The following is a 144,179-nucleotide window of genomic DNA, read 5'->3' on the forward strand; positions in this document are numbered from 1 at the left end:
GCCTATAGCCTCTTGTGCCTATTGTGCCGCCTAACGGTGGCGGTGGTAATAATAACCTAGTATTAACAATAATGCTAACCATGCAGAACACAACAGTGGGGACATTTGTAGTCACAAACAAATAGCTTGCACTAGTCTACTTTTTTATTTTTGCTGTGCTATAATTACACCAGAGGTGTGCAGTATGATAGGCTATGAACAGGCTTATTTTCACATTGTCTGTACACTGTGGTATAATATGTCCTCATGTAAATATGTTCCCCTTACCTGTGCCCCCCCCCCTCTCTGTGGAATCACCCCCCTCCCCTGTGTCCCCAAACCTGTACCCCCTCCCCCCCATCTGACCTATCAAATGGGACCACACACCCCCCTTGTTGAACTATAAAGGGCTCCTCCCGACCACAATCAAGGTCTTTTACCTGGGTCACTTCAGCTGACTACCTGGGGAGAGCCCCTCAGCCATTCTCTCTATGTAATCTATCTGTTTGGTTAATAAACCCTTGTTATTATCCAAGCCTCGGTTGACTGAGCACATTCTTCATCAGGATATCTACAAATATCCCACAATTGGCGTCTACGAACTTGTGACGGACTCTTGCGTCCTCCCGGCGTGCTGTATCATTTCAACTATACAGAGAAAAGTGAGTATAATAGACTGGTCGACCAAAAATGTATGGAAAGGAATTAAAACCTTCCCGCTTTTCTCTGTGCCAGGTGAACATTACAGAATGTTGTCAAATATTGAGATCATGGCTGAGTAAGAATAATGTGCATTAATATATCTGATCTGTATTGAGAATCGTTACCAGGGCGCGCGTGCACTTGGGTCCTTATCAGGCGGTTCTGAAAGGATGGGTTATATGTGCTAGTCCCAAAAGTTTAGGCACAAAGGTTGAAGTGCTATTCCAGGTCGAGTCGGAGCCGACCAAAAGCTAAGGCACACAGTACAGGTTGTTGGATTGCTACCCCTAGTCTAGCTGATGCAGACTAAAAATATAGGCAACAAAAGAAGATACGTGAGCTTATTATGATGTGATATCCTTGAAAACGCTACTCTGTTAAAAACGTTCTGTGATTCCTTTGCAAAGAGGCGGGAAGTAGGACCGAGAAGCTGATAGAATCATAATTAAAAATTACCAGAGTAGCGTCATAATATTCATTGTTTCAACCTCAAACTAAGCTCACAATCTCTTCCATTCCTGAAAACGATGTATTTTGGATTAAATTAACCAATTGATCAATACAGATAGCGGGAAGATGATCACGCGATGTCCTAGTTAGTACATGATTACGCGATGTCCCGGGAGTACGTAAATGTACATTAAACGGGACATCAGTCGCGGAAAGTACATTAAACAGGACGTTAGTCGCGGGTTAAGAGGCCGAGAGTATGATTAAAAGGTATATATAATCTAATATATCGCTGGTAAATTTCGAAGTCAGGTTCGGTCGTTATGACTTTAATAACGATGTGTAGTTAAATCAAGGGATAAATGCCTTGTCGCAACAGATGTTGGCCGACTAAACGTACAGCGATCCAATACAGTCAGATATTCACACACGTTAACTTATATGTATTAATGTTTGTTTTGTCTGTTTAAGTCTCGTTTGTATGTGCACAAGTATTATAGGACCCGTCGCGTTGCTTTATTGAGTCAAGAACCGGCTGCGGATAGCGCGACGAGCATTGAGAGACGAGTTACCGTTATACAAAGAATAACATTGAAGTGCAGTTCACGCGACAAACTAAAGTAGTAATTTCCGCGGCCCACGGGAACAACCATTTGGGGAAGTATAGTTTTATCGTTTCAGTTTGTTTACGTTTCACATATGCACAGGCGCGTTCATTCGGTAACAAAACGCTGGTATAGGAATTCCAGGCTATTGAGAGCTCGTAGGAAAAATACTGTATGAATTGCAAAGCGTTATTTCCGAGGCGAATGAGAACACACGAACGTCGCATGGAGCAATGACGTGACGCTATGCGCGCCGTTAAATTATGATTTTATATTAAACTATCCATAGGCAAACGTAAAGTTTAATATGCCCAAGGCCGAAGGTATATGAAATCCACGTGCAGTATATGTTTTATTTGTATATGTATGTGCGCGCTGCTATTGGAAAGTGTTGAGTTGCGGTGGCGAGATGCAGAAGAGTGTTTCCAGGATTGCATTATCCCAGACCACCGGAGAAACGAAACGAACATTGCATTAACGACACGTAACGTGCTACAGCCTCAGGAACCAACGTCAACACAAACAGTTTTCCCCGGTGAGTATGAAAATCATAAATATAGATGCTTTGATTGATTGATTGAAAACTTTATTAACAGATTGCAGAATAGGTACAATACAGCACAGCTCAACACACAATTGTTAAGGGGATGCAGACCAGAGAGAGACTTTAGTCTTGTTTACATCAGGGTCCCCCATTTTCAATACCAGATTTGTTTACATCAGGGTCCCCCATTTTCAATTTATCAGGACATATTATGACATACATGACATACAGATAGTCAGTACTGCTACATCTGTACATTTATGACATACCAGATTTGCAAATTCAGTACTGTTTGTGATACAAAAGGAGTCAAGAAAAGGGAGTCATTTGACGTAGAAACTGTACATATACACAACTATCATCTCAGTTACAGCAAAGTACAAACTTGGGCACAAACAACATAGATCATGTTTAAAAGTAAGATGTTTAGGTTATATTCACTTGAGTTAATGTGTTTATCTAAAGAACCAATGAAAGATAACTAGCCCTTTCCATTGTAAGACATTTTAAACATGATTCAAAATGTGTGGTTCCACATTCATATGATGCTTGTGTACATATGCGATATGATTGATAAATGATAACACTATCATTACATCCTAGGACGGGATGGATGAGAAATAGCTGATGTTTTGTTAAGCTCACAGACAATCAAGGAGAACCCACTCAGATGGTCTTAGAAAAGAGTGGAAAATTAACATGTGTTTGTATTTACAGATCTGGCTCTGAGGCGAGATGCAAAACAGTGAATGACTACACCCAAATTGTATCACAAAAGACAGAAAATCCAACAATTTGCATGTCAACCGAGAGACAGTGCAGAGCTGAGAGACAATCGATTGACCATTTGGAACAAATCTACATCCAAATACCCACATGTAAATTCTTCAGAGTGGGCACTTGGGAGACAAAGCAATGCAAATGCCTGCACTCATGACCACCGACTTGATGGACTCACCTGGCGGTGGATGGCAACAGAGAACCACTTAGTTAACATGAATCAGACTAGTGATGAATTTGCAGTCATGAAAGGCACCATATTTCCCATACTAACAAAATAACATAACTTGCATGCTATCCCCTCCTACTATTTTCTGCTTTATAACCAATAACATTCATAACTATTCTTTTAACAAACTAATACATTTCCATGACTGCAAAAAATATCAACCACAAAATTGAAACACAATTATCTAAATGTACAAGGTATACACGTACATTGATCATTTAGCTGACACTGTATGACAGGACATCAAAAAAGGCAGGGCATACCTCTATCAGCTGAGTAACAATGGTCATCAAAGTGTTGAGTGCTACAGTGTAGGTTAGTTTATTAGGACAAATGCATGACAGTAAGGTTAGTTAGGGTTAGATGACAAAACGAATGATTGTTTTTCATGCAAAATTAACTGGCTGTCTAGATTTTATGTTTTTTTCCCCCTATGCCATGATGAGCCACACTGAGATGAGAAGAACGCCAGAGAAGTCATGGCGAGGTAAGTATCCTGAGGCACACCCAACGCATCCTGAGGTAAGATCAACTTCAATTTAACACCACAGACTATTTTATCTGATTCAAGACTTTGGCCATTCATTTACTAATTTTATGATAAGATTGTAGTGAATGTGACCTTCTTGACACAAGGAATCACTGCTAATGCAATTGGCTTGCATTTCCTATTTTCAATTAAGTGATTTTATTTACAATAAATTGAATTAACCCTAAATGATTTTCCTCTGTAGCAGAAAGGCGTTGAATCATTTATGTGAGGAGTTTTCTAAGGCAGTTTTTATCATCCTCAGATCACGAATTGGTGAGAGGACAGGACGAGGAACACAACCCAGCGACCTGAGCGACCCACGACAGCATACTACCACCAGGGACGCCGCCAAGGAGCTGCGGACACAACCAGGACGACGACAGCAACCGTGGGAGAGCCGCCATCCAACCCACGGCCTCCACCCCGGCACTGCAGACCACGGCAGACCAAACCCATCACCTGCAGATGGGAACCAAAGCCCCGACCATCAAGGTGGATTCCCATGACAAGATTGTCATCCGTGTGAGAGAGAGCGTCCTACTGACTAGCCACTACACCGGCGGGCCCTCGCCCTCCATCAAGTGGTACCGCAATGACGAGGAACGGGGGGGACCAACCACCACACAGCACGTTCAAGAACGCCCTGACCACCATGTCTCTAGGCCTGATAGGGGCCAAGCGTGAGCACAGTGGCAGACATGTGATGGTGGTGGAGAACAACATAGGCTGCAGGAAAAGACCACTATAGTTGACTGCTACCGGTGACCCTTGACAAGGTACACAGGGAGCGGACGGCGACCTCCTGTAGGCCCCCTCTGAATGAACGACGACCAGTGAATGTTCCCGACTGCATCGTCAAGAAGAGACATCATCAGAGACCTGTGGAACAAGATACTTCTGAACACACATTGTCCACATTGTTATGTATGTATTGGCCCTGCCACACGACAGACCGAGAACAGATGATCAACACTTCACAGCAACTGTCAGATTCACAAACAAGAACTGTTTCACAGAGTTCATATGTATCTGGAAAATTATTGACTAGGAATATGATGAAATACAATCAGTAAGATTGCATTAACCAATTTTATAATGACAATGAGAAATGATCACAGAGTCACATTGCAAAATGGTATTGTTAAACAGGGCAGAACCAGTTGGATTGTTCCAAGACACCAAGTTTGTTTTGACCATTGATAGTATGCACCACAGAACAATGCATAACGATTATCATAATCACCTTTTATATTAACCACTAGGTTAACGGTTTTCAATTTTATTTTGACACATTAGCCACTAAGGTAATGTCTATTGTATGTATTTATTAAATTTTTATGTGTTACTGTTTGGCCCTGCCACACGACCGACAGAGAACACCTTGTCAACAACGACGCAACATCATTCAGATTAATACCTTCACAAGCAGGAAACTTTTCACACAATTGTATGTATCTGCAAAACGATGAACTAGGGATGTGATGAAAAGAAATCAATGAGAAAGCATTAACAATGGTTAGTAATAATGAGCTAAAATGTATTGCTGAAGGAAAAAGTGACCACATGATCACATTACATCACATTTGAATTACTTAGGTTACAAAATTGTATTGTCAGACAAGAAAGAATCAGTTGTTTTTATTCTCTCATAGAAGAGGACATGTAACGTTGTTTTGCACCTGTATGGTGAACCATTGATAGTATATGCACTAGAATTACATACAGAAGCGATGCATAAGACGTTTTATCTCCTCATTTATAGAGAAGAAATGGAGAAAATTGCCTGATTCTAAGTAAAGACCAACAAAACTGAGGCAATCACAGATGAAAGTGACACTCAAACTCAGGTTAAATACAACTGGATCTTAAGTAATTTCATCAAGAATCATCATAAAATGTGCAAATATATAATTATATATATTTGTGAACAGTTTCCCATAATCAATCATGTTAGTTTTATTAACCACCAGGTTAACGGTTGTTAAAATGTTTTTGTACACATTAGCCTTATGTGTAAATCCTATTCCTAATAATTATGCACACAATTTTGTTTTTCACCCTGTGCACTCTGACCACACAGACAGTGCATGTATTTAATTGGTTTATTACGATGCCTGTATGCACAACGATCACATTAGCTCCCCTGAGTCACGACATGAACGACTGAAGGTATGCCAAGATATTTGCACAGCTGTAACTGAGGGGTACAATTCCCTGACTGTATTGTTAGATATGATACTTACTACCACTACCTCTTGTACTTTAGACTCTGGCCACCCAGTACTAGGCATAAATAATTATGGTAAACACTCCCACGTAGATGAAACGATCCAACACAAATGTACCAAGTCGAAAGTCTGCGTTTAATAATAATTAATACATAGCAAAATGTATGTAGAGCAATCACTTAATTACATTTATGATTTGAAATAGGATGCACTTTTATGGCAAATGAGTATTCGTTGGTATATCAATAGAGAACGTCCAATCTCTGGTGGCGCAGGCGGTAAATATACAACCTGGAATATTTAAGGAATAATAGCAATGATACTTTAATGATTATAGAACTGGATACACTAGGGGGGAATTCCGGTCGCTTGTAAGACAACTGGAGAAGGGGGGGGGGGGGGTAGAGTCTGGCTGTATCCGTCTGGCCGAGGGTATCCTGGGAGAACCCACGGTTGTGCGGCTCGGTGCCTCAGCGATCCTTGATCCACAGATGAAAGCAGTTGGACTCTCTGTGGGCCGGCTTCCTCCGGTCCACGATGGAGAGACGTGAAGCGACCTCGTCGTGTAGAGCGTCTCCTCACCTGTCGTCCTCTCCGGGGGGGGGTTTTCCAACACACGGCAGTGTAGGTCTTTATCCATAGAATAATCACTGTATACAAAGCATAATCCGTGCCTGGGAAGGCGGGCTGTCGTCGGTAGAATAATCCGGTATGCAGGTCCACTCGCTCGTCGGCTCTGGGGCTCCTCGGGTGCAGCCTCACATGGGGTCGGCCACCCTGGATAAGCAGCCAGTTCTACCCGAAACGATGGGGGTACTGACTACGATAGTATTCTCACTGCACGAAGCACTACATATGAATAGACTATTATTAGCTTAATAGACTACGTCCAACTCGACGATATAGTGCCAAATATGACTATTCAAATATTAATATACACGATGTCTCAATACCGATGGTAGGCCGAACTTGGCCTTACTCCCACACGTGGCGTCGCGGGGAGGCTTTACGTCTGTCACTCTATTGGAGGGTAAGAAACTGGACTAAAAAGGAAGTCCTACTTTAGTAGCGCAGTATATATACGCACTATGAACAAATAGTACCATTAGTGGTGCGGTAGCCAGATTCCTACGCGGAACTAGGACTTGTTCGTACATGTTGAGCGGTACGTTTGAACTGGGTCTGGGGGGTATGGCAGCCTGGCACCAAGGTCTCGACCAATAGTAGAATGGAGACTATTATGGGATGTTCAGTAGGCTAGAATGGATATTCAATGCATATTGTACAAGGAATATACAAGGGATATCAGGGAATATTAGAGAATATACAAATACAATTAAATATATATATATAAATAAATATATATATTCGGTTTAATCTGGCCCTTCACAACAGCCACCCCCTGATTGGTCCCAGACCTAATCAGTTAAGCAGAGACAGATTAATCGCGTTGTCTATTTACACATAAGGGTTTGCTGTAGGGGTCAGTCAACTTCACAAAGTCATAGGGTTATAGGGTCATGGTCATCATCGATTGTGTCTGGGAGTCGGGGCAGTTCTATGAGCCTCGCCACGGGACGGGTGTAAGTGCGACCCTGGACAAGCACTTCAGCTGCTCGGACCTTGCCGTCGGCACCGGTGATCACTTTGCTTACGCGGCCGGCCGGCCACATAGCTCTGGGCAGTGATTGATCAATAATCATGACGACTGTTCCTTCTGTCAAATTGTCTCTCTCCTTTACCCACTTCTGGCGGGTCTGTAGAGACGGTAGATAGTGCAGTAGGAATGTCCTTTGTTGTGCACTCTCTATGGTAGTGCAATCATCTATGTTGGGGTCTGCGGAGATAACAGTGCTCAATCCACAGAACATAGGTTTCTTATTCTCAGCCTCCTCTTGACTGGCTTCCCTCGGGATAGGCGTGGGCCACTCTCCTTCCGGGAGCGTTAGGAATGCTGGGCCGTCACTGTAGACATTGCGACGGGGGTGAGGTCATCTAGGGGCATTCCCCGGGTGATGACGTCAGCTGGGTTCTGTTTTGTATCAACGTAGCGCCACTCTGTTTCTCCGGTTAACTCTTCGGTTAAGTCTTGAATCTCGGTGACTCTGACTCCCACGAAGACTTTGTACTTGCATGAGTCCGATTTGATCCAGGCGAGTACTGTCGTGGAATCTGACCACAGGATTGTTCTAGACACCGGTATGGTGAGCTCACGTTGGAAGAGCGTGGCTAGGTGCGCTCCGGCTAGGGCTGCGCAGAGCTCTAGACGTGGGATAGATTGTTGCTTGCGTGGGGCTATTCTCGAACGGGCGAGGACAAATGCTGTGTAGATCTCTCCCCCCTCTTCTTGGGCCCGCAAGTAGGCTACTGATCCGTATGCGACCTCTGAGGCGTCACTGAAGACGTGTAAGTCCATTTTACATGTCTCTGGCCTCACCGTGGGTGGGAAGTAGCTTCGGCGCATATTAACGCCTGGGAGTGAGTGGAGCTCCATCTCCCACTCTCTCCAGGTGGATGCAAGGTGTGCGGGAATGGGGTCGTCCCAGCCCTGGTCCTTGTCCCACAATGCTCGTACAATCATTTTTGCCCTGGTGGTGTACGGTAGAATACATCCTAGCGGGTCATATTGTCGGGCGAGTGTTGTGTACACACTCCGTCTGGTGGTCGGCGCCGCCGCCGGCCTTCCCTGCTCCGTAGTCAGGGGCTTGTGTCTGTAGTGAAGCGAATCTGTTTTGAATCGCCACACCAATCCCAGGGTCATCTCCTGGGCTTCTCCCGGGATTGTAGCCATCCAGGTCTCGCTGCTGGCTGCCTTGTCCTCGGAGGAGAGGCTGCGCAGTACTTGCGGATCGCTGCTGGCCCACTGCCTGAGATCAAAGCCGCCTTTGATCAATGAGGCGCGGAGTCTAATCAGGAGAGCCTCGGCTTCCTCCTGGGTTGAAAGGCTTTGTAGACAGTTGTCTACGTAGAAGCTGTTCTTTACGCTGTGTCGGACCTCTTCGTCCGCTGCTGGGTCCTCTGCTACATGTTTCTGTAGTGCAAATGTAGCACAGCAGGGGCTGCACGTCGTTCCGAAGGGGAGGACTTCCCATTGGTAGATGGCTGGGTGCTCATCTCCTGGCTTCTCTCTCCATAGGAACCGTAACAGGGGCTTGTCCTCCTCTACTAATCTCACCTGCAGGAACATTCCTTTAATGTCCCCGCTGATGGCCACCTTTTCCTGGCGGAAGCGGAGTAGAACGCCGAGTAGGGAGGGGCCGAGTGTGGGACCGGGCAGTAACTCTTTATTCAGATTTTGGGATCCGATCTGGTAGCTGCAGTTAAATACTATGCGGTCTTTACCGTTGTGATGGACCTTGTGGTGAGGCACGTACCACGATTCAGTGGTCTGCTCAGCCTCTTTAATGTCCATCTTTGTGACGTGTCCCGCTGTGATGAGCTTCTCAATCTCAGCGCGGTATACACTCTCTTGGGCGGGGTTCTTGGCTAAGCGCCGCTCCGTGTTCAGCAGGTACCGTTCTGTGGCGTCTGTCTTGGCGTGGAAAGTAGGCATTCCTTCTCGCCGCAGGAGTGGCGTGGCGTATCTCAACACGCCGTTGACCGGGACTCTCTTGGTCCCTGTCTCGAGGAGGTGAATGGCGTAAATGTCATCTTTAGAGCGAATGTCTTTCTTTCCGTTCTTAAAGGGCATTTGTTCCAAGGTCCATAACCGCTCTACGTGTTGCAGGAGTGCGGTTTCTCCCTCTGTGACTCGGGAGTGGAGACATCTAGTGGCTGTACTTCGGTTGAGAGATTTGGCGAGCGGGCCTTGGAGAGTCCATCCCAAACGGGTCTCGACTGCTGCAGGACAGCCTCGGGGTCCGGTATGAACCCGGTCTATCGGGACAATGAGGTCTGCATGGTCGGAGCCTATCAACAGGGTCGGCATAGCATTGTCTATGAGCGGGATCGGTAACTTGCGCAGATGTGCATATTTCTCCATCAGCTTGGCGACGGGGTATGTGTACCGCGACAGTCCTATTTCTTGGCTGGTGAAAGCGTCTGTAATCTGGTACCGTCGCTCAGGCTGGCCGCTTGCTGCGATAGAGAATGAGACATTCTCGCCCTTTATCGTCTTCAAATCTCGTCTTATTGTCCGAATTGTCATTTGGGTTTCGCTTCCCCGCAGCCCTAGCTGGGCCGCAGCGGAGGCGAGCAGAAGGGTCTTCTCTGACCCGTCATCGAGGACGGCGTAAGTGTCCAGGACTTTATTCTGGTAGCTTAGTGTCACACGCACTACTTTTAGGAGTACTCGGGCTCCACTGCTGCTGGCGGGATCGATGTACATGACGCTCGCTTTGCTGCTGGATGGTGCGGGTGAAGGGCGCCTTCTGTTACTGTCGTGAAGTATGTCCAGATGGGCTCCACCGCACTTGGTGCACCTTTTCTTTAAGCGGCATTCGGCTGCCATGTGTGAGCGCGCACACAGCGAAAACAGCGCTTGTTGGACTTTATCCATTGACTTGCTTCCTCCGCGTTGAGCTTGGGGAAGGAGTCACATTGCGCTAGCCAGTGTTCTTTCTCACAGTAGGGGCACACTATCTTCCACTTCTCCGTTCTGGAGGGGGTACTGTGGCTCCTGCTGCGCGGTACTGACTCCGATTGGTGCATCACAGTCACCGATCTTCTTCCATCATTTAGTCATCTGGTTCCTTCTCTGGAGCCAGGGGTGCTCCGTCCGAATGTATCTAGCCGTAGGCTGCTGACTTCTCTCGCCAGGAAGTCTGCTAGATCGAGGAGGTTCGGTTCGGGGCCATTCGGGTCTCGGTGGTCTCTCTGCCGCCTAAAACGCTCCTGTCGAGCGGGCGGCAGCTTCTCCAAGATCCTTTCCACATTTGAGTTGGCGTAAAGTTCATGCCTCCCCTTCTCTCTCTGCGCTCCCAACATCCCTACCAGGGACTGCACTCTGATGGACAGGTCGTCCAGTGCTCGATTGTCTATTGCTGGGGGTAAGCGGTCGATGTGTCGGATCTCCTGGATCACGTAATCCCATATGCGCCCATACCTCTGGTCCAATGCTACCAGCGCTGCTGTGTATGGGGTGGTGGAAGTCGCGTAGGCGAGCGCTATATTATGTGCGCGGGGTACCTTTAAGTGTTTCAGTAGGATGGCGTATTTATGGCGTTCATCCAATACATCCACCAACATGGTCTCCAGACACATGCGGAGTTCTGTATACTGGGCCCGGTTCTCTTGGGTGAAGTCGGGTACCATAGGCGTGCCAATGTATGACGCTGACTGTGGATACATCGGCGAGCGTTGGGGGAGAGGCCTCCTAGGCGAGTCTCCTCCCGCTCCTTGGTATGGGCTGGTACCGGCAGTGTACCATGGCCCGCTTGTCCAGGTGCTGTTCCTCGGTGCGGGTCGTGCGTCGTGCTCACCCGTGTATAGAGTCGGGGGTCTGTAGCGCAGCTCCGCGGGAGTATAGCCTGGGCTGTACCGGACCTCCTGGTCCGGTAGAGTACTGTGCTGTCGTCGGGCGCGGTTCTCCTCCTCTTCCTCTTCGTCTTCAGTTAGGTCATCCAGTGCTTGTAGTCTCTGGTTTAGCCTCTCCACAGGATATGCTGCTCCTTTCCGGTTGCTAGGTCTCGCTTGGACCGGTGGGGGGAGGTGGTCTGTGGGGGGTATAGACCCCGTCTGTTGGTCAAGTTCAGGGTTGTTTACTCGGCTAGGGGATGCCGCCCTGGAGGTGTGTCTAGACGAGTTCCTGGAGCCTCTGGCGGAGGGAGAGGGTGTTGTCCGTCTGATCAGCTGTTCTATTAGTTGCGCTTGCTGTCTGTCGCGCTCTGCGTCCCGTAGAGCACCAGCAGCTGCTCGCTGGCTGTCTGCTCGGTCTCGGGCCACATTCTCTTCCATCTGAATGCGTCTTATTTCTAGACGTATATGCTCTTCTTCGCTCCGCTGCTGGATCTGCAGTCGGTCGCGTTCAGCAGCGGCGTTCAGGCTGATGAGGAAGGCCTGCTGTAGGGTCCTCTCTGCCTCGCTGGGAGAAGGCGGTTGTATAGGGGAGCCTTCCCTCGGGGTACTCCTTGCGGAGCCTTGGAGCTCTATCTCCACGGTGCTCTCCCCGTCTTCTTCCGTGCCGAGTTCTCTCTCGGTAGCGTTGTATTCCTCCCGGGACTCATCGGGGACTACTTCTTCAGTACTGGCGGGGTGTGAAGTCATGTCTGGTTCCCACTGGTCCCCACCGTGAGCTGGGTCAGTTACATTAGAACCCGTAGGGGCCTCTATGGTCGGGGTAGTCTGGGCGTTGGGGTTAGACATACTTTTACTTTCTAGTTTTACAGCGTTTACTGTTAGTAGAAGACTAGGTTGTTGACTGACAGCGTAAGCCTCTAAGTACTGAGGGAGCCGTCGTTCGCGCTGCGGGCGTTGGTTAGGAGGATCGTTTCGTGGAGTGTTCATCATAGGCCATTTCAATATTAATAACACTATATTAATATTACACTAATTACCCTCCGACTCGAAGGACCAATTGTAACTGAGGGGTACAATTCCCTGACTGTATTGTTAGATATGATACTTACTACCACTACCTCTTGTACTTTAGACTCTGGCCACCCAGTACTAGGCATAAATAATTATGGTAAACACTCCCACGTAGATGAAACGATCCAACACAAATGTACCAAGTCGAAAGTCTGCGTTTAATAATAATTAATACATAGCAAAAGGTATGTAGAGCAATCACTTAATTACATTTATGATTTGAAATAGGATGCACTTTTATGGCAAATGAGTATTCGTTGGTATATCAATAGAGAACGTCCAATCTCTGGTGGCGCAGGCGGTAAATATACAACCTGGAATATTTAAGGAATAATAGCAATGATACTTTAATGATTATAGAACTGGATACACTAGGGGGGAATTCCGGTCGCTTGTAAGACAACTGGAGAAGGGGGGGGGGGTAGAGTCTGGCTGTATCCGTCTGGCCGAGGGTATCCTGGGAGAACCCACGGTTGTGCGGCTCGGTGCCTCAGCGATCCTTGATCCACAGATGAAAGCAGTTGGACTCTCTGTGGGCCGGCTTCCTCCGGTCCACGATGGAGAGACGTGAAGCGACCTCGTCGTGTAGAGCGTCTCCTCACCTGTCGTCCTCTCCGGGGGGGGGTTTTCCAACACACGGCAGTGTTGGTCTTTATCCATAGAATAATCACTGTATACAAAGCATAATCCGTGCCTGGGAAGGCGGGCTGTCGTCGGTAGAATAATCCGGTATGCAGGTCCACTCGCTCGTCGGCTCTGGGGCTCCTCGGGTGCAGCCTCACATGGGGTCGGCCACCCTGGATAAGCAGCCAGTTCTACCCGAAACGATGGGGGTACTGACTACGATAGTATTCTCACCGCACGAAGCACTACATATGAATAGACTATTATTAGCTTAATAGACTACGTCCAACTCGACGATATAGTGCCAAATATGACTATTCAAATATTAATATACACGATGTCTCAATACCGATGGTAGGCCGAACTTGGCCTTACTCCCACACGTGGCGTCGCGGGGAGGCTTTACGTCTGTCACTCTATTGGAGGGTAAGAAACTGGACTAAAAAGGAAGTCCTACTTTAGTAGCGCAGTATATATACGCACTATGAACAAATAGAAACCATTAGTGGTGCGGTAGCCAGATTCCTACGCGGAACTAGGACTTGTTCGTACATGTTGAGCGGTACGTTTGAACTGGGTCTGGGGGGTATGGCAGCCTGGCACCAAGGTCTCGACCAATAGTAGAATGGAGACTATTATGGGATGTTCAGTAGGCTAGAATGGATATTCAATGCATATTGTACAAGGAATATACAAGGGATATCAGGGAATATTAGAGAATATACAAATACAATTAAATATATATATATAAATAAATATATATATTCGGTTTAATCTGGCCCTTCACAACAACAGCGATAGCTTCTAATGATTATGTTAATTGTTGTTTGATATCAGAGATGAGGACCACTCATTGATATAGGTATTTTGAGCGATTAATAAAAGAAAAGGGTGACATCTATTCCCACATCTCTGATATCAAAATAACACAGACCGCAGTCCAGTCGATCATGTCATGAATCATGTATATAAATAATACTAGTTTAAATTATTAGGCCAACCAACAGAACACATTGGCCAACATTTTCATTATTTTAATTATTTTCTATTTTTTTCATTATCTGATAACCGATGGATTACATCGGTCCCCACTTTTACCTGTTCCAAACAATCCTGGTATATTATACATTAATCTCACCCACATTATAAGAAAGAAAAGTGAGTATTGTGGTATAATATGTCCTCATGTAAATATGTTCCCCTTACCTGTGCCCCCCCCCCCTCTCTGTGGAATCACCCCCCTCCCCTGTGTCCCCAAACCTGTACCCCCTCCCCCCCATCTGACCTATCAAATGGGACCACACACCCCCCTTGTTGAACTATAAAGGGCTCCTCCCGACCACAATCAAGGTCTTTTACCTGGGTCACTTCAGCTGACTACCTGGGGAGAGCCCCTCAGCCATTCTCTCTATGTAATCTATCTGTTTGGTTAATAAACCCTTGTTATTATCCAAGCCTCGGTTGACTGAGCACATTCTTCATCAGGATATCTACAAATATCCCACAACACACATACAATTTTCGTGCCAGCATATTGGCCTGTGCATACAGTTTGCAGGACAAATAAATTGGTCCTTTTATATTGGGCCCTTAGAGTCACCACTCCTATTCCAACCATCTAATATAATTTAGTTTGTTATTTGAACATTATTTGAGCACAGCAATACAACATCACATGTCGCCAGAGATGGACTGGCCATCTGGCAAGATGCATGGCAAATGCCAGAAGAACTGCCCAAGTTATGGGATGCTCAAAATGAAAAGTAAAGATGAATGTATGATTACATAAAAAAAACGTCATCATAATTTAGTCTTGCCCTTCCATGCTGCCGTGTATGTCGGTCAGTAGGCTATCAGCAAAGTATTAAATTTCTTATTTCTACAGTGTATAAAATATACTAGGAGATATTGCTATTGTTCACAACATGAATATATTCCATCAAGGGGACCATTTCAATTATTAGAGTAAAAAAATAATTGACTATCTACAATAGCTTTGGTGTGTGGTGCAATTAAGTCACCAGGTCTGCAATGGCGAACTCGTAAGCTGGGGGGGGGGGGGGTGAAACCAAGGCGACTCCACATCTATCAGAGGAGGCATGTGGTCGTCTAATTGCTATCATACTGGCTCTCCATGTTCCCTGTGGACACACACAACTAACACAGACACATGACAGAAGAGGGAGTTGGAAAATAGAGTAGTTTGCTTTGCAGGCGGCCATGAATTCAGTCAAGAGATATGGGCTACAACTGTAGGCCTATGGATGAACCAAATAGGCTATTCTAAAGAAACAGTAGACAATTAGGTTATATTATCAGATTTAATCTTTTATGGTAGCATAAATTCAGCAAACACTAAACAAACACCCTTATTTATAAGGAATAAGATGTTCACATACATACAGAAATGGCACCAGTATGCCTTGGCTTTAATTGAATTAACTGATTATTTGACTACATTGTCATAATGCATCTCTCCTTTCCTTTGCCAAGCAGAGGCTGAAAGAGAAAATGAGAGTTGGTGTCATAGGTCAAGGAGGACATCGAACCTGGACGTAGTAGGTTCGATGTAGGTTCCCAACACAGAGTAAAGGGAATAACAAACTTCCTTACAATAATACAATGATCTGCACAATGCAATGTCCCTTTAAGCACGGCAGAGACAACCAAAAGTTCACCCTGCTGAGTGGGAGCTGTCGGGATAGCAGTAGTGTGAGAAGAAGAAGAAGAAGAAGAAGAAGAAGAAGAAGAAGAAGAAGAAGAAGAAGAAGAAGAAGAAGAAGAAGAAGAAGGGGACCAAACATGCAAGCAGAGGAGAATGCTATTTAACTTGGGGAGATGCAGCGGTGTTGATTCCCAAGCCAAGGATGTCGCGTTGCTTTCTGCTTTGTAGTGGTTGGGTTGGAGAAAAGCTGCATTGTAGAGGCTTGAGGAACCGATGATATAGAGATAGCCTAATAGCAGCGTTCCTGACAACACAACCGAGCTACCAGGATGTACCATTCTCAGGGCAGATAGAACAGCTGATGGCTCTGGTAAAAACTAAAGGTGGCTGTTTGTGCTTTTATGTTAACAAGGCCTGGTGCATGGCCAATACCCTCATCATGAGTCACTGCTCTGCTAACCTGTTCTCAAGCTCTTGGGCTAACTGTGGCTGGAGGCTAACAGGCCATTGGTAATAGGGGACACTGTAATTTACTAGCTGGAAAGGGCTGACATAACACCATAGTCCCCACCAGACTGGTTGACAAGCTGATCGATCTGGGTCTGAGCTCCGCCATTAGCGCTTGGATCCTGGACTTTCGAAGTGACAGGCCCCAGGCGGTCAGGGTGGGTGGTCATACCTCCAGCAAAATCACCCTGAGTATCGGGTCCCCCCAGGGCTGCGTTCTGAGCCCCCTGCTGTATTCACTGTACACACATGACTGTGTGGCCAGGTTCAGCTCCAACTCCAAGTAGCATAGCAGGGTGTAAAGTAGTGGGCTAAGGACACAGCCCTGGGGGGAGCCAGTGTTGAGGATGATGGTGGAGGATACAGTGTTATTGATCCTAACAGATTGGGGTCTATTTGTCAGGAAGTCCAAAGTCCAGTTGCAGAGTGATGGGGGTAATCCGAGTGCTGACAGTTTGTTCACCAGTGTCTGTGGGATGATGGTATTGAAGGCGGAACTGAAGTCCAAAAACAGCACCCTTACAGTCCTTGTTCTCCAGGTGTGTGAGGGACTGATGTGTCACGGCGTTGATAGCGTCAGCTGTGGAGCGGTTTGGCCTGTAGGCATACTGGTGGGGGTCAGCTGTTATGTCAATGGCCTTTTTTATGTTCATCATAACTAGTTTCTCAAAACATTTCATTACAATTGTGGTGAGAGCGATTGGTTGATAGTCATTTAGACAGGACACCGTGGAGGCCTTTGGTACTGGGACGATGGTAGATGTCTTGAGGCATGTTGGAACGGTGGCCTGGGACAGTGAGGTGTTAAAAATGTCAGTCATGACCGCTGAGAGCTGGTGAGCACAGTCATTTAGGACCCTGCCTGGGACCCCATCAGGGCCTGCAGCTTTGCAGGGGTTTATTTTCTGCAGTGTTGTCCTTACCTCTGCGGCTGTCACGCTGAGAGGGGGGTCGTCAGGCGAGGATGTGAGCCTGGAGGGGGTGGTGGTGTTGGAGGCCTCGAAGCGTAGAAGATATTGAGAGCATCAGGTAGTGATGGGTCCGGTGGGCAATGTGCATCTTTCCTGCTGTAGTCCGTAATGCCCTTCCACATGCTCCGGGGGTCATTGGATGAGAAGTGGCCCTCTATTTCTTTTAGCATAGGCCAATTTGGCTCTCTTGACTCCCGCCGTTAGGCTACGTTGAGCAGTCCTGAGTGCCTCTGCATCCCCTGCTCTAAATGCAGCATCCCTTGCTTTCAGGAGACAGCGCACTTCTGCATTCAGCCAGGGTTTCTGGTTGGGAGGGATTATGATGGTTTTGGTGGTTGAAACATCCTCTACACACTTTTCGATGTAGCCCAGGACTGATGATGTGTATTCCTCTAGGTTCACAGTGTCCCCTTCAGTTTCTGCTTCCCTGAACATCTGCCAGTCTGTGGTTTCAAAGCAGTCCTGAAGTATTGGGACAGCTTCAGTAGGCCAAACAGTGATGGTTTTCTGTGTGGCACCCTTGCTCTTCATCACAGGGCAGTATGCAGGGATCAGCATGATGGAAATGTGGTCTGAAGAGCCAATGTGGGGGCGGGGGGCGGATCTGTATGTCCCTCGTCTGTTTGTGTACACCCTGTCGAGTGTGTTGTCACCTCGGGTGGCAATGGTGACATGCTGATGGAACGTAGGGAGAGTGTGTTGCAGATGCACATAGTTAAAGTCACCTGCAACCACATACAGAGCCTCCGGGTGTTTGTTTTGCAGCGGGCTAACAGCGGCATGTAATTCCTTAAGGGCAGCGTTAGCATTAGCTTGTGGGGGTACATATACCGCGGCTATAAATACGGCTGTAAATTCACGAAACAGGTAGTGTGGCCGGCATTTAAAGGGGACATGCATTATAAATGGCTTTTTTCAGTGTTTAGCATTGTTATATAGTAATAGGAGTTAGTATGACGGTCAAGGTGACGTAACGAGGCGCTGGTGGAGCTGATTGTGATCCGATTGGCTCTGTGGTTGGAGCCAATGCCCGCCCACAATTTTCATTTTCATTGTAACCCGACACTTCCTGACAGGCAGAGAACAGCGAGAGAGAGAGAGAGAGAGAGAGAGAGAGAGAGAGAGAGAGAGAGAGAGAGAGAGAGAGAGACACGGCGGGAAAGACTGCAGAAGTGTGTGTAAATGTGTGTGCGCCATCTCTCTCCCTCGTCGGACACACACACACACACACACACACACAAACTTGCGTGTGTGTCGGGGACGTAGGCATAGTGTAACCCGACACTTCCTCAAACAGGGTTTGACAGGCGAGCGAGGAGAAAGAGGGAGAGAGAGAGATAGAGAGAGAGAGGGACGGCGGGAGGGACTGCAGAAGTGTGTGTGCGCCATCTCTCTCACTCGTCGGGGACACACACACACAAACTTGACTGCGTGTGTGTCGGGGACATCTCTCTCTCTCTCTCTCTCTCTCTCTCGCTTGCTCGTTCTCTCTCTTGTTCTCTCTCTCGTTCTCTCTCTCGCTCTCTCTCGCTCTCTCTCTCGTATGTATCACGCTGTGTGGGTGACTGTCACTGAAAGCGCTTATGGAGCGGAGCCCATCCAATAACAGGCTGAAATCCTGAGGCTGGAAAATGATGCTTTTGAGTACTCCATTAGAAATATAAAACAATGATTTTTTTTAAATAAACCTTACAGATGTCTTCCATAGACTCACAGGAATTGTGTAAAGTTGCCCAAATAGTGCAAGGAATAGCAATGCATGTCCCCTTTAATGATCAAGTACTCTACTGCTTCAGAGCAGTGCCTTTCAACAAGAGAGCAGTTTGTACACCAACCTTCGTTCACGTAGATGCAGAGCCCCCCTCCTATTGTTTTGCCCGACAGCTGATTCCGGTCAGAGCAAAAGAGAGTCCGTCCGTCAAGAGTCCGGCATGTTGCTGTTAACACTTTGAATGCCCAAAACGACATAACACGTTTTATCAGCCCGCCCCCTGAATGCCCACCACGACAATTAGCGTGAAATTTTTTTTATTATCGATCTGAATTCATATTTCATAAACCAAGTCTACCGTTGGGAAACCAGCCCCATCAGGAGCTCAGATGTGAAAAAAGCGTCCCCTATCGTCTCCCAGATGGTAATGCACCCTTTTGGAATGGACTCAATGAAAATGGATGAGAAAAAAAATATCCGGAATCCACATTTTACTTCTCACGCATGTAACCGGAGATGATCCCAGTCATTGTGGACCATCAGAACAGCGTGTAATATGTGTTTACAGTATGTAGCGTTGGATCAATAAAAGCGATCGATTTTTGGAATGGCGATCAGGAATTGGAATAATCTTTTTGGATAACATCTGATCTCAGGTAAGGAATCTATTTTACCAGTCTTAGGATAATCAGACCTGTTTTCACGGAGATATAAGCTTTTCCCCTATGTGTGATGTGGCTGTTTGGCTGTGCGAGCGATCAGGAAATATATCAGATCAGATATCAGATCGCCTATATAGCGTGCATACGTACACATATACTATCGATAATCTAGCGTTTATTTAAAAACGATTAAAAAATTTGAACGTTTTTGTGTATTCTATAATATTCCGTTTATTATGGAATATTTTAAATTTCATAAATGTTCATTTTTTTTTTACCTTTAGGGAGGGGGGGGGGGGCTCACGTTTAAATCTCGCACGTGGACGTGATTGGGACGTGATGTCACACGAATGCCACGCTCAGCCAATAGAGTGAATAGACAATTCGACAATGACTCTAGGCATCATATTTGAAGAGGCTGATTGGATAAAATGTAGTTGCTAGGTTCATTCATGTTGCCCTGTGAATTTTTTAATTGCTTGCATACATGACACACAAACAATGATTTATATTTTATATATTACACGTTATTGTGCATTTTAAACACAAACATACTTAAAATGAGTAATTATTATTTATTAATTAATTTAAAAAAATTACACCAGGGGGGGCGGCGCCCTAGCACCCTCTATGGACCAGCCGCCACTGCTCCTGTGTCTCTCTGACAGTCTCTCAGGTAGTATCAGTATAATTTGGGCACCCAAGGTACGCCCAGGAACCAAGGTATCAACATGGTATTAATTACCTGGTTACTCTCATTTCCAATCAGTCATCATGACACAATGACTACAAACAATAACAGTATCATTTTATTACAATTTTACTATACAGCAATGCAACATACACCATTCTGGGATGTCCCGTTTGGAGACAGCCAATAGCACTGGGTTAGAGGTGTCTGGCAGACAGGCAGCAGTGACACAGGATGCGGATGCAACCTTAGCTCATCTATGTTATTGCACTCACTATCTGAACAATGTGGATTAGTAACTAGCATTAGTATTGGCGTCACAGTTACGTTACCCACTCGCAAGGAAATGCTTGTGGTGAGCTAAGCTAATGCTACTTGGTGAGCTAGGCTTGTGAGTTGTGACACACTCGGTTCACCGTACAAACATGCAAAGAGAAGTACACTCTTAGCAGGCTGCCACGAGGACTACCCCTTCACATACTACTAGTGCCTTAACGAAGACTACCCCTTCACATACTACTAGTGGGCTGCCACGAGGACTACCCCTTACTAGTGGGGTGCCTTAATGAGGACTACCCCTTCACATACTACTAGTGGGGTGCCTTAATGAGGACTACCCCTTCACATACTACTAGTGGGGTGCCACGAGGACTACCCCTTCACATACTACTAGTGGGCTGCCACGAGGACTACCCCTTCACATACTACTAGTGGGGTGCCACGAGGACTACCCCTTCACATACTACTAGTGGGCTGCTACGAGGACTACCCCTTCACATACTACTAGTGGGGTGCCTTAATGAGGACTACCCCTTCACATACTACTAGTGGGGTGCCACGAGGACTACCCCTTCACATACTACTAGTGGGCTGCCACGAGGACTACCCCTTCACATACTACTAATGGGGTGCCACGAGGACTACCCCTTCACATACTACTAGTGGGCTGCTACGAGGACTACCCCTTCACATACTACTAGTGGGCTGCCTTAGGGACTACCCCTTCACGGGTGCCTTAGGGACTACCCCTTCACATACTACTAGTGGGCTGCCACGAGGACTACCCCTTCACATACTACTAGTGGGCTGCCACAAGGACTACCCCTTCACATACTACTAGTGGGCTGCCACGAGGACTACCCCTTCACATACTACTAGTGGGCTGCCTTAGGGACTACCCCTTCACGGGTGCCTTAGGGACTTCCCCTTCACATACTACTAGTGGGCTGCCACGAGGACTACCCCTTCACATACTACTAGTGGGCTGCCACAAGGACTACCCCTTCACATACTACTAGTGGGCTGCCACGAGGACTACCCCTTCACATACTACTAGTGGGCTGCCTTAGGGACTACCCCTTCACGGGTGCCTTAGGGACTTCCCCTTCACATACTACTAGTGGGCTGCCACGAGGACTACCCCTTCACATACTACTAGTGGGCTGCCACGAGGACTACCCCTTCACATACTACTAGTGGGCTGCCACGAGGACTACCCCTTCACATACTACTAGTGGGCTGCCACGAGGACTACCCCTTCACATACTACTAGTGGGGTGCCTTAGGGACTACCCCTTCACATACTACTAGTGGGGTGCCTTACGGACTACCCCTTCACATACTACTAGTGGGGTGCCTTAAGGACTACCCCTTCACATACTACTAGTGGGGTGCCTTAACGAGGACTACCCCTTCACATACTACTAGTGGGGTGCCTTAACGAGGACTACCCCTTCACATACTACTAGTGGGGTGCCTTAGGGACTACCCCTTCACATACTACTAGTGGGGTGCCTTAACGAGGACTACCCCTTCACATACTACTAGTGGGGTGCCTTAACGAGGACTACCCCTTCACATACTACTAGTGGGGTGCCTTAACGAGGACTACCCCTTCACATACTACTAGTGGGCTGCCACGAGGACTACCCCTTCACATACTACTAGTGGGGTGCCTTAGGGACTACCCCTTCACATACTACTAGTGGGGTGCCTTAGGGACTACCCCTTCACATACTACTAGTGGGGTGCCTTAGGGACTACCCCTTCACATACTACTAGTGGGGTGCCACAAGGACTACCCCTTCACATACTAGTGGGGTGCCTTAGGGACTACCCCTTCACATACTACTAGTGGGGTGCCTTAGGGACTACCCCTTCACATACTACTAGTGGGGTGCCACGAGGACTACCCCTTCACATACTACTAGTGGGCTGCCACGAGGACTACCCCTTCACATACTACTAGTGGGGTGCCACAAGGACTACCCCTTCACATACTACTAGTGGGGTGCCTTAGGGACTACCCCTTCACATACTACTAGCAGGCTGCCACGAGGACTACCCCTTCACATACTACTAGTGGGGTGCCACAAGGACTACCCCTTCACATACTACTAGTGGGCTGCCACGAGGACTACCCGTTCACATACTACTAGTGGGGTGCCACGAGGACTACCCCTTCACATACTACTAGTGGGGTGCCACAAGGACTACCCCTTCACATAAGTGGGGTACCTTAGGCATCTACGCATGCTACTGTAGCAAGGGGAAGACAAGGGAACACACACAGGGAATGTTAAAAATACTACTTGACACTGAAATCTTACCTGATCTAAGGTAGGGGAACATGAAAAGTACAAACACTGGGGAGACGGTCAAGGACAAAGGGGAAAAAATACAACTATGCTGACCCTGGGTCAGTAAACAACAGCCTGGAGGCATGTTTAGCCACAGCTAGCCCAATTAATCTGACTTTCACAAGGGAACTGGGGTGGTGTGCAATAACAAAACGCTACCGTAGAAAATCTTGGATCCGGGGACCACTCTTCCTTGGTTGTAGTAGAGGTTAGCCTGTCAGGAAAGCTGAATGAGTGGCGCATTCATTCACAGTTCAACATCCAATAACAGCATGTAGCAGAAGAAAAAATACATTAGTTAGCATTATGTGATCTTAATGTTGAAGAATTGTCATTGAAGATAGCGGGGGAACGGGCAGCATTTGTTGCGAGATGTACTCATGGAACCAGTCTGTCAGTCTATATCTCTTTCCTGTCTTCAATACCCAGGTGCCAACCCATTACATCACCACGGTCCAATAGGGAAGCTTGAAAGAACAGCATGGGAGGAGAGAGAGAGACGAAAGCCAGCCAATCCAACTGGAAACAGTACAGTCCAAAGTACAGTCCGCCCCCCGCAATTTGTCAGAATTCCCCTCAGCTGTTCCATATTAACCCATTCACAGTCAATTGTCACAAGTCTCTGTGGGCTGGCATATGTCCTGGGGTAGAAAACATTTATCCCAGAACAGTTCATTCACAAAAAGAGAATGACAATGAAACTAGATGACCTACTGTACAGTATCGTTGCAATCTTGAAACGGTCTAACTCCACAATTCAGTACTACATAGTTCACAGTCTTTGCACATGTTTTCAACAACTATTGTCTAACATGTATAATGTGGTTAGAAACAAATATCTGAATTAGCTTTATCCAGTCCCAGGCTTTAACCTCACAATGCTATTTACTCTACTATTTATTCTACTACTTACTTTACCACTACCCCTTGGTAGTCCCCAGCTTTTACTCGTACTCTATTTATTGTATAGTAGCACACTTATGGAGTTAGCAACAAGCATTTCAAATCCACAGATCTTGTTGTGATCCGGTTCATTAATTATTATGGGGGGGGGTGTAGTTTGGTAGAAAATAGTTCCCACATAAAACTTTAAAAAAATTTGGAAAGAGACATTGCTTTTGAGTTTTTTTTATGTATTTTTTGGCGCTTTGAGCTCCATTGTATTGGAGTGACAACAGATATCACTACAGCAGATACATTATCTCCAAAACTAGGAAAATCACACCAAAACTATCTGGGTGGATAGATAGTGTCAGACTCTCGCAGGTTCTTTGCTAATAAAGAATATCCATAAAAGTATCAATCTATAAATCTACCATATCTATCTATCTATCTATCTATCTATCTATCTATCTATCTATCTATCTATCTATCTATACGTCTACAATTGTATCTATTGTGAAATGACTTAAACAGTGACTGTTATCTACTCTATTAAAGCTGGTAAATGTGGGTTCATACAAGGAATGTCAAATTCCATACAACAGCTCCTGTTAGGAGACCGAGAGTCTGTGTTCAGAAAGTTGGACTCAGCCGTAATCCTACCGTGTGAGTCTGGATCTTACCATGTTTAGACGTATGTTTAGCCCTGTATTCTACTGCTATTTTATGAAGAAGCATTTTCATTGGCTTAGTGACGACTTATTTATTGATAACCTTGACAATTTGGATATTGAATATAGTTAGATATACGTGTCAATTTGGTGACGGCCTGACGTGATTATTTGTCAATAGCACTAAGGCAGGCGGCCCTTGGGATTGGTCAAATGTGTCAACGCCACTGATTTATATGAGCATTTTCATGGATCTAGAAAGGCCAAACACTGACATGGAAATGACAAGCCAAAAATAGACGTCCCCTAGATTTTTCCTGAAGATACAGTCTGCTATCAGCATGTCTGGTGTCCTTCACCCCACAAAGGGAGAGGCTCCAGCAATTATGAGAGAGGGAATCTGCGACAGGTAAATTAATGGGATTTTCTCTGCTCTTAAAGATTATTCTTCTTCTCAAGGGATTGTGCAGGTGGTATAATGTGACTTCCTCCCCTTTGAATGATAAGTACGTCATTTATATCTTTAGATCTGATCTTGCCCTCGGTATGATACGATGAGAGATAGAGTCCTCACCAAGTGTTCCATTAGAACACCCTTGAACATTTGTTCCCTAGAATAGCCAGCTAGAACTGTCCCTTTTCCCGGGACATTATAAATTATGTCTAAAGACGTTCAACAGAGAGGTAATTGTGGAGCATCGTCTGCACTATAATTTCATAATGTGAGCCTTGTTGGCAGAGATTATTAGGGAGTTTCACGATGTATAAGCCTGTACCCAGTCTTCTGGGGTAAGAATGTTTTCCCATAGCACAAAGTAGAAAATAAATATTATACACTGTGTCCTTCTTTTATCAGAGAGGTGACCTACAATATTAGGAGTGTAATAAATAGAATATACAGAGAATTTGCAGGGGTGGAAAGAATTTAGAGTCTTTGTATTAGCCTTAGTATCGCAGTTAAGGATGTGGTTGAAGTAACTGATTAGCTTCATGGGGTTCACAACTGATTGAATCACAGTCATTAACGAACCCAGGACGCCTATCAAAAATAGTAGGGGGTTCCCCGACGTTCCTGGTCAAATTACCAATCAGGTCTCTGACATCAAGGCCACCTAAATCATCCCTTCCCCTTAATTGGCTGATATCAATCCCTGTCTCCTGAGCCGTTCAGCCATTGTGTAGCGTGATGTGTATGGCAGCCATTGAGCCTGCGTAGCCCAAGGTTGGGTGCTACCAGTGGTGGTGAAGGAGGCAATTTCCACCATACATTGTGGGGAGAGCTTTGAGTGTCTAGAAAAGCACTATATAAATGTAATGAATTATTATTATTATTATTATTATTATTATTATTATTATTATTATTATTATTATTATTACATATGCAGTGTGACACAGAAGAGGGGCTGAGCACAGCGGGCAAAACCTTTTACCAGCTGCAGTCGGTTGCATGAAGCATTGTGCGAACCCTGTTGATAAAGAGCAACAGGGATACACTTTTCAATGTTGATTTCATATTTTGGACATTATGTCAGATCTTATCAAATTATAATGTTTCAATATCCTAACAATGTGCAATCTTTTGGGTTTGTATCCAGTTTCAAAGCTCGTTGTGTAACGGTGTATGGTTTGAAATTCTGGATACAGAGGCTCGGCTTCATATTATGTGGAAAAATGCATGGCATACGTAACGTGCTATCGTGCATTGGCTCTGGTACAATTAAGCTGGGAGCATTTTAATGGCCTACTCTTTTCAAAGCATTCCTATGTAGTTTTAACTAAAGGTGGGGGGAAAATAGACCACAAAAATAGAGATCGGCTGCGGTCAGCTTTCGTTTCCGGTGTAGCTGCTTTCATTGATTGTAATGGAAGCATTCTCTAACTGCACTCCGCAGCCTCACAAACACACTGCAGGTAGCTTCACTCTAAGAGTTATATATAGAATGTACACAGAGATCGAGGAGTAGCAGTTGCAGGATGTAAGGGCTGATGTGTGTGTGAGGATGGCTGAGGATTACAGTTCAGTTGTCGATGAGGGCCACAGCTCACGGGGAAAGAACAGTTTCTGTGACTCTTTGTTGTGGACACCGTTGTCCACAGCCTCTTCCCTGAGGGGCGAGCTCGGAAGACGTGGTGACCAGGGTGTGCGGGATCAGCCATGATGGTCTTGTTGGCACAGCTCCTGGTCCTCCAGTTGTAGAGGTCATGGAGGGTTGGAAGGTTGTTGTCGATGATTTCACTCTTCTGTCTGAATGATGCATCTCAGTTTGGCCTCGAGTGCTAGCTGACCCACACTAGTTATTATCTCCACCAGGCGGAGTGCCTGGGCTGTGTGTGTGTGTGTGTGTGTGTGTGTGTGTGTGTGTGTGTGTGTGTGTGTGTGTGTGTGTGTGTGTGTGTGTGTGTGTGTGTGTGTGTGTGTGTGTGTGTGTGTGTGTGTGTGTGTGTGTGTGTGTGTGTGTGCTCAGCATAGCTCACCGACTAAAGGGCTGTGTTGGATGAAACTTGCCACATAGGCTGACAGCAGACCAGGGACATGAGTCTTGGACTATTTTTCACATCAATCAACAACGAGTATTTTATTTAAATAAATGTCCTTCATGCCTCATGAACCGTTTGTCATCGAGACTTGTCAATGAACTCAGTACTACTTTCATTGGTCTAGGACTAGGTCACAGTGAAAGTGCGGTCCACATACACAGTATATAAGTAATATATTTACGTATTATATCGTCAAAAAGCTTGCTAGGCCCGTGAGGCTCACAGATCACATCATCGTTGCAGGTACGTTAGCAAAGCAAGTGTTTGAAACAAGAAGACGGAGGAGCCGGTCAGTGATGAGAAAAGAAGTTTCAGCAGTCACTTTTCACACATCTGGCAAAATCCAATGAAGCTGTAACAAAGGCTAGCTATGTGGTAGCTCAAGACATTTCCAGGTGGAGCAAGCTGTTCAGTGATGGAGAGTTTGTGCAAGACTGCATTTTGAAAGTGGCTGACGTTGTATGCTCTGAACAAAAAGCGAAGCTCTATAACGTGCGTTTGTCGAATGAGCTGACAAATCTGACCAACGATCTCAAAGAGCCCTGAATCCATTCCCCTTTAAGTGAACACGCATGGATCTGGTTGTTATGAATCTAAATGCTGCATGCACTTTATTGTTCACAATCAAAAGTTGAATCTAGTAAATTCATAACCGGTACAATAACATGTCACACGGGATGCCTTCTGCCTTCTATAACACGATAAGGATATAAGCATTTTCTTTTTTCTGTAAGAACGAATCGGGGAGGTTTTCAGGGACAGGATATGGTCGAGGAAAGATGACTTAATTCAGGGACTGTCCCCGAAAATCACCTTAATATAGGCCTATATTATTTCATTCAAACTATGGTGGACGCTTAATATCACACTCATGTTGGATATCATACATCAATTCTAACTATTTGAGGCTTTTGTTTCCAGGGGCTATAAGTGTTTGAATCTGATCCAAATCCCACCCTATCATTATCCTAGTGATTATTCCGTGAATAAACCAAGGATTTTGATTTAAGACCGATAAACCAAGTAACCCCCCCCCCCAACAAAAAGAACGATGAGCTGGGGAAAAGGAACGGAACTAATAGATCCGGCTCCCTTCAAAGAGCCGTAATTCCCATTACTAATGTGAAGCTGTCATCCATGGTCAGTCTCACAACAGATGGAGCACCAGCGATGGTTGGGAGAAGGGCAGAAGTTATCTTGTTGTTCAATGACAAAGTGACCAACAACGGAGGTGAGAACTCAAATATCATTGCATAATTCACCAAGAAGCCCTGGCTGCTCATATGCTTCAAACATGTCATAGACATTGTTGTCAAGACTGGTCTGAATCACCGTCAATTCAAAACAGTTTTGGAACATGAGCAGAGGTGCCACTCAAGGTATTTTTTTTCATTGGAGGAAAGAAATCGAGTTCATGCAGTCGAAAAAGGACAAGAGACTGCTAGCTGACCCACACTAGTTATTATCTCCACCAGGCGGAGTGCCTGGGCTGTGTGTGTGTGTGTGTGTGTGTGTGTGTGTGTGTGTGTGTGTGTGTGTGTGTGTGTGTGTGTGTGTGTGTGTGTGTGTGTGTGTGTGTGTGTGTGTGTGTGTGTGTGTGTGTGTGTGTGTGTGTGTGTGTGTGTGTGTGTGTGTGTGTGTGTGTGTGTGTGTGTGTGTGTGTGTGTGCGTGCGTGCGTGCGTGCGTGCGTGCGTGCGTGCGTGCGTGCGTGCGTGCGTGCGTGCGTGCGTGCGTGCGTGCGTGCGTGCGTGCGTGCGACCAAAATGGGTGACCAAAATGCCCAAAAGGTGGGGTTAGATCCTGGGGGCAGTTTCAACTGACCGGCCTACACTAAACATCATAAATAGCTCACCAGAGAGCGCTGTGTAGTTACCAGGCCAAACCTGGGGTGTGACAGTTGTATCAGATAACAGGTTGGAACAACATTACAGCAGGAAACCAAGCTAAAATGGGAACTGCAAATCACTTACTAGACATTGTAAAACCCCCACTAGGGCAACTATTCTGTTGTGTAACCAGCACCACATTCCAGGGTGTAAGCGTTGTATCAGGAACAGGAGGCCAAATGGAAACTGATGTGCCTCTTTGGAAACAGAACATAAATGTGTAGAACCGTTTATCATGGATTTCACACTATACATATAAAAACATGTTATTCATATTATTTACATATATCAGATCAAGGTAAACGATCCAACTATCTGGTAGCACATTAGTGCTTGGTATCAAATTGAAGGAAATTACATACACATTGAATATTACATTGAAATCTGACTTATGAGATGCCAGGGGATATTTGAATGTCATTTGCAATTACAACTGTTTGTGAAGAGAATGGAACAAGTCTGCTACTTCTCTGTTAAAACTGTGTTTATATAAATAATCTGGAAATCTCAATATCATTAGTGCAGTCTGGAAAATACAGGCTTGTGATTATTTCATATAGAATATTTGGTATCAAACTATAGGCAACGACTACACTGTGTTAATGCTGGATATCTATAATTCATTAGACGAACCATGTACATTAGAAATGCTTTAGTATTCAACGGCCAACACAAGAAAGGACAACTGCCAATTCATCCTCTCTTGGGGGGAGAAGCCTCTATGCCAACTCAGCAAGAAGCCACAGACGACAAGGGGGGCCCTGGGCTGAAAGATAACATGCCCATATAAGGACATGGATCTTTGGGCAGACAGACCCAGGAACAGAAACCTCTTGTTTACATCTCATTGGTAGAAGACAATTTTGGATATAACTCTGATTGGTTGAAGATAGTCAGACCCATAATGTCATATAGAGTATAAAGATCAGATTTATAGGGTTAGAGGGTAGGCCAGACACCCGAGGTCTGAGCCTCCCACCGCGCCACCTGAGAGTGTATTTTGCAATGTACGTGAGTAAACCATGATAACCACTGTTTTGGTGTTGTCTAGTTTGTAAGGTCACTATCTTAGACCAGGTTAACCATGTAATGCATAAGTACATTCCTTTCATTAACAACCATGTGAATATGTGTGTACAGACTTGTTTGATGTGTAAAGCCAATTTGATGGGCTCCAGGAATGTGAAAGCATCTATGACATCTATGAATCCCTGTGTGTCTAAACCTGCTTTTTCCACCTTGGGCCTCTGGCAATAAATATGAGTTTAAATATGAGTTTGCGTGGCCAGGCTACGTGAGCGGATCGGCGCGGGCGTGAAATCCGCTCTTGGCTCTAGACGGCTTGTTCCGCTCCGCTAATCGCTCATGTTGACCCCGCCCCCAAGTCGATCTCCGCTCGCTCACCGCTCACCTTGAATCGAGCGCTCCCCGCTCCACATCGCTCTGCAGATTTTTTTTTTGAAGCATGGTGTAAATTAGCTCAAACTACAACAGTCTACACCCCCTGGGCCCCTTAACAATTGTTTGTATTGAGCCGTATTGTAATTGTACCCATTCTGCAATGTTAAATAACGTTGTTTATCCATTCACTAGCTCTACTACGTGATGATAGCTAGCCTAGCCACAATGCTATGGTCGCTGCCATTAACGTTAGCATGTAAGCTAACGACAACAACAATGGCATCATGTACTTTTTCTAACAGGATGTGAGTGACGGTTCACCCTTCTCATTGGTTGAAAATGGCCTTCATGTTTGTACATCGCCATCTGTTGCTTTGGCATTGTACTACATGTATATTACATCAGTGTTAAACCACTGTGAGCGGCCCGGAGTGGATTGGAGCGGAGGAGAACTCTCGCTCCGGACGTCGCGCCGACTCATTTTAAAACCCACTCCTCGCTCACGTCAAAACCGCCCGCTCCGCGCGCCGCGCCGCTCACGTGCACTGGTGCGTGCGTGCGTGCATGTGTGTGTGTAGGGCTAGGGGAGCTGTCAATTGTGTCATGAGTTTTCAATGCAAAAACAATAAACACTTGGAGGAGGGCTGAACATTAGCTTGGTAACGTGAGCTACAGTAGGCTATACAAATGTAAGTAACATCACTCAGTAAAACGTGGTTGACCTATCAACCTCCACTGGTACAGATGTTACGCGTTCATTTGCAGGCCTTGATGTAAGACGGCAACATCAGAAAAAGTTTAAAAAAAACAGCAACAGCTTTGACAAGGGGTTAAAGGCCAAGTTGAAGAGGTGGCAAATCAGACAAATCAGTGTTGAATTCTGTAGCGTGGTGCGTTGTTGATGTTTTTCTTTTGGTTAAAACCGACAATTTGGTAGCGAATGTTGAAAACCAGAACATAATAGTATTGCTTCCTGTTTACTCCAGCCCAGCTTCATGTACAGAGATCTGCTTTCATTGGTCCATGGTGTCGTGACCACTAACTTTTAACTTTGTATGATAACATACAATAATGCTGTATATACTGTGTATGTATATATATATATATATATATTTATACAGTATTTACCGTATATATATATATATATATATATATATATATATATATATATATATATATATATATATATATATATATATATTATCCACATCTGTCTGAATATACCTGCATATAATCATTTTTACATACATGTACAGTATATACTATATCTATATGTATATGTATACATATCCCTTACCTACAGTACTCTTACTAGTTATGCCGCTGGCCAGTATCACAGTATGAATCACTACCGAATCACTACCACCTCTACTACCTCTATACCATAACCACCTCTACTACCTCTACCTCTACTACCTCTAACTCTACTATCTCTACCACCTCTACCTCTACCGCTACTACCTCTACCACAACCACCTCTACTACCTCTACCTCTACTACCTCTAACTCTACTACCTCTACCTCTACTACCTCTACCTCTACTACCTCTACCACCTCTACCTCCACTACCACCACCTCTACATCTAACTACCACCACCTCTACTACCAGTACCACCTCTACCTCTAGTACCTCTACCACCTCTACCTCCAGCTCCACTACCACCATCTCTACCTCTACCACCTCTACTACCTCTACCTCCATTACCTACTGCCTCTACATCTACCACCACATCTACTACCACTACCACCACCACCTCTACCTCTACTACTACTACCACCTCTACCTCTACCACTACTACCACCTCTACCTCTACCACTACCATCACCTCTACCTCTACCTCCACTACCAACACCTCTACTGCCTCTACGCCTACCACTACCACCACATCTCAGTGGCGGCTGGTGAATTCTTCTCCAGGGGGGGGCGCTATACCAAACATTTTGCAACCATGTACCGAGGTATCACAATGTCACACACCACACACTGAGTAGCCTACTGTGCACGTCAGAGCTTCGGCGAAACCACAAGGTACGAATATTTAAGTAGGTACAGTAGAACTATCACCATTGCCATCAATCAATATATGATCACAGTCAATGCAGCCTCTCTCTCTCTCTCTCTATTAAACATAGACTTACCATCACAAGAGTTGAAGGGGGCGAGATATTCAGCTGTCCACAAGCCAGCCACAATCCACTTTTTTTTTTAATTCACTCAAAAAGAAACTCCAGTAACAGTCCATACCATGGGCATGTTGCATCTGTCCCCCGTTTTGAATTGAAAGCAACGGCATTCATGACTGCATCCAGCTAGCCATATAGCTTCTTGTTAGCCAAAGTAGCAAACACTTCTTACCACCAGCTAGAAAACGACAGAGTATATCGTCTTGCTCTGTCTGTTGATTGTTTCTGAATTGAGAGATATCAGGCTGATGAGGTCGAAACTCTTTCACTCCAGTGTTCATCTCTCAAAAGGTATTGTTTTGAGGGATTTACCTGCATTCGAGGTTGGAAATAATGTTCTGCCTGAGCCTCCAGTGATCCACTGCGGTCAAGTGAGCCGTCTTTCACTTTTGCATAGTCAAACCAGCCGCTCCTGTTTTTCGAGTGCGCGATTAGTTCCAGGTTTACGGTAATGCATTGGAGCGCTAGAAAAACTAGCTCCGATTACATCATATTTGAACGTACTGATAGGCGAAAATGTATTTGCTTGACCTATTTAATTGGCTGCGATGATACAGTGCACGCCCACTGTGTCCGCGCTACGTCTCGCCCAGCTTTAGAGGTACTCTCTATATCATATCAGACAGTGACGTCATGTGAATCACAAAACAATGATTTATATTTGATATATTAACGTTATTGTGCATTTGAAACACAAACATACTTAAAATGAGTAAATATTATTCATTTTAAACATGTTTATTTTATTTTTAGGGGTCTAAAATTTTAATTAAAATAAAACATTTTCTTCTTCTCCTGCTCTCTTTACCAGGGGGGGCGGCCCCCCAGCGCCCCCTATTTGGGGGCCGCCACTGCAACATCTACTACTACCACTACCACCACCACCTCTATCTCTACTACCTCTACCACTACTACCACCTCTACCTCTACTACCTCTACCACCACCTCTACCTCTACTATCTCTACCACTACTACCACCTCTACCTCTACTACCTCTACCACTACCACCACCTCTACAGTACCTCTACCACCTCCACTACCTCTACCACTACCACCACCTCTACCTATACTACCTCTACAACTACCACCACCTCTGCCTCTACCACTTCTACCTCACAAAAAAAGGAATGCAATGGATATAGTATATGGATAATGTTTAATATCTGATCTAATATTCATCTATTTATTTATTTATAAAGAAACCTCATACTTTCACCTCTGCAACATCGCCAAAATCAGACACTGCCTCTCCGCCCCCGCTGCTGAATCACTCATCCACGCCTTAATTTCCTCCCGCCTAGACTATAAACAATTGACATTTTGAAGCCTTCAATTTTCATTCAGCTTTTCCCGCACTCTCGATAGCTCGGGTATGAGCCCATTGAACCGTGCTCGGGTTTCAGTAGTCGTCTTTCATTTAGTTTTTAACAGAAGCGACCGTTCAAATCCCTCAGCTAACCAAGGAATAGCTTTTAGAATAAGATGTGATTTGCATGAGAGATTTGTGTGTCTATTTCAGCTGCATCTGCTGTGGATACAAAGATCGGAAGCTGCATTTTATCTTTTATCTTGCTATGAGATTTATGTCAGCGGCACAGCTTGCAGTTGTTATCACACAGACAAAAAACAAACAGATGCAAGCAAGCATATACCGCACGCACGCACACGCACACACACACACACACACACACACACACACACACACATACACACACACACACACACACAGAAGAGGAAAACAGTAGTACATCATAGCTGTTGAAAATGAATGCAGGCCCAAACAAGAAAGCGGGTCAACACAAAAAGTCTGTGTAGTGAGACGTACAGAGTGTCGTTTCCTGTATAATACCACCATTCCCTACGTGGATGGATAAGGTACGAAGGAACCTAATTCCTCGGGCCACCTCAGATACCCTCTAAATACCTTCATACAAATACGCAGGGTGCCACGAATCCGGTTCACTTTAAACGATCTTCACCTGCCGTTGGATTTCCAATATGACGGAGATGACCAAGTAATACCGTGTTCCCGAAAGCAGCTACTGTAGTAAAGCGTAAAAAGGAACTGATCTTAAAAAGGTACTATGATGTTGCTTGTATGCTGAACGCATGTTGTCTGGTGTGATGTATGACTGAATATTACTGAATTCTGCAGTAATCATAAATGTAAACCAATTTTCCTGGGGATTTTCCTCCCCTCTGTTGTGCCACAGAAAGCTTTCATTTTCTTTGTTAAAACGTTGTTTTATTTAGTCTCATCTCGTCTGCTGTCATGTTATGTGGTTATTCATGTCTGGGTAAGAGGGCTAAGAGGTCTATTTATTATATTCATCACTGTTATTGTCATTGTCGTGATTTTCTTTTGTATTCGGGGAGTGGGCGAGGTGGGTGTGTGTGTCTAGGCTCTGGGCGACAGATGAGCATGTGGATCATTTAATATGGATGTTTTGTGTTTTTTATATGGCCCCTGAAGAAGCGAATAGGGAATACTATGAGCACTGTTGATTAATACAGTATTAGAGATTACTATTACTAAGTCATTTCAGTGGCTGAGGTTACCAATATGTCTACGGATGGAGAAAATGCACTTATACAGTATATATTAAATGTATTTCAATGACTTTGGCTGTAGTCCAAACATGCGATACGATGGTATTTGGATGTGTACCGTACAGCTACTGGTATTACCAGGCGGCCTTGTTTACTAGGACATGACTTAATCTTTCTGTCTACCGGTACGTCTTAGGGTGGATAAAGGGGTTTATCTAAGAAAGAAGAAAAGGAGAAGCTCACAAGGAATTAGGTTGAACAAAAGAGCTACCGCTTTCAGCTTGCTATTAGATTGATGGATTGTTAGCAGAAGGGGGAGAGGTACAAAAGGGCATTTACGGGGGGGGGGGGGGGTGGAAAACATATTATTGTAGGTTGGTTATGATTATCATGTTCTTTATAATCAACAGATCAAAAATGTCTGCTACCGGTTATGCAGCAGCGAGTCTGGTCTCAAACAAGAACAGACATGAGTACTAAACATATAATTGTATCTTTCCTGGGGAACTGAATAACTCATCCCGATATTATAACTGCTATTAATGCTATTTAGTATTAGCCTACATGATGAATTAATGCTACCACAGTCCTCGCATTAAAACAGACGAGCGCAAGCTCATTATTGAGGTGAGCAGAAAGAAAAGGCAGAGATTGGCTTAGAAGGGTAGCGAGAGGTCAAGTGTTAGAAGATTATTCCTTTCTATTGATGCACAATGGAGAGAAATGCCAGCAACATGCAAAGTGTTTTGCACTATATGTATTTCCAACACGTCAGTCTTCAGTGTGGTGCGCATGTGACGTGCGTGTGTGTGACGTGTGTGTGTGTGTGTTGTGCATAGAGGCCAAGCTTTCAGAAATGTGCGTCTGTGTCGTCCAGATCACAGCAAAACCTCGTACACACAGTGCAGTATATTATCCAGCTCACATAGGTATCTGGCTGCTGTTATTCAGGAGCACGGCAACAGGAATCTTGTTAATCGCTTTGACAAACATTACATCTCCAACGTGCCATATAAATCAATGTATGATACTGTTGTGGCTCCGATGGTAGGCCTAATCGGACACTATCAGCTGGTGGCCACTCTGCCGACAGAAAATCCATACGGTTCCTGTGTCCACAGTTTACTGTATTCCAGGCGCCAAATATTGTTTTTGGGCTGTCGCATGGGCTTGTGTAAACGTTGCTCCCGATGGGAGGAGGAGGCCTGCTGGATGATACGAATGATGTGAACTCCAGAATACAGAATAAAGCACATTACAGTGACTTACACCATCCATAATGCACTTACATTACAGTAGTGAGAATATGCTAGAGTCAGTTGGAATCCATGTAAATCTCTGAGAGGGCGGGGGGGGGGGGGAACACATGGAGATCAAAAATCTGTAAATCAAACTGAAAATAATACTTATTTTCTGCAGAAATACATCTAAGACCCACTTATTTCTGGTGATAATACAGTAGTACTACTGACTGTCACCACGTAGCCTACATGAGATGGATCAGATTATGGAATTGCATCAGTTTAACTTTGTTCCAATGTGTATCATCACCTGTGGGGATGGAGCAAGGTGTTTAAAGGAACACCACTGCCATCTAGTGGTAGCTGATCGTAATCGGTCTGACGGTTCGGCACGATCAAGACATACTGATGGCGTTTGCCTTTGATATTGTTATTATTTATTTATTTATTTTTCAGTTGACATGTGGCTGTTTTACGTGTTTGAAGTTGTATTACAAGACATCACACAGACACGGAGGACATCGCTGGTTTGTACGTTTGGAATAATGAAGGGTTGGTATTAACGGTGCAAGATAATTGTGATGGCCCCCGGTGCAAATACCCCCCCCCCCCCCCCCAACACAAGTGCATGCTCATGCGTGCACACACACACACACACACACACATACTGTACACACAGTGACACTTACACACAGTGACACTTACACACACAGCCACTCCAGACAGATGCAAAGCAGTATGTCACCATGGAGATGTAGCTTAAAAATAGAACAAATAGCCAGCAAGAAAAGTAGAACAGTATGAAAGATGATGGCATCTGATCACACGATCACTTGCATTTATATAATTACCATTCATCATCATTGGCAAAACGGCCAAATACGTTTTCCAACATAGCCTATGAGAAGTAACAATTAGGCTACATTGCCATAGATTTAAATCCCTGATCCCACTCCAGATCAAAGAGAAACCTGTACATTATAAGTTCATATGGGCCTCGTCATTAACAACACTCATCAAGTCCAAACTCCTGCTGTTCTCTATTGAGAGTGTGACAGTGCCATCATAGAGTCCCCTATCTGTGTGGACCGGTTCCGATTGTTGTAGGACCACCACGGGGCTCCGACCCCTGAGGCTGTGGTGGCAGGAGAAGGGGGCATGGGCTGCTGCTTCTGGGTTTGTGGTGGTGGGTGGGCGGCTGGGCTGCTGCTTCTGGGTTTGTGGTGGTGGGTGGGCTGCTGCTTCTGGGTTTGTGGTGGTGGGTGGACGGCTGGGCTGCTGCTTCTGGATTTGTGGTGGTGGGGGCGCGGCTGGTAAGAAGCTGAATGCAGGAACCACCGGCTGATCTGTGTTCTATTGTCCTTCTTGAGAAGACGATGTAGATCGAGCTACAGGCCTACGAGCCGATACAGCTTCACTTGTGGAGCTACACGATGGAGATGGTGAGACGTTAATCTTAGCTCCCGGCTGCATATTAGCCCACATTGCATTCGATGAAGTAACAATGGTTTACTGGAAGTAAAACATTTACTAAAAATCCTATTTTGTCAGTAGTTTGTATTTTAGTGAACCATTTCGGTGGAAAAAGAGAATGTTTATGAGCTCAAGCCTCAAGATTGACCATGCTGCATTTGGCGCAGATTGAACTGTCAAACTAGGCATTGCAGATCAAATATTAATTAAGATCCAGAAATTGCATATTTCTAGCCTAAAATGCTGTCAGAACAGTTCAGGTGGAACAAGAGAGGGTTTATGAGCAAGCTGTTTTTCCTGCCCCATTTTGTTGAGTTCTCTCTCCTGATTGGATATATATCAGTGATTGCTGTCAGAATGTAGAGCTATACTTAACACTTATCTTAACAAGAAAATAGCACGTATAGCACCTTTACGTAAAAGTAGAAATACCAGATGGAATACTATTCTGGTAAAAGCGTAAAAGTGTTAGTAAAGTACTTGATATCAAATGTAATCATGTATCAAAAGTAAAAGTTCTTCTTCAACATCATGTCCTCACATTTCAGTATGAAGAAGCATTTTGTCTTTGTTTGATGCATTAGATAAGAGGTGTTTAAGTTATGCTCTTTAAACGTGCTCACAATTAAAAAGTATGAAGAAAAGTATGTATAATTTATATGCATGTCTTGAGGACAAATTTCATTTTTTGATCAAAAGTAACTAGTACAGTACTTGCAAGTGTTGCACATTAGGCCAATGCATTGGAAAATAAATGAGGATATTTGCTTTGAACTGGTGCAGTAATAATATAAACTCCTCTAAAATAGCTTACTTGAGTAAAGTACAAATACCTCAATGTGTACTAAAGTACAGTAGGCAAAGGTACTTTAACCCCTGCTGATGCTGCAGTTCTGTGTGAGACACATAGTCAGTCAAGTCATTGTCGAGGGCTGAGCGGAATAGTCTTTGTTCCCGTTACTCGAGCGAGCCAAGGAAACCACCTCAAACACTGAAACAGGTTGGCTTCGTGAGGATAATGTCATGTCATTATTATGATATCATAAATGATCACGTTTAAAAATCAAATTCCTTTAAACCAAATTGACAATTCCCCACTTTGCTTTGCTTTAGCGTGGAGGTGGCTGATAAAATGCAATTCATAGAGATACATTTTGATTAATCATCACCATAATAAACATTCAGGTTGAGAAACTATCTATTACACCATCTCACCAGTTTTCTCACATCTACATGAAGAACATTTAACTATTGTACACTGAGCAGTTAAACCAGAATGCCGTCCAATAATTCACATAGTTGTTCCTATGCCCTAGGACAGTTCTGTTAATATTTCTGTTATATTGTTAAACATTCCCCACTCTCTCCTAAAGAATTTTTTTTTAATAAAAACTCACATTTGTGATGCCGCCTGAATGTAAAATCTCCTCGATAGGCAATTAATTAATTGGTTTATTCAACCTTTATTTAATTCTCGGGGACACAAATTGCTGTAATCTGCAGACACGAGTGTCTGTATGGAATTGAAATTCTCATCTAACATTTCTCATGCATTTCTCTAGCCAGATGCAAATATATTTACAGTATATTCTCTAACTCTCTCATTGTTAGATCCATTTACAGTGGGAATATGCAGATTATTGTAGTCTATAGGGTCTCTGGTTCTAGAGAATGGTATGAAGTTAACTTTATGTGCAGATTCAGTACCAATTTCAAATGTATTAGTGCACCTTGCAACAGCATTAAAGGAACGCTGCAGGTTTGCAAGTTGTACAGTATCAGTGAAACAATACAGAATTGTGTCATCTTCATATATATAACACACATATAACCTGTTAAATATGAAACAATATCATTAATATAAACTGTGAGACTGGACCCGATATTTATCCTTGTGGAACACCTTTTGTAATTGGCAAAAGCTCAGAATGTCCATCACCCAAATCCACAGATTGATCAAAGAATTTAATTCGATTCACAGAAATCAAAACCAATTCTACATATGCCCTGTGAGAGCAGGAAATGATCAACAGTATCAAACACCTTTGACAGGTCAAGAAAAAGAGCAGTGTATCTGTAGCGGATACATCGTAAAACTAAAGTAACAGCAGACATAATCATAAAACTAAAGTAACAGCAGACGAAAGTCTTTCTCTGGTCTGCATCTCCATAACAATTGTGTGTATTGAGCTGTACTGTATTGTACCCATTCTGCAATCTGTTAATAAAGTTTTCAATCAATCAATCAATGTGAGATGGTGAAATGAATTAACCTTTAATTGCCAGTAGAGGGAGATATCAACACATAGCTAAACACATTGCTGTAGGAATGTTAATGGCGTGGCAATATTCTAATCAGTGGAGAAGTGAGCTTGTGATCTCAAAGTTAGTGGTTCTGAGTTCTGACCCTCCTAATACTATATCAAGAATGTGAACAAAACATGTTTTCCCGTGAAGCCACTCGGTGGTGGCAAAAGGCACAAGATTGTAGCGTTTGTAGTGTTGCACTGGAAAGTGTGTGTGTGTGTGTGTGTGTGTGTGTGTGTGTGTGTGTGTGTGTGTGTGTGTGTGTGTGTGTGTGTGTGTGTGTGTGTGTGTGTGTGTGTGTGTGTGTGTGTGTGTGTGTGTGTGTGTGTGTGTGTGTGTGTGCGTGCGTGCGTGCGTGCGTGCGTGCGTGCGTGCGTGCGTGCGTGCGTGCGTGCGTGCGTGCGTGCGTGATGAGCAGCCTAGCAGGCGACTAGGCGAGGCTAAGCAAGCAAATATAACACAACTGCAGTTCCAACCAGCAATAAAAATAGAACGACTGCAATAAGAACTACGATTACAAAGAGCAAGCCTATACACTCAGTGGCCACTTCATTAGCTGCACCTGTACACCTAATAAAGTGACCAGCTTTGAGCGTGTTGAGCCTGGCCTCTTTTATTATGTGTACAGGTCGTCCTGCCACACGGCACCTGAGTGGCCGCAGGGCTCTCCGGCACAGAGACACGGGGTGGAGGGTACAAACACAGACCTTTATTGAAGAGGAGAGGCGAGACAAGCCCAGAGCAGATGTTACATGATGCTAGCAGCGCTCAATTATTTCTCAACAATTCACCGCTGCTAGGGGCAACGCGCAATAATGACCGCTGTTAGGGGCAACGGGGAAAGATAGCCTCGCAGCCGGACTCTCGCAGCGTTATACCATGCACAGCTGCACTGCATCAGGTGCAATCAAGCCCACACACACACACGCCAGAGGAGCAACAGAATTGCATTTGATCTCGTCTTGTCGATGGTGTAAAATGAATTACGTATATTGTTAGTAAGTTAAAGCCCTGACTCAGAAGAAGCTTCTATCCCCAGGCCATCAGGCTGCTAAACGAACAATAAACACTATGCAACAACCATCAAATGCACACAGCACACACACACACAACCACACACTCACTTAAACAAACAACACACTGCAGCACCCACTCTCCACACTTTAGATCACACAAACACACTTTATATTTATTGATAAAGGATTTGCACTACAACTCGTACACCTACTGTAAATTGTACCTAAATTGCACCTCATCCCATTTCTGCCTTGCACTATATAGTATTGTATATTAGTACACTGCATAGTATTGTATATTATATGGTAACTCAGTTACGTCTATTCTGCATTGAACATTGTACATATGTCTATACTGAACACTGTGACCTCATTTTTTTACTTCTAAATTACATGCTATACTATGTTTTATTTCATACTTATCTTGTCTTGCACAGTCTCTGGAGTGTAACAGTAAGAAGCATTTTGTATAAAAGTATTCTGTACTTCTGTATGACAACTATTAAAGAAACTTGTAATAAGAGGGATAATGTATAGCTATACTCGGTCATTGTCGCAAAATAATTGACCTTCACTGCGTTTAGAACACCTCGGCGCGGCGCGGTGTTCCAGAACGCATTGTCGGTCAATTATTTTGCGACAATGACCTCGTAGCTATACATTATCCCTTACGTAGGTGTGCAGCCACCCATGCTCCCAGGTCTGCTCAGCTTGATGCAAGGGCAGCTGTGGCTGTTTAAAGCAGCCATCCTCACACCACACAGGTGTACCTAATAAAGTTGCTGCTGAATGTATAGTATAATATATAAGAACATGAGCTATTACTACTCCAAACCTCTTAAACTTCTTTATCTCTGTTTAAAAGCTGTTTTAAATGTGCTATAAATAACATTCTGCCACTAGATGTCACACTAGAGCACCAGCATGTCATTTATCCAATCAGGTGCAGTCCACACAATGGGAAGTAGGGAAGGGGATACATGCAACATGTAAACAACAACATTCATTTTGGACCCACAACACATTTTTAAATGATACATTTATTTAATTTTTGTGTGAAAGCAATACTTTCATTCTGCACGTTTCTAAAAGCTCTGTGGATGTTTTTATTTGTATATATTTTTTTAATGATTACTCTACATAAAATGTTACATATAGCACCTTTAGTCGTGTTTGCTAATTTCATTTACTAAAATACTGTTTTCCAGTTAGTAACTTGTTTTATACGGTAAGTGTACCGTCTGCTTACCTTGCAATCAAAGCATAGTTATTGAGAACAACAACCGCAATCTAACTACTCAAATGACTCGGACAAAACATAGGCCTACTTCACATGTATTAGGTGAAATATACCGCTAACTGCTCTGTGGGCTTAAATGTGCACTAGGTGAGATTTTCTATGATTTTAAATGAAAGACTAGGCTGAAGTTTTTCAAGTTTCAAGTTTTGTTTTATTTGTCACATATTAGGTACATGTACATTAGTGAAATGCTTGCTTCTGTATGACCCTCCTGAGACTGTGCTTTATACTGTAAAAGAGTAAAAGACCAAACACTATACAAAATATACAATATATACACCATGTACAATCTGGAATGAGCACATACATCGACTAGGTTGAGTATATACTTACCTATCTTTACCTAGTGCATAGAAGAGTCATGTCACAGGATACTGAAGGCTTTGAATGGGTTTATTTTTTGCCAAACTCTGTGGAATTGAAATGCAATTGTTTGCTTCGTGATTGGCATTCAATATTTTGCAGCACGGACCATAAGGTTGCAGAACCTTATTCTTTAATACCGTAATTTGGTCTTCTTGGCACATTTACCAGTCGTGAGTGTGGTGACCTTCTCAAAGAATTTGCATTGTGATATTAACATAGAATGTGTAACCACAGAAATCACCATCGAAAATGCACGGCATAATTCTACCGTACAGATCACTATCAGGAAGCAAGATACTTTATGTCTGATACTTTATATCAACCACTACAATATCCACAGAGAAACGTTTCAAATCTTCTAATACACCCATATTTACACGTATAGTTCCTAATTCTTCCATGTAGGCTACATGCACCCCCTCCAAAACCAGTTTACATCTCGCAGACAACAGAGCGGTTGTCAGTCAAAAGGAGGCAAGCTAACACAATTGAACACGGATATGAGAAAGCCATACCCAATCTGACATGCCGTCAACAAAGTGGGTCACGCAGGGGACGGGTACAAAACCATGCCTCTTGGATTGCTAGGAATGTTGTCCTGTCATGTTGCCCCTAAAGATGTATCACGGTGACACACGGGTGACATTGAGAAGCCACGACGATGTCAAAAGGTATGATCAACACTAATTAGAACCACTATATTTGTGTTCCTTATATTGCTGAAGGAGAGGAAGGTGAGTAAGATGGAGCGATGACGGCTCCCACTGGAGGAACAACAGCTGGAGAAGCAGGCAAAGGACGTTCTTAAAATAGGGAGAGCCTCGCAGGCAGGCGAGGGGGGGGGGATCCATGAGGAGAGAGGTCTTTGAGAGAGAGGTCACAGAGGGAGAATATGATGAAGCACAGGGAGGCCTTTCAGAGAGAGAGATGAAGGAGACGGAAGTGATGAGGAAGAGCTACGTCAAAGAGAAGATGCAGATTGAGATGACAAGGTTCTTTCGAGCAGAGAGGAACAGCATTGTGAAGCTGAGAGAGAAGATGAATAGAGCAGAGATGGATAACGTCACGGAGAGGGAGGCCTTCGAGAAGGCCACTGAGACAGAGAAGATGGAGAAGGACAGAGAGGAGACCATAGGTGGCCTTAGTTAGCTATATGTTTCACCCGTTTCAACTGAAACGGGCCCCACTCGCTAGCAGGGCCCCAGATTGACACAGCAAACACACCCTGGATTGATAAAGCACACTGTGCCTGTGTGGGTAACTGATGCACGGTGGAAATGCTTGAAAAGGCATCATCACAGACACAGAAAGATGTTTACTGACAAAGTCTTTCACCTTGTAGAAGAAACCTTGCTCCTGACATAAACCAAGTAACGTAAATCTCCAGGGTCTAGTTGAACTGCGTTGTGGTGAGTTTGGCACAGTGGCTACAGTAGCTTCCCGCCTTATGTCCAAATTTACCTAAAACATTATATTTTCATTGGCTTACTATGAAATCCTAAGATAAGGGCCCCATATTTGATCTTGAAATGGGCCCCTGAAAGGCCACCTATGGAGGAGACACTCGGTTTGAGGAGACAAGCCTGATATAAAAGATTTGAGTCCTCCAACAACTAGCTTAGCACAAATGAATGGTGATATGGCACAAATGATACAGATCAGCTAGCCTAGCTGTTGGCCAAAAACACCTCCCTCTTGAGTTTTAAGCTAGGCTAGCTGATCCGTATCGACTTCCATTCATTTAGATTTCAGCCGGCTAGAGGAAATTGGTACAGTATCTATCTTCTTGTCTAACTCTGGAGAAGACGGTAAGCACATTTCCCATAATGTTGATGTCATGAAGTGCATTACAATACAGTATCTACACTGTTGTTACAGGGGTATGTCCACTAGGTGGCTCTAGGTTCACAGGACACTTGCCGTGCAGTAGGATTCTCAGCAGTAGGGGGGGGGGGGGGGGGGGCTCGTGGACAAGACAATCATCAATATATAGGGGGGGGGGGCTCGTGGACAAGACAATCATCAATATATATCCTATAGCAACAATAGCCCTGTTTCACACAAACCAAACCAGCCGTCAACTAACCCTATCTTATACACTGTTCCTCATCCATTACAAACATCTCAAAACAAACTAGTCAGACTACTGCTTGACCTGACTCCTAGAACCCACCTCACCCCTGCACACTTTGCCAACCTAGGATGGCTTAGAGTAGACGACAGAGTACAGCAACTTGCAATGGGCCTGGTCTACAAGATACACTACACGACCAAGGTACCCATGTCAAAATACTTCCCAAAGGTCAGTGAATACCACGATCACAACACCAGAGGGAGCTCCACAAATCATGTAAAACCCAGATCAACTAACCCTATCTTATACACTGTTCCTCATCCATTACAAACATCTCAAAACAAACTAGTCAGACTACTGCTTGACCTGACTCCTAGAACCCACCTCACCCCTGCACACTTTGCCAACCTAGGATGGCTTAGAGTAGACGACAGAGTACAGCAACTTGCAATGGGCCTGGTCTACAAGATACACTACACGACCAAGGTACCCATGTCAAAATACTTCCCAAAGGTCAGTGAATACCACGATCACAACACCAGAGGGAGCTCCACAAATCATGTAAAACCCAGATTCGGCTCAAACAAGGGACTAAACACGTTTCGCAAATCGCAATTATGCCACATCAATGTGGAACGCCCTACCCAAAGCTGTAAAGTAATGTGAATCACTACCCACCTTCAAAAACACTCTCAAAGAACACCTACGGGAGACTGCAATTCGAAACTGGCCCTTACAAATGTCCTAACCCAGTTGTACAATAAAGACCAAGCATGGCTTTGTCAGTATTCCAATGTACAATGCCCCCCCCCCCTACCCAACCCCCCCCCCCCCCCCCCACCTCCAATGTACAGCCCCACCCAACCCCACCTACCCAACCTCCTCCAATGTACAGTTTCTATGTCAAATGTATGTCAGTATTCCAATGTACAGTGTCCCCCCCACCTCCAATGTACAGCCCCACCCCACCTACCCAACCTCCTCCAATGCACAGTTTCTATGTCAAATGTATATACACTCTTTTTCTGAATTTTTTTAGTATCACAAACAGTACTGTATTTGCAAATCTGGTATGTCATAAATTTATAGATGTAGCAGTACTGTCTATCTGTATGTCGTGTGTGTCATATGATGAATTGAAAATGGAGGACCCTGATGGAAACAAGACGAAAGTCTTTCTCAGGTCTGCATCCTCTTAACAATTGTATGTATTGAGCTGTACTGTACTGTACCCATTCTGCAATCTGTTAATAAACTTTTCAATCAATCAATCAATCAATCAATCAATTCAATCAATCCTCATCATTGAAATGCTACTATGCCTAACTTTATGTTTTGCATTTTAATCATGTTTAAGAAGCAATTGGGGAGAGATTTCCATAATACAGTCAGTAAGTTAGCAGAAAACAAAGAGGACACACACACACACACAAAGACAACATCCACCCTTGTGTACTCAAGGTTATTCTTATATATTCTCCCATTGGGCTAACCTCCAGTGAATCAAACAATAGTGAAATAATTGTTTTATTTTGCCAGGGACTTCCTGGAACTCCCTCGAGGACCCTTGGGGTTACCCTGACCGCACTTTGAGAACCGGTTCCCTGGGCCCCTGGGTTGTTCGGGGAAATGCTCAGGATAAAACAACATGTTAAAACTATTAAACACTAAAACGTGTTTATTCTCCACCCCAACAGAGAGGAAACATGCATTCCTTACACTCTCCAACTCATCTGATGTTCATAATATTTTGACACCTATTGTGTTTTTCTCTTTTTTTTACTGTCACTCTACTGTCATCCTCTGTGGTTTTGGACATTTTGTTGTGCTACAGTACAAAATGACTTTAAAGTAAACGTCAAACTTGTTTTTATTTTGTTTTTATATGCTGTTATATTTCGTCTGAGGTATGAAAGTTAGTATTAATTCATCATAGCGCAATGGAAATTGTGAAAGTATGAAATTCTAGTAGTAGGAAAATCTCATTTGGAAAAGTATTAAGAGTTACTGACATTGCATGTATTACAGTTTATCCTTCCAGTATTCTATTCAGAGTTCCTTTTAAGATCCTAACATCAAACGGTAGGACTGAGGAGCATGAGCCAACCTGTCACACATGTTTGTTTGATTTTTACCCTGTTGGACAGCCAACCACATATTGAAGAAAAAAAAGACTCTGTTGTTGTGAGGATAATAAAGACCAGCTTTATTTTGTTCTCAGATACATTAAACACTTTCCAAAACACTGGATGCAATGGGCCATCCTGAAAAGCAGCGTGCCATAAATTCTGAGCTGTATAGGCAACTATTGTAAGCATTGCATTCTGTGTTTTCGTATTCACATTAACCAGTCGTCTCCCACACTATTCTGCACAACAGAAGTGCCACGTGTGCTCATTCCAGTGTGTCAGATGTAATTATATCAATATTTTCCAATGCAAACAGATGTTAATCTGACTAAAACATTGATTTAATCTATTCTGTATTCTGTATTGTTCATGTGAAATAAAAAAGCAATTAAATCTTTTTTTTTTGTCATTTACACATTAATGAATAAGGGATGGCACGGTCATCGATGTAAATGTGGCAAAATAACAGTAGATCTATAGATAAAAATGTATGTATGTAAATTAAATGTATCCTAGAAAAGAACAACACAACTAAAAGGATGAATCAACACTTTCTGTTCAGAATGCATTGGGAGAATACATCCTTCACTCCTGAGATACTGTGTAAACTCATTACAACAAACTTATCGGCAACCCGAATCGGTAGGAATTGTGATCGTGATCAGGAAAACTTCAGAAAATTCATATCTCTCCGTAGAGAGGGGAATCTCTTAAAACACAGATGGCTGCCAATATAGAATATTCAGATCCAGTTGCAATTCCACCTCTACAACAGAATAAGTAAACACGACAATATCAAATCCTCTCTGACTATGTTACTCTCTTCACCAAAGTTTCAGATGCCTTTTTCTCTCCTCCCCGGCATCATCCTAGCGAGCAAAGTTCTCCACGTCTTATAGAGATGAGAGGTTTAGCTGCCGTATCTGCTGTAGCTACCACTCAAATCATAGGTGACTTGAGGCACGGAGCAGTCTGTGAAGAAATTGGGGAAGGCCAAAGCGCACAGCGTGTTGTCCTCTAGAGGACCCGAGAGTGAGTCCGGGTGACAGTACACGGGGGTCTGGCCCGGGCTCGTTCGCATGCTATCCCCCAGTTTCTTAGAGGGCCCAGTGCAAGTACTCCATGGCTCTGTGTAGAGGAAGCCACCGACTAAATGGTGCGGGTCATAGGAGGTGGGATCCGGGCCTGCCATGTCTGGCTGCACCCGAGTGGGCATGCTTTGGTAAAGGTCCTGTTCACTGACCATGTTGCTGTAATCCGGCCCCAGGAGCTCAAAGAACTCTGCGGCCTCCGGGTTGCCTCGTTCCAGGTCTTTCAGAGTCATCCCAGAGGTGGAGCTGACTTTTGAGCAGTTGGCAGGCTCCGTGAAGAACGAAGGGGGCAGGTTGCGATGCCGCAAAGGGGGTTTCTTGGCTTTTTCACCCCTAACATCCTTCACGGGGTTGAAGAGGGCTGCCAAGCTCTTGCTCTGCAAATTGGCTTGGACCCCGTCACGTTTAGCCAGAGTCTTGCCTTGGAACGGGCCGGGCTGAGGAGGAGAACCCTGTCTCTTGACCGGGGTTTCTGCAGCGCTGCTCCCGGGTGTTATGATGCCCGTGCACCTCTTGATCTGCTTCTGCAGATACTTGCGGTGGTTGACTTTCCTCTTGGATTTGACGGGTTTATCCAGAGCCAGCTTGATGTTGCTGGAGGCCGAGTCTATGAAGCTCAGCAGGTCTCTGGTGGTCTCTCTGTAGTCTCCTTCGCTCTCTGCCTCCCCCAGGACACTCCCGTCCAAACTTTTCTCCATGTCATACTCCACCACAGATCCGGGGAAACAGAAATTCATGAACTGGGGGTTCATGATTGCAGTCTGAACAGCCATTACTCTGTTATGCCCAGCGGCTTTACCATTTGCTAGGATTCCCAAACCAGCTTCATCAAAGCATGTCTCTTTTCCCGTTCCAGTGTAGCTTGCAGTCCCTCGGTCCTGATGCTGGTCATGCGACTCCTGTAAACATGCCAGAGTAGAACTGAGGAAGGCTGAGGAAAGCTGCGAGATCTTTCAGGGGGCTGGACTGGTGATGTCAGAACACCAAAGAGGAGGGGCGAGGGGGACCACGAGACTTAACTCTTTGCTTATGCCTGACCACCTGCAACTAAGAAGGATTTGTCTGAGAATCCCTGCTGTGTCAAAAGACAATGCCCACTGCCAGAACTCCCCCCCTCCAGTTTAACTGCATGTGTGCTCTGAACCAAAAAGCCTTTTATGAGACCGAAGGATATTACTGTAACAAACCAAGACAAAACCTTATCATACTGAATGTTGTGCTTTCTCTTGTGCTGAATGTTTACAGAAAGCAAAAGACAACATTATAATTTCCTATTTTCGTACTTCACATGTTGAAACAACCATGACAAAATTATAATGTGCAATTTGTCATTGTAAACTATATCTGTACATCTAAAAAATAATAAACTGTCTAAAAATGCCACCTTCTATGTTCCTAATAGGATTTTTATAACTATCTGATCATTGCCATACTTTGTTGTTTCATGAAGGTTCCATTTCAAACTAACAAATGAAGCTAAAAAGCAACCAGATCACCGTTACATTGTGCATAAAACACACCAGACTGAAATCATGCGTATGGTAAAAGCCTATTATACAGTAACCAGAATAAATATATTTTCTGTGGGAAAATCTGTGGGTCCAAACAGATGCCACTGTTTGGGTAGAATCTTCCCAACCACTTGCTTGCGTCTTAATCTGCTCATGGCAAAAGTTGATTTCTTGTGCATTCCCAGGCCAGTGGGAATTTCGGCCCTGGCCTGACAACTATTATGGGCTGCCTTTGACATAAAGCCCTACAGGGTCTAAATAGCCCCTATTCTTCCCCCGGCAGTGAAAGGGAGCTTTGTGCCAGAGATTCATTAAACTGCACCTCACAGCCCCTTCGTAAAATGGGTCTCAATAATGAACAGTCGATTTAACTAGAAAAGCTGCCGGAGCTGTTAAATTAAAGGGGAATAAAGTGCAGTTGAAGCCCAGTGTGCCAGAAGAAATGTTGACCTTAAGAAATTCTGGGTATGAAACTTCTGCTGTAAACAATCATGCATTTACAGGGAGCTTCTTGGCCACCAGTGAATACACTGGGAGGATGTGCCCCAAGTCTGGAGACTTCCATGGAGCCACTGCTCCTAATTACAATGAAATGCCTGGGAGTCTCAGCATTTTCGGGGGGAACTGAGTTGGTGGATTGCTGCACACGTTCATAAATGTGTCTGCTAGCTGTATGACTATGACAATGTATGAATTAATCCGGTACTTATTGACAGATATATCCTAGTCAAAAATCCTTTCCAATATAATCTAATTAGGATCTTCAAAATCATATTAGATTTCTTTCATTTCCAGTAGGATCCTATTTATTTCTTTTCCAGTTGAATTTGATAGGATTTTAACTTGCGAGACTATAATAAAACATAATAGTACTACAGGTTACTACATGGTAGTGCAGGCTACGACATGGCAGTACAGGATACTACATGGCACCACAGAGTATTACATGGTACTACAGGGTAGGTCTACTACATGGTAGTACAGGGAACTAGCCTACAGGCTACTAAATGGTACATCAGAGTGCTAAAAATGGATGAAGCACCATAGTGGGACTCTGGAATTAACAAGGGTCCCTGTAACAAGGGCAGTCTGTAATCAACAGGGCTCGGGGCGTATGATTGGAAGATTGCTGGTTCAAAACCTGGTAAGACTATTTTGTCCAATAGGAGGAAGTCCTACACGATTCCACTTAAAAAGAAACAAAAAATAACACAAATGCAAATACAAAATCCTATTGGATTTTGGAGCCAGTATTATTGGATTCTGTTGGATATATATATACAAAAAAAATAAAAAAATTGCTGAAACCTGCAGCTCTTTTCATTTAGGCTTTAAATGTGTTTTGCTCCAGTGATGGAAAGAGGGCACTTCTCTCTTGAAAGTGCAGATAGAGGTGAGGTAGTGAATCATTTAAGGGTCGGAGGGAGAAAAAAGCCTCAAAGCAGTGAGAGGGAGAGAAAGAGAGAGAGAGAGAGAGGGAGTGAGAGAGAGGGAGAGTGAGGGGCCGTTAAAACACTTATTCTTATGCAAATTCCCTGGGAGAAAGGGAACAGTGAAACTGATAGCGCTGATCTAATTATCTGCAGCCCAACACAAGGCCCTGCATGAAAGGGACTCCCAGAAAAGCTACAACCCAAGCACAACAAACAGACAAAAAACAAGGAACATTTGTATGTGCTTGTATTAGACAACTTTGGTCTTTAAAAGGTCTTCCCTGTCCTTCTGCAGAAAAGAAAGGAATGCTGAGCTGAGCTTCATCATTCTTTCTTTCCAATGAATCATTTGATGGAATGTATTATCAAATGTAATGTTCAGGAGAGAATGGAACCCAAAGAATTATAATTTTTGTGCAATCTCTTTAGACTTGGTGGATGTGGTGAGCGTTTAAACCCCCCCCCCCCCCCCCGCTTTCTCTTCCTGGTCGCACAATTTTGGCAGTGACATCATCACAGACGTGGCAGCCATCCCCTCTTTCCAGTCAGAGGCTCTCTGTGGCTTTTGTGCTGGTGGGTCATTCAGACATCTCAGAGGCTGACGCGAAGATTCCGGAAACAAGCCACTATTGTCAGATAAAGGGTGAGAGGATGAGAGGGGATGGACTGGGGGCTGGGGGGGGGGGGGGGGGGGGGGTAATACTAAGGAGGTCTGACTTAAGGGAAAATCCACCCTAAAACAGAATGTACACTGTGCTATTCCAATGATCCTGGACAGTTAAACCAATGTCTATAATCATAAGATGTTTCCCTGAGCTGGAAATCGAGAGGATCAAGACTAGAATTTGAACAGTGAATTAGTGATGGCCTTAGTGGACTCAAACACTTTGTTTTAGCTATCGCATCCACAATGTATGGCTATGCATCAGAACATGTACCACATCCCAGTAAAAACCACCATGGGACCTAAGAGTTGTTCCACTATTCACTGTCAACGTGGCAGCTCCAGGATGTGTCTCTTGATGACATCATCAGTACCCAGAGTATCCAGTTTAAAACAGACTTTGTTCTCATTCACAAATCAAAACTGAACTCAACAGCATTAGGCCTATATAATTAGATTTTTGGGGGATTTTCCCTTAATATCAACTTTCAAGACGTTCCCATGCCGAGGTGAACGGTGCAATTACAATTTGGTAGCTTTCCACAATTTCCTATAGATCCTAGTGTGCGGATGCTTTCTCCGTTTAAAAAGAACATTAATAAAAGCCAGGAGGTGAGGTGCAGCACCCCTGACGGCGCTTTCATCCATCGCCAAGAAGCCAGTATTCACGCGTGTGTCGACTCCCATCCCGATCGTAACCCCTCTCTATATCTGTTCCCACAACAGATGAGTCATTAAGTACCACAAGATCCATATTGTCGGGATATTGTTAAGACATTGCCACCACGCCCTCCTTCCCGGGAATCTCCTTATTCAGCACCCCACCCCCCCCAGCAGGGAGTGAGTTTAGAGCTGCCTGGTCTGTCCCCTGGCTGGGACCCAGGCAACGTGGTGTGACACACACACATACACAACCCTAATCTCTTCCTAACTAGTGTGTGGTCTCCGTCTGAGCGGGGACGCTCTCGGAGCCCGGGTCAGCCCGAATACTAATAACACCTTTGATTGATGGCAGTGTCAGGGACACAGAATGGGCCCGGCGAAATTAATGGCCCCTCAGTCTTGAGAAAAAAGTTTAAAGGAGGGGCCCGTTAGTGAGAGCCTCTCCTCCCTTGCACTCTAAGCCGGGTTGTCGTCGTCGTCCCCACCCCCCCCCCCCCCCCCCCCCCCCCCCCCCCCCCCCCCCCCGACAAAAATGCTGCTGTGTGGAAAGTATGGCCTTACTATGAAAATGCACATATTATGCTCTCACGTCACCCTGTACATAAAGACGTGTCACCTGGACCTCTGAGCAAAGTCGAAATGAATGTACAACATGGACTTTCTACGCACTCGGGCCGAACAGGGAGATGAATGGTGCTGCGCGGAGTGCAGAAGTTATAGCCCAGAGGTGCCGCTTCAGAGCAGCTGATAAATAAGCTGCCCCAGGAGAAGTGGAACCCTGGAACACAATCTGAAGCCAGGGATGATTTGTTCATCTGCGCTGTAGTACTCTGCCCTCCCCAGCGTATTTTCAACACCAGAGAAGATCTTCTAAGCTTATTGTTGGTTCACTTCAAAATGTCTCTTTCTTTTAGGATTTGTGTTGAGATTAGAAACAAGTACTTAGCATCAAGTGATTATTCTATGGGTTTTCTTCCCAAAACGACATACTAGAGCTATAAGGAGGTGACAGGAACCCTCCTCCTCCTCCCTTATTAAGCTGGCTTACTTCTTGCGTGAATATCTGAAATTGTGTGGCTTTGCGTCTCTCGCTGTAAAATAATCCTGCATACAGTGTCTGCTCCCATCTCCTTTACAAAGACATAAGAATTACACATACTTTAACAGTACGCCCCAGGTAAACAAGGAAGGAAGCGCGAGCGAAAGTAGTTACGTTCAAAACCCACAATGTCAAGTCTTTTCCCAAACTTTTCAGGCCGGGGCCCAGAAAATAAGGCGTCAGAGAGCCGCGGCCCAATGCACATTGTCTGGCTTTTTTTTTTTTTTTTTGCCAGGCGACCGATTTTTTAAGCCAAATATCACTTCAATCCTATTAAGTTAGTTCAAGTTAGTTATTCATTTATATGTGCTATTTATGAGAGGGCTAACTTGTTGCAAAATAATAATGATAATAATAATAGCCTCATTAAAATACTATTGTTGCTTCGGTTGTTTTCAGCGTTTTATGTGCATAATCTGTTATTTAGTTTGAAATGTTCGTTGAAATAAGTAGATTTTTCGTTTTTGTTTATTTATTATGTTAATATAAAACCATATAGTCACATTTTAGAATACAATAGAATAGAATTTTAGAATACAACTAGAAACACTGTCCTGGCCTGCTTCTAAGTTCAGTGGCCTGAAAAAAAAAATTTTAATAAAAAAAATTAAAATAAAAAAATAAAAAAAAACATTTTTTTTATTTTTTTTTTTTTTTTTTTTAATCATCTCGCGGCCCACCCGTGGCTGCTCGCGGCCCACATTTGGGTCGCGACCCCGACTTTGGGAACCACTGAGTCAACCAGGACAAAAACACGTTTCGCAATTATGCCACATCAATGTGGAACGCCCTACCCACAGCTGTAAAGGAATGTGAATCACTACCCACCTTCAAAACCGCTCTCAAAGAGCACCTACGGGAGACTGCAATTCGAAACTGGCCCCTGTAAATGTCCTAACCCAACCCCCTCCAATGTACAGTAAATGTCCTAACCCAATAATACATGTGACGAGACCCTCTTCTTGGGACCAAGTAAGGTTTCGTGGATAATCCAATGTACAGTTACCCCACCCCGCCTACCCACCCCCCACCCACCCAACCACCTCCAATGTAGTTTCCCCCCCCCTCCACCCCACCTACCCAACCTCCTCCAATGTACAGTTTCTTCGTCAAATGTATATACTCCCTTTTTTAGACTCTTTTTGTATCACAAACAGTACTGTATGTCATAAATGTATAGATGTAGCAGTACTGTATCTGTATGTCATGTATGTCATATATGTTATGATGAATTGAAAATGGGGGACCCTGATGTAAACAAGACGAAAGTCTTTCTCTGGTCTGCATCCCCTTAACAATTGTGTGTATTGAGCTGTACTGTATTGTACCCATTCTGCAATCTGTTAATAACATTTTCAAATTTCAATCAATCAATCAAAAGCAGTTTTATAACAAAAGGACGATCCTTTCCACTTATTTAAAAAGAGAGAGAAAAAGCTGTGACTTTATGGTGACCCATGAAGCCTCCTCCTTGGTTCCCTGTATCCACAGCCTCACTCTTAACCTTCCGTCAACCCTTCCCAGCCTCTGTTGCACCCCATGTGTAGTATTAATAATATTATTAGCAGGGGGGAACAAACCGGGAACCACGGGCCATCTTGGTACCACAATTTAGAACCCTTTCAGGCCGCCGGTGAATGAATGTGTGCCGGGGGGAATCCCACAGGTTAGTCCACGGGGGCGAGGTCAGCGGGCGTTACCGCAATAGACTCCCACCTCCCTCTTTATTGGCCTCCTCCGATTGGGTTTTTATTAAATCACAAGCACGTGGAATTGTTCCTCCTAGACCGGCAGCTTTTTTCCCCCAACGCCTCCGCCTTCACAGCAGTCCTGAAGAGCAGGCTGGGGACGCGGAGAGAAGAGAGAACGACTGGGTTTTTTATTAAAAGACAAGTGCGTAGAGTTTGGTTGTTCTAAGATGGAGGACGTCTAAACTAGGGATGGTCAAAACTCACGAAATTACTATTTGATAGTCACTGTCACTGGGAGCTATTCCAGACCATTACTAATCGACCCCCCATTAACATATTTTTTTGTTAACAGCGAACGTGACATAATCAAAAAAGCAAGCTAACGTTAGCTGGCTGCTGTCATTGCGAACAGCTAGATATTTGCGAGTCGCAGCAGGCTAAAGTTATTTCCAGGAACAAAAGCATCCATTCCGAAAGTTACTTGAAATGTCTGAGCTTTCACGTTCACATAATGGTTTTGTTTTTAATTAATAGCGAACGTGAGATAGTTCAACTAGGCTAGCTAGCTGGCTGGCTGCTGTCATTGCTAACAAAACGCACCAAGCTAGCGTGTATTTCAGGGAAATAAAAGCATTATTCTGTACATTACCGTTACAGTATCACTGATTCTTGAAATGTGTGAGTTTAGTGAAACAGCATGGCAAACTTACAAAATGTTGCTACCATCTCCAGTCTCTCTTTCGTCATCTCCCAGCTGTTAAGACTGTTATACTACCTGGCTAGCTACCTGTAGGCTACCCTGCATGCCGTACAACTGTGTAACAGTTAATAGCAGTGGTGGCTGGTCACTAGAGGGCGCTAGGGTGCCGCTCCCCCTGGTGGAAAGTGGTTTTGGATTTTTCTATAATAGTAGATTTCAACCGCTAAAAATATAATAATTTTCTTTTAAATAAATAATAATTACACATTTTAAGTATGTTTGTGTAACGTTTGGGGTTCTGTCCTACCTTAGGATTGGAATCCTACTGTATGTCTGGAGTACTACACACTGTTGTTGGGTTTTGCACTAATTGTATGTCACTTCTGGTTTGCTGTCGACAGAGTTGAACATACAACATTGATGAGAACAATGAAAGAATTCAAAATACCAGTTTCTGACCGAAGAATAATTGCCAACTTATACTGGAGGCAGAAGGATAATGTTAACATTATCACGTCTCATGGCTTCTCCTACCATTGTTATGCCGACGATACTCAACTCTTCCTCTCCTTCCCTCCCTCAGATATCCACGTCTCTGAGCGGATCTCGGCCTGTCTGTCCAACATCTCCGCCTGGATGACGACCAACCACCTCAAACTGAACCTAAGCAAAACAGAATTGCTCCACCTGCCGGCCAAATCCTCCCCCCTAACCGACCTTTCAATCACAGTCGAGAATGCAGCTGTGACTGCGTCCCCGACCGCCAAGAACCTTGGTGTTGTCCTCGACGACCAGTTGAACTTCTCTGCTCACATCGCAGCGACGACCAGAACCTGCCGATTCCTCCTGAGCAACGTCAGAAGGATCCGCCCCTTCCTGACAAAATAAGCCACCCAACTCCTCGTCCAATCAACAGTCATCTCCCGCCTCGACTACTGCAACGCACTGCTCGCTGGCCTCCCGGCCACTGCCACTAAGCCTCTTCAACTCATTCAGAACGCAGCGGCCCGCCTGATCTCAAACCTACCGAAGTCGGCCCATGTCACCCCACTTCTTAGGGACCTGCACTGGCTCCCCATTGCTGCACGAATCCGCTTCAAGGCCCTCGACCTAGCATACCGTGCAGCAAAGGGAACCGCTCCCGCCTACCTCCGGTCAATGGTCTCTAACTACACACCCTCAAGACCCCTACGCTCTGCATCTTCTGGCCGCCTCAGACCTACTCCTATCCAAGCTCCGGGAGGGTCATCAAAGAGAAGTCGCCTATTCTCAGTCCTTGCCCCACAATGGTGGAATGAACTACCCACCACAGTTAGGACAGCCGAATCACGTCCAATCTTTCGCCGTCGACTAAAGACGCACTTCTTCAACCATTATCTGAATTAAAAAAATAATAATAATAATATCTAACCCTAACTAACCGTACTGTCATGCACTTGTCCTAATAAACTAACCTACACTGTAGCACTCAACACTTTGATGAACATTGTTGCTCAGCTGATAGAGTTGTGCCCTTCCTGATGGCTTGTCGTACAGAACTTGTAAGTCGCTTTGGATAAAAGCGTCAGCTTGACTAAATGTAAATGTAAATGTAGAATAGGAAAGGAGACATCAAGAGACTTCCCGGTGGAGAAGGGTGTAAGACAATGATGCATCTTGTCCCCTGTACTCTTTAATATGTACAGTGAATCACTGATGAAAAAAGGTCCGAGAGGGAAAGGAGTAAAACTTGGCGAAGAGAACATCACCAATGTTACAAAGGATCAGATTAAACCGAATATATATATTTATTGATTGATATATATTGCTTGTATATCGTTTGATATCCCTTGTATATTCCTTGTACATATACACGGAATATCCCTTTAGCCCAGACCATAATATTTCATTCTCCTATTGGACAGCGGTCCACAGGCGCCAGAGCCGCGCCTCCGGAGTCAGGTTCAAAGTCACCGTCAAGACATGTCTGTGCATGCCCGGCCTTGCCCAGGGATACGAGACAGAAATGTCGTTGGCACTAGTTTGTTCACCGTGCGTATAAATACGGCGCAGGTGAATACAGAAGTATGTTACCCAATAAGTTGAAGCCTCACCCACGATACAACGTGCGGTGAAGTATGGCCTGTTTGGCCCCAGAATAGAGCATTGAGACCGCGTGCGAATTAATAACTGAATTGTCAGAGTTTGGCGCTATACCGTCGAGTGCGACATATTTCTATTAAGTCATTAATAGTCTATTTGTGTATAGTGTATCGTGCGGCTAAAGTTCTACAGTGACCAGCATCCCCAACGCTTCCTCGTATTAGCTAGAGTTCTTATCCAGGCTGGGCTGCTTTCATGGCGCTTTCACCCGAGGAGACCTAGACGAGAACCGTGTGGACATGTACACAGGATTAATCTACCCGACGACTACATAGCCCTTTGTGGCTGGAATATATTTGCTTTGGTCCTGTGATTTATGGAGCGGAGAATCGCCGACGCCTGCACGTGTTGGATTTACCCCGCGAGGAGTCAAGTCGAGTCGGCGCCTCAGAGAGCCTGAGGCCGGCTAACTTTCTTCACTGTGGAGCTACAGTCTACGGAGAACAGCTGTATTCGTCTGTGGATCAAGAGGCTATTGCACCGTCTCCTGTACTTGGAGTCTCCTTAGCCATCGTTGACCAGACTCTCTACTACCGACAGATCTTCTACCCCTGCTGGCTTACAACCAGGGGGACCCTTCCAGTATCTCCCGCTATATATTACCAGTGTACCATAGATATAATTCCCTAAGATTCAGGTTGTATAATTACCTCCTGCGTAACCAGAGAATGGACATTCATTGTTGATTTGCCTACGCACATTCCTTTGCCTTACAAGTGCATACAAAGTATAATCGAGAAGTATTATGTACCTTTTGCTGCAATAAATACTTAAAGACAACTTTGTGTAGAACCGGTTCATTGTGGGAAGTGTTCATTATATTTAGATATCATGTACTGTATGGCCAGTAATTAAAGTACATAAAGCGGTAGTGGTTTAATGATACCATACTTATCAATACAGTCAGGGAATTGTACCCCTCAGTTACAACCAATATAAAATACGCGGATGACACTGCTATAGTCTGTAACTGTCAAGAAGCTCTACAGGACATGATGAATAAACTGAATGTCGAATGCAAAAACTATGGAATGTCGCTAAACACAAAGAAAACTAAAGTAATGATCATTGAAAAAACACCAGGAACTGTTTGTAAAATACAGGTGGATGGAGAAAAACTTGAACAAGTGAAGGAGTACATGTACCTTGGAAGCTGGATCAGTGAAGGTGGAAGAGCTAACATGGACATTAAGAGAAGAACCGGAAAGGGCAAAGGGTGCATTCACTGACATATTTAACCTGTCCTTAGAACAGGCTGTCATCCCCACCTGTCTGAAGAAGTCCACCATTATCCCTGTACCCAAAAAATCTACGCCCGCTTGCCTCAACGACTACCGCCCTGTAGCTCTCACCTCCATAGCCATGAAGTGCTTTGAGAAGCTAGTGAAGGGCTACATCTGTTCCTCCCTCCCCATCAACCTGGACCCCCTGCAATTTGCATATCGCCCCAACAGGTCCACGGAGGACACCATAGCCCATGTGCTGCACAGAGCAGCATCACACCTGGACAAGAGGCAGGGGAACTATGCTGTTCATCGACTACAGCTCAGCATTCAATACCATAGTCCCCTCCAAATTCATAGCCAAGCTCAGGGACCTGGGCTTGAACTATGACCTCTACCAGTGGGTCTTGGACTTCCTGACGGGTAGACCCCAGGTGGTGAGAGCAGGCAACTGCACCTCCTCATCCATCACGCTCAACATAGGGACCCCCCAGGGCTGTGTTCCGAGTCCCCTCCTCTACTCCCTGTACACACATGACTGTGGCACAGCGGAACAACAACACAATCATCAAATTTGCTGATGACACAGTAGTGGTGGGCCTGATCTCTGCCAACGACGAGAGGGCCTACCTGGAAGAGGTAGAGAATCTGTCGCAGTGGTGTCAGGAGAACTGCCTCTCCCTGAACGTCAGCAAAACAAAAGAGATGATTGTGGACTTCAGGAGGTCGGGGGTCAGGGACTACAGCCCCCTCAGCATCGACGGGGCACCGGTTGAGAGAGTGAACAGTTTCAAGTACCTCGGAGTCCACATATCCGAGGACTTGACATGGACCACACACATTGACAGTGTTGTGAAGAAGGCACGGCAACGCCTCTACTTCCTCAGGCGCCTAAGGAAGTTCCAAGTCAGTCAGAAGATCAAGAACTTCTACTCATGCACAATAGAGAGCCTCCTGACTGCCTGATTACTTTTACCAACGGATTTCCAGTTCTGCGTTCGCGTTCTGCGATCTGATTGGCCACTGAAGTTTCTGGTCGCGCCAATCGTGTGACGCCTGTTTCTATCACCGGTTAAGCTTAGGCACTCTTTCGAAGTTGGTTAAGGTTAGAGTTTGTCTTAGAGCAGGGCGATAGAACACCAGCCCTGATTCCAAACTCTAACCTTAACCAACTTCGAAAGAGTCGCCTAAGCTTAACCAGTGATAAACTAGGCGTTAGGTAGTTTGCAGGCTGTTAGAGGCGGAAATGGGCGCGTCACGTGATTGGGCGCACATGTCACATGACCAGAAACGTCAGTGGCCAATCAGATCGCACCAGAAACGTCAGTGGCCAATCAGATCGCAGAACGCGAACGTGGAACTGGAAATCTGTTGGTAAAAAACTAGACGCCTCCTGACTGGCAATATCACCTCCTGGTTTGGGAATAGCACCGCACAAGACCGTAGCAGACTACAGAGAGTGGCCCGTTCAACCAAACGCACAATTGGAGGAGGGCTTCCCACTCTCCAGGACATTTACAACAAGCGGTGCATGGGTAAGGCTAAGATAATTATCAAAGACTCCAGCCACCCAAACAACTGCCTCTTTGAACTGCTGAGTCTCATGGCAAGCACAGAGAGACTCAGAAGAAGCTTCTATCCTCAGGCCATCAGAATGCTAAATGACAATAACACTATGTAACAACCATCAAATGCACGCACACACTCACTTTAAACAAACAACTCACTGCAGCACCCACTTTAGAACACCTAAACACACTTTATATTTATTGGTAAAGAATTTGCACTACAACCCATACCTCATTACACCTTACTGTAAATTGTACCTAAATTGTACCTCATCCCATTTCTGCTTTGCACTGTATAGTATATTGTATTGTAACTCAGTTACTTCTACTCTGCATTGTACATTGTATATGTATATACTGAACACTTTTGTCCACATACTTGACCTCTATTTTATACTTGCTATACTTATTTTATACTTATCTATTTTTGTCTAGCACAGTCTCTGGAGCGTAACAGAAAGAAGCATTTTGTATAAAAGTATTCTGTACTTCTGTATGACAACGAATAAAGAAACGTACTTATTTTATACTTATCTATTTTTGTCTAGCACAGTCTCTGGAGCGTAACAGAAAGAAGCATTTTGTATAAAAGTATTCTGTACTTCTGTATGACAACGAATAAAGAAACTTGAACTTGATTCTGGAACCATAAAGAATTATTGAGAAGAAACATACGTTGGAAAACGAAGACCAAGATTTTGGAAACGTATGTTATGTCAGTCTTTTCATATGGAGCAGAAGCATGTACGCTGAATGAAGAGGCAAAGAGGATGATAGACTCTTTTGAAATGTGGACGCTGAGGAAGATGCTGAAGATAACATGGAAGGATATGATCAAGAATGTCTTGCAAGGACATTGCGTGTATGCAAGGAGGACAGCTGCTCAAGAGGTTGAAAAAGAGAAAGATGGAGTTGTGCAGGCATGTTCTGAGAGGATCCAGCGGGGAGATGTTCAAGAAGGTGGTGATGGGGAAGGTGGATGGAAAGAGAGGAAGTGAAAGACCAAGAAGAGGCTGGGTAGACGTCTGTGATTGGAGCGGAGTGAGAGGCGGAGTCACGGAGTTGGAGAGAAGAAGTGGGACAGAATGGGTTGGAGAGTGATAGGCAACCTTTGGAACGAAGAAGCCACCTGATGATGATGACTGATTGACTGTCACATCTGGATGCTGTCACTGGCTGTCATTCTGGCTGTCACTAATTGATACATTGGAATGAATACATGTTAGGAATGTGGCCTTATAATGACTCCTGTTCTCTTGTTCCCTGCTGGAGCTTCAGATATCCCTACGTGCAGACTTCCAGAACGAGTGCTGATCCTATTTACTATTTAGTTCTGTTCTCTGTTGACTCTTGGCGTCCTTCGTGTTCTGCTATACTGCTCAATGTGTTCTCACAATAAAGAGGACACACATTGTTTTGAAGAGCAAAATACTTCTCCGTCTCTTTCATTCCTCGACCATTGGAACTCTCACCTACCTGCAATCGTAACAGAAGCTCCAGCCAAAGATGAGTTCCACCGAGGAAATGCGGGAGGAGATGGTGGCTCAGCGGGACCAGCTGAGGGTTCTTCTCGAACGTCAGATGGCTGTAGGCGTCGAGCTGAGTCGGTTGGGAGACCTGTCCGTCGTCTCACAAGAGACAGCTGCTTCAGCATTAGCTGCGGCTAACGACGCCCGCTCTACAGCGGCTGGGGCGGCGTCCTCGATGGGATCGGTGTCGGGAGCCTCGCCGGTCGGCGGGGAAGGAGGGCTGAGATATCCTGTGGGTCGTGAGGAATTCCGGGAGCCACGACTGCCGCCGCCGGATCGATATGGAGGGGCTCCAGAGGGGTGTCGTGAGTTTGTCACTCAGTGTTCTCTCGTGTTTCAACTGCAGCCTCGTACTTTTCCCACTGATGTGTCTCGGGTAGCATTATATCATCACCCTCCTCACAGGCCGTGCTCTTGGGCTACAGCAGAGTGGGAGAGTGGGTCAGTAATCTACCGCAGTGTGGATGCCTTCACCCTGGAGTTGCGCCACGTATTCGATACCTCCAGGGTGATTTCCATTTATGAAGCCGGCGGTCGACGTTCTGCTGGCAGGGCATTCGCTCTTGACTTCGGTATTGTAGCTCGAGAGGCGGCCTGGCCAGAGATTCCCTGCTGTGTCCTCTTTCTGCAGGGGCTCTCTGTGCAAATGCAGGATGAGTTATCTACACGGGAGCTACCCGAGCACCTGGACCATCTGATCAACCTGGCCATAAGGATGGACAATCGGCACCGGGAGAGGGAGCGCGAAAGGGAGGCTTCGTCACAGGTACTCTTCCGCCCTTCTTCTGGTGTCGAACAACCAGCATACCTTCACACGAGAGAGAACCTGGGTGACGAGCCGATGCAACTGGGCGCTCTGAGCCTCTCTGACGCGGAGAGGCAGAAGCGTGTAAGCAAGAAGCGCTGCTTTCGCTGCGGCCGCACGGGGCATCGCTTCTCTAACTGTCGGGGGTTCTCGGGAAACGGAGGGGCCCGCTAGACCTGGGGAAGGGGTTAGCAGGTGGGCATTTCTCTCCGGTCATGGATGACATACGCACTTTTTTTGATGTCACTGTTGGGTGGGGGGATTCTCTTAAGACGACCAGGGCTTTGGTGGATTCAGGGGCAGCGGGCAACTTAATTCATGTGGGTTTGGCATTGGAGTCGGGGGTTCCTTTGGAGACCCTGGTGGTACCAATTCCAGTTCGGTCTCTAGACGGTCAACCACTTGGTAGTGGGATTATTATCCAGCGCACCGGGCAGCTGCGTGTTCAGGTGGCGGGTAGCGGGTGGGAGTGTTTACAATTTTATGTAGTCATGTCTCCTCAATCTGCAATTGTGTTAGATCACCCTTGGCTTGTTGTGCATAACCCTCGTATTAATTGGGCTACGGGTGAACTCTCCATGGGAAGCGGCGTCAATGCCGACGCTGGCGAGAGTTCACCCCCCCCTCTTTTGTCTCTCTCCAGGATGACGGTGAACGTTGCAGACTCTGTATTATCTCCCAACCCCGATTTAGCAGGAGTACCTGCGGTCTATTTTGACCTGCGGTCTATTTTGACCTGGCGGACGTTTTTAGTAAAACGCGTGCTAACGCACTACCGCCTCATAGACCTTACGACTGCCCCATTAATCTTCTACCTGGTACTTCTCCACCCCGTGGGCGGATGTTTTCTCTCTCTCTCGTCCTGAGACAGTGTCCATGAACACTTATATTCGAGAGGCACTGTCCACGGGGCATATTCGACCGTCCACATCCCCTGCAGGCGCCGGCTTCTTTTTTGTTGCTAAGAAGGCTGGGAGTCAGCGGCCGTGCATAGATTATAGGGGATTGAACGACGTTTCCATCAAGAACCGATACCCTTTGCCTCTCATAAACACCGCCTTTGAGTGCTTACAGGGGGCACAGGTCTTTTCTAAACTTGACTTACGTAATGCATACAATTTGGTCAGGATTAGGGAGGGGGACGAGTGGAAAACTGCATTTAACACGCCTAACGGGCATTATGAGTATTTAGTCATGCCTTTTGGTTTAGCTAATGCTCCGGCAGTTTTCCAAGCCCTGGTCAACGACGTACTGCAGGATTTAATCGGGGTGTCAGTGTTTGTGTACTTAGATGACATCCAAATTTTTTCTCGCGATATGGTGCAATTTTTACAGCCGTTTTATTCACAATTTTAGCACCTTAGTCAATCCCTTAACAGCTCTCCCTAAGTCCTCTCTCCCTGGCTTTGAATGGTCGCCTAGGGCAGAGTCGGCCTTCTGCGACCTCAAACGTCGATTTACCTCCGCCCCTGTACTGATCCGCCACGATGCAGAGACTCCGTTCATTGTGGAGGTGGATGCCTGACACGGTGGGAGGAGTGATCTCTCAGAGATGTTTAAAGGACGGTATGGTGCACCTTGCACCTTTTTTTTCACGCCGGCTGTCTTTGGCCGAGCGTAACTACGATGTGGGTAATCGGGAGTTGTTGGCGATCAAATTGGCAATGGAGGAATGGAGACATTGGTTAGAGGGGGCGGAACATCCTTTCATTGTTTGGACTGATCATAAGAACTTGGCTTACATCCAAGGGGCTAAACGCCTTAACGCTCACCAGGCCAGGTGGGCGTTATTCTTCACTCGATTTCGACTTGACTCTGTTCCAAGAACGTCAAACCTGACGCCCTGTCACGCCAGTTTGATCTTCCGGGTCGAGAGGAGAAGCCCCACCCTATTGTTCCACAGGCCTTGATTTTGGCACCCGAGTCATGGGGCATAGATAGGGTGGTAAGATCGGCTCTGACACGGGAGCCCGATCCCGGTGGGGGTCCTCCGGAGCGGATGTATGTGCCCAAGGCTGCACGCTCGCGCTTGCTGCAGTGGGCGCATACATCCTCTCTCACCGGCCACCCTGGGGCCACCAGAACCCTGGAGTTTATCCGTAGGAGGTTTTGGTGGCCAACAGAGGGGGGGGATACGCGCTCCTTTGTGGCGGCCTGCCCGGTGTGCGCGTGCAGTAAGACCTCTCGCCGTGCACCGGCGGGTCTCCTCCGACCGCTTCCTATTCCCAAACCTCCCTGGTCGCACATATCCCTGGATTTTATCTCCGGCCTTCCCCTGTCGGATGGGTTCACTGCCATCTTGGTGGTAGTGGACCGATTCTCCAAGGCGGCCCACTTCATTCCCCTTCCCAAGCTTCCCTCGGCTCGGGAGACGACTGACCTGATGGTGCAGCACGTCTTTCGGGTCCACAGGCTTCCAGTGGATATTGTGTCCGACCGGGGTCCTCAGTTCGCCTCCGGGTTCTGGAAGGCGTTTGCCTCCGGCCTCGGCGCCTCCATCAGCCTGTCGTCTGGGTTCCATCCGCAGTCGAACGGGCAGACGGAGCGTGTCAACCAGGATCTGGAGGGTGTCCTGAGGTGCTACGTTGCTGGGTGTCCGGCGACGTGGAGTAGGAGGTTGGCCTGGGCAGAGTATGCGCATAATACCCTCCTCTCCTCCTCTACTGGTATGTCTCCCTTTCAGTGTCAATATGGTTTTCAACCTCCTCTGTTTCCCGAACAGGAGCAGGAGGCTGAGGTGCCATCGGCCCAGGCACATGTGGCTTGTTGTCGCAGGACGTGGAACAGGGTGCGGGCGGCGCTGCAGGAGGCCTCGGTTAAGGCTCAGCGGCAGGCTAACCGCAAGCGTCGTCCGGCTCCGGTTTTCCGTCCTGGACAGCGGGTTTGGCTTTCCACCCGTGATCTCCCTCTCCGGGTGGAATCCAGGAAGCTGGCTCCTCGAACCCTATGGCTTACAGGCTACGCATTCCGGCCTCTATGAGGGTTCATCCAACGTTTTATGTGTCCCTGTTGAAGCCATTCCTCTCATCGCCCTTGTCCCCGCCACTTTCTGCGGTCCCTCCGCCCCGCATAATTGATGGTCAGCCTGTCTATACGGTGCGGAGGATCCTGAGTTGTAGGCGGAGGGGTAGGGGGTTTCAGTTCTTGGTGGATTGGGAGGGGTACAGGGTAGAAGAGCGTTCTTGGGTGCCTCAAAAGGATATTTTAGAACCCAGCCTAATCGATGATTTCCGGCGGCTGCATCCCGAGGCCCCTAGGTGAAGGGCAGGTGCCGTTCGCCGGGGGGAGGTACTGTAACGTTCAGGGTTCTGTCCTACCTTAGGATTGGAATCCTACTGTCTGTCTGGAGTACTACACACTGTTGTTGGGTTTGTATGTCACTTCTGGTTTGCTGTCCCGCACTGATTGACTGTCACATCTGGATGCTGTCACTGGCCGTCATTCTGGCTGTCACTAATTGATACATTGGTATGTTAGGAATGTGGCCTTATAATGTCTCCTGTTCTCTTGTTCCCTGCTGGAGCTTGAGATATGCCTACGTGCACTTCCAGAACGAGTGCTGATCCTATTTACTATTTAGTTCTGTTCTCTGTTGACGCTTAGCATCCTTCGTGTTCTGCTATACTGCTCAATGTGTTCTCACAATAAAGAGGACACATTGTTTAAGAGCAAAACGCTTCTCAGTCTCTTTCATTCCTCGACCATTGGAACTCTCACCTACCTGCAATCGTAACATGTTTGTGTTTAAAATGAACAATAACGTGTAATATATAAAATATAAATCATTGTTTGTGCTTCCTGTTCATCCCCTTCTGGGGCGATAGAAACATCGCCCGCAACGCAGCCAATAAAAAAATGCACTTAGCAAAATAAATACACCTAGCAACGTAAATGTTGCCAATCAGCATCTTCAAATATGATGCCTAAAGGTCTATTCATTTAGCGCCCCAAGCAGAGTCAGTGTGTTTTAGGGAGTGGGGACTGACGTGATGACGACAATGATGAACGCAATGAATGAAATCAAATTTTAAAATGTATTAAAAATAATTAAAACAGCTATATATATCCATGAGATATCACAATACTATCCAAATGTGCACTGGATAAAATGTACATGTTCACACTAATAAAACAAATTGTCTATTGGCTGAGCGCGTGGCATTCGTGACATCACGTCCGGAATCACGTCAACCAGGAAATAACTAACGCTAATAGTTGTTGTCATCGTCGTCGTCGAAAATGTATAATAATCACAAGATCCATTTAGTGCTGGATCTAACTAAATGGATTTATGGAGACACATTTATGGAAAGTTCAAGTCCGGACCACAAAGCTTCTGGAACAGTTAGTACAACACGTGACGACTCTTCCAATTCGTACAGCGATGTTCTACCGGCAGCAAAAAAAGTGAGTCTCAGCCTCTGCGTTGATATTATGATATGAAAATGTTATTGTAGTGCTGTCAGACCCGGATACGGGTTGTCTTTTCCCTTTATTTTCTTCTCTGAGTGCTTTGTTTACATGTTAAAATCACAATGATTTTCTTCTGGGGGACAATGCCCCTACACCCCTACAGGGGTTTGGTTTACAAACATGTAAATTTGTTCACCTCTTATCAGTTTGCAGGTCTGGTTATATACTGTAGTTACTGAAACTGAGTGACTATGGCACAGCCCCACCTAGAATATTTTTCACCACTGGTTAATAATAATAAAAAAATAAAAAAAAACGATCATTCAAAAATCAATGTCCATTCCTAGTCTAAATGCCTGTAGTGCCTGTAAATGCCTTGAAGTGTTGGAAGAATAAAAAGTCTGATTTTACTTTCCAGTAGTTATGAAGAACAGGCTGGTTAGGTGGAGAGAACTGAACCACCGACAATGCACACAATTAAAATACATAATAAAAGGCTCTTAAAATCATACTTTTTTTTTTTTATCAAACTTATTGGAAGACATGTTCCTTGACAATGATGGTATGTAAACAAAAAAAGAACAGCTATTGTATGAGACATTAATAGGCTACAACACCATGAAGACAGCACTGGCGTTGGAACTCGTTCTGTAAACAATTACAAATCACAATTGTTGATATGATACACGCAGTAGTGCAATAAAAAGAGAGAAAATAATCCATGACAGAAATAAAATGGCTTCAATTTCCATTTTGTAAGCACCTGAAACGCTTTCCTGAGTATCGTCAAAAGATTCTCTAATGATTATTTTGGATTGAAATGTTTAGACCAGACAGGAGATACACAATAACTGCCATAATTGGGTACCTCAGACGAAGAACCATATAACTCAGTTTACGTTTTTTGTGAAAAAATATTTTCAAAAATGTTATTATCTAAAGATGGTAAATTGGAGTGTTGTGTTCATTCATAGTTGAAGACAGTAGAGGTTGAGTGCTTTATTATGATATATCACATTCACACATCAAGTGATATGGATCGACTCTACAACTGCAAATACACAGGCTGTCCAAAATATAAAAAAAATTTGTTATATGGTTCTTTGTCTGAAGGGTTCAATTGACAAGACAGAAGACACAGATTGGAAAATAGTTTAGTTTGTAGAATAATTTGATGTTGTTAAATTAATTAATCTAGCCCTTACTCACTGATTAAAAGAAATTCCATTGTGTCTAATTATATATACAATACAAAACCTTTTCTTTTGGTGTTCTCATTCCAGCAAACATGTTCAATTTAGATATGCATTGTAATTCAAAATGACTTGTGCCCTCAATAAAATTATCCAATCAAGAGACATTAAATCAAATTAATACTGAATAAAAGAATACAACAAAAATAACTATTTCCAATTGCCATTTTCACACAGAGATGTCAGTAAAAAAAGGGTTTTCTCCTGTGTGAAAGGGGCTTGAGTGATAAGACAAATTAATCAGGCTGATATCTGGCATTTTGAAATAACCGGCTCCCTGATAGCCACACCCACATGACCAATGTTAAACATGATAGCCACACCCACATGACCAATGTTAAACATGATAGCCACACCCACACGACCAATGTTAAACATGTTAGCCATGCCCACATGACCGATGTTAAACATGTTAGTCACACCCACACTGCCTGTGTTAACCATGTTAGCCACGCCCACAAGGGTGATGTTAAACATGTTAGCCACACCCACATGACCGATGTTAAACATGTTAGCCACGCCCACACGGCCTATGTTAATGTGTTAGCCACTCCCACAGGACTGATGTTAAATACGTTAGCCACACCCACACGGCCTATGTGAAACATTTTAGCCACTCCCACATGACTGATGTCAAACATGTTAGCGCTCCCCCTTGTGTCAATCCCAGTGTCAACTGATTCCCAATTGATTTTCCATCAATGTATATTGTTTGATACATTTGTTGATAAAAAAATACATGGAGTACAGATATACTAAGAAAAGAAGATAATTTTCTGTGTTTCATCCATTATTATTATTCAATTGTTGTATTTTATCAGATGCAAAAAAGAAAAACAATCACACCTGCTCTCTAAATATCAGCCATTGAAAAATCGGTCGACCACTATTTCCAACAATGATTGATCACGACAGCACCCATAGAAATAAACTTTGGCAGATAACGAGAGGTCTCCATGTGAAGCAATTCAAAGCTGCTGATCAAAACCTGGACATGGCCAACATCCTCGGAATTGAAACATCGATTGGAATCGCTGCTCATTAGGGGACCAAGTGCAGTTGGCTGTTGGGGTCGAACGGTGCAGTTCAGAGGTCCGTCTTAGCCTGCTTGATCCACTTCTTGAAGTACTGTACCTCCAGAAGCCGGGCGGCGAGGACGGAAGCGGGGTCGTAGGTGTTGTTGTCGCGCAGGTCCAAATGATGGGCTCCCTCGGGGATAACGATGGCGACCAGAGAATCGGAGATGTTCCGAGTCACTCCGCCTCCCATCCACGGATCGAGTCCTCCGTTGCTGAATTGATAAAACAGTAGACAGAACACACCCCCGTGGAATACAAGATTAGAAGATCCGAGTACATTATGGTCTCAAACCAAATTACTCAAAAAACACACAGTGTGTGTTATGGCATCGGAAGCACGTTTTTAATCAAATGTGGGTCACAGAAGACAAAGCAGAATCTGCTGTGGACCTGGATGAATGCATGTTTTCATTCGCCCGAACTACAAGAAGGACAGAATTTGCATATATAGTGCATATACAGGGGGCGACAGTGCCTGAGAGGCATAGTTGGTAAAGCTCTTTGGATAAAAGTGCTATATAAATGCAGTCCATTATATACAGTATAGTGGCGATCCAATTGGTTTGCATTGTACCGGACAAGGATCCATCCATCTCCATGTTACTCAATCTCTGTGACGACAGGAATTCAACCCAGGTTAAGGTTCACTAAATGGTACATATGTTGGGCTGCGACCGTGTCCACAGTACCTGAAGATGATGTTGCTGTGGGAGGCGATGTCCGTTCCCCCGTACAGGGTCTGTGCCCAGTCGGCCCGCGGCCTGACTCCGAACAGCGAGTGGCACTCGTCTGAGAAGGCCTGGAAGTTCCACTCCTGGGGCTCGAACATGTCCTGGACCCCGTCGGTGCACATGGGCATCACCATCTCCGTGCAGGCCTGGGCGGGACAGATGGAGGTGATGGGTTCGGGAGATAGAGTAGTCGTCCGGAGGTTCCCGGTTTCGATTCCCGCTCCTCCCGGGCAGCGTGTCGAAGTGTCCTTGAGAAAGACACTTAACCCCCTAATTGCTCCCGATGAGCAGGTTGTGCTCCTTGCATGGTTGCCTCCGCCATCGGTGTGTGAATGTGTGAGTGAATGGGTAAAATGTGAGGAAATAATTGTAAAGCGCTTTGGATAAAAGCGCTATATAAATGGAGCCATTTACCATTTACTTACACACACTTCTTTGCTACTTGAATCATTCAGTATCAGGGCCGCCCCCAGGGAGGCCAGCAAAATGGAATATGTTATGTGTAACTCATATCATATGTTTAATTGTAGTATGAGTTACGCAGATTTCACTGGTCTTTTTCAGGGGCCCAGACACATCTGTGTTGGGGCCTGTTCAGTGTGGCCATGCAAAAAAAATAATAATACCGTAAATCCTCTAATAATAATAATAATAATAATAATAATAATAATAATAATAATGGCTTGGATTTATATAGCGCTCTTCATGACACCCAGAGCGCTTCACAGAGTCCATTATTCGTTCAATAGTGACCTGTATTCAATTAAAAACCGACTCTCTATTAATGACCGGGTGCGCTGTTGAAATAAGCAATTATAAGCCGACCTCCTAATACAAGCCGGGTTACTAATATATGCGCGAGCGAACCTCGCCTTACTTCCGTATATGGAACACGGGTCGCGCGCAGCACGTAACACAACAACAACAGAGCAAGCATGGCTATACCGGTACTAAACAGAGACGAAAGTTTGACGTTAAGTTTAAAGAGGACGTTTTGAGGTATGCGGCAGAGCATTCGGGAGCGAATGCCGCAAAGCACTTTAACATTGATTCCAGACAAATCCGATATTGGAAAAAACAAAGGAATGAGCTGAAAGCAGCTGACGGTAAAAGAGCACGCATAACTGGAGGAGGGAGAAAAAAAGTGAGCGAGGAGATGGAGACACTACTTTCCGAGTGGATTTTTGTGCGACAACCGTGTGTCGCACAAAATGATACAAAGAAAAGCAATGGAAATCTACCCAACAGTGAGTGATGGAGGCAAGGCGTTTGTGGCCAGTAAAGGTTGTTTGTGGCCATAAAATGTTGATTTATTCATTATGATCCGTTTGAAAATTTGAAATATAGGCCTCTCTCTTATACATGCCTCCTTTCAATAAAAGCCTGGTACCCGCTACAGTTGAAACAAATACAAGCCCGGGTCACTATTAGAGGAATTACGGTATGTAGAATAATATTCTGTATATTGTGTATATTGAGTGTTTGCACCTACGTCACGGTTTGGTCAGTAACCCGGATGCGCGGCCATTGTGTAGATACTGGGATTTAAACATCAGAATGGATTGCACGCTGAATGTTCGATTTAAGCAGATTTGGGGGATTTTTGTCTAAACCACAAAAAAGTTCAGGAAAACGCGTGGAAGCTGCTAGAACCTACAGATAAGGACTTAGTCGGCAGGAAAGGACGCTATATTCTGATAAACTCAGACTAATAGGTGGTGAAGATCCGTACAAACTGGCTCATTCGTCTTGGAGTTACGACCCGACAATTCTGCCTTCTATTTCCTATCCCGACATAGTGAACTACCTCGTTTTTTCCACCAAGCCCATACACAGATGAATACCTTAAATCTTACAAAGGTTTGGATGCCTACAACCAGATGGTGTGTGGATGGGTGAGAGAGGCACAGTATCAGATGTGTATTGTGAAAGCCAGGATAGGTGATTCAATAACGTTACTAGATCAACTGATCTTTACATTTTTCGAATAGTCTACAGTATACATTTTTGCATCTAAATTCTGATCGTTACTTTGGTAGTTCGTTCAGACGGGAGAGGACAGAGGAGAGGAGGGGGGGTGTTTGCCTCCTTTCCTCAGACAATTTTTTGCACTCTTCTCCCTGATTTGTAATAGCTTTTGGCAATCTGAAGTACTCCAAATGCTTTTCCCGGTCCGACCGATTAGTACAGCCAAAAACACGGCAATAATTGACCATTTTGAGCAACAATGACCAGGAACAGTTGCGAGTTCGGTTGCATTGTTTACGTTCAGTATCTCCGAAATGGCCGACTTCCGGTTTGATGACGTGCCGTGAAAACACTCTATAACACATTATATATTATTATGATATTATATTGTGTAGTCCAGTATTCTAACCACTTTCCTACAGATGTTTTATATGACATAATATCAAATAAAAAGTATATTAAATTCTGTTATGACATGACAAAGACATTTTATAACAACAATAAAATGACAGTCCAATAATCCGTTGGATGTCCTATAAAAAAGACTATGGACCTAATGGATTACCTGATAGTACCAGCCCATGAGGCCCAGGTCGCCGGTCGCCGATTGGGACGTGTTGAGGCAAGGGGTGCTTCCTGTGTGGTTGTAGTACACCTTGGCTGCTTGGGAGAGACCACGCAAGAGCTGGTAGTCTGACGCTGTGGACTCAAAACGTAGATACTTGCACACAACCTTGAAAGCGCACAACCGCGCGCGCGCACACACACACACACACACGCACACACACACACACACTATTCAATAATGTGAAGGGAAAAAACGAGACAGACATAGGGCTAGATCCACAAAGAATGGATTGCACGGTGCTAATTGCACCCTTACTTACAATTCATTATGAATTGAAAATGGGGGACCCTGATGTAAACAAGACGAAAGTCTTTCCCTGGTCTGCATCCCCTTAACAATTGTGTGTATTGAGCCATACTGTATTGTACCCATTCTGCAATCTGTTAATACATTTTTATTATTATATATATTGCACTCCATTTGAAACGATGTAGCTTGGTATCTGGGCCGATCTGCGGCCTGCGGGTGGAGTCTAACTACTCGGGCAAGCCAAGCGCTTATAACGCATGCATCGATGAGGGTCGGGCCCCCCCGGTTCGTGTTCATGGCTGGATTACGTTGGAAACACGGTCGACATCAGTACTTGGAATGGCGATCAGATAATTGGAATATTCTTTTCGGGACAGATCCTGGTCAAGGTAAGGACTATATGGTATCAATATTGCGTTGATCCAAAAATTCCTTCATGCGATCGGGGGCATGTGTGTATGGCGTGTTCCGTTGGTAGCAATAAAAGTAGTCCAGGGAAGAAACGATAACGCTTTTACTAGAATACACGTTGCCGGCCATTACCTAGCATTTTGGAAATTACACCAGACCGCCCTGAAACTACACTCATATTCACGACGGTATAAAACGGGAATGTATGGATGGAAAAAATTTCAGTTTTTTGCATCTTGACCGGAAGAAACTCAATGACAATCGACTATATTATTAGATCCATAGCTATAATATATAATATAGCTTTAGGCCTGCAAACACAGCCACGTATCCCCATGTTAAAAGGCAATGGCATTTCAACGGTAAGGTAAACAGTGACCCCTGGCGCTGAATGAGTTAAGGGGATGCAGACCAGAGAAAGACTTTCGTCTTGTTTACATCAGGGTCCCCCATTTTCAATTTATAATGAATTGTAAGTAAGGGTGCAATTAGCACCGTGCAATCCATTCTTTGTGGATCTAGCCCATAGAGGTCATAAATACATTATAGGGTACGTTAGGCAAATACTAAATGGCGTTAGGTAAGGCATTAATTACTCCAGCAGGCACCACATTTATAAACAAGGTGACGGTGAAGAACGGGCGACTGAAATATCCAGTTCTTTTTCACGGGGGGCTGTTTACAAGGCATGGGTTTTCCCCGAGGCCCATAAACAGTTTTCACACACAAAGTGGTGGCGCCTGATTTGCATACGAGATCCACTGGAATGAGGAGTAAAGCCTAACTTGAATTTATCGCCCTCCACTTGGCATGAGAGAGGAAGTACATTCCATTAAGCTAATGCAAATGATGGAAAAGATTTAAAACTTGAGGTAAACCCCCCCCCCCCCACATACCTATCGTCCCATTCCATTCTGGTTTCGTTTCTCACAGCCGCTTTTAGATTTAAATGGTTTGTGTTTTTTCTTATTTTCTATTTTCTTTCTCCCGACGTTTGTTTGTTTTCACCGCAGTCACTGCGCCGCTTGTTGTTATGGCTGCGGCGGCATGGAGTTGGCTGTGCCTGTTGTTCTGTCGCCTTTTGTGAAGCGGGAGAAACTGGGCTTTGCTTGTTTAGAGGCTGGAGGGGAGCCGCGCTTAGCGTGGAGTCTGTTACTAAGGCCTTTGTCTGCAGCCCGGGGAGGAGTTGGTGGTCGATGGATGAGGAGGGCTACAGACATGTCCAACCAAAGATTTATACCGTGAAGAAGAGGGAGAAAAAAATGCAATTGCTCCAAAGCATCTTCTCTCTACTTTTCAGATGGGATTAGGCTTATACATTCATCTCTGCCAACAGATTTCCCTCCTCTAAGCCCTCAATACGCCGTTCTCACAGTCACTCACATAATCACATTAGCTTTGTCATTAAAAAAAAAGCTCCTCTTTGCACCCACTGCCTAAACGGCTTAAACCACCCATAGGGGTCGCATACATTACAGGCGAGGAGCCAAAACAATGCTCCAAATGACCATTTAGTGTTTTTCTCAACCTAAGTTGTTGCCACAGGAGACGTTCGGTGGCCACACATGTGCCCTGGTGTATTAAAAAGACTTTTAGAGCGGATAAAGAAAACCAAAAAGTCTCTACAGCAAGAAGAAAACACAGCCTGTGTGTGCGGCTCGTCAGAGGCACCCGGGAGGGTAGAGCAGGCACCACTCACAGAGTTTAGGGTCAATGGCGGGACTCGGGTTTATGCACGTGACGCGGGCCAAGGGTACTGGGAGAACACACTGCACCCGAGTCAATCAGGCTTCTCAAAAGACAAGACGCCGCAGCGCTCGTCACTCGCTCCTTTTATAAAGAAAACAAAAAGGAGATCTGGAATGCCCACGTCTGAAAAGAAAGAATGTAAAAAGGAATGAAGTAAAAAAAAAAAAGTCCAGATGGGTGTGTTAGCCGCATCCTGAGACGCAGTGGTGCTTTCAGCGGATCATAACAGTTCCTTTTTTTATTATTCATGTGACGTGTTTAGCTAAGTGCCTGTTGCCATGCCATTCAAACGAGTGCAGTGAACCGTATTCAAAACGGCCTCATGAGTCGTTGCCGGGGCTAAAATGTCCTCCCGCTACAGTATCATGTGACCGCGGCCTCTCCCTCTCCCTCTCTCTCTCCACAGAACGCCATCTACATCTGAAGGAGCGTGCGAATGAAAGGACTCCTCGGTAAAGGAGAGAAGAAAAGGATGCCGGCTTTTACTTTGTAAGAAGAAGAAGGAGCGGCCTTAAAATCTTAAAAGAGAGAGAAACTAAATCCTTATGAATATTAATGAAGTTAATTGACGACCGTCGTAAACAAAAGCGGAGTGGAGGAGCGACGACAAACACTTGTGGCACGCAATCGTCTGAAGGACGCGATTGTTTCAGTTCGAAGAGAGAGGACTGCCGAAGCAAAGCGGGCGATTAGAGAGAAACAAACGAAAACATACTGTACGTGAAACACTGGTCGGTTAGATTAGTGTGGATTTTAATTAAAGGAACACGCCAACATTTGGGGGAATTAGCTTACCGTCTTCTCCAGAGAGAGACAAGAAGATAGATACCAGTTTCCTCTCTGTGCGTTCAGTAGGAAGCTATCTGGCTGCATGTTAGCCTAGCTTAGCACAATGAATGGAAGCGGACATGACCGGTTAGCCTTCGGGAGAGGTGTTAGTTGGACAATGCCTAGGCTAACCGGTCAGGTCCACTTACATTCATTGAAAGCCAGATAGCTTTCTACTGAACGCACCGAGAGGAAACTGGTATCTATCTTCTTGTCTCTCTCTGGAGAAGACAATAAGCACATTTCCCAAAATGTTGGCGTGTTCCTTCAATTCAACACTGATCGTGATTGGTCTGTGTCCTCTTTTTCCCCCGACAACTAAGCACCATATCAGGAAGTCCTTTAAATATAACATGACAATGGTAATTGACTGCGCAATGCCATTCCACTATTATTACCATTTCTATTATTATCTTTCCTGCCTGTACCCCCTACCCCCAGGCTGCTATGACACCTGCATTTCCCCAAGGAGATGAATAAAGGAACACTTGACTAGACTTGAAAACCTCCTCTTCCTTGTTGATGGACATAAAATACAGTAGCTTCCACAACAAACGCATTCAACATTCGTTACATGTTTAAATTAGATTAAATTCAATGGCCACAAACAATGATTATTTAATTCACTATACAGATACAGTCTCTTATCTTCTAGGTATCAGGGCTGGCTGTGTTAGCGTCATATTTACCTGGATCGGCCATCGTGGAAGAGGCTGGAGGAAGTTGGCCTCATAGGGGTAATCCACCATGGCCAGGTTCACCCAGGTCTCACGGAGCCAGGACTTGAAACCCACAGAATCCTCGGGACTCTTAAGAGGGAAGCACAGACTAAACTCCTCCGACAGCCACTGCAGACCGTGATCTGAACAAAGGGACACAGCAAGAGAGGATTAGCGGTGATCAAATAGAATGTAGAAAGCCCTTCCGTTTGGCATTTTAAATCAAGGCTACAATAACACATGTGTAATAAGTAAAACATTTCGGTATTGTACAGACGTGGAAGACTTGGTGAAGAGCCACCACAGTAGAGTATGGGTTAAATCATTGTGCAATTACAGTGTTGTACCACTGGGTGGCTGCCCTGACGCTGTGAAAGTGCTGCCACTGCCCTGCTACTAAACCTGGGCTTCCTGTGTTCAAAAGACCAAACCATAGATATATATACCCCCCCCCCCCCCCCCACCCAACCTCCTCCAATGTACACTTTTTACGCCAAATGTATATACTCTCTTTTCTGGACTCTTTTTGTATCACAAACAGTACTGTATTTGCAAATCTGGTATGTCATAAATGTATAGATGTAGCAGTACTGTCTCTGTATGTCATGTATGTCATATTTTAAAATTAGAGTAGGTGAAAACATTATTGAGGATAAAGAGGAGGTCACCTACCTGGGCTTTATTTTAAATAACAAACTTTCTAACGAAAAAATGGCACAAAAAGTTATTACTAAGGTCAATCAAAAAACCAAATTTTTATTTAGAATTTCCTCGTTCATAAATAGGAACGCTCTGAGGACCCTAGCTGGAGCCCTCATCCAATGTCACTTTGACTATGCTTGCACTTCATGGTACAGCAACATATCAAAACAAATGAAGACAAAGCTCCAGACCTCCCAAAACAAACTAGTGAGACTCCTGCACAACCTTCACTTTAGGACTCACCTAACGCCAGCCCACTTTAGCAGGCTGGGATGGCTTAGGGTTGAAGAAAGAGTACACCAGCTTAAAATGCTACTGGTTTTTAAAGTACTAAAAGAAACGGTCCCCAAGTACCTAGTCAATTATTTTAATAAAGTAGGAGATGTCCACAAACACGCCACAAGAGGAAGCCCCACGGACCTGGTCCCGCCGAGAGTCAGGACATGCATGGGGAAAGATGCATTTTTTTACTCGGCTACGGTAATGTGGAATGCCCTGCCAACATTTATAAAACTCCTGAACTCCCCTCTCGGATTTAAATCCGCCCTAAAAACATGGCTCAGCAGCAACTCAAATTGGTCTTAAAATGTTTTTTTTATCTCTTTTATCATAACTTGGCTTTTATTTCTTTTATCATGAGTTGCTTTTAAGGGTTTGCGGATTTTCTTTTAACATTAGTTAACTATGAGTTGTCAGGTTAGGTGTTTTTATAATTTTTTTTAGAATGCGTCCTGTCAGTGTACATGTCCATTTGTGTTTCTGTGCCTTTTTATGTTCCATGTATGGACCACAATGGAAACAAGCCTTGGCTTTATTGTGTTTTATCCATTTTTGACCTGCGTTATTGACACTGTTATTGTCTTGTCTTTTAAAATGTTTTTTTGTCATACGATTTGTGTCAAAATAAAGTATTCAATTCAATTCAATTCAATTCAATTCAATTCAATTCAATTCAATATATGTCCTGATGAATTGAAAATGGGGGACCCTGATGTAAACAGGACGAAAGTCTTTCTCTGGTCTGCATCCCCTTAACAATTGTGTGTATTGAGCTGTACTGTATTGTACCCATTCTGCAATCTGTTAATAAAGTTTTCAATCAATATCACTCACCCGCGCTGCTGGCTAACGGAGACCGACGTTGCCATATGGCGGCCATCTTGCATGGGTGGAGCACGCCCACTCATAACATGCATGTCTATGGTGCATTGGTGCATGTACTATTGAAATAACCATAGCTTGCTACATTTTCAACCGTTTGGTTTGTTAAAAACGTCAGAGATGTAGTTATCATACTGCATACTTATAATGGACTTTCATATATATATATAAAAAATAAAAATTCTTCCAAGCAGGAATCATAGCCACGTTAATAACGTTTGTAATAAACCAAACCCTTTGTAAATCCGTCAAGATTTCAGCGAGTTAAGAGTATTTTTGTTTGTGCAGATCATCACCTTAAACCAGTAGTCCACTGAAGCAAGATGGCCGCCGGTGAACTACACGGGAGACTCTGCGTTGAGCCATCTAGTGTTTATATATATATCTATGATCCAAACGATGGATCCGTTATGCAAAGAAACATTTGTCAGTTAGCATAGGCCGTCTCTTATATTCAGCAGTTCATTTATCCATCTGTGACTTATGTTGTTGGTATTGTTGGGTGTCAAGCACGGAAATGTTGCGCTAAAACATGCTCCACGTTTATCATAGTTGAAAACACAATGTGAAACTGCTGTCGGTTTACGTGATCATTCCCAAATCTAAGAATGTGATGAGTTTATTATGCATTGAGATAAGTGAGGCAGTAGGCTCACTGGAAGCCCCATTTGAGATCCATGAATAATAAAAACCTTAAAGTGCTGCTTATATTTGTTATTATTATTATTATTATTGTCTGGTGATGTTCTGTTTATTATTATTGTATTATGTGCTGTCATGTTTTGTTTTATATTCCATGTAAAAAAAGAAAAAGTGCTGCTTATATTTAGGTCTACTGTGCAGGTAATCAATGAAAACCACACACTGCACCAACAGCCTAACTAATGACATGTGATTTGGTCCATGATTAAAAATGGGAACAATGCTATTCTTTGCAGTTGAGAAACTGAGGCCTGAACAGCCATCGACAATGTTCTCAATTGATGAGCAATCATTTGCTTTGCTGATGTTCTTAAAGAGACGTGGACAATTTATTTCTCCACCTTGTTGAGATTTCAATTCCAAACGAGTTCATGTGTATTTTGTTTGACGAGTGAAGTCTAATGGTGGCGGTTCAACGCTTAATGATGGCAGACTCTCCATCCATCATCCCCTCTGCATTATTTACAAAAGAATACAATAGAAATCTGACTCACCGGTAGAGGACACATTATCAATAGCCTTCCACGACTTCCTGATATTAACATCACAGTTATAGCCACTATTGCCAAAGTCCTGAGTCACTATTTTGTAGAAGTCTCCACATGGCACCATACCAGGGAACTGCCATATGGGAGCGGAGGCAGCCAGAGCTCTGGAATACACAGAGAGAGAGAGAGAGAGAGAGAGAGAGAGAGAGAGAGAGAGAGAGAGAGAGAGAGAGAGATATTAACAAACCATTTCTTAACCTTATGTGAAACACACTTTCATAATCTCAGCTCATCTGAACAGACTATAAAAAGGAAGGAATCTCCGTTTGTCTGTCTGTCTGTCTGTCTGTGTGCATCAGTGTCTGCTGTGCGCATATCTCAAGGACCAATGGACCATTCATTCGATTGACTTCACACTCAAGGGAGTGCAGCGTTATTGATGCTAGATGGTGCCACTGGTGCCGTGAACAGCGGACCTTACGCTTTGGCCAGTAACTTTTGAACTGTAACTCTCAGAAACAAAATATTGTTTTCTTGGATTCTGTGGGTCCAGACAAATCTATCCACATAAGGACATTTGTGTGCCATTCGGCCAGATGGTGGCACTATAACAACAAACATTATGCACATCTCGGGAACCATTCATCCGATCAACTTCACACTCTGTGGGTGTATTGCTGAGGACCCAGGGGAGTGCAGTCTCGAATGTGGTGCCATTTGGACAGATGGGAGCTCTATAACAACAAACTTTGCATTTCACACGTTCCACGTGGACACACGCTCCGAAAGCAATTTGAACGGTCACTGCACTAGTATGTTAAACTTCATGAACATAGTATAGATATTCACAACAAGACAAGCCTCTTACCCTATGACTATATTGGGGTACTTCATCCTCATCCAGGCGGCCAGCATCCCTCCATAGGATCCCCCTATAGCGATCACAGGGCTGAGCCGGGCTCTCGGAACACTTCTCTTTAATTCGCGAATCAGCACAGCGAAGTCTGCCAGGGCTTGTTCCGAGGTGAGGTAGTTCAAATGTTTGCTATCCTGCAAGGAAAAGCAAAAGCATTGCATTAATCACGCTTGGCTCACACCCTTGGAATTCAACACACAAAACACCACGTATTCTAAGGACAAAAGAGGATGTAATTCAACAGGGATTATGATGTAAACAAGACAAACCCTGGTGTAAACAAGACAAACGTCTTTCTCTGGTCTGCATCCCCTTAACAATTGTGTGTATTGAGCCGTACTGTATTGTACCCATTCTGCAATCTGTTAAATAAAGTTTTCATTCATTCATTAATTCATTCATTCATGAGATTAAGCTACATTGCAAGCGAACCAGCTTCATCTCACATACACTGTAAGAGTCTTGTCCAAACGGCAGGGACTCTCCGTAGTAACGATGCTCGGCAAAAACCAGCATGGCGCCCAACTCCTCCGCGACGTTCCACATGAAGCCCTGAAGTGAAGGCAAAGACGCAGATGAGACTGAATATCACGTATTGAGTCTTTAAGTGATGAATGAATGATACGAGCCGAGTATTGTGGTGGAAAAATACGATAAGATAATATAAGAGTTAGGCTGGATGACTAGGACACCAGGGAAGAGAGACCCCTCACTGGATCTTGAAACAACTTTATACATACAAACTGGAAAGGCTGGGGGTCACAGGAATACACGAACATAGGGGTGTGACATCTTTGGGGACATTATGGAAAGGTGGGTAGGAAGGAATGGGGGGAGGGATGGGGGGAGGAAGGAAAGATGGGTAGAGGGAGGTCATCAAAGAGAGGGAGGAAGGGGGTCTTATCTCCCACAGTATTTACAGTATTGTTGCAGAACCAGGTGATGTCTCCTTCGTTGCCGGTGTAGAACAAGATGGGCCCTCCCTCCTGGTGCCAGTGTTGGTCGTTGACCAGGTACCTCTGCTTAAAAGTGCCGTCCTCCAAGAAGCCAAAATGATCGATCTGCAACCAGAGAAAACCCAGGTGTCACGAACAAGCGCTATCGAGTATTTCTTACCAATTAGTTCAAGAACCGTTATATTATATACACAGTAATTTCATGTCGACATATCAAGCAGGATCAATATAATAATAGAATGGCAATACACTGTCTGTAGTCAATGTATACTCCATCAATAATAGTATACATGCAAGTACATGGGTACCTGCAGTAGAATGGATAGCACATACTATTATAGTACATGGGTACCTGCAGTAGAATGGATAGTACATACTATTATAGTACACGGCCACCTGCAGTAGAACAAATAGTACATACTGAATAAAAATAAGGAAGTTCCAGGCACTCTTCTTGTATATAAAAAAGGCTTTCATAAATAGCTTAGTTCATATTAGAACCATTAAAAAAACACCAACATGTTTTGGCCTCTCCTTCTTCAGGGCATACAAGTACAAAGCTATTTATTAAAGCCTTTTTTATATACAAGAAGAGTGCCTGGAACTTCCTTATTTTTATTCAACTGACTTCCCTCATCCAAGAGCACCATCAAAAAGACACAGGATTCACACCACAAAGACGCTGCAGCCCTCCTTCTTGTTCAAGAATAGTACATACTGTTAGTACATACTGGTATAGTACATGGGCACCTGCAGTAGAATGGATAGTACATACTGTTACAGCACTAAACTATCAACTCCAGCCAATGATCAGGGTAATGTAAGGTAATGTAAAAAAGAAAAATACCAATATTAGAATAGTATTATTTGGTTTCATGTCTTTTAAAACATTGGGGGTCAAGAGATGATGGGGTCATGAAGAAATTATACAAATACATCAAAGTGTTTATACTTTTTGGTGTAGAAGCGTTTTTCTTGTGAAATAATGCATATTTGAAGTCTAATCATCCAATCCTCCATCAAGTTAAATACCTGGAAAGGGGAAATAAAAAATCATTACTTTGTGTTAAAGTTGACCATTCTGTCTATGCTTGACTATGTAGGGAGGGGGGGGGGGGGGGGTCGCGAACCAATCTGCCTCAATCTGAACTACTATAATCAATCACTAAAACGTATAATAACCTTAAAAAGGATTGGGGAAAATCCTTATTTCACCACTAAAAAGAAGGTGGGTCAAAGTGAGTTTAGGTGAGTTAGTTACCCTCCGCTACCTCCATGGGTACTTGGCCCAGTGCCAAGCCTGGTGTTGTGCAATGACAACTCAGGGGCTGGATGTTAGGGGCTAAGTAATTAGCCTCAATTTGTATTAAAAATCCAGAGCCAGTTTAAAGGATGCCATATTAGTTCCACTTTTAGAAGTGTTCTGAGATATCCTTTCATCAGACCTCAGGGATTCTAGGGGAAGGGGGAGAAGGAGAAGGAGGAGGTGGGGGGTGCTCCCCTTCCAACTGTACTTTCTGAACAGATAACTTCACAAGTAGTAGCCAGCCCATGAGACCGCTGTGTGTACCCCAGAACAGTTGTCCAACCCTTGAAACCAACCCAACACTTAATAAAGAATGTCTCTCAGTGGATACAAAAGGAGCCAGCGATTTTATGAGCCAATGACAGCAGAAAGATTCTGGGGCCCTGAATGTGCTCATTCATCCCTCTCCTTCTGAAGCTTGGCATGGGATTTAAGTGTGTGGAGGGCCACCAGATGGTTTAGACTAGAGGAGAGGTTCAGACTTCTCGGCAACAAAAGAATATCTATGTATTATTGATGAAGAATGTGGTAAATGAGGCTATTTTCTATCATATTAATATGATGTTTTAACATATGAACTACCGTATTAAACATCATAATATCCTACATAACCTTACCAAGCGAAGCGACCCCCTACCTTGAATCAGCAGAGTGTACACATGACAACACTATGTTGCTAAACAGTGCCACCCTGTGGCCATTACAGGCAGTACTTGCATACCAGTATTGGAGTAGCAGTTAATTTCGATTTGCATTATCAAAACGCATATCATATAGTATTTCAGATGGGAAAATGTAATGTACATTAAATGTGTATACTGCACATCTTTTTATTCTAGTGCTGAAACTTTACCAAAAAGATACGTTTGACGCTATGTGCCGTGAGTCATTTAAGACAAAAACAGAAGAAAAAACTAAAAAAACAAAGACCAAACTAAAGAGGGCTTCACCAGACAGTTTGCCAACTTCCATTCATTGTCTGGAAGAAGCAGACTGCAGCCGAAAAGGATTTCCTCTGGACAACACAGTTAGATCACTTGTTATTCCCACCAGGGCACCACGCCCCACAGAAGATATGGGAAAACATCTTATGATTGTGGGAAAAAAAGATGAGACTGTGATCCATTGGTTGTAATTGCTGTGTGTCCTGCATTTATTTAAGGATGTTTAAGGATTAGAAATCATGTTGGGTACCTACATTCAGTATGCATTGAGCATACTTCTCAATTGTTTTAAAAGTCACATAATGTATGGATTTAGTTACATTTAACTGTTCAAACCATATTTAAAGCCAGAAACTATTCATTGCCAGGCAATATACAAACAATGTTCATGTACAGAGAGGAACGTTGTAATTTAAGAGGGGAACTTGAAATATCCAACTGTCCACACCACTCTTAAAAGCATGTGCATTTCAGTTTGTGGGGTAGCTTTGTGGAATACAGTTGACTATTTAGTCATTTAGCAGACGCTTTTATCCAAAGCGGCTTACAGATTGTGAACAACAAACAGCAGGAGGGGGCAGCTAAGGGTCAGTGGCATTGTTCGTCAAATTATAACGAGCTTGAGTGATACACTCCGAGTTCATAGTAGTATAGACATATTAGCAAAATAGGTACTAGTAAAAGAATAGTAGTGTAGTATTAGGGTACATAATAGTAAAAAGGTTAGAGGGCTAGTATTATATATATTTGTATACAAGAATATACTAAAGGTGTAAACTAAACAGAGCAATTGCACAGTTCAAAAATAGATACAAAAAAGCACTGATAGACAAATACAGAACTGAGGAACTATAGTTGTTCTCAGGGAATGTCTTGATTTCTTCAAAACACAAAATGGTAGTCATTGTTTTTTAACCTAGTTTTATTTATTATCATTATTTTTAGATAGTAAGAGTTTTATATGAAACGTTATGATATTGTATGAAAGGGGCAGGCCTAGATAAGATTTGCCTCCTGCCCCTTCTCGAACTCATCCTGTTTGTTTTTCTATGGATGAAGACAGACTTTGTCTTTACTGTGAATTGTATGTTTGTCGTGTTTGAGATGATTAAAGATCAATCAAAAAAATATTTTAAACTACCGTGAGAGAGAGGGGAGAGATTAAACGGATGCTGAGAAATAGCATCCAATTTATTGTCAATTGGATGGAACCAAAAAAGCAGACAAGACAAGCGAGACAAAGGACAACAGAGGGAGGAAACACTCTCCTCAATCTTCCTGATTGCTTTACCGGATTTGATATTTGACAGGAAAGTGTGGGTTGGGTCGGGTTGGGAATAGTGTCCCCTAATGTCCAAAAAACGTTAGCATAGTCACTAAGCGGTGTGCGCTATACACAGCTTACTAATCGTGCTGTATTTTTTCATTTCATCATTTATTTGATACGTGGGGGGTGACAGTGGCTCAGGAGGTAGAGCGGTCATCTGGTAATCGAAGGTCCCCGGATCGATTCCCGCTCCTCCCGGGCAGTGTGTCGAAGTGTCCTTGAGCAAGACACTTAACCCCTAATTGCTCCTGATGAGCAGGTTGGCACCTTGCATGGCCGCCTCCTCCATCAGTGTGTGAATGTGTGAGTGAATGGGTGAATGTGAGGAACAGAATTGTAAAGCACTTTGGATAAAAGCACTAAATTTACCAGTCCAATTACTAATTGTGCTGTATTTTTATACTTTGAATATGTAATGGTTTATTTGGCAAGTGCAACAGTGCAAAATATCAACATGCCACATGACATTCTGTAATGATATGACAATGGAGTCCAGTCCATGGTGCATGACCGACATCACGTTGTGACCATCACTCATCAACGCACCGCTTAAAGGGAAGTGTTGATGACTAGCGTGTCCTCAATAGTATTTTCACAATGCCTAGTAACTGTTGCCGTTCATAAATAGTCTGCCACAGTGTGTAGTACTACTGACGAGTAGGCTGTTTGAATATATACTGACATTGTAAAATGGTTTAACCCTTGTGCGCTGCTTATTTATTTATCTTATTTTGGTGTTAACAAAAACTCTGGGTCCGAATGGACCCGGTGTGTAACTCAGTACCTACCAACCACCCCAAAAAATAAGGATTATTATCCTGTTTTGTTTTGTACTTCATTACTAACTTATTAGCTCATCATAACCAGTACCCATATCAAACATTCTTTTATATGGCCCCCATATGGCCCCAAGACACAATAATATACATATTTTTTCAATCGAAAATAGGATTATATTCACTCACGCTGTTCCCCATATTGAAGAAAATGGGTATGTATGCAATCTGACTATAACAGGCTAATATATAAAGACACTTTATTGAGTAAACTGCTTTGTGGGTTTTAGAACTGTATTATGGAAATAAATCAAGGAACAAACAACTCCACCTCCCTATCACTCTCTTCCTTCTCTCCCTATCACTCTGTCCCTCTCCACCTCCCTATCACTCTGTTCCTCTCCACCTCCCTATCACTCTGTTCCTCTCCACCTCCCTATCACTCTGTTCCTCTCCACCTCCCTATCACTCTGTTCCTCTCCACCTCCCTATCACTCTGTTCCTCTCCACCTCCCTATCACTCTGTTCCTCTCCACCTCCCTATCACTCTGTTCCTCTCCACCTCCCTATCACTCTGTTCCTCTCCCTCTCCACCTCCCTATAACTATGTTCCTCTCCACCTCCCTATCACGCTGTTCCTCTCCCTCTCCACCTCCCTATCACTATGTTCCTCTCCCTCTCCACCTCCCCATCACGCTGTTCCTCTCCCTCTCCACCTCCCTATCACTATGTTCCTCTCCACCTCCATATCACTATGTTCCTCTCCCTCTCCACCTCCCTATCACTATGTTCCTCTCGCTCTCCACCTCCCTATCACTCTGTTCCTCTCCCTCTCCCTATCACTATGTTCCTCTCCACCTCCCTATCACACTGTTCCTCATCTCCCTCTCCTTCTCACTGTTCCTCCTCTCCCTCTCACATTGTTCCTCCTCTCCCTCTCCCTATCACTCTCTTCCTCCTCTCGCTCTCCACCTCCCTATCACTCTGTTCCTCATCTCCCTCTCCACCTCCCTATCACTCTGTTCCTCCTCTCCCTCTATCACTCTGTTCCTCCTCCCTATCGCTCTGTTCCTCTCCCTCTCCACCTCCCTATCACTCTTCCTCCTCCCCCTCTCCCCCTCCCAATAACTCTCTTCCTCCTCACCTCCCCATAACTTCCTCTCCACCTCCCTATCACTCTTCCTCCTCTCCCTCGTCACCTCCCTATCACTCTGTTCCTCCTCTACCTCTCCACCTCTCTGTTCCTCCTCTCCCTCTATCACTCTCTTCCTCCTCTCCACCTCCCTATCACTCTGTTCCTCCTCTACCTCTCCACCTCTCTGTTCCTCCTCTCCCTCTATCACTCTCTTCCTCCTCTCTACCTCCCTATCACTCTGTTCCTCCTCTCCCTCTCCACCTCCATATCCCTCTGTTCCTCCTCTCCCTCTATCACTCTCTTCCTCCTCTCCACATCACTCTGTTCCTCCTCTACCTCTCCACCTCTCTGTTCCTCCTCTCCCTGTCGCTCTGTTCCTCCTCTCCCTCTCCACCTCCCTATCGCTCTGTTCCTCCTCTCCCTCTCCACCTCCACCTCCCTATCACTCTGTTCCTCCTCTCCCTCTCCACCTCCCTATTGCTCTGTTCCTCCTCTTCCTCTCCACCTCCCTATCACTCTGTTCCTCCTCTCCCTCTCCCTCTGTTCCTCCTCTCCACGTCCCTATCGCTCTGTTCCTCCTCTTCCTCTCCACCTCCCTATCACTCTTGACTCTGTTCCTCCTTTCCCTCTCCACCTCCCTATCACTCTGTTCCTCCTCTCCACCTCCCTCTCTCGCTCCTGCTCTTGTTCCCATGAAGGGGGGGGGGGGGGTGAAGTGTCTAGTCAAATATGAACCTTGATTGACATGTGATCCACAGAGCTAGCCGTAGCATTTCTATGAAGCCAACTGATGTATATAGCAATTTTTCTATACCGGGTCGTTTGGACCCGAACACCACAGATGTAAAAATGTAAAAATCTGAATTTGCTAAAATGGTAAACATGAGTGTTTTTGTGTTTAAATATCCGCCATGAGCACATACTCAAAGCCTTGTTCCGGGAAAAAAACGAGATGGCAATTATTGCATTTTAAATTCTTGAAACGGGTCCGTTCTGACCCTAACACCACACAAGGGTTTTAAAAAAGCCACTACCCACTATGAAAACAACAATGTAACACTATAAACAGATGTGCCTACTGTGAGATAGCACTTGTTTTTCATATGTGTATATAATGTAAATAACCTTCCTATAGATATTAGTTTTAACTTGACAGACATACGTGTGTGTTCGAGTTAGACAGAACCAAGAGACAGACAAGTGATAGCAGGGTCTGGGCAGGGAGCCAGTGGCCGATAGTAGCAGGCAGCACCAAGGTTACTCGAGGCAGCTTTGATTTGGGTCAGAGGTGCCACCGCCGTTGCTATAGTAACAGTCATCAGAGAGAGAGAGATAGAGAGAGAAAGAGAGTTCGACATCACGAGACTTGAAGACGGTAAGCTGCGAGTTCTTCAGAAGACTAACCAGACTAGGAGACGAAGCTGACGCGTAGACACATTGACAGAGAGACATCAGTAAGCTGGAGGGTGGGGGATGGGAGGCCCTCCACCCTCCGGTTGCTACAAGATAGCTAGCTTCGGCTAACAGAGAAGGCTTTTGGCTAACCACTGGGCCGCAACAAACCATCGAGCTGATAACAGGAGATCGATAGAATAATGAATTGAATAGACTTTTCAAAGACTTTCAGAATGGTTTCCATCTTGTACGAGTCTATGTTTATGGAATAAACATCAACATCAAGGAAAGGTATCATGTTTCCAGTGTGTCGATTCTTCTGATTACGAATGTATTAACGTGGGAAGATAGCGTGTGACAGCCAGTAAGATGAGTAAGAGATAACAAACACAACGCAGACTTCACGGAACCACAGAGAGATTACTGGCTGATAACACGAGAATCCAACACTACCTACATACATTTAATTTTAGTTTTTAATTAATTGATTAAACTGGGTACAAAATAATATACAAATTAGTACTGTTGGAGCCAAAATGCCCTTCTGTTTATTTAGTTTTATTTTAACTCACGGTGCAGAGGTGTGGCATTATTAGTCACCATGGCAACCACCACAGGGGGTGGTTACCCATATATACTGATCAGTGGGTGACGAGCTCCAGGTGCGCAAGGGGAATAGCCAAACGGTTTTTGACCGTGTCTTGTCGTGTTCGTGTTGATGTGCCGTATAGGTCGGCGTTCAGTGTTATTAGTTAAAGAGTATTTTGTATTATATTATTTGGAGGAAAAAAGGTCAATAAAAGGATTGGCATATCGAAAATGATACGAGCACTCTGGACATTGAATTCTTCAAGCACGCGTCTAACTCAAGCCAGCCCACTTGCCCCTCTCAGTAGGCTTATAGGTAAAGGCTCGACTACAAGTACTACTGAGTGTAGTGCTAATCAGATGTATGTACAGAGTTGTAGTATAATATGTACAGTGTCAGTGATACATAACGGTAAAGACAGTATGGTAGTAGTCATATTGTCCAGCAGCGTAACTAGTAAGAGTAGGATATGTACAGATATAGTATCTACAGATATGTAAAAGGCCTATGTGCTGGTAAATATACAGGTGTGGATAGGTATATGTGGTGAGAATAAATATATATATATATATATATATATATATATATATATATATATATATATATATATATATATATGGTATAGCATTTGTACATGTCATCATGCACTTCATGCATTGCTCTTGATCTGCCAATTGTGTGCTCATTTCATGCCTGTCTTTTTTTTTTACTGCTGTGAAGCATTTTCTTGTATGAAAGGTGCTATACAAATAAGGTTTATTAGTATATTATTATTATCATACATAGCTATGGGTTATATGCAGGTGTATAAGTGAGTATATAGAGGGGTTATATGCAGGTATATTCAGACAGCCTGAGCAGTAGCCTTGACAGTGGCGCTACAAATGTATTCACAGTGCCAATTCCAAGGAGTCACAAATGGCACCAAGAAAAGGCTAGTACGAACTATGTAACTTGCTACACCAGCTCTCATTGGTCCTGGCTTTTCACAACTATAAACAAGCACTTGAATGCCTCCTCATAGCAACTTGCGATGCATTTTACATTAATTGAGAGCGGTGGCACGACTAAAGAATTTGTGGAACGAGCTCCAACTCCCGAGATTCTTGCACGGGAGTCGAAAGGACTCAAGTCGTCGATCCACATGAGAGATGGGATGCTGATGTGATTTTGGGCAACTGTGGAGCGAGTGACTCAGCTGCTGACTCATCGACTCATGAGCAGAGTGCTTTCTCATCCCACAGACCTAGTCTCTATATAGAACAGATTCAGTGCGGATTTACATTGAAATTATGCAATATTAGTAACCGTGGGGCCAAGAGTGTCGATTATACTGACCCTGACTCACAAAGTGTGAAGAGTCAACAAGAGACAACAAGGAGCACCCGTCTGCAAATGAGAAATAATAGCTGACTAAACAAAATCTTAAACAAAGCCTACTGGCAGACTGTACTACACAGTCTGTTGAGATGAGTCTTGTGACTATATGACTCAAGTACACACGGTACAAGTCACGGCACATGATGTCATACTCAGTCAGTACCGTGGTCGAAAGTTCACCCATCACTGAGATGCGACGCTACATGACAGACGAGAGATAGACTGTGGGGTGGTCTACATACATGTTTAACCAGGGTATACGTCCCACTGTGGGGTGGTCTACATGTTTAACCAGGGTATGTGTCCCACTGTGGGTGGTCTACATGTTTAACCAGGGTATGTGTCCCACTGTGGGGTGGTCTACATGTTTAACCAGGGTATGTGTCCCACTGTGGGGTGGTCTACATGTTTAACCAGGGTATGTGTCCCACTGTGGGGTGGTCTACATGTTTAACCAGGGTATGTGTCCCACTGTGGGATGGTCTACATGTTTAATCAGGGTATGTGTCCCACTGTGGGGTGGTCTACATGTTTAAGCAGGGTATGTGTCCCCCTGTGGGGTGGTCTACGGTGTTTAACCAGGGTATGTGTCCCACTGTGGGGTGGTCTACATGTTTAAGCAGGGTATGTGTCCCCCTGTGGGGTGGTCTACAGTGTTTAAGCAGGGTATGTGTCCCACTGTGGGGTGGTCTACATGTTTAAGCAGGGTATGTGTCCCCCTGTGGGGTGGTCTATGGTGTTTAACCAGGGTATGTGTCCCACTGTGGGGTGGTCTACATGTTTAACCAGGGTATGTGTCCCACTGTAGGGTGGTCTATGGTGTTTAACCAGGGTATGTGTCCCCCTGTGGGGTGGTCTACATGTTTAACCAGGGTATGTGTCCCACTGTGGGGTGGTCTACATGTTTAACCAGGGTATGTGTCCCCCTGTGGGGTGGTCTATGGTGTTTAACCAGGGTATGTGTCCCCCTGTGGGGTGGTCTACATGTTTAACCAGGGTATGTGTCCCACTGTGGGGTGGTCTACATGTTTAACCAGGGTATGTGTCCCACTGTGGGGTGGTCTACATGTTTAACCAGGGTATGTGTCCCACTGTGGGGTGGTCTACATGTTTAACCAGGGTATGTGTCCCACTGTGGGGTGGTCTACGGTGTTTAAGCAGGGTATACGTCCCACTGTGGGGTGGTCTACATGTTTAACCAGGGTATGTGTCCCCCTGTGGGGTGGTCTACATGTTTAACCAGGGTATGTGTCCCCCTGTGGGGTGGTCTACGGTGTTTAACCAGGGTATGTGTCCCACTGTGGGGTGGTCTACATGTTTAACCAGGGTATGTGTCCCACTGTGGGGTGGTCTACATGTTTAAGCAGGGTATGTGTCCCACTGTGGGGTAGTCTACATGTTTAACCAGGGTATGTGTCCCCCTGTGGGGTGGTCTACATGTTTAACCAGGGTATGTGTCCCACTGTGGGGTGGTCTACATGTTTAACCAGGGTATGTGTCCCACTGTGGGGTGGTCTACATGTTTAACCAGGGTATGTGTCCCACTGTGGGGTGGTCTACATGTTTAAGCAGGGTATGTGTCCCACTGTGGGGTGGTCTACATGTTTAACCAGGGTATGTGTCCCACTGTGGGGTGGTCTACATGTTTAACCAGGGTATGTGTCCCACTGTGGGGTGGTCTACATGTTTAACCAGGGTATGTGTCCCACTGTGGGGTGGTCTACAGTGTTTAACCAGGGTATGTGTCCCACTGTGGGGTGGTCTACAGTGTTTAACCAGGGTATGTGTCCCACTGTGGGGTGGTCTACATGTTTAAGCAGGGTATGTGTCCCCCTGTGGGGTGGTCTACATGTTTAACCAGGGTATGTGTCCCCCTGTGGGGTGGTCTACGGTGTTTAACCAGGGTATGTGTCCCACTGTGGGGTGGTCTACATGTTTAAGCAGGGTATGTGTCCCACTGTGGGGTGGTCTACATGTTTAAGCAGGGTATGTGTCCCCCTGTGGGGTGGTCTACAGTGTTTAAGCAGGGTATGTGTCCCACTGTGGGGTGGTCTACATGTTTAACCAGGGTATGTGTCCCACTGTGGGGTGGTCTACATGTTTAACCAGGGTATGTGTCCCACTGTGGGGTGGTCTACATGTTTAACCAGGGTATGTGTCCCACTGTGGGGTGGTCTACAGTGTTTAACCAGGGTATGTGTCCCACTGTGGGGTGGTCTACATGTTTAACCAGGGTATGTGTCCCACTGTGGGGTGGTCTACAGTAGGGCTGGGCGATATGGAAAAAAATCATATCGCGATAACGATATGATAATTTTATTTTATTTCTCGATATCGATAATTATCGAATTGTTATAAGTATAAAAAAAATTAATTTTTTTTTTTTTTTTTTTTTAACAACAGATGTATGTTTATTTTGCAGCAATTCTTTGTCATTGCCGCCATCTTTAGTGTTACATCCCCTCACACTCCAGTTCTCAGGCTGCAGCTGGTTTAAAAGCTAAAGTAAACCGGCTTCTCTGCTGGCTGTGGCTCCAGAGGAGTTGAACAGTTCTGGCTCTGCTAGTTTATTTTCGATCTTTTGGCGCTTTTTTGGTGGACAAACCACCACACATGTGCACCGTGACTTGTGACTGGAGTCTAGCTCTGCTAGCACACATAGCCTACTGTGTACAGACGGTTTCAAACTGTATTTTAAATTAGAAAGCAAACAAAATAAATGGACAAGAGAAAAAGAAATCTGAATTTGGTCAGTATTGTCATTTGGACAAGCAAAGCCATTACTTTAAGTTGCAGGCAAGAAAGACAAGTCTGTCCACTGTCTCTGGTTTTAAAACTGCCCTGTTGCAGGTAAAAAAAAAAATTATAAAAAAAAAAAAAAAAAAAAAAACGATTTTTCGATTTTTTTTTTATTTCGATATTCGATATCAATTATTAAAATATATCGCGATATTTATCGTTATCGTTATATCGCCCAGCCCTAGTCTACAGTGTTTAACCAGGGTATGTGTCCCACTGTGGGGTGGTCTACAGTGTTTAACCAGGGTATGTGTCCCACTGTGGGGTGGTCTACAGTGTTTAAGCAGGGTATGTGTCCCACTGTGGGGTGGTCTACAGTGTTTAACCAGGGTATGTGTCCCACTGTGGGGTGGTCTACAGTGTTTAAGCAGGGTATGTGTCCCACTGTGGGGTGGTCTACAGTGTTTAAGCAGGGTATGTGTCCCACTGTGGGATGGTCTACATGTTTAACCAGGGTATGTGTCCCACTGTGGGGTGGTCTACAGTGTTTAAGCAGGGTATGTGTCCCACTGTGGGGTGGTCTACATGTTTAAGCAGGGTATGTGTCCCACTGTGGGGTGGTCTACGTGTTTAAGCAGGGTATGTGTCCCACTGTGGGGTGGTCTACAGTGTTTAAGCAGGGTATGTGTCCCCCTGTGGGGTGGTCTACATGTTTAACCAGGGTATGTGTCCCACTGTGGGGTGGTCTACATGTTTAACCAGGGTATGTGCGACGTCCCACTGTGGGGTGGTCTACGCCTCTACGTGTTTAAGCAGGGTATGTGTCCCCCTGTGGGGTGGTCTACGCCTCTACAGTGTTTAATCTGGCCCCTGAGACCTCTTTAGGCAGGGAGCCAGCAGGGGATAGTTGTGCTAGCAGGAACAGAACCAATTATCTAATGGGTTTCCCCTCACTACAGGAAGCCAGAGGGAAGCACCTATTGTCTGCCGACACAATACATGAACTTTGAAAAGAAAAATTAAAGATTTAAAAGAGCAAGTGATGTAGTTATGAGTAGTACACAGTCTTTTTTTAACACAATGTGCAATAGTTCTCAGTTGTCTTCATTTATTTTACTGCTGGTTCTCTTTTAAACTTTTATTTTCAACGTTTAACTTAAGTACTGACTGTATTGTTTGTATGCCTCATTGCTTTGCTCCTTTTTAACATGTGCATTCGTTTGACTCTTGTATTGTGTCCATTGATGGGGTCTATTTTAACGTTTATCACCTGTACAGTTTGACTGTGATGACAGCAACTGGATACCTGCATTTTCCCAAGGGGATGAATAAAGTATCTATCTATCTAGTACAGCATAAAACTGCTGAAAACATATGCGATGTTACGCCCAGAAGAGTTAATGCACAATTGTGTAAATTGAAACAAACATTAGTGAATGAATGAATGAAAACTTTATTTAACAGATTGCAGAATGGGTACAGTACAGTACAATACATACAAGTGTTAAGGGGATGCAGACCAGAGAAAGACTTTTGTCTTGTTTACATCAGGGTCCCCGATTTTCAATTCATAGTGACATTTATGACATACACAACATACATGACATCATGACATTTATGGCATAGGGACATATATGACATATAGGTATATAGTACTTACTGTGTAAATAATGTGACAATAATGTGTGCAAATCACAAGTGGGAAAAGACCTTCTAGAATACTTGTATAGTCATCATGGTCACTGACTGTGTGTTTAAACTCACCTTCTGGTCAAAGTAAAGTGTTTCATAGCGGATGGTGTTCTGAAGGGAATAATCTAGAAAGCCATGCCTGGTAAAAAGTCGTGATTTAAGAGCAGTCACTGTGTGCAAACAATTCAGACACATCAAAATGCCTGTAACTGCCACCACGCTCCCGAAAGACACAGTCAAGAATCCAGACTTCATTGTTGTTGTTGATGCTGCTACGGCGGCGGCTGTGAATAGTCAAGTCCCTTCAAAGAATGATCTATTATCCACACTTATGTCGCAGCATGGTCCTTGCACTACTAAAGGAAGATTAAGAAAGCTGCTTTTGTGTGCCTTCTTCTTTGAGAGGAAGTGAAAATCACTTGTCAGCATATTATGGGGAGGTGTGTCAGAGACACTACTGACCTAAAATAAACAAACAGCCTATCAGGAGCGCACAATTATGTTTTCATTTTAATCGACGCACGATTTATCAAATGTAATTCAACTTGGGCCTTGCCCTGTAGATGATAAATAAGAGACCCAGTCGGTTGACAACTTGACATGATACCGAGTCTACTGTAAATAAACTCGCAATGGTTGATGGAACTGTTCGGGATGCGCGCGCACTGATGCCCGTTCAGCTAAAAAGTATCTCTTGTTCATCACGTTTCCTCTCTGACAGGCTCCACTCTGGCTCCACCTATCTGTCACTACAGGAATATTCCTCATCTATTTCCCATTTTCACTCGTGGGTAACTAAACACGTCTAGTAAAATGATCACAGTAACGCCAATAATCACAACACCCCTACGTAATAACCTATTATATAATTTTCATTAATCTGGTATTCTGTATTATATAATACACTCTGTGCATACATCTGATTATCAGTAGTACTAGTAAGTTACGTAACTTGTATATTTTGTACCCAGTTTAACCACCTGTACATTGTATATTGCTGTTGCACTTTACTGCTACATTTGCACTCTGGTTGGATGCCAAACTTCTTTCCGTTGTACTGTACTTGTGCTGTATGACAATACATTTGAATCGATTCTAATCTATTATGAATTTCAGTCATCGAGATCCCTACCATTTTAAAAAGGTGGGTAAGCTAAACTCTAATTCACAAATGTAATTGAAGTTTACATGGGTTTACCCTCCACTACACCCTAATTCATATGCATTTCTATAACTTAATAAATAATATAAATTAACTAAACATCTATAATCCAGCAGCAACGTCATTGTGATTGGCCCTCTTAACCATTCAACAAATGTCCCTTTACAATCACAAAACTAGAAAATGATTAAATGCAACAGAGATTACGAGATACTGTATTTAGTGTAATTATTATTTAATGTAATACAGAGTAGCTTTAGGGATTATTTTGCACATAAAAGAAAAGATACAATATCCTGCTAGTTATTCGTTTTGAATTTCCCACGTCTTGTGGGGGCAAAATTATCAAAGGGATTGACTACTTATCAGTCAATAGTAAAAAGCAACATAAAATACTCCCTGGCTAGCTTTACAAACGGATTAATGGAAATCAAAAATATTAATGGTATAAAAGCAAAGTGTCAAGAAAACTACAGGTCTATACTGTACAACAAAAGACAAATTATAGCACTAAGAAATAAGTGTGCAGTATAAATGGCGTTGTGCAATACAGTACGTTACAGTTATATTATAAATTATGGCAGAACATGCTTAACAATCAAGATATTTTACCCCCAAAAAGCATATGAAATACAAATACAAGTCGCATACAAAACTACATGATCATATTTTCCATTTAAAACAAAAATAGAAGTGATATAATTTCATGGCTAAGCAACAACAAAAGGCAGGAACATTCACTATTTTAAATAAAATAAAGAGAAATGTCAATGGAAATGTCAATAGATTAAATTGTATATTATTTCTAATGACTAGTTGTTTTAGTGACGTATTCATCTGTTTCATACTGTATCAACTGACCTGTTATCATAAGTACCCATATGCTTACTCAGAATAAACATTGACGGTACAGTACAAAAAAATAAACAGGGCGCTGATGTCACAGAATACTGTTTGAACATAAGTCTTTTAAGCATGTGTGAGTTTGTTTTCTGAAATAAAAGCATTATCACATATTTTAGCAGCAAGAAATATTCTTCTATTGAGAGAAAAAAATATGTTTTCACAGTTCCATCGTAATAACATAGACTAGGTGCAAATGACCACATAACAAATTAAAATGATTATGGAAGTTACTTTCTTTTTTTTTAGGATCAGAATAATTTGGAAATGAGAATTGAAATGATTGTGCAATGGGTTTTAGCCAGGTTTGCATGTTTGCAAATCGTAGACTAAAAACTGAACACGTTCTTACCATTAACTGATAACGGCGTAAAAATTATTATAAAAACTTGCAATAGATCATAATTATGAATTCTGTAACAAAATACTTAAGAGTAGAGCTCTCACTCACATAATACTGCTGGTGAATGTTGAGATTTCTTGACAACTAGAAAACAACAGGGACCTACCGCCACTGTCATTATGAGCAGAACAAAACAGAATCTAACACCTTAATAATATGTTTTAAAAGAAGCTCCCACGAATTGAAAAGTTCCTGGAAAACGATGCGTCAAGACGGCGAGAACGCCGCGTGCACTTTGCATCCTTGTCGCACAGAGGTTCCACTATTCCCAGTAACTGGCATCAGCTCAGGCCGGATCCTCTGAACATGACTTTGTTCCTGGAAGGTCGAACAAAGTTTGACCCACTCCCTCCTGACTGCAGTCGACGGTTAAAGGCATGGGACTAAAAATGATGGGGACTGAATGGTGTCATGGCATCGTGGCGGCTCAGAGAGGGACGGAGGCGTTGGGTCTCTGCCATGTCCCTTCAGTCAACGGCCGCCTAGTTGCCATGGGGGCTGAGCTCTTTCTAATTAAGGCTGCAGCAGCCCAAGTAACTAATGGTCTTCCCCTCGCCGAGCATCGGGGCAGAGTCATTGTTGTCCAGCGTGTTCTGCTTGGCCTCTCGGATGAGTTCGCAGGCCAGGTCAAGGAAGAGTTTCTCAACATTGTCAGACTCTTTGGCGGAGGTCTCCAGATACAGCATGCTTTGAGCCTCTGCGAAGTCCTCCGCCCTCTGTCTGAGAACCTCTCTCTTCTCATCGAGATCAATTTTATTACCTGTAAAAGAAATAATAACAATAATAATGATAATGTTGTTGTTGGTTATTTTTTGCCTTTTTACTTTGCTCCCATATTCACAATTTAGTAGTTAATCCAATTCCCTTCCTGGTCGTTGCGCTGCCCTACTGTTTGTCTGGGGAGGGTGTAGACTACCACGTGCCTCCTCCGATACATGTGGAGTCACCAGCCGCTTCTTTTCACCCGACAGCTAGGAGTTTTACTGGGAGAGTGTAACGTGCAGGGAGTGTTCACGCTATCTCCCCCAGATCCCCTCCCAGCCGAACAGGAGGAGTCGCTAATTGTGTTCGTAGGGACGACTGACCAAGCCAGAGGTACCGCTGCCAGGAATTGACCCTGGGTCTCTGTGGAGGTAGGCGAGTGCTTAGACCTCTATACTACCCAGCCGCCCATATATATATATATATATATATATATATCTAACAAATAATCATATCGCTTTTTCTAAACACAACATGAAGAGTCTTAACTCATTGGACGCCAGAGGTCGCTGTGGGCGTATGGCCGTGTGTGCCAGCGCTTTGTTCAATGGGGATAAATGCCGGTGTTTGAAGTGCTAAAACTATATTAAATATTATAGCTATGGATCTAATAACATAGTCGATTGTCATTGAGTTTCTTCTGGACAAGATGCAAAAAACAGATAATTTTTTCATCCATACATTTCCGTTTTATACCGTGGTGAATATGAGTATAGTTTTAGAGTGATTCTGTGTAATCCCAGGAAACGACGCCAAACAGCGTTTTACTGCATTTCATTATAAATCGTGCCATTTCTCGCCTGGATCAATAATCAATCTGAAATCAACGCTAGATTATTGGTATTATGTTTCATCATGCATGCATGAAAGGGTGGGGGGGGGGTCGTTTTTCTATGCTTCGATCGCCACCAACAGGCCCTCGTCGATGCATGTGTTATAAGCACTATAAGCGCTTTAAGCGAGTATTTAGACCCTGCCCGCATGCCGCAGCTTGGCCCAGACAACAAGCCACATAGTTTCAAATTGAGTGCAATAGCGGCAGCAAGGCGTTAGGCGGCGGTATTGGACTCTTGCAATCTCAGACCCATCCCCAGTGATAACACACAGCTGCCTGCATGTTTATGAATGGAAGCGAATGAAAGAAATAACGATTCAATAGCGTATGTGGTTGGTGTTATTCGATTGGTGGACAAACAAGTATGCGTGAACGGCGGTGAATGAGTTAACATAGATTTATACTATGTTATATACATATAATATACAATGTTTTATATTATGAAAGTCCATCAAGCAATTGCATAATATAAACTAATAATCTCACTAGTCCATTGTCTGATTTACGTGCACCGGACAATTAACTCAATTTGTCGATAAAAAAACCTAGACATACCTGATTAAGAAATATGATGTTTTACAATGCAGATGTTTCATATTTTGCAAATAGCTTAACTCAATCAGCGCCAGACCCAAGGAAAGTCGGGTTAACTCGCCAACCGTTCAGCGCCAGACCCGAGTATAGTCGGGTTTTCATCGTTATTTCTTTTATTCAATATTTTTTTTCATTTCTCTCACACGGACCTCGGGGTTACCATAGGGAACCACTCTGAGATTGCTAGAGTGCAATACCGGCCGCATCCGGGGGGTGGCAGTATCGCCCACCCTTCTAAACCTTTTTTTTCACACCCGGTGTTACGTTTAATTTACTCCGGGCGCAGTTTTTTTGGTCAGGCGAGTTTAGCAGTTCACTCGATGGCATTGAAACGTGTCCAATGCCCCCGATGCATGTGTTGTGGTGGATTATGTTGGCGACACGATGGACACCAATACTGGAAATCGCGATCAGACAATTGGAATATTCTTTTTGGGGTACCTCCTAGTGAAGGTAAGGACTATATGACATCAATCCTGCTTTGATCCAACCATGATTTCACATCGATTGCAACGACCATGTATAACGTACTCCAGAACGTATGCCGTTGGTGACGATCAAAGCATCAAAAAATACATTTGATTTGGAAATAGTAGCGTGTCCTGTCCAGGCGAGCAACGCCAACGCTTTTAGTCAAATTCACATATTCCTCCATAGCACCGTTTTCTGGAATTAGCCAGAATCACTCTGAAACTATACTTATATTCACCACGGTATAACACACGAACGTATACATGCAAAAAATATCTTTTTCACATATTGAACAATGGATAGTTGATGTCAAATGAGCCATAGTATTGTATCCATAGCTATAATATAGAATATAGATATAGCCCTGCAAACACTGCCACACATTCCTATCTACTGAGTGGTGGCACAGTAGGAACAAAGATGCTCTAGGCCCGCGGCACTGAATGAGTTAATGTAAAAAAATATATATATGTTAAAAGATACATTATGCTCTCTGGGCATAAAACGTCCTACGAAATAAAACAAAAGAAAAATGAAACATTACACTCTCTGGACATAAAACGTCCTACAAAATAAAAACATTTGCTTACCGACTAATATAGTCACCACCTGGTTGTTAGCATACTGCTCAATCTCCCTCAGCCATTCTGGAAGGCACCTGAAGGAGTCCTCGCAGGTAATGTCATAGGTAAGGATGAGGGCGTTGGCACTACGGTAGTAACTCTGGGTAATGGAGCGGAATCTCTCTTGTCCAGCTGTGTCCCAGATTTGCAGCTGTAAATAAAAGGTTAGAAACAATCTGTATGCCATCCACGTCATCATTGTATCATATACTGTATACTGTATAGATGGGTTTCTTGTTTGTAAACTCAATGTGTTCATGCTGAAAGATATCACTGGTTTTCATATGGTTATAACAACATGTATGTAAAGTAAATATCTATATAGATATTAGTTTAACAGACCCTGTGTGGGTGTTAGACTTTAGAGACAGACATTCCTCTGGAGCAGGGAGCAAGAGTGGTTGCTATAGTGACGAGATAAGAGTCAGGGAGCCAAGGTCACTCAGAGAGAGAGAGAAAGTCAACATTCAGGACGAGATAGCCAACGAGCTAGTAATTATACGTGTATATATGGGTCAGCCGCTGGCGGCCGTTGCCAGGGGGACAATGTTAGAGGAACATCGCGCGAGAAAGAGAGACTTTAAGACTTTAAGCTATGAGTCTTCCGGGTGGGGAGCCAGACGAGTTTGGATAACAAGCGAGATGGATCGACACCAGGCCTCCTCCTCCTCCTGATGGGGAGGGGGGACCACGAGGCGGTAGACAGAGATAGCTTAAGCTAACAGACAGGCTTCGGCTAACAGACAGGCCGCAGTACCACCGAAGCGATCGACAGAGAATCTATTAATCTAGTTTCTGACACCATCAAAGACTTTCATTTTGTACAAGATGCTATGTTTATGGAAATAAACATCCTGTAATGATAAAGAGACCACGTTTCCAGTACATTCTTTAGTCCGGATGCATTAACGGGGGTGAAACAGTGTGACAGCCAGTGCGTGGGAGGACTGAATCCGACCAAATGATTGCCTCATCATCAACTAAATAATGACACAACACAGACACGGCCAGGAGAAGCGATGAAGGCTGATATCGATCAACGAGGAAGCTGTCAACACCATTTTCTAACAACGCCAATCAGCAATATCCGCTGAATCATGTGACTGAGTTGCCCCCTATACCTGCATTCAGCTGCAGCACTAAAAAGTATAACAGGAATCTATGGAGAAACAATGACTAAAAGTTGTTTCAAACTAAAACGGCTAGATGCAATTTGACCAAATCAGCATGGCTGTGAGTGTGAGTCTTTCAGCTTTTATAAGTAGCTTTGGCATGGATTGATTGTTTAGATCGCTGGCACGTCTAACAAATGCAAATATTATATAGTGATCTGCCCCGTTGTTCCAACCAGGATTGTGCTTTTCTGCTTCCTTGTTGCGTGCGCACACCGAGTCTGACATGGACGAGAAACCTGTCTATAAGATGTAGCTCTGAAACAATTTCAACGGATACGTACCTTGACCTTTTCCCCTTTGATCTCCACAGTCTTGATCATGAAATCAACTCCAATAGTAGCCCCTTGTCCGGGTGGGAAAAGGCCCTTTAAGAAAGAAAGAAAAAGAAAGATAAATGTAGAACTTTGTGTGGTCTTCTGTAATTAAGCAACCCAGAACTCATTCATGAACCTATAGGCTGATACAAACCTGAGTGAAGCGCCTGACGAGACAGGTTTTCCCAACTCCTGCATTTCCAATTAGAACAATTTTGAACAGGTAGTCATAATCCTCCATGCTCATGCTAAGCTGTTGGTGGGAAAGATAAAGACAGAAAAACAAACAGTGAGGTGTCAGTAAAATAACTCGTCAACAGCACCAACTAATACATCAGGCTGTATTGAATGACAAAACGGTCACCATCCATGGTACATTGGGGCTAGTGGCAGAATGCCGGCAGAGACGAGCTTTGAAGCTCCGCCCGTTTGGTGACAAAATGCAGTTTAGGCTACTTTGAGTCTTGTTGTGATAAAGCAGAAGGTTTAGACAGGGAAACTATGGATCAAATAACGGGCAATGACATGACAACATGGGTCATGTTTTGGCATTAGGCTATATCTATTACACATAATAATAATAATAATAATAATAATAATAATAATAATAATAATAATAATAATAATAATAATAATAATAATAATAATAATAATAATAATAATAATAATAATAATAATAATAATAATAATAATAAACTGTATTTGTATAGCACCTTTCATACAAAAATTGCAGCTCAAAGTGCTTCACAACAGAAAAAAAAACAGGCACAAAATTAGCACATAAAGTGCAGACATATTAAATCACAGTTTTTCACATTAGGATCTAACATCCCAATAGGCCACCTTGTTTATGGTTTGATTCAGTTTTAAAAATAGACAATAATAAAAAGAGTAAGATAGAATAGAGTAAATTTCCCCAAGGGGATCAATAAAGGAATATCTTATCTTAAAATAGTGCACTATTGCACTATTTTACTCTGTCTATGCATAGTAAAATAAGATGAATGCACTTCTTAAATAGAAAACAGGTGTTTGTGCATGTGACTAGAAAATACAATTATTACATTCTCTTCTTTACCCATTATTATTCTCACAATGAATTTAGTGAAGATGGAGTAATATTGATATATGATATATTGATTGCCAGTGGAGTAATATTGATATGAACACTTGTTGATGTCTAAAAAAAATATTTCCTTCTGCAGAGCACTTGTACCACTTCAAATTATGTGTAAAGAGGACGAAGGACAGAGCACAGGAAATGGCAGTTCTAATCCAGCTAATGCAGCTAATGGGAGTTTAAAGATGACAAGCCAGTAGGCTATGAGGGAGGGTTGACTAATCTCTGGCTCTAACCCACCCTTTGACCTAGTAGGGGGGGTGCAGAACCAGTAAATCTTCTGTGAGTAAGATGTGCCAGTGCGTATCGATAAGATGTGCCAGTGTGTATCGTTAATAGGGGTGGGAATCACCAGTTTCATCATGATACGATACGATATCGATTCTTTGGACAACGATACGATATTTGCCGATATCACAAAGTCTCTCACGATACAATACGATACGATTAGATTCAGGTGCCTGCGATCGATATGAGATGATATCATATGCCCATTTAACACAATCAGTTATGAGACTCGCCACAGGATTTTCAAAATAAGAGTATCGATATGAATCGATCTTATTACATTGCATCGATCCGATTCGATCGTTGATAATTACATCGATGTATCGATCTGGATCGATGTATCGTCCCACCCCTAATCGTTAAGATGTGCCAGTGCGTATCGTTAAGATGTGCCAGTGCGTATCATTAAGCGGCACGGTGGTGTAGTGGTTAACACTGTCGCCTCACAGCAAGAAGGTCCAGGGTTCGATTCCCGCTTGGGGACCAGGTTTCCATGATGCCAGGTACCCAGGTGGGTGATCTCCCAGGCCTTTCAATGTGGAGTTTGCATGTTCTCCCCGTGTTCGCAAGGGTTTCCCCCCCGATAAGATAAACCCAATGGAAAAACATGCACATATAGCCGTATAGCCGAGAACCAGTCTCCTATCAGCTTCATTAATCCCGACCCATCTCAACCACAGCATAACTGAGACCGGCTATGGAAACAAATCATAAATAGACTACTGTAAATAAAATAGCATAACATTATAAAGGATAGGCTATAGCAGGGGTTCCCTTTCTTCCCCGAGCCCCACGATTCCCTGGAGACATATAGGAATATGATATGATAGGCTATACATGGGTCCGTCAGCAAGGAGATTTAGCCATTTGAGAATAGGCTATTATGGCCAAACGAGGGCCTATAGCCTATAAATATTATTAAATTTTTTCATAAGCGTAACGATACAAGGACAACAGTTATATTAACAATCAAGTTAGTTTACTGTATGCAGGCTTCGCAGGGCTCCGTGTGACATGTCTGTGCCATGCTGCGTTATTTGCAAATTACTGTTGCATAATGTAGGCTATGCATATATAATTTATATAGGCTATACCTAATACCGACAACAAAATAGATTGTATGCCTCTACAAATCATATTATAACCGGTAGCCAATCGAACGAAACAAATAAAGGCATTCATATTCCAGCATGGTTATAATGACATTGACAGTTTGACACCAACGCCAAACAGTGGTTAACGGTCTTTATTAGTATTTTGAGCTGTCCAGGCAGAATTGCAGCAATGGTCTTAGGGAGCCGTTGATATCTGACATCACCGTGTACAAGTCCGACAGCCTGTCGCGTATTTCTCCCATAACACGCGTTGTGTCTTCTTGGTTCGACAGCGCGTTAAATTATTTGCTTAGACCTCCGTGAACAATCTCCCTCTCAGTGAAGTTTCTCAGAGTTCGCTCGGGTTAGACCATTATTTCACATCCCATGGGGGTGTTTCATTACCAAATATGGATAATCATGCACGAGCATTGACGGTAAGAACAAATGGTATTTATCAACACCGAGGAGCGTAGGACCCGTGTACGCATGGTTGATAAATCCCGATTTTTCTGTGCGTACACACATTCTAAATTCCGTGCGTAGGAACGGAAATAGAACACTTTCTACGCATTGTTGATAAATGAGGGCCCAGGTATGTAATTTCATCTTTCCTTGTGACAATATTGTCACCCACTGTAACAGAGAAGCCGTTGGTCTTGCTGAGTTTGTTATTTGATCCGAAGAGAATGGACTCTGTTTTACCCAGGTGTAATGATAGTTTGTTATCAGCGAGCCAGGTGCAGATTCTGCCGAGTTCTGAGCTGAGGGTTTGTTCAACCTGTAACTTGTTCTTGTCAGAGACCAGTAGGGCTGAGTCGTCCGCAAACAGGAACAAGTTGCAGTCACAAGCTGATGACATGTCATTTGCATAAATTAGGAACAGTAACGGTCCTATGGCCCTATGGAGATGGGCCTAATGTTAAATGTTAAACCCAGATTCGGCTCAAACAAGGGACTAAACACGTTTCGCAATTATGCCACATCAATGTGGAACGCCCTACCCAAAGCTGTAAAGGAATGTGAATCCCTACCCACATTCAAAACCGCTCTTAAAGAGCACCTACGGGAGGCTGCAATTCGAAACTGGCCAACCTAAATGTCCAAACCCCCCCACCCCCACCCCCTCCTAATAGACAGTCTCCTCCCCACCGCATGTATATATTCTCTCCCCACCGTATGTATATTTCTCTCCCACCCACCCACCCACCCCCTCCTAATGTACAGTCTCCTCCCCACCGTATGTATATATTCTAGGGGTGGGAATCACCAGTTTCATCATGATACGATACGATATCGATTCTTTGGACAACGATACGATATTTGCCGATATCACAAAGTCTCTCACGATACAATACGATACGATTAGATTCAGGTGCCTGCAATTGATATGAGATGATATCATATGCCCATTTAACACAATCAGTAACATTTAGATCAACAAAAAAAAGGTAATAAATATCATTTGACATTTGTATTTTTGAGCTCTTCCAGACATTTAAAGGAAAATCAATCTATTGTTTTTAATACAAATAGACCTCCTGTTCACTGTAAAGTGCCACGTTTTTATATATTGAGCTTTAAACTTTAAGCTACATTTTTTGGAACTCAAAACTCACAACCTCCCTCTCCCAAACTGTTCCTACAACAATTTGTTGATGTTGCATGATCATGTATAGGCCTACATTTATTATGTATTATATTGTTTATGTTTAAATAACATTTAAACATCAAACTCCTCTGACCTCATCTGGTCTTTCCAAAGACGCGCGCACACACACACACAGAAAGGGAGAATGCTATGCTGTAACATCTACACACACGGAGCTACTGCTGTTGTTCTTGGGCGGATATGAGACTCGCCACAGGATTTTCAAAATAAGAGTATCGATATGAATCGATCTTATTACATCGCATCGATCCGATTCGATTGTTGATAATTACATCGATGTATCGATCTGGATCGATGTATCGTCCCACCCCTAATATATTCTCTCCCCACCGTATGTATATTTCTCTCCCACCCACCCACCCCCTCCTAATGTACAGTCCCCTCCCCATCATATGTATATATACTCTGTCAGGATATATGGGTAACAGTACCGTATATTTGCATATCATATATGTCACAAATGTAACCGTACTAAATACCTGTATGTCATGTATGTCCCTATGCCATAAATGTCATGTATGTTGTGTATGTCATAAATGTCACTATGAATTGAAAATGGGGGACCCTGATGTAAACAAGACAAACGTCTTTCTCTGGTCTGCATCCCCTTAACAATTGTGTGTATTGAGCCGTACTGTATTGTACCCATTCTGCAATATGTTCAATAAAGTTTTCATTCATTCATTCATTCATACATCAGGGTCCCCCATTTTAAATGCATCATAACATATATGACATACACGACATACAGATAGACAGTACTGCTACATCTATACATTTATGACATACCAGATTTGCAAATACAGTACTGTTAGTGATACAAAAAAGAGTCTAAAAAAGAGTTTTGACGTAGAAACTGTACATTGATTGATTGATTGAAAACTTTATTAACAGATTGCAGAATGGGTACAGTACAGTACAGCTCAATACATACAATTGTTAAGGGGATGCAGACCAGAGAAAGACTTCCGTCTTGTTTAACTTACATCAGGGTCCCCCATTTTCAATTCATCATAACATATATGACATACACGACATACAGATAGACAGTACTGCTACATCTATACATTTATGACATATCAGATTTGCAAATACAGTACCTACTGTTTGTGATACAAAAAGAGTCCAGAAAATTGAGTATATACATTTGACGTAGAAACTGTACATTGGATGGTAGGTGGGGGGGGGGGGACTGTACATTGGAGGAGGTTGGGTAGGTGGGGTGGGAACTGTACATTGGAGGTGGTTGGTTGGGTGGGTGGGGTATTTGAACGGTTCATGCGTTCTGTTCTTTCCTAATTCTACGTTTTTATTTAGGCTATATACTCGAGGTGTATGACGTTGTGATGCGTTGCGCAGATGAACAGCTTTCATGTCTACTGTGCAGTGCATCCCAAATTGTAACGCAAATGAGTCAAGCCGAGCTGTGCTGTGTGTCTATCAACGACCACTGCCAATAACCGACATAACGGCATAATAACGTGTTGTTTTTAATGGCTCTGTGCGACAGTAATAAAATGCACTTTAATTATTTTCTTACACAGCATTGTGTATTATTTATTACACATACGCTGGGAGTAGTAGACCGGGCCTAGCAAAAAAAACTGGGAGGAAATCCACATAAACACACCAGTTCAATAGACCTAGTTGGTTAATCAGTTCACTTGCACAACAACACATCATGCTGAAACCTGACCAAGCAGAAATTAAACATTATGAGACAACTTGAAAATAGCAAGCAATGTTTAAATAAATTGTCCCTGTGTCCGTTCGTAGTCGCTTTGGTTTATCCATTAATGCAAAGATGGCTACATTGTATCATTTCATAGTGTTCATTTGTAACATGGAAGAAATAATAACGCGGTGTTCTCTCCTATGGTTAGAAATGTTTCCTTTCCCAAAAAAAATCCAACCTCGGACGGGACGCAGCTAGCTGGTAGCAGCAGCTGTAGCTGATCGTTTGATACTAGAGCCATTTTGACACAACTATCAACGAAAGATGCACGAAGAGAATGATCAACGTTGCCCGTTCGGAACTTTGAAATAATCCAAATGTGCACTGACTTACCGAAACATTGGGGATATCCCCCGGACATCAAACTACTTGGTATGCATGAAGACGTCAGGTCATCAACTGGGCAAAGCAACTGTTGGGCTGCTGGACATATTCCTCTATCATCATCATCATCATCATCTCAGCAGCAGCAGCTCTGCAAGGGGGCGCTTCTTCCAATGATGTCACCATGAATGAATGAATGAATGAAAACTTTATTTAACATATTGCAGAATGGGTACAATACAGTAGGCCTACGGCTCAAGTTAAGGGGATGCAGACCAGAGAAAGACGTTTGTCGTGTTTACATCAGGCTCGGACCCCATTTTCAATTCATAGTGTGCAGGGCCTGGTGTGCTGTTCATTTCCAGTGTGCAGTACGAGCTATATTCGACATTTGTGAGGTATAATAACGGCCCGGTACATATCTAGTCATCATGGGGGTAACGTCAATCGGGTTTTTCAACCTGAATGTTAATATTCACATTTCACAAGTAAACTGTATACAACAATCAGTGTTTTTAAATAGCATAGACCTAGAAATGAACCATGCATGTGCAATTTATACTATTTATTCACGATTCACACATGCATTATTATTTATCCTCATAATGACGCGATGAGTGAGTTGGATGTTATTAATAACTGGGCAAAACGAGAGCGGAACTTCCGTCCTTCTGCATGCTGTTCTGCCCGGGCTTCTCTTCAGGTTGCACAGTGTGCCCTTGACGTGTTGTGTTGAGACTGAGGCGATAGCTGATAGCTAGCGAGCTAAGCCCGTTTAGTTAGTTAGTTTGTTTGGATCGGAACAACAGTTCTTCTCGCCATGGTGTTTGTGCCAGACGAGGGCAGGGGTCTCCCTCCCCCGGGGATCGTGAACAGGACCTCCGTGTGGCTGGGCGGGGTCGGCTGGTTCACGGCGCTGCTGCATAATGCGCTGAACCGCAGGCCGGCCGTGAAGTCAGGTGAGCCGGTGCTTTTTAACTAGGCTCCTACCTACTGCTTCTGCTCTTCTACCTTCGTGTCATTATTTCCAGTGTTGATTATGATCCAAAGCAGACGCACAGCTATAATAAACAGCCCTTGTAATGGCTTTGTAAAAGCAAAAAAGGAAGGACCTTTTACTGTCTTATCATATGTATGTCATGTATGTCATATGTTATGATGAATTGCAAATGGGGGACCCTGATGTAAACAAGACCGAAGTCTTTCTCTGGTCTGCTGTCTGCATCCCCTTAACAATTGTATGTATTGAGCCGTACTGTACTGTACCCTATTCTGCAATCTGTTAATAAAGTTTTCAATCAATCAATCAATAACAGTTTTATCACACAGTAATGTATTGTTATGGTAGCTGTGTGTGCTTGTATGTATGTGGGAGGTTTGATTGATTGATTGAAAACTTTATCAACAGATTGTAGAATGGGTACAATACAGTACGGCTCAATACATAAGGGGATGCAGGCCAGAGAAAGGGACATTTGGATGTTTACCGGGGCCAGTTTCGAATTGCAGCCACCCGTAGGTGCTATTTGAGAGCGGTTTTGCAGGAGGGTAGATTTCACATTCTTAGGCACAGTAGACACTTGTGTGATTTTATTAGTATTCCAGACTCCACAATTCATTCTCCAGACTCCACCATTTCTATGATATTGAGCCTTTAAAACTGTTCTACATAGATAGATTATTGAATGACTAATGACTATGCTAACTTGCTGCTCCTTAATTTGAATTGATATACAGTTATTGTGTTGTCTTGTCTCAAAGTCTACTCAAACAGTGTTATCATGCCATCTGTTGTTGACATTACGCATCTGTTTTTGTAGGTCTTCATCGTCAAGCCCTGTTGGTATCAATTGGTTGGTTCCTTGGCTACCATCTTACGAAATACGAAAACTATACCTACGCCAGACTCGATCGGGACATGAATGCATACATAGCCCTCCACCCAGAATCATTCGTAGAGAAAGGTAAATAGTTCATCTTAAGTACAGATTGCTAAATCAACATGAGTTAAAGGACCTACCAGTCTTTTTGACATGTGGGTTCCAACTTCCAAGTAATTCTTCTTGCAATGCAAAAATCGCTGTGCCGTTCTTATTTTTTTCATAATGTTCTTTGACCATTACTGGAAAATGTAGTTGTTATTTTCTGCCGATTCACCACTGCCATAGCCCATATGTGGCATCTGTATCTGAAACAGTCTTAAACATCACAGAAACCTGGCGGCTAGGTGGCGCAGTGGGCAAGGCGCTCGCCACCAACACAGGAGATGCTGGGTTCGAGCCCAGCTCTCGGCGTTGCTACCAGCTTGGCTGGTCGTTCATGTGACGTCAAGCTGGACTAATACAATTGGCAGTATTAGGGGGTGGGAAGCTGGTGGGTGGGGATCGGACATTGTGGACAGTGACTCCTACAGGTCGGTTGGTGCGCCTGCGCAGTAGAATCAGGAAGCGACGAGGGCGGTGTGTCCCTCCCACGCAGACCCTTGCCGCTGAGAGATCGCGCTGTGCAGGTGAAAAGATACAACGGCTGCCTCCTCGAGTACCGGAGGGGACACGTGATGTAAGGCTTCGTCCACATTGCAGCCGGCTTGTGGGAGGCATGGCCTAACAACTTTCGAGACCGGGGAGGGTAGAATTGGACAATACGAAATTGCGGACGGGAGAAAAATAGAAAAAAATGGGGAGAAAAAGTAGATCAAAAAAACACAAAAAAACATCACAGAAACCCTTGAAAGTCACCACATCTCACAGAAATGCTCTATTATCCGAGATGCATTTATTTTCCTGAAAAGTTTTAGGTTTCCCCCCGAAAGGTTGCTATTTTTCAGATATACTTGACGCCAATGGCAGGGTGAATCAGCAGAAAATAACTACCAAATGTTTTCAGTGTCTGTAAAAGATTATGACAAAATAACAACTCCTGTGGTCAGAGTTCTGTCTGGGTTCAGAGCGAACGGGGAAGCTTTAGACGGGCAGCAAATGGCAGAAACTGGGTCATGGGTCATGGAACCAAAACAGTTTTAATCCACACCAGAACATGCAGGCAAAGGGTTATCCCACCTCTAAAACACAATCGCAGTCCTCCACCATTTTGAAACAGCTGACGGGCCACATTACCTATGAAACGGCTCCAGCGCGTAGTGATACACCGGCTTTTTCCAAGAAACAAAATAGTGCACAAAACATTGCAGAATCCAAAGTGCTGGAGGATGATGATTTTGTGTTTCAAATAGTTAACTCTTTTGCCCTCATGTTGTAGTATGGATCAAAACCAGTTTGTTCTGTTTCAAGACCCCGTTTGCTTTCTGTTTGCTCAGAACCTGGACAGAACTCTGATGCAAAGGTAATGTCTTTGCATCCACTACATTACTGGCAAGTATTCATACAACTTAATGTCCAAAAATCCAAACTATCCCTTTAAGATATAATAATAATAATAACTTTATTTGTATAGCACTTTTCATACAGAGGTTGCAGTTCAAAGTGCTTCACAACAGTAAAAAATACAGGCATGAGCGAGCATAGCAAGGTATGGTAAATCACAGTGTTTCACATTAGGATCTAGCATCCTAATAGGCTCTCTGTTTACAGTTTCATTCAGTATAGTTTAAAATGATTAAGTTTAAAAATAGTCTATAAATTATAAAATAGAACGGACATACAACAACAGTAAAAAATACAGGCATAAGTGAGCATAAAATTTTAAAATGTAAATACAAAGAGATAGAGAGGTAGCAAGGTTAGGCAAATCACAGTTCTTCAGCAATACAAATAATAGAATAGATTAGTAAAAAAGTGCGGTTTGATTCAGTTTAAAATAGGCTAAAAATAATAAGATAGAATATAGTGTTACCGTATGGACCCATGCAAAGGCATGGATTTTTACAGTACAATTGTCTGATAAATACATATGTATATATTATATACATATTAAAAATACAAATAAAAAAGGTTCCTTGCAGCAGTATTTATAAAAGAAATCTATAAATCTATAATATTTCATCACGTTTTAATTTGTACTGGAAAACTAAATACCATCAAATACTGCTATACAGTCAAAACGAAGACAAGTATTTGTGATGTTATTTTGGCCATATCACCCTACTACAAACTATTACTCTGTTCTTATATGTATTTATTTGTAAGGGACCATGTACAATATTAAACATGAATGTTGCCATTTGATGTATTGTACCAGATTTAGCTTCAGCTAACTTTTGTCTGCAGTCCCTTGGCAGGTTACAGTCTATACACTTAAATACATATATAATAACAGCACAGTTACACATAACACCTAATGACACTAATACACAATAGACAATGGAGGGAATTAAATTAATTCGGATAAAGCCACATTATATAAAGTGTTGTAGTGCATTCAAATTCAAATTACACTTTGGCTTCATAATCAGATGGAGTCCAGATATGAATGGTTACATGCTTGTTTTGCCTCAAGCCATGCTTTCACTTCAGCTTTGAAGCTGCTCAAGGAACTACAACTCATAATATCCGCTGTAAGTGTATTCCAATTGTTAGTGCCGTGGCCTTAAAAGAGAGGACAGACTGACCAAATGTTGTGGTCAGTAGAGGAAGTCCTGGTGGATCTGTAATCTCCTCTAGGGGAAGTCCTGGTGAATCTAATCCCTAGGGGAGGTCCTGGTGAATCTGTAAATCTCCTCTAGGGGAGGTCCTGGGGGATCTGTAATCTCTAGGGGAGGTCCTGGTGAATCTGTAAATCTCCTCTAGGGGAGGTCCTGGGGGATCTGTAATCTCTTCTTCTAGTGCAGGTCCTGCTGTATCTGGCAGTGCAGTTTATGTGCGATGCAATGAATTCAAATGGAGGTGGAGGGGAGACCGTGTAGAATCTTGTACACAAGACACACGTCTCAATATATAATACTTATTGACTATATTACAGTGATAATATTGGGTGGGCCTTTTGTCCAGGATTTGTATATAGTTTATATAGTGACTGCAGTGGTTTGATGGCAGTTTATCCAGCTTTGTGACCAGACAGTTGTACAGATTTTAACCTGAAGTTTGACAAGTTGTATTTACCTTTTTTATTTTTGTTTTGTGCTTCTTATTAAAACTTATAATATCAAGATATTTAAATTCGGTAACTATGTTGATTTTATGTTGAATGAAAATGTCAGAAAGAACTTGGGACTCAACCTGATCACTATAACTTTGGACTTGACTCGACCTGGTCACTGTAACTTGACCTGGCTCACTGTAACTTTGAACTTGACTTTTGAAACTCGCCTGTCTCGACTTGGGACTACTTTGTCAAAACTTGAGACATACTTCTGAATTGCAAAACTATATGACTTGGTCCCATCTCTGCTTTTTAGTGTGCCAGCTAATTTGTTGCATCAAAGACGACATTGCTCCACAATGGTGGAACGAACTTCCAACCAGTCAGGACAGCCGAAACCTGACCAATTTTCCTCCATTGACTAAAAACACACTTCTTCAGTCAATATCTGAAATTGAGAAAAAAGCAAAAGCGTTGTACTTTACATGCACTTTGCTACTAAATACACTACTAAGCGAATATGTCTTCACTACTATGCACTCAAGACTGTAGCACCCAAGTTCAACACTGGTTGACGAACAATGTTACTTATCTAAAAGAGTTTTACCCTTCCTGCTGACCTGTTGTACAGAACTTGTAAGTCGCTTTGGATAAAAGCATCAGCTAAATGTTAATTATATTGCCCAATATCTCGTCTGCTCTAGGTGCACAGTTTGTTTTTTGTATTGTGTTAATGCTGTAGGACATACAGTAGGCCCACAAAGTATAATAAGAAGTTGAAGCATCTCCCTAAATGTGTGTGTAATGACATTGTATTCTCTTCTATATTTCATCACAGAGAAAAGGACATTTGCAACCATCGTGGAGCCTTTCCATCCTATACGCTAAGCGTTGGCGGCTGACAAGTTGGGAGAGAGAGAGAACATTTTGCAGACTACTGTACCATCTGTCTGTTTGGTCCTTTTTGTGAATACTTTACGTCACATACTGTGTGAAATATAGAGTCGTGTATATAATTATTAAAACCCTTACCTAAATGGAAGACCTCTTTGTTGTTACTGAATGCTATTCCTACCAATAAACTGGTACCCTTTATTTCAGACAACCCTTTATTTTCTGTTTCATTATTCCCTGGAAAATACAGAGCTTTTCACACATGACTGAATAGTGTTGTCTCTTCCTACAAACTGGACCAGATTGCTGTCACACACTGTTGACTTTTTCAAAATGGTTATTGCCGTTAATGGCTCAAAAAAAGCGAGGAAAGATCAGTTTTGGCATAGCGGTTTTATTCCATTCGTATCAGATAAGCATGGTGTTCATGGCATGAACAATTTTAACATTTGAGAGCGTTGCTCTACAACTGTAAAGCTGTTTTGTTCGTTACATCACAAGCGACTTAATAATTTACTTCTCCGATGATGTCCATGTATTTATCTGTGAGGCTCTGAGACCTCTTGGTGAGGTTGCACATCACGGAGAATAGTCCGCTCAGGTGAAAGTGCAGGAGGGCCTCGGGATCCGCCTCCAGCAGAGGGTCCAGGTTGTTGTTCATGGACGTCTTGGTCTTGTCGTCGTCCAGGTAAACGAGGCCGGTCTCCACCGTGTTTCTTACGGCCTTCAGCATGAGGTAGTTCTCATACAGGTCTTTGCAGGATCCCTCCGCCGCCTCGCGGTCCCATACCTCGTCGGCAGGCACGTCCCGTAGGAGGGTTGGTAGCAGGACGGTCTGTTCCATGTCGTTGACGGTTGTGCTGTAGCGCCTCAGTGCCAATTGAAGGCTGCTCCTGTTGAATTCTTCGGCAAACTGCATGGTTCCAATTGGGATTTGTGTGGCTTTCCTGTTGCTGTTTCTTGGTGGTATAGTTGGAAGCCTGTGGGCAGTGCAAAGCCTTGAGGGGTGAGAAGGGAATTTATACCATTCGCCTGAAGTGGGCTGGTCCCGCAGAGTCACGCACGCAGTAGGATGTTCCAACAGTAGGCTACTCTGGGACACGGTCTGCTATGTGGAGTCAAGGTTCACTTTGTTTGGTTTTCACAACCTGCCCTTTTGTCTGCGTGACAGCTGTGTGGTTTTCCCAATTTGCCCTCTTGTCTGTGTCAGGACAATTTTCCAAATAAAACATGCCATTTTAAATCATTAACAGTGTTTAAAAAATTATTTATATCAACAACTGCCAACATAAATGTTACCAGAAAGTTAATGATTTTGCGTGTGGTGTGATTCACTGCCCACCCGTGTCATTCAGATGGAGGCGTGATATCAACCCAAGGCCAACTCGGTTTGGTTTTGGAGGTTATTATAGAGCAGAAAAGTACTCTTAACTCATGTCTGTTTGCACACAATAGGCTATTGAAAGGTCAAATTGTGAAGCTGCCTGAGCAAGTATCCGAGCCTCTAATTTAGAGGAAATTAAAATTATGTTTGGTCATGATTCAATTTAAAAGAAAAGCAAATGTGTGTGTGTGTGTGTTTTGGGAGTAGCAGCCCTGGACTGGATGAAACCTGACTCCGACACTAATAATTTCCGAGGATGTCATAACTGTCTGTCTGACAGTTTTGTTTTTTGATTACAAAACCATGGTAAATATTAATTAAATATCTTTTGTTGGTTACTTTGGCTACTGTCTCCTTATGTTACATTGACAAGACAACAAGCATTCCTTCAGTCAATGGTAACGTAATAGCAACACAACAGAATAATGGTCAAAAGAAAATGCAGGCTGCCCAACAGTCTTTTCACTGCAGTGAAAGTTATAATGCAGTTATAATGTCCATAATATAGAGTAGTCATTCGTGTTGTGTCATCAACTACTCTAAAACTCTAGCTTATCAGACTACTACTTTGTGATGAAAGAAGTTCAACTAAATTTTAACAACTAAAAGAAAAGAAAAGAAAAAGTTAATTTAAAATTATGTTTGGTCATGATTCAATTTAAAAGAAAAGCAAATGTGTGTATTTTGGGAGTAGCAGCCCTGGACTGGATGAAACCTGACTCCGACACTAATAATTTCAGAGGATGTCATAACTGTCTGTCTGACCTCAGTAAGGGCTACTGTTATTGATACTGAACATCATTTAGGGCCATTTAATGCACAAAGGTACCTTGTAAAGTTACAACAGAGACGGCAAGGACATTGGACTGGTTTAAAACGACAAGGGAAGCTAGCTTGCCTTCCTGCAGATCATACTGTTTCTCATTCAATTCTTAAGAATTTTTGCAGTTGGATTACAGCTCCTTCCAACTAGACTCAGTCTTTCTCTCTGGTACCCTAATACTTTTTTCTCCTCATTGTCTGAATCGCTGTCTCATATTCTAAATGGCTGCTGTGTGTATAAGGGAATGTACATTGAAAGGCATGACAGTATTGTTGAGTTATTAGTTAAAAGGACATAATGCCAGATGCTCCACCTTTTGTTCAAATGTACAAACACTAGTCGTGTTTAAACTACTATGTTCAAACGGTGCAATACTGAATATGATGCATTTTCAAATAGTACAGCTAATAAACCAGATGTGGTTGTTGTTGATGAGGACAGTAGAGAGGTCATCATTTTAGGAGTACGGTGTACTTTTGATTACAGTATGGAAGAGGTATTTCTTACCAAGATCAACTATTCAAAGATGCTGTTACACAACTTGGGTACAAATGTAAATAGCTGGTGTTTACATTTGGAAGCCTGGGTAATGTCCACAGACTAGTTGCTAGGGGGCTGCAGATCTGGCAGGAATGTCCACATCAAGAGCCAAGGCATTGGTAAAGTTCTGCTCTATATCAGTGATAATTGACAGTCGGTTGGAGGAGACGCTGCTTCCTGTACCCATAGACTTACACTAGATATATATTGTTTTTACAAAGGTGTGTGCATCCATTATTGTTTGTGTTCAAGGATTTTTGTCTAAAATATGAACACAAATAAATATATTAAAGTGTGTGTTTGCATACATATTTGCGTGTGTGTGTGTGTGTGTGTGTGTGTGTGTGTGTGTGTGTGTGTGTGTGTGTGTGTTGGCATCAGAGCCATTTATTACCAGAGTTTGGCCAGGTTGGATAGTATGAACGTCATATTTGTGGCCACCTTATCGCATTGAGTCATAAATCTGTGAAACTAGAACTCTATTTGAAACCTCACTGTCTGGTCAAACTCTGGTAATAAATGGCTCTGATGCCAACACATAATAATAAATAATAAATAGCTCTGCTTGGCATAACCGGCATGGGTGCGTGCAGGTGTAGTGATCCATCCCCTGTACCTTCACCCATGGTCTGCACACTAGCTGATCCCTTAAGACCAAAGAGAAAAAACTATATTGAAAGGCATGATGTCATTGGCCATATTCACACAGCGGCCATTTTGCTCTTATGTCTTGCTCGGATTGGGTTCCTTTCCAACCTGAGCATGACATAAAAGCAAAATGGCCACCATGTGAATATGGTCAATGGTCCAGGGCTGGGAAATATGAAAGATATTATTAATAATCCAGTTGCTGTTCATCACAATGAACTGCATGATAATGTAAAGTCTGATATGAAACCAAAATGTACAAATAACATCCCCTCAAATATTGGATATTATTTTGAAAGAAATGTTATATGTATATGTGTTTCGTATGTATACCATTATCATTCATTTAGATGACATAATTGTGTGCAATGATATCCCAATAGCATAATTACATCCCAATAATGATCTCGGTATGATAAATTATAATATTGAACTATTTCCCAAACCCTACAATGGACTCCTCGGGTCCCTGCAATATAGCTGCTTGTATAGGCTGATTAAAACTGTTGTAAATCAGTAGCCTAAATCACTGTATACATTGAAATCCCTCCTGCACCACATGCTTACACAAACAGAGTGTACAGTGGTCTAAGGTTTAGTGCAAAAGGATGGAGGCCATTGTGTAATCCTACCACAGGGTGTTGTTGTTTGTATCAACATTGTGTTGTGTGTCAATTGCAAATGGCAGAGGAATGAGGTTGACGAAACCTGCATGGCTCAAACCCACTTTTTTTCAGATTCATATTCCTTTATTGTCACTTATTTCAGTACTTTACAGCAAGAAGAGTGAGATTCTATTTATTATGGTCCCTCGACCATAGCAGCTTCCAATAATAAAAAGAAATACACTAAATTTTGCATAGAATAAAATAAGATGACTAAAATAAAGATTACTATACAGTTCTAAAAAGTGTGCAGTACAATACAATAAATTTAGCATAGAATCATAATAAGATGAGTAAAATAAAGATTACTATATAGCCTACAGTTCTAGAAAGTGCAGTGCAGATCAGGATGTAGATATTATACCATATACAATTTAAATAACAAAATGGCTTTGTGCAGTTCCAAAAAAAAGTATGTTGTGTGATGTGCAATGAGCAATGTGCAAATGTTAGCAGTGTACTTGTACTGAAAGTGTGCATTTCAATCTTTAGGCATAAGTGTGGACTATTGCAACTGTTACGTGTGGGGGTTTGTCTGTACCCTGATCAGGTGTCCCAGTGTGTGATGTGTTATGTCTAGCTGTAGTTCCCTGTTCTGGTCTTGTAGTCCTTATCGTTTCCCTCCCAGATGTATCCATTTGTAATCAACCCAGGTGTGTATTGTCTCGTCATCCCCTATAGTGTATAACTGTCCTGTTCTTCCCCGTGTGAGCTGCTGATCCTGTTTGTACCGTTCTGTGTTTTGTTTGTCATTATTTTATGTTACTTTTTGTTTTTTTATTACAAAACCATGGTAAATATTAATTAAATATCTTTTGTTGGTTACTTTGGCTACTGTCTCCTTATTATGTTACATTGACAAGACAACAAGCATTCCTTCAGTCAATGGTAATGTAATAGCAACACAACAGAATAATGGTCAAAAGAAAATGCAGACTGCCCAACAGTCTTTTCACTGCAGTGAAAGTTATAATGTCCATAATATAGAGTAGTCATTCGTGTTGGTCAACTACTCTAAAACTCTAGCTTATCAGACTACTACTTTGTGATGAAAGAAGTTCAACTAAATTTTAACAACTAAAAGAAAAGAAAAAAAAAGTTAAATAAAAAGTAGTTGTCAAACTAACGGTACTATTCTGCTCTATATCAGTGATAATTGACAGTCGGTTGGAGGAGACGCTGCTTCCTGTACCCATAGACTTACACTAGACTATTGCGGATAATGATCACAATCTGAGTCTGAAATGTCAAAGGCCCATGAAGCAACAACTGAACTGGCACAAGAGTATGGTGTGGGCGTGTTTGATTTAGTGACCATGCAGGGCAGGCCAGTCCTCACATGTCAGAGTGTGTTTTGAAAAGGGGACAAGATCAAGGAGCAGTTTAAGTGTGCTCTGGAAAATGTTTTTTTAAGGGAAATTACTACCTTTAACTACATGACAAAGTAGTTAACTACTGAAATGACTTAAGATTTGAGCATCTGAACATGACCCTTTATTTGCACAATACTGCACAGCTCTGTGCTATATTCTACTCGACTCTAGTCTAGTTGATATTGTCTGTTAATGTTGATGCACCAAATGACTAAGACAAATTCCTGGTATGTGCAAGTTTACTTGGCAATAAAGACTTTTCTGATTCTGTAGTTAAAACTATAACTAACTCCCCCAACACTGCTATAGTCATTATATGTTCAAATATAAAATCATAGGCCTATTATTATTATTATTATGATATTTAGAGCTGGGAATGTTAGAGTGCATCTAGCTGTGATAGGTTAGCCCATATTTTCAGATTAGTTTCAGATGTTTTAAAATACACTGAACAAAAATATAAATGCAAAACCTTTGTTTAAATCAAAGATCGAAGACTTTCTATGTGTACACAAAAGGCCTATTTCTCTCAGAATCGATTCACAAACTTGTTTAAATCTGTTAGTGAGCACTTTAGGCTGGTCACAATAAAAGGCCACTCTAAAATGTGCAGTTTTATCACATGGCACAATGCCACAGATGTCGCAAGTTTTGAGGGAGGATGCACTTGGCACCGGGCACGTGCACACAGAGCCAGGCACGTGCACACAGAGCCCAAAGGGTGCTCAAGCACTTGCCCTTTTGTGCCTCATAAAAAAGTGCCCTTTTTATGGCAATCGTTTTTTTGTTTCTCTTTGCATATAGACTGCCCTTCCAACTGAAAGATGTCAGGATAGAATCAAAATAAAAGTGTCTTTCAAGGATAAGTGAGCTCCTGCACTCATTATTATAGTTCAATATTCAATATTTGATCACCAAAACCCCCCAGAAAGCATAAAAAGGGGCATAAAATCGGGTTTGCGCGCACAGGCTCAGTGCCCTTTTCAGCCTTTGAGCACATGCCCCTCTAAAGTCCTGTGCACGTCCCTGATTGGCATGAATGTCCACCTATCTGTTGCCCGTGAATTGAATGTTTCTCTACAATAAGCCGTCTCCAAATTCATTTCTGAGAATTTGTCAGTACATCCAACTGGCCTCACAACAAATTTGGAGACGTGGCATTGTGCTGTGATAAAACTGCACATTTTAGAGTGGCCTTTTATTGTGACCAGCCTAAGGCACACCTGTGCAATAATCATGCTGTCTAATCAGCATCTTGATATGCCACACCTGTCAGGTGGATGTATTATCTCTCGGCAAAGGAGAAGTGCTCACTAACACAGATTTAAACAAGTTTGTCAACAAATTCTGAGAGAAATGGGCCTTTTGTGTACATAGAAAACGTCTTAGATCTTTGATTTCAACTCGTGAAAAATTGGAGCAAAAACAAAAGTGTTGCGTTTCTATTTTTGTTCAGTATAGTTACTTCTTCTTCTTTCGTGTAACGTCAGAGGTCCAACTCTGTATCTTGTAGCCATGCCCTTAACTCTGGTCCCACATCAAAGAGGCTGGCTTTCGAGGGTGGTTTGTATAGGGGGCAGATGGTCAGGATGTGGTCAACAGTCTGCTCAGGGTCTCCACACTCACATGCAGCGCTGTCTGCCAGGCCCCACTTCTTTAATGATGCTTTAAAGCGACCAACCCCAGATAGTATAGTATAGTTACTGACCAACCATGATACAGTCTTACTCAGAATGATTGATCATATCCCTGTCCTGTTGATTTATACGTCCACATGCAGCTATTTTGATTTATAACAGCATATAGTTCTGTCCACTTTTGGTTTAGACTTCTCAAATGCATGTTTCCACATTTGCCACAGTTATTATTATTTTGACCCGTCAAGATATTATTTTGACCACTTGAATGCATAAACACAAGATGGTGCCCAAGAGCAGTGCCAGATGCTGTGTCATATCATATTCAATATCAATAGAAGGGTTGTAAATGTGACATTTTATATGGTCATTGTCTTTTTTTGTCATACTAACTAATGAACATTCTCTACCATGGGCTGCTGTTTTCTATACTAATTATTATTGTACTAAATTTAACTGAACTTCAGCTTTGTAGGTTTGATCAGAAACTGAAATGTCAAGGTTACATTGTAGATATCCTATTTGTTGTCTCTTCTGTCTGGTGGTTTTCTCTTCTATAATGCACTCCATGAATGTAATTATTACTATTTTATTATTAGTAGTATTGTTATTGTTATTAAATGGCCCAGTGAGCAAACCTGATGTCTTATTTTTCCCAGTACTGTGCTATTCTAGAGAGCAACCAAAGACTCATCTTGGAAACCATATGCCACCTGAGGCAGTGAACAGTATCATTGAATAAACAATACGAAGACATTTTTACAACAAAATAATATATTGATTGATAAGGCAAGTTACAAATGTCAAATAGAATACAATAGGCCTATATGATCACAAATCACAAAAAAACGATTTCACAAAAACAGCACGTCATTCATTGACCATTCATTATCACACAAAGTATAGTGTTATTTTCATGCAGATTTCAAATAACAAATAGCAATAATGTAAAACAAATTGTGCGTCAGTGTTTCAGATGTTGCTCATTAATGTCATCATCTATAAAGTGCTATAATTTTGCAGCAGAATGATGTTTCCTTGGATTAAGCAGTGACCTTGTTTTTTTGTTTTTGTTGAGTAAATATTATTGGAGAAGCAACCAGTAACTGCTTTATATGCTTCATCTGCTTTCTAACAGCTATCCTCTACTGGACAATTTCCATTCAGAATACAGATATTATGAACACAAAGAATCCCAGACAGGCCCAATACAAGGACCAAAAAAGACAATAGGAAGGCTGAGAGGGAGGCAGAGTATGGCAGACACAGGATAGAAGGTTATAGCAGGCTGAGATTCTAGTTACACACGTGTTCCAGAGACAGGGTGTCTTAACCACTACACCATCTCTGGGCGCAGCTCCACCCAGATTGTCACTTCACATTTACTTTGTGTTGGCAAGTGACAAACCAAGTTAGTCTGAGGAATAGAGACAGAGTGCAAATAGGCCCTGCCCACACAGAGGAGAAAACATTCCATTGCTCTCCATTGACTCTGTATTGTGTCCCTCCTTGTTATTTGTCAACTAACAAACGTCAGATAAATACCTGAAACATACTGTGTGGTGGGGAAACCCTCCAGGTGTGTCACTCGCCTGGGTCAATGACAACAGGTTGCCACACGCACCTTGCCACGTGCACCCCGCTCCACAACCATGGGTTGACACCATCTCCCGGGTGTCCCAGCACTACATGAGCCTCAATGGCCTCTGGCTGGCACTACCCTCAGGGTGGATCAGCCAACCAGGACCTCAACGGCCTCTGGCTGGCACTACCCTCAGGGTGGATCAGCCAACCAGGACCTCAATGGCCTCTGGCTGGCACTGCCCTCAGGGTGGATCAGCCAACCAGGACCTCAACGGCCTCTGGCTGGCACTGCCCTCAGGGTGGATCAGCCAACCAGGACCTCAACGGCCTCTGGCTGATGCCACCCTGCCATACACAAGCCAAAGTAGTGTTCATACCGTCAGGTTTCATCATCTTGTCAGTGTGAAGCTCAAACTCCTGAAATGGGCCTTAAACCTTAAAGGTGCAATGATAACATTCAGCTAGTTGTCGCACTAGAGCACCAGCATGTCATTTTATCCAATCAGGTGCATTCCATGTGGGGAAATGGAAAGTAGGAAGGGGATACATGCACGCAACATGTAATGTTGGACCTGCCAAAACATTTGTAATTATAAATTCCTTAACCTCTTAAGCCCGAGCGGTCCGGTACCGGACCGACAATGACATCACGCCATAAATCCATTTCTACAGAATGTATGAATTAATGTTGCGGTTTTTTTTCTTCAAATGTAGCCAAGAGTAAAGACCCTAACCCTGTCAAAACAGCAGTCAAAGTGTATATTTTCAGTACTACGTTTGTTTAACAATGGTTTTAAGTGTAATAGTGAAATATTAGTTATATAAATCTAGTTGGAAAAAGGCGAGGAAATGACACCGCCATTTTGTTTGTAGTCCTATGAGGAGAGGAGACCCAGGACTTTCTATGGGCTTTCAAATAAAATAAAAACTACACTTTTTAATAAGGTAATTTATAGGCCTGATATTCTATATTCTATAATCCTATTTCAAATAGCATGTGTCCGGATGGCAGAATTCAGTACCGTCTCTACTAAATCTCCTGTTTAATCATCTTCCCTTTATTAATTTGCTTAGATTTTTTGTACACGTGATCTCAAGAAGGTGCTGAATGAGCTCAGTGGCAATGTCTTTTTTTCATGTCTGGTCATTTTTAGCATGGTGTTATTCACCGTCAAAGATGGGGGGGGGGGGAATGAAAAAAATATCATTTATATTCTCCTTTGGTTCATCACAATTTACTCAAGCCTAGCAGGGCTAGGGCTTTAAGAGGTTTCATCAAAAATAATTTGAGGGAAAAGAAATAATTTTATTCTGCACCTTTCTAAAAGCTCTGTGAATGTAATATTTTTATTATGATTACTATGTTATCTATAGCACCTTTAACAACAGTGCAGATAGGGCCACCAGGAGGAAGAAGACACATCTGACCTCTGATTCTGTAATTTGATATCACTGAGACAAGAGATCTCATACAGGCAAGTAAAGTGTTTAGGCATCTCCCACCGTTCTCCCAAACCCGTGGGGTTTTCACAGCAGTTTCACAATCCTCACGTAATGCCTGGATAAGAAACAATCCTCTTCCATTCGATCCCATAGTTCGACTTGTTAGAAACCGAGGATTCAGTTTGCAGCGACAACCTTTTTCTTTTGACCGCCAACAATGATTTCCAGGACGTTGGTGAGATCCATCATTTTGGTGAGCATGTCCATGATGTCAAGGTGGTCCTTCGCTCCACTAATGAACTCCTCCAGGGTGAGCTCGCCTAAAGGAAGCAACCAGACCAAAAATTAACAAGAAAATCTAGAAGGGTCTCCCATTGTGGTGGACGTTGTGATGGTAATATACATTCAGTACTGTCGTACTGAATTGTGGAGTCAAACCTTTAAACAGTTTTTCACCATTTTTGTGTTCAGGATTATTTAGGGGGGGGGGGGGGGGTAATCATGGCTCGATGGAACCATCGTTAGCATAACTCCTCCCCTAAAACGATGTAAAACTAGAGGCTAGAGCGCATTAGCATGGTTCTCCCGGAGTTGAAGTAGCTCAAAAGTGTAGCATATAGCAAAGGTAATGCTAACAGTTTCGTGTATGTGAATAGAAAATGCTAAAACAATTAGTTTTTATGAAATTTGTTAAATAAAAACACAGATTTGGGTGGTCTCTAACCTCATTTGCTAGTTAGTCAATAAGTCAAGCTTTCTAACCAAGTTGGGTCCATTTGATCGATTTGGTCATTTATAGCAAAACATGTGAGTGATTGAATAGGAAAATAAAATGGCACTTGAGCTGAGCTGTCAATCAAGCGTGATCTGACCACACCCCACAATCCTGAGAAATGGTCTGAGCGGCCTGTTTTTCAGCCGGGTTTTAATAGTAATTCATGTTTTTAAATCATTCAAATGTGGTTGGGTGGTTGATAACATATTTCTCTGTGGTGTGACAAACTCACAACACATATTTAACTGTAATCTGACTGTTCTGCTTCATGCATTACATAGTTTTATTTGGTTGTTTGTTTTAATTATTACCTCTGACTCTTCCCCCCCCCCCCTTTCCCTGTTACCCTTCGAGGGGACTGTTTGTCCTCTCACCAGGCCGTCATTGTAAATAAGAATTTGTTCTTAATAGACCTGCCTGTTCATTCATTTCACCCCTTTAGGGAATTTATCATCTATAGTATAAAATTGCGAGTTTTCTTTACAGAACAAACTATCAACACAAGCATTATATTCCTAGATATAGAAGTAGCTATGACTTTTACACATGTTATCAGGTTTTCATATTTACAAAAAAAAATATTCTCTTTACCTTCCCCATTCACATCAATCTTCTCGTAGATAAGAGTCACAATTTCCTCTGGTGGAGGATCATAAGATCTGGTGATGTCTTGAATAGCCTAAAAGAACGAAATGATGGTTAGTGCAAGTAAGTGGCCAAGTCCTGAAGTGATTCCATGATCATCATCATCATCATCATCATCATCATCATCATCATCATCATCACAATTACATCACCATCATGGTCATCATTATCATCATCATCATCATCATCATCATCATCACCATTACATCACCATCATGGTCATCATTATCATCATCATCCCCGCCACCACCACCATCATGGTCATCATTACCATCATGGTCATCATTATCATCACCACCACCACCATCATCATCATCACCATCATGGTCATCATTATCATCACCACCATCATGGTCCTCATTATCATCATCACCACCACCATCATCACCATCATGGTCATCCTTATCATCATCATATCATCACCATTGTTGTGAAGGATCAGATTAAACAGAATATGTATATTTATTTATATATATATATTTAATTGTATTTGTATATCGTTTGATATCCCCTGTATATTCCTTGTACAATATGCATTGAATATCCCCGTTTCTACTAAACAGCCCATAATAGTTTCATTCTACCATTGGACGAGAACCTGGCGCCAGGTTGCCATACCCCTAGGTCCAAGTTCAATCGTGCCGCCTAACATGTCGAGGCAACCCCCGGTTCCGCGCAGTAATATGTCGGGCGAAATACGAATGGTACTATTTGTTCATAGCGCATATATATATGGCGCCAGTAAAGTAGAACTTTCTTTTAGTCCAGTTCTTTACCCTCCAACAGAGTGACAGACGCAAAAGCCTCCCCACGACGCACGTGCGGTGTAGTAAGGCCTACTTGGCCCAGAATAGGCATTGAGATATCGTGTAGATTAATAGTTGAATGGTCATAGTTTGGCACCATACCGTCGAGTTGGACGTATTCTATTAAGCTAATAATAGTCTATTTATGTATGGTGCATCGTTCGGTTAGAGTTCTACAGTTATCAGTACCCCCATCGTTCCTGACGTTATCTGGACGCTTAACCAGGCTGATCAGACCCCTAGTGGTGATTGCATCCGAGGAGCTCCGGGCCAAGAGCGACTGGACCTGTATATTGGATTACTCTACCCGGACGACGGCGAGCCTTCCACGGCTTGGATTATGCTTTGTGTGCTTTGATTATTCCATGGATAAAGGCCAACACTGCTGAGTGTTGGAATTACCCCCCGGAGAGGACTCCAGGTGAGACGGCGCTCTACACGTGAGGTCGCCTCACGTCTCTCCATTGTGGACCGGCAGATACCGTTCCACAGAGGGTCCAGCTGTATTCGTCTGCGGTCCGAGGTTCTGTGGGCACCGTGTCCAAGACTTTGGATTCTCCCAAGACACCGTCGGCCAGATGGGATACCGCCAGCGGCTTCTCTAACCCCCCCCTCCTACTGTCTTACAACCAGCGGGACCCCCCCCCCCCTTAGTGTATCCAGCTATAATCATTTAAGTACCATCGCTATCGTTTTCCTAAATATTCCAGGTTGTATACTTACTCCCTGCGCAACCAGAGATTGGACATTCAATGTTGATTTACCTACGAATACTCATTTGCCATAAAAGTGCATATTCCATATTTCAAATCATAAATGTAATTAAGTGATCGTTGTATACACCCTTTGCTGTATTAAACCTTCGATTTGGTACATTTGTGTGGATTCGTTTCATCAGGTGGGAAAGTGTTCATCATACTTATATCTTGTACTGGGTGGCCAGAAGTTAAAGTACATGAGGTAGTGGTATTAAATATCATATCTAACAATACAGTCAGGGAATTGTACCCCTCAGTTACAATTGGTCCTTCGAGCCGGAGGGTAACTAGTGTAATATTAATATAGTGTTATTAATATCGAAATGGCCTATGATGAACACTCCACGAAACGATCCTCCTAACCTAGAACGCCCGCGGCGCAGACGACAGACACCTCAGTACTTAGAGGCTTACACTGTCAGTCAACTACCTAGCCTTCGACAAACGGTAAACGTGGTAAAAGTAGAAAGTAAAATTATGTCTGACCTTAACGACCAGGTTTCCCCGACCACAGAGGCCCTAGTAGGTCCTAATGTAACTGACCAAGCCCACGGTGGGGACCAGGAGGGAATTGACATGCCTTTACCCCCCGCCACTACTCAAGAAGTAGTCCCCGACCACCCCCGGGAGGAAGACAACCCTACAGAGAGAGAACTCTGCACGGAAGAAGAGGAGGAGAGCGCCGAGGAACTAGAGCTCCAGGACTCCCCAACGAGTACCCCCAGGAGCGGCTCACGCAGGAGCGGCTCACCTCCACAACCGCCTCCCCCCAGCGAAGCGGAGAGGATACTACAACAGGCGTTCCTCGTCAGCCTGACAGCCTCTACCGAACGCGACCGACTCCAAGCGCAGCAACGGAGCGAAGAACAACGCACACATCTGGAGATGAGACGCTTCCAGATGGAAGAGAATATGGCAAGAGACCGGGCCGACGCCCAGCGCGCCGCTGCCGGTGCCCAAAGAGACGCAGAGCGCGACAGACTACAAGCGCAACTAATAGAGCAGCTGATCAAAAGGACAACTCCCTCTCCCTCCGCCAGGGGCTCAAGGAACTCGTCGAGACAACAGTCAAGAGCAGCGTCACCGCAACGAGCAAGCGACCCTGAACTTGACCAACAGACCGAGTCTAGACCCCCCGCAGACCCTCTTCCCATACCGGTCCAAGCGAGACCCAGCTACAAGGAAGGAGCGGCATACACTGCGGAGAAGCAAGATAAACCACTACAGGATCTGGAAGATCTGATAGAGGAAGAAGAGGGAGAGGAGGAGAACCAAGCCCGACGACAGCACAGTACTCCACCGGACCAGGAGGTCCCATACAGTCCAGGCTATACCCCCGCGGCGCTGCGCTACAGACCCCCGACTCTATTCACGGGTGAGCACGACGCACGACCAGCCCCGAGGAATAGCACCTGGACCAGCTGGCTATGGTACCCTGCCAGTACCAGCCCACAGCGAGGCGCAAGAGGGGACTCGCCCAGGAGGTCTCTCTCCCAACGCTCGCCGATGTATCCGCCACCCACGGCGTCATACATTGCACTACAGAAACACGTCACAGAGGACCCAGCAGCAGATGAAGAGGTCCAACACAGTGTGAAGAACAGTTTCTACGTGGACAACTGTTTACAAAGCGTCTCGACTCAAGAAGAAGCCGAGGCTCTCCTAATCAAGTTACGCGCCTCCCTAATCAAAGGCGGCTTTGATCTCAGGCAGTGGGCCAGCAGCAACCCGCACGTATTGCGCAGCCTCTCCTCCGCGGACAAGGCTGCCAGCAGCGAGACCTGGATGGCGACAATCCCAGGAGAAGCCCAAGAAATGACACTAGGACTAGTCTGGCACTTCAAAACAGACTCGCTCCACTATAGACACAAACCCTTGGCTCCAGAGCAAGGAAGGTCGGCGGCGATACCGACCACCAGACGGAGTGTGTACAGAACACTCGCCAGACAATATGACCCGTTGGGATGTATTCTACCTTACACCACCAGGGCAAAGATGATTGTACGAGCACTATGGGACAAGGACCAGGGCTTGGACGACCCAATACCCGCACACCTTGCCTCAACATGGAGAGAGTGGGAGACGGAACTCCGGTCACTCCCAGGTGTCAATATACGCCGCAGCTACTTCCCATCCACAGTGAGGCCAGAGACATGCGAGATTGAGCTACACGTCTTCAGCGACGCCTCCGAAGTAGCCTACGGATCGGTTGCCTATTTGCGTGTTCAAGAGAGGGGAGGAAAGATACACACTGCTTTCATACTGGCCCGCTCAAGAATAGCCCCACGTAAGCAACAATCTATCCCACGTCTAGAGCTCTGCGCAGCCCTCGCAGGAGCGCATCTAGCCACGTTAATCCAACGTGAACTCACCATTCCGGTGCATAGAACAATCTTGTGGTCAGATTCCACGACAGTACTCACATGGATTAAGTCTGATTCATGCAGATACAAAGTCTTCGTGGGAGTCAGAGTCACCGAGATTCAAGAATTAACAGAAGAAGCAAGCTGGCGGTATGTGGACACCAAACACAACCCAGCTGACGTCATCACCCGGGGAATGTCCCTGGATGACCTAACCCGTCGCAACATCTACAGTGACGGACCAGCATTCCTCAAGCTCCCGGAAGGAGATTGGCCTACGCCCACCCCGAGGGAAGCAAGTAACGAGGAGGCTGAGAACAAGAAGCCTATGTTCTGTGGACTGAGCACTGTCGCCTCCACAGACCCCAACATAGATGACTGCATTACCCTAGAGAGTGCGCAACAAAGAACATTCCTGCGGCACCACCCAGAGATTCAGTCCACCACTGACATGTCAGCAGCTGACTACGAAGAAGCAGAACTTCTTCTACTACAACGATCCCAGAGAGACTCGTTCCCCGATGAGCTAGACTGTCTACAGGGAGGAAACCCCGTCCCATCAGACAGCAGACTGATTCACCTGGCACCAGAGAGTGACGCACATAATCTCATCAGAGTGGGTGGTCGCCTGCGGAGAGCCCCCGATCTACCAGATGACATTAAGCACCCGATCGTCTTGAACAGCCGACACAAGGTCACAGAGCTGATCATAAAGAAATACGACGAGGATGTACACCACGCAGGAGCAGAGAGAGTCTTCGCGGAGATCAGACGTCGTTATTGGATATTGCAAGGGAGAGAAGCAGTACGGCGCTTCCAGCGAACCTGTCTAGACTGCCGTAAGTGGCGCGCGCAGCCCAGCATACCACGGATGGCTGACTTACCCCCCTGTCGCCTCCGAATTGGCGACAAGCCATTCCACTCCACAGGCATGGACTGCTTTGGCCCGTTGTATATAAAGAGAGGAAGAGGCACCGAGAAGCGGTGGGGTATTGTATTCAAATGCATGACCACCAGAGCGATACATATCGAGCTCCTTCCGACCATGAGCACAGACTCATTCCTTATGGCCTTCCGGAGATTCACATCACGGAAAGGAAAACCGTCTACATTGTTGTCTGATCACGGGACCAACTTCAAAGGCGGAGAAAGAGAGCTGAGAGAGAGCTTCCAAGCTATGGGCCCAGAACTTAAGACCCACCTCGCTCCAGCCCAGATTGACTTCCAGTTTAATCCCCCGAACGCACCCCACTTCGGTGGAACCTGGGAACGAGAAGTACGTTCTATAAAGACAGCCCTGTATGCCGTACTCGGAGCCCAGACTGTGGCGGAGGAAGTCCTAATGACAGTCCTCACGGAGATCGAGGGAGTATTGAACTCAAAGCCCCTCGGTTACGTCTCCAGTGATGTAGCAGATGTCGACCCAGTCACCCCCAACACACTCCTAATGGGGCGGCTGGACCCCTCGCTACCCCAGACAATGTACAGGCCTGAAGAAGCGAACGGCCGAAGAATGTGGAGGTACAGCCAAGTACTAGCTGACAAGTTTTGGAGCAGCTTCCTACTTCACTACCTACCGTCTCTACAGACCCGCCAGAAGTGGGTAAAAGAGAGAGACAATTTGACAGAAGGAACAGTCGTCATGATTATTGACCAGTCGCTACCCAGAGCTATGTGGCCGGCTGGCCGCGTAAGCAAAGTGATCACCGGTGCCGATGGCAAGGTCCGAGCAGCTGAAGTACTCGTCCAAGGGCGCACTTACACACGTCCCGTGGCGAGGCTCATAGAACTGCCCCGACTCCCAGATACTATCGATGATGACCATGACCCTATGACTTTGTGAGTTGACTGACCCTTACAGCGGACCTTGAGTGGAAGACAGTGCGGTTAATCTGTCTCTGCTTAGCTAATTAGGTGGGACTAATTAGGGGGCGGCTGTTGTGAAGGATCAGATTAAACCGAATATGTATATTTATTTATATATATATATTTAATTGTATTTGTATATCGTTTGATATCCCCTGTATATTCCTTGTACAATATGCATTGAATATCCCCGTTTCTACTAAACAGCCCATAATAGTTTCATTCTACCATTGGACGAGAACCTGGCGCCAGGTTGCCATACCCCTAGGTCCAAGTTCAATCGTGCCGCCTAACATGTCGAGGCAACCCCCGGTTCCGCGCAGTAATATGTCGGGCGAAATACGAATGGTACTATTTGTTCATAGCGCATATATATATGGCGCCAGTAAAGTAGAACTTTCTTTTAGTCCAGTTCTTTACCCTCCAACAGAGTGACAGACGCAAAAGCCTCCCCACGACGCACGTGCGGTGTAGTAAGGCCTACTTGGCCCAGAATAGGCATTGAGATATCGTGTAGATTAATAGTTGAATGGTCATAGTTTGGCACCATACCGTCGAGTTGGACGTATTCTATTAAGCTAATAATAGTCTATTTATGTATGGTGCATCGTTCGGTTAGAGTTCTACAGTTATCAGTACCCCCATCGTTCCTGACGTTATCTGGACGCTTAACCAGGCTGATCAGACCCCTAGTGGTGATTGCATCCGAGGAGCTCCGGGCCAAGAGCGACTGGACCTGTATATTGGATTACTCTACCCGGACGACGGCGAGCCTTCCACGGCTTGGATTATGCTTTGTGTGCTTTGATTATTCCATGGATAAAGGCCAACACTGCTGAGTGTTGGAATTACCCCCCGGAGAGGACTCCAGGTGAGACGGCGCTCTACACGTGAGGTCGCCTCACGTCTCTCCGTTGTGGACCGGCAGATACCGTTCCACAGAGGGTCCAGCTGTATTCGTCTGCGGTCCGAGGTTCTGTGGGCACCGTGTCCAAGACTTTGGATTCTCCCAAGACACCGTCGGCCAGATGGGATACCGCCAGCGGCTTCTCTAACCCCCCCCTCCTACTGTCTTACAACCAGCGGGACCCCCCCCCCCTTAGTGTATCCAGCTATAATCATTTAAGTACCATCGCTATCGTTTTCCTAAATATTCCAGGTTGTATACTTACTCCCTGCGCAACCAGAGATTGGACATTCAATGTTGATTTACCTACGAATACTCATTTGCCATAAAAGTGCATATTCCATATTTCAAATCATAAATGTAATTAAGTGATCGTTGTATACACCCTTTGCTGTATTAAACCTTCGATTTGGTACATTTGTGTGGATTCGTTTCATCAGGTGGGAAAGTGTTCATCATACTTATATCTTGTACTGGGTGGCCAGAAGTTAAAGTACATGAGGTAGTGGTATTAAATATCATATCTAACAATACAGTCAGGGAATTGTACCCCTCAGTTACAACCATCATGGTCATCATTATCATCATCACCACCACCATCATCACCATCATCACCATCATGGTCATCATTATCATCATCACCACCACCATCATCATCACCATCATGGTCATCATCATCATCACCACCATCATGGTCCTCATTATCATCATCATCACCATCATCACCATCATGGTCATCATTATCATCATCATCACCATCATGGTCATCATTATCATCGTCACCACCACCATCATCATCACCATCATGGTCATCATATCATACAGTATATCATATCATCACCATCATGGTCATCATTATCATCATCATCACCATCATTATCATCATCATCACCACCACCATCACCATCATATCATACAGTATATCATATCATCACCATCATGGTCATCATTATCATCATCACCACCACCATCATCACCATCATGGTCATCATTATCATCATCACCACCACCATCATCATCACCATCATGGTCATCATATCATACAGTATATCATATCATCACCATCATGGTCATCATTATCATCATCATCACCATCATTATCATCATCATCACCACCACCACCATCACCATCATATCATACAGTATATCATATCATCACCATCATGGTCATCATTATCATCATCACCACCACCATCATCACCATCATGGTCATCATTATCATCATCACCACCACCATCATCATCATCACCATCATGGTCCTCATTATCATCATCATCACCATCATGGTCCTCATTATCATCATCACCATCACCATCACCACCACCACCACCACCATGGTCCTCATTATCATCATCACCACCATCACCACCACCACCACCACCATGGTCCTCATTATCATCATCACCACCACCACCACCACCACCACCACCACCACCACCACCACCACCACCACCACCACCATGGTCCTCATTATCATCATCATCACCATCACCACCACCATCACCACCACCACCATCATCATCACCACCACCACCACCACCATCTTCATTATCATCATCATCATTATTTGTCTGAATTGAAGGAGACCAGGGTGATTTGACAATTGACTTGGCAATACAGACTTATAGTGTCACAATATATTGCACTATGAACATGTGACGATATAGACAAGGAAATGGATTGTGATACCAAGACGTCCATTACTTCTTAATTATACCTCTGATCATACCAGCAAAACTGCTCAGAGAATGTTAGACTCAGCATCGACAAAAGTTTACAATTTCATAACAAATGTAAATATAGGGAAATGCCATAGTTTCACATTATATTATGCCAGCAGGGCCCTTTCTGTGTGGAGTTTGCATGTTCTCCCTGTGTTTGCGTGGGTTTAATCCGGGTACTCCGGTTTCCTCCCACACCATAAAAGACATGCATGCATGCTAAGTATTAGATTAGATTAGATTAGATTCAAATGTATTGTCATTATACAGCACAAGTACAGTACAACGAAAATAGGTTTGGTATCCAACCAGAGTACAAATGTGGTTGGATGCCAAATACATTTTTGTTGTACTGTACTTGTGCTGTATAATGACAATACATTTTAATCTACGGTAATCTAATCTAATCTGTATTATTTCATTGCCCTTGACCAAGGTACTGGCATTACAACTGGAGTTGGTCCCCGGGTGCCACACTTTGTGGCTGCCCACTGCTCCTAAATAGCTAGGATGCATAGGTCAAAATGCAGAGAAGGAATTTCCCCAAGAGGAAAGGTTTAAAGGTTAAATGTAACGTAACTTAAAATATTTTCAGTCTTAAATGTTCTTCATTCAGTTTTGTTCAAAATATTGAATCGTGAGCCCAGTATCGTGTGTGTGTATCGATTTGTGTGGAACATCCCATCTCTAATATGATGTGATGTAATTGCAGTGTACGGTATATTATAAATCTTGGTTCCATAGCAGAGGCAGTGAACTCGATGTGACTGTAAATGAGGGAAACCTCAGTTGCCTTTCGAGTTTAAATATATGTTTAAAATTAAATTAGACTAAAATAAAAACGACAGTTCCTATACTTAGTGGAATAAGTAGGCGAGTGTAGATTAAGTGTTGTGTCTAGTACACGGCTAATTGGCTATATTTAAAACTTTTGACCTTGACAGAGAAAAGCTTAGCAATTCAGGGCTAAGAGGCATAGAGTATAAGCTGCCAGGCCAGGAGAATGATGACAATCTCACGATGGTCTCATACCTTGAATATGGTCTCCAATTCGTCCTTGTCGATTTTCCCATTTCCATCTTGATCAAAGAGCTTGAAGTACCATTTCAATTTCTGGTTTATTTCTCCTTTCAGTAATAAACTTACTGCTGCAATATATTGAACAAAGTCTATATATCCATCCTGTAAAGAGAGAGGTAGAAGAAGACACCATTAGAACGTATAATAATGTATGTGTCCTACTACTCTACTCTTCTTGGATTATGGGTTCAAAGGGTCAAACATTTTGATTGTGACACGATCTTTACAATATCTTAGCCACTGTTGAGCACACCTCAAGTATCAGACATCTCCACCACCTCTCATCCGTTATTCTTAAGTGTTTAATTCTCCAATCAGAGCTACCAATACAGTTGAGTAAAAGGAACTGGATTTTTCATAGGGTCCGTCTGCCCATTGCACAGTTGGCCATAGGTGATAACACTGGAAAATAAATATGTGCTTAGACAAAAAAACATATTATTATATATATTTTTTGAAAGCCAATATTGCCTTTTTTAAATGTGTATAATTTAACATTTAAATTTAAGATTTTATTTAATTTTAAATAATTACAAATGTTTAATTCTAATTTGAATCCATCAGAGAATAATCATAATTCTTATTCAATCATAATATAATTATTATAATAATTATGTCTGTTTTAAGTTTTCAGAGGAACATTCAGACCTTATCAAAAGATGGTAAGTTTGAGTGCTGTGTTCATTCATAGTTAAAGACAGTAGAGGTTGAGTACTTTATTATCTAAAGATCGTACGTTAGAGTGTATAGGAACATGCCAACATTTTGGGAAATTAGCTTACCGTCTTCTCCAGAGAGAGACAAGAAGATAGATACCAGTTTCCTCTCTGTCCATTCAGTAGAAAGCTATCTGGCTGCATGTTAGCCTAGCTTAGCACAATGAATGGAAGCAGACATGGCCGGTTAGCCTTCGGGAGAGGTGTTAGTTGGACAATGCCTAGGCTAACTGGCCATGTCCGCTTCCATTAATTGTGCTAAGCTAGGCTAACGTGCAGCCAGATAGCTTTTCTACTTTTAAAGACTTCACAACTGCAAATATATGGGCTGTCCAAAATGTTCAATTAAATGACTCCACATGAAACCAACAGCTAGAATCATTGTTTTCTTCTTCTGTGAATGGGGAACGGTTAAATAGAGGGATATGGGAACGTGGCATTGTCTTACCCCGTCCATGTCAAAGGTGAAGAAGACTTGGTCCACATAGCTGCTGGCCTCCACCGTCATACCACCCATTTCCAACATGGTCTTCAGTTCAAACAGCGTGATGAGTCCCGACGGAGACTCCCTCATGAATTTATTGTACCAGTGGTGCATGTCCTCCGCAAGGATGTCATCCATGTTGGAGCCGTGCGCGCCCATTATACCTCCGTAGTCGCGGAAAGCGTGTCCAGGCGCCAGGTGCAGAGAGCTGGCCACTACACGGAGACTAGCGAGGACGAGGGCAAGGAACAGGAGGAAGGGTCGGCAAGACGGACACCGACTGGACCGCGGCGCAGGGACACGGTTGTAATCTCATGTCTCCTACATGTCAACTAAAAGGAGACATAACCCCTTAATGGGATAACCATGGGTCTTCTAGGAACAGCACGACATCGCTGGCATGCAAGAGATTATACACGCCATCCCACCAAGTCAACAGTCAAGCCCCAAAGTAAGTAAGTAAATGTAGTAAGCCAGTTACTCTCGGTTAAATATAGCTCAACTACAACGGAAGCTATCCCCAGAGAAATGTAGCAAGCTACACTACAAGCTAGTTGCAACATGGCAAAAATAGCTAGCTACATCGGCACTACTTTTTTCAACTTCATGATCAAGTTTCCACCAAACAAATAGGCAGGCAAAAAATGCTCAGTTTGAAACTGGAAACAAGCCCTCTGTCTTTTTGTGTCATCCTATTAATGTATCTTGCGGTACCATGTACAAAATCTTGATAAAGTATGAGGAAAAAACTGTGGAAATGTAATAAATAAAAGGCAGTGAAACAATAATCAAATAAACACCAAAGGGTCACAGACCAGGGTCACAAAGTGCTTCACATAAAAAACATTGTTTAACATGAAGTATAACATGTAGTGCAGGGACTGGCTGAACTCGGGGGATTATCGCTGGAATCCCACTGTCCTGAAGGTCAAAATTCAGCCCCACACAGTCGGCCGTAGACTCCCATTCGTACGAGAGGGTTTCCCCAAGTAGAGGCAGAGTGCTGTCATATATACAGTACAGTAATATAAAGGGAGACACCACCAGGCTTATGGATATTTCTGGGTTTACATAAAAGCCATTCATGTAGTTTGTATATTGTATATATTTTTTTATAGTGTTTGGACTTTATTCTTTTTACTTTTAAGGTATGAAGCACATTCTCAGGGGGCTCATACAGAACCAAGCATTTCACTGTACTTTATATGTGACAAATAAAACAAAACTTGAACTTTATATGTTATTTTCCCATAGTTACAAAAGTTGTTACATACAAGGGCGGCTGGGTGGCGCAGCAGAGATTGCGCTCGTCACCAATGCAAGAGACTCCGGTATCGAATCCGGGTGTCAGCATTGCCTCCGGCTTGGGCCGGCCGTCATACTGGCTCAATTGGCAGAGCCAGCGGGTGGAAGTCGATGGGTGGTAGTTTGGACGTTGTGGACAGCGACTCCTACAGGTCGGTTGGGGGACGCCTGCACAGCAGAGACAGGAAGTGGCGGGGGTAGTGTGAGCCTCCCATGCGTTACACCTCGCCAATGAGAGTCCGCGCTGGCAGGTGAAAAGATGTGACAGGCTGCCTCCTCGTGTACCAGAGGGGACACGTGATGCAAGGCTTCTATCCTCCCTACAACCAACCAGTGGGGGCATAGTCGAGCAACGTTCAAGACGGGAGGGGAGAATTGGAAAACACGAAATTGGGATGGGAGAAAAATAGAAAAATAAGGAGAAAAAAGTGGATAAAAAAATAGTTGTTACATACCAGAGATTAATATAATCATGTTCAGTTAAAGCTGCAGTTGGAAATTTCCGAGAAATTAGCAAGAGGGAGTTAACCTGCCCAGCAGAAATAGTTATTAGCATACTCAAAAGTGAACTATATAGTTTTTGTTTCTCTTCACTCTGACCCCAGGGTTTTGTCTTGGGTCCTATATTATTTAGCTTGTATATGCTTCCCTTATGTTATATATTATTAGCAAATTGAAAGGTTACGCTGATGATATTCAGCTGTATGTCCCTTTTAAGCCTAACGAGACTGGCAAAATATCTGTTTTGCACAATTGTCTGACTGCCATTAAGGATTGGATGGCTAACAAAGATTTACAGCTACACAGATAAGACTGAGGTCCTTATCATTGTTTCAGCTAGAGTTGATCATTCACACATTTATATAATCTCGGCTAGACTACTGCAATTCCCTTTTCACCTACCTAGCAAGTCGTCCCTGTCTACAAATGGTCCAGAACGCTGCTTCAAGGTTATTCACCAGGTCCAGCAGGTCAACTCACATCAAACCCATATTCCTTACACTGGCTTCCCATTAAGTTTAGGATTCATTTTAAGGTACTTGTTTTCACATATAGAGCCATGGTCAGGCTCCTGTGTGTATATATGTGACCTGATTAATCCATATAATCACCAGTAAGTCACTGAGGTCTTCTGACCAGGGCTTGCTGGTTGTCCCTCGCTCTCGACCTGAAACATTAGACATTGTGGAATGCTCTTCCTATAGACTTACGATCTGCAGTCTCTGTTGACGCCAAAGCATCTGAAGACTAATTTATTCAAACTGGCCGTTGTTCTATAATTTTGAGTGTTTGCTGCTTATGTTTGATTGTTTGTTTTCTACTATTTTATGGTCTTATTTTCAAAAGAAAAGTATTCTTTGTGCACTTTGTCACTCTGTGCTCTGGGAAAAGTGCATTTACAAAGATACGTCTTGTTATCTGAGTAGCGTTATTTCTTGCTCTATTATATTATTTTTGTACAACCAGGGGTCATGTCTGCTTCACATGGGCTGTGGAAACGTTCGGTTCACTTTACTGTTTGTTATTTTAAGACTGGTGAGGGTCTTTAGCTGTTTACATCTTTAACTCATTACATTATGGGGCAGTGGGGAGAGGGGCGTCTACATGAATCTATGATCCCAATATAAATTAATGTGAATTTGACTGACTGTAGTGGTACATAGAATTGCATTACAAGAGAATAAAATGCCTTTTCTTTCATTAACGAAAACTAGACAAAAATGTCATCCGTTTTCTGCGACTAAATCGAGACTAAAACTGACTAAGACTAAAATGCTCAGACCTGTAGTTGACTAAAACTGACTAAACGAAAAATAAATGAAGGTGACTAAATATGAAGAAAACAAAAAAGGAGCATTTGACACATGACGAAGACTAAAATTAAAATAGCTGCCAAAATTAACACTAGGCACAATGAGGCGTGGCGCCAGGGGTGAAGTATTCAAAAATAGAGCTTTACTTTCAGTAACAAAACAAGGGAGCACAGCAATGGCTGGCAAAGGGCAAAACATAAAACAATGAACTAAAAACCACAGCAGAGCTGGTAGGGAAAACAAACACAATCTAACTACAAATAAAACACCAACAAAACGAGACAAACTGTACACAAAAACAAAGATGGTAGATAACAACAAAAACACTTACTGACAAAAGGGTGGAGGCTCACGGGAGACAAGGTACAAAAACAGAGAACAGGAACACGAAGCAACAGCCAGGAACATTAGACAGCAACAGCAAACATGGACACCAAACAGAAACAATGGACCGACAAGGAGTACAGGAAACACACAGCATATATGTAAGGGATAATGTATAGCTACGAGGTCATTGTCGCAAAATAATTGACCGACACGGAGTTTAGAATACAGAGGCGCCTCGCCGAGGTGTTTTAAACTTAGTGAAGGTCAATTATTTTGCGACAATGACCGAGTATAAGCTATACATTATCCCGCTTATTACATGGCTAACTTACTAACAATATACCTAATTCATTTTACACCATCGACAAGACGAGATCAAATGCAGACGCAGTTGTTCTGTGGCTCTGTCAGCCCAAATAAAGTGATTATTATTATCGCCGGCAGCCGGCAGGTGTGTCTGATTGCACTGATGCAGTGTGTGTCAGTGGGCTTGATTGCTCCAGCTGCGAAAAGCAATAATCACCGGTGATTATTGCGCGTTGCCCATGGCAGCGGTCAGTTATCGAAAAATTATTCACCACTGTCAGGGGCTATTGACCAATCACAATCAAGCATTTCGGCGAATGTTAAAACGCCATGTAATAAAGACAGACAACAACATGAGACACAGCAGGGCAATCAGCAAAACGAGACACACATGGGGAGAGAGATAACCAGAAAGGAAACAGACACAGGAAAAGCCTGAACACTAGACAGAGTAAACATAACAACAACCATATAACAACACAAGGAACTAACAAGTAGGAACATAACACTTAACAGGGGAACACGAAGGGCAAGAGACATAGAAGCAGGTGAAGGACACAGAGGGACATGGAAACAATAATCAAGGAGGTGTGCACAAGGAAGACAAGGGGTAGTGGCGATGGCGATAAATGTCCAGCAGGGGGAGGTAGCAGTCTGTGAAAAGGAGGGGGCTGTTCATGAGTCCTTGGATGGACAGGATGGGAGGGGGGAGTAGGAGGAGGAGTCTAGGCGGGGAACGGTGAACCGTAACATTAGCAGAATCAATAATGCTGAATCTTAATGTAAAATAATGATACAGAATATATCATGAATATAGTTTAGCATAATGAATAATGTTGAATCTTGATGTAAAATAATGGTACAGAATACGTATATCATGAATATAGTTTAGCAGAATGAATAATACTAAATCTTAACTCATTCAGTGCCAGTCACGATGATAGTCGGGTTAACTCGCCATCGCTTGAGCGCCAATCACGAGTATAGTCAGGTTTTAATCGTTATTTCTTTTATTAGCGATATCCATTCATTTTCATCCATCCAGCCTGATGTTATCGTTGGGAATGGGTCTGAGCTCGCAAAAGGGCAAATACTGCCGCCTATGCGTTCCAGCGGGTATTGCACTCCACTGGGAATGGTGTGTTTCTTTTCTGGGACGATCCAAGCCGTGCAGGCGGGGTTTAGGTGCTCAGGCAGATACAATGATGCATTGGAACAGTAATTCCGCCCGCCCGTCATTGTGAAACGGTCGGTAATGTGGTACGGACCTCCACAAGCAGTATTTGTAATGGCGATCAGATAATTGGATTATTTCTTTTGCATTACATCAGATACAAGGTAAGAACACTATATATAAATTTGATCGTTGATATTTATTTCTACCCCGATCGACACTGTCTCTGCGTGTGTTTGTGTGGCTGTGTGCCGTTGGTGGGAGCAGGGGGGGGGTCGTGCCGGTCTAAACCACATTGCATGCTTGCACGAGGAAGGATAATAATGATGATCTAGCATTGATTTCAGGAAGATTCGATAATCAGGCGAAAAATTACAACGTGTTTAGTGTATTCCACTAAAACGCTATTATCGCGTCTTTCTCTGGAATTACTCAGAAGCACCCAAACTATACTCATATTCAAAAGGCTATAAAACGGAAAAGGACTGATGAAAAAACAATCCGTTTTGTACATGTTGACTGGAAGCAACTCGATAATCGACGGGTGTATTAGACCCATAGCTATAATTTAAGATATATTTTAAGCACTCGCAAATCTCGCAGTCCCCCATTGACTTACAGCTGTGGCGTACTAGCACCATCTTGCGGATTAAGCTCCGGCGCAGAATGAGTTAATATAAAATAATGGTACAGAATATATCATGAATGTAGCATAACAGAATAAATAATGCAAAAATATTTGGCACAGGCCCAATCACTGACAAGGAGCACGTGAACAACCCTACCATGGCAGCCAGGTTGATGGTAGGGAGCACCAGAGCCTTCCCCAAAGAGATGACCTCACGGGAGGAAGGTAGAGTCAATTTCCATGAGTTGACAAATGATCCAAGACATATTCTGAAACAGGCAGAGGACTTGATTGGAAAACTGGATGCATTGTGGTCGAGAAAGGAGTTCCTCCACACATCTACAGGATAAGAGAGCAGGTGAGATGAGAGGTGGATTGGCAATCTTACACGGCCCGTTCCTGTGCGACCAGCAGCTCACAGGAGAAACACCGGATATAGATGGATGGAACAGGTTCCTGCTAATAATGGGGTCTCTATGATAGGTATCGCTGGAATGAAGCCCATGGAAGGGTCAGACAAATTAGGATAGGACTGGGACAACTAAAGATAATGATTCTTGATGGATGGATATGCTACCGACCAGTAGTTTACAGGGATTGTGCCGATGCAAGGAGAAAGTAGAAATAGATTGCTGAGACAAATTGAATTTCTGCTGATATAGGAGCCACTGCAATCAGTAGCTCACAGGAACAGTGCCTGTGTTTAGTTAGGATTAGTAAAAGAGGAAGTATAATATAGGATGAGGTCTCCTGCCATTATACTGTAAATCACTGAATATTAGCTGTGTGACACAATCAAATTCCCTGCAGATATTGGAGCCACTGCAACCAGCAGATTACAGGAACGATGCTCTCTGCAGGGTTCAAGGAGAACGTAGGAGAAATATAAGCCTAAAATAATAAAACTCATGTCATTAAGGAGTCACTGCAAGAAGAAGACGTTTTTATTTGTCATGCAGATTTAACACACACATGCAATGGGCGACCCACAGGAACACACACACATGCACTGAGTCGCTGACTAAATGTTCTCTGCACCTCCCATCCCGTCATCCTTCCCCCCAAGGGCAGCCGGGAGCAGACAAGGGCTGCAGACAAGGGCTGCAGCATGCGCTGCGACCGGGGACCAATCCAAGTGCCCCTGTCCATCTTCGTCAGGGACGCGACAGCGTTAGCGATCTGTTGTGCATGTTTTTCCATTGGGTTTATCTTATCAGGAGGGGAAACCCTTGCGAGCACGGAACTCACACAGAAAGGCCCGGGAGATGGCAAACTGGCAAACAGGGCAACCTGGTCCCCAAACTGGAATCGAACCCAGGAACTTCTAGCTGTGAGGCGACAGTGTTAACCACTACACCACGTGGGTTAAGAAGAAGAAGGAGGTAGTAGTATAGTATAGATAGTATATAGTATATAATATATAGTATAGTATTAGGTCCCCTACCATTATGGAATCGCTATGACCAGCAGGAAGCCTACGGTAGGGTCAGGTGAACGTATGAAAAAGGTTCATATCCTGCCATAGATACAATGCTATACCATGGCTCACGGGAGGTAAATCCAATTCCTGCAGATTGGAG

The 144,179-nt window shown here is 43.7% G+C and overlaps 6 protein-coding genes across 7 annotated transcripts; 1 reads left to right on the forward strand and 5 right to left on the reverse strand.

Annotated features, from left to right (window-relative positions):
• Window positions 1-47,976: 47,976 nt before the first annotated feature.
• On the reverse strand, window positions 47,977-48,930 carry fam181b (family with sequence similarity 181 member B; the record flags this gene model as incomplete). The annotated part of the gene is made up of 1 exon (XM_084310393.1): window positions 47,977-48,930. The coding sequence occupies one exon, from the start codon at window positions 48,928-48,930 to the stop codon at window positions 47,977-47,979; it is 954 nt and encodes a 317-aa protein (XP_084166519.1).
• Window positions 48,931-68,162: 19,232 nt separating this feature from the next.
• Window positions 68,163-95,813, reverse strand: prcp (prolylcarboxypeptidase (angiotensinase C)). 2 transcript variants are annotated; one of them, XM_084318148.1, is made up of 9 exons: window positions 95,494-95,813; window positions 82,103-82,243; window positions 81,633-81,734; window positions 81,135-81,316; window positions 80,273-80,430; window positions 77,184-77,356; window positions 73,195-73,362; window positions 70,620-70,807; window positions 68,163-70,142 (listed from the first exon to the last, which is right to left on the reverse strand). In XM_084318148.1, exons 1-9 carry the CDS (start codon window positions 95,674-95,676, stop codon window positions 69,938-69,940), a joined length of 1,500 nt encoding a protein of 499 aa, XP_084174274.1. In that variant the 5' UTR covers window positions 95,677-95,813; the 3' UTR covers window positions 68,163-69,937. The 2 variants fall into 2 exon arrangements, with proteins under 2 accessions (XP_084174274.1, XP_084174275.1); XM_084318149.1 differs by lacking the exon at window positions 81,633-81,734.
• Window positions 95,814-96,815: 1,002 nt separating this feature from the next.
• rab30 (RAB30, member RAS oncogene family) lies at window positions 96,816-109,024 on the reverse strand. The gene is made up of 5 exons (XM_084313959.1): window positions 108,906-109,024; window positions 102,818-102,916; window positions 102,631-102,714; window positions 101,142-101,325; window positions 96,816-98,649 (listed from the first exon to the last, which is right to left on the reverse strand). Exons 2-5 carry the CDS (start codon window positions 102,908-102,910, stop codon window positions 98,399-98,401), a joined length of 612 nt encoding a protein of 203 aa, XP_084170085.1. The 5' UTR covers window positions 102,911-102,916; window positions 108,906-109,024; the 3' UTR covers window positions 96,816-98,398.
• A 584-nt stretch (window positions 109,025-109,608) lies between these two features.
• ndufc2 (NADH:ubiquinone oxidoreductase subunit C2) lies at window positions 109,609-114,975 on the forward strand. Its single transcript, XM_084323921.1, has 3 exons — window positions 109,609-109,855; window positions 110,717-110,860; window positions 114,772-114,975. Exons 1-3 carry the CDS (start codon window positions 109,717-109,719, stop codon window positions 114,819-114,821), a joined length of 333 nt encoding a protein of 110 aa, XP_084180047.1. The 5' UTR covers window positions 109,609-109,716; the 3' UTR covers window positions 114,822-114,975.
• Window positions 114,976-115,114: 139 nt separating this feature from the next.
• Window positions 115,115-115,835, reverse strand: thrsp (thyroid hormone responsive). The gene has a single exon (XM_084323909.1). It carries the CDS (start codon window positions 115,744-115,746, stop codon window positions 115,333-115,335), a length of 414 nt encoding a protein of 137 aa, XP_084180035.1. The 5' UTR covers window positions 115,747-115,835; the 3' UTR covers window positions 115,115-115,332.
• Window positions 115,836-125,101: 9,266 nt separating this feature from the next.
• guca1c (guanylate cyclase activator 1C) lies at window positions 125,102-137,204 on the reverse strand (the record flags this gene model as incomplete). The annotated part of the gene is made up of 4 exons (XM_084310403.1): window positions 125,102-125,244; window positions 126,291-126,378; window positions 135,798-135,947; window positions 137,010-137,204. The coding sequence occupies 4 exons, from the start codon at window positions 137,202-137,204 to the stop codon at window positions 125,102-125,104; spliced, it is 576 nt and encodes a 191-aa protein (XP_084166529.1).
• Between the last annotated feature and the right edge of the window lie 6,975 nt (window positions 137,205-144,179).

The sequence above is a fragment of the Notolepis coatsorum genome (genome assembly GCF_963971535.1).
Source record: "Notolepis coatsorum genome assembly, chromosome: 1".
Classification (NCBI taxonomy): Eukaryota; Metazoa; Chordata; class Actinopteri; order Aulopiformes; family Paralepididae; genus Notolepis; species Notolepis coatsorum.

Excerpts from the sequence above, each read along its gene's own strand:
- prcp (XM_084318148.1), bottom strand. The coding sequence starts at position 95,676 with ATGAAGTCTGGATTCTTGACTGTGTCTTTCGGGAGCGTGGTGGCAGTT. Across the intron at positions 80,431-81,134 it reads TACCCCAATATAGTCATAGG|AGCTCTGGCTGCCTCCGCTC; the intron begins GTAAGAGGCTTG and ends TGTGTATTCCAG. Across the intron at positions 77,357-80,272 it reads TGATAATGTGTCCTCTACCG|ATCACGGTCTGCAGTGGCTG; the intron begins GTGAGTCAGATT and ends CCCTTTGTTCAG.
- rab30 (XM_084313959.1), bottom strand. The coding sequence starts at position 102,910 with ATGAGCATGGAGGATTATGACTACCTGTTCAAAATTGTTCTAATTGGA. Across the intron at positions 102,715-102,817 it reads TCGTCAGGCGCTTCACTCAG|GGCCTTTTCCCACCCGGACA; the intron begins GTTTGTATCAGC and ends TCTTTCTTAAAG. Across the intron at positions 101,326-102,630 it reads TCAAAGGGGAAAAGGTCAAG|CTGCAAATCTGGGACACAGC; the intron begins GTACGTATCCGT and ends TTTTATTTACAG.
- ndufc2 (XM_084323921.1), top strand. The coding sequence starts at position 109,717 with ATGGTGTTTGTGCCAGACGAGGGCAGGGGTCTCCCTCCCCCGGGGATC. Across the intron at positions 109,856-110,716 it reads CAGGCCGGCCGTGAAGTCAG|GTCTTCATCGTCAAGCCCTG; the intron begins GTGAGCCGGTGC and ends CTGTTTTTGTAG. Across the intron at positions 110,861-114,771 it reads AGAATCATTCGTAGAGAAAG|AGAAAAGGACATTTGCAACC; the intron begins GTAAATAGTTCA and ends ATTTCATCACAG.
- thrsp (XM_084323909.1), bottom strand. The coding sequence starts at position 115,746 with ATGCAGTTTGCCGAAGAATTCAACAGGAGCAGCCTTCAATTGGCACTG.